At 35.0% G+C, this 144179-nt stretch overlaps 1 protein-coding gene and 1 long non-coding RNA gene across 4 annotated transcripts; one reads left to right on the top strand and one right to left on the bottom strand.

The window, feature by feature from the left end:
• Positions 1-11093: 11093 nt before the first annotated feature.
• LOC118356737 lies at positions 11094-18588 on the bottom strand. The gene is made up of 5 exons (XR_004819927.1): positions 18405-18588; positions 17219-17314; positions 16734-16810; positions 11801-11886; positions 11094-11224 (listed from the first exon to the last, which is right to left on the bottom strand). It is a non-coding gene; the product is annotated as an uncharacterized LOC118356737 (long non-coding RNA).
• A 26-nt stretch (positions 18589-18614) lies between these two features.
• On the top strand, positions 18615-81050 carry PCDH10 (protocadherin 10). Of its 3 annotated transcripts, none has more exons than XM_027599694.2 (5): positions 18615-22291; positions 23882-23940; positions 24472-24578; positions 32688-32993; positions 80650-81050. In XM_027599694.2, exons 1-5 carry the CDS (start codon positions 19661-19663, stop codon positions 80715-80717), a joined length of 3171 nt encoding a protein of 1056 aa, XP_027455495.1. In that variant the 5' UTR covers positions 18615-19660; the 3' UTR covers positions 80718-81050. The 3 variants fall into 3 exon arrangements, with proteins under 3 accessions (XP_027455495.1, XP_027455496.1, XP_027455494.1); XM_027599695.2 differs by lacking the exon at positions 80650-81050 and adding an exon at positions 59741-66151 and having other exon boundaries at positions 18802-22291; XM_027599693.1 differs by lacking the exon at positions 80650-81050 and adding an exon at positions 39143-39473 and having other exon boundaries at positions 18802-22291.
• Positions 81051-144179: the final 63129 nt, after the last annotated feature.

Below are 144179 nucleotides of genomic sequence, written 5' to 3' on the forward strand. Positions count from 1 at the left end.
GAAAAAGTTTATAAAGTTCAAAATACTTGTCCTTGGTGACTGGGTATCTTGGATGGGGAGGGTGGGAGCAGAAAATCCCAGTTTATTGCACATTGAACTATTCAGTTAAAACATATGCAAATGTATTACATTAAAAAATTAAATTAAAAATTAGTTACTTTTAAGCAACTGTAACTTGAAATATACTAAAATCTAAAACAAAGAAATATTTCTTAGGAACATGAATGTTATAATTAATAAGTTGAAACTGTCATGTCAAAGTGATTGAAAAATAATGCTTTGAACATTTTCAACTATTTTTAAAACTTTGAAAACTGCTTGATCTCTAAGTATGTATACTTCTATATAATTTTTTACGCTATTCATTTGTTTAGTATACTCCTTTCCACTGTGTCAAAAAAGTTAATACTACACCAAAATTTTCAGAATTCTAAATTAATCAATGGTGAATTAATATATATTAGACGCCAGGCAGCAAAATCCCAAATGCTGGCATAAATTCTGCCTTTGAATCAACTTCAACTAAAAAGTAAAAAAAACTGAAAATAATCCCATAAAAACAAAGTATTTTACAACATAAAAACAATCACTGGTAAGAAGGAAAAAGACAGTCATCATCTATCTGAGTTGAGGTAGGAAACACATAAACAAAATGTTAGTCATTTTATTACTTGTGCATTCAATTCTGCAATTTATGTTCCCCGTCTTTTGCTCATCTTAAGAAAAGTTACTCTTTGCTTTTTTATTAAAGTGAGAGGGAAAGGAAAACATTAATTGGACTGGCCTGGTATAATGCATTTGCAAAGGTGAAACCTTAAAGTGAAATCGAATGGGGCACAGAAAATCAAATAAGCTTAAGGATTTAACTATAACCAGGGAATAAAAGGTTATTCATTTGTGCAAAATCAAAGCAGTCTCTGACGAGTCTAATTAATGAATAAAATTATTGTTTTTTACAATAGACTTTTAAACTATTTCTACTCAGCAGTCTCAAAATGATTTCACTAGGAGCTACTGGAGTTATTGAGCTGAAATGGCAGCAGCTGTTTTTCTTAGTTTCCTTTATTCCATAAAAGGATTGGTAACTTATATTAGGCTTCAAAACCTTCTCCATTAGCAACTCCCCTCTGCTTTGTTTCTCCCTGAAAAGTTTAATCTAATTTAGAGTATTCAAAGGGGGAAAGATCAGGTTATTTTTATAAAGTAATTAAAAGCATGATGTCTTTTATTCAATTGCATCTAAATTAGGACTGCCCTTTCAAAGAAATATTAAGCTGAAACAGATAAAGTTCATCTTCGTAAACACTAAAATTAACTGGGGATGGAAGAATCTGTATGTAAGCCAAGTTCTCCACACCTGTGGTTTACCAATATCCACATGAAAGATTAAGCAGCTCTCAAACTGCATTTTGAACTATTCAGTAGATATCAAAATATTAAATCCCTTACTCTTAAAGATCAATGAAATCTATTTTCATATTTGAATACTTCTTTACCATAAAAACATATTCATGCCTTTCTGGTAACAAAATACGATTGATATTGACCCTAGATTTGACCATAGCGAGGTTTCAACAAAATATTACTTAGACAAAGTATGCAGTCTGGAATTTTTTAGTGAGTCATTTAAAGTGAATAAAACTAAATCAAATGAGTACAGAGAAATGTAAAAAGGTGAAAAATCCCCTGATTCAACTAACTAAAGGCAAGCTCCCTCTGACTTTTTATAACTAAAGATTCTTCTGTGGATACAAGTAGGCTAATTAAATAGGTATCTTTTTGCTTCTTAATTACTCACATTTCTCCCAGAAAGATATTATATGAAATTTAACAATCATTCTATAGAAACTAAAACACACATTTCCAATTGCATGTGATGAAATTATTAGAAACAAGATATCCTCAAGCATGTATAAGATAATTATATATATGTTGTACTGTACTGAGCTCAGTGTATGTAAATGCAAGAATGATTTAAACATGATTGTTTTAACATTTAGGATTAAAAATATATTCCTTAACTGCATTGTAAATCTGTAAAATAGGAAATTCTTTTTGTAAAAAATAGGGTTGCAGCAAATCAGGTATGGCAAATCAGAAAGCTAAACATATATGGAGCATCGTTTAAAAAATAGATTAAATATAATCTATAATGGTATAATTTATTCATCAAAGTCTAAAAATAAAATCCACACAAAATCATTTTCTTTACAAAAGAACTTATTAAAAATAACTAATCAAGGACTTCACAAACATCTTAAATACATAAATGTAAAGGATTACCATTAATGTAATTTATTAACTTTGTATAAATGCGGACCACTGTGTTGAAATCATTCTGAAACGTATTAAAAAATGTCTTTCTTATTAAAAGGACTATAGGCAAAAACATTTAACCTTTTCTTTGTCTTCATTATGTAGATACAGCACTTAACTGAATTCATACAGATTTCTGTCTCTCTGCTTTCAAATCTGGTGTTACTTCTACCCACATCCTGCTGTCATCCGTCTCTTTTCTAATCTATATAGCTATAAGCTAGAAAGAACTCAACAACGGCTCTCAAATCAGGTATTCAGACTAGTCATATCACCTTACCACTTTTCATATGAAATTTTTTAACTAGAAAAAGTTTTTTTTTTTTTTTAAGATTTTATTTATTTATTTGACAGAGACAGAGACAGCGAGAGAGGGAACACAAGCAGCAGGAGTGGGAGAGGGAGAAGCAGACTTCCCCCCTGAGGAGGGAGCCCAATGCGGGACTAGATCCCAGGACCCTGGGATCATGAACTGAGCCGAAGGCAGACGCTTGAGGACTGAGCCACCCAGGTGCCCTAGAAAAAGTTTTTGTAGGCATGGAGCACAATGTCCCAAATATACAGGACTTCATTTCACATTTTTAAATAAGTGAGTAAATAAGTATATGAAGTTAGTAGCAAATAAATAAGTAAGCTTGGGAGATAGGCATTTTGCTAAAATAAATCCAGGAAATTGAGGCAGGCAGGAGAAAATCTTACGAGCATTAAGACAAGAGTGAGCATTTTGTATTCACAGAGTACGCATTCACAGAGGACATGACTTGTTCTAAGGCCACTGCTTGCATAAGAATGGTATTTTTGCAAAGGGCAATGGAGGCAGGCTCTTGGACCAGTCAAGTTTGATAAAGTTCTTTGTCCTCAGTTTCCATGTGAAACTTACTTGTTCAAATGACAGTAACTACATTTTCTTTTTTGCTTTTAATTGATCTTTATTATTCTTTAGCCATTCCTCATGGAAGATAAGGGTTTTGATAATGTAACCAAGAAATTCTTCCAAGATCTCCTTCTGGGAACTCAACAACTTAAACCACAGTTTTACCTCCACTGACACATTCTTTTTTTTTTTAAAGATTTCATTTATTTATTTGACAGAGAGAGACACAGCGAGAGAGGGAACACAAGCAGGGGGAGTGGGAGAGAGAGAAGCAGGCTTCTCACAGAGCAGGGAGGCCAATGTGGGGCTTGATCCCAGGACCCTGAGATCATGACCTGAGCCGAAGGCAGACGCTTGAGGACTGAGCCACCCAGGAGCCCCTCCACTGACACATTCTTAAATACTTCCTTACGTTTCTGCCAAAAAAAACAGGAAACCTTCTCTCTATCCAAATATCCCTTTACACCTTTTCTTTAAAAGCCTTCTTGCCATTAGAATGACAGTTATTTTAGTGGTTCTCCCACTAATTTAGTGTTTGGGGCAAATTGCCTAGTGGGAAAACATTCAATTTAATGGCTAATGAGAAATCTACTTTAAAGCAACTCCTGAAGGAAATCTTAAAAAAGAACAGCGAAAGTTGTGTTTGTTTTCTCTTCCCATGGCAAAACAACCATAGTCACTTACTAATAACACACTCTACTTCATCTCTGAATTCTATAACCCTCACAAATTTCGGAGATACTTACTTTTAAATTAAAAGATCCTTTTAACCTGTTCATCTTTTCCTATTCTCCAAAGCACTTTTCACCTTCTGACATACTAGATGATTTATTTATTTAATACATTCATTTGTTGTTGTCTGTACATATACACTAAAATGAAGGCAAGAACATTTGTCTGTTTTATTCACTAATATATCCTGAACACCTTGACACATGGTAGGTGCTGAATATGTATTTCTTGGAATGAATAAATGAATGAACCAAAATTTCTTGCCATTTTTTATTTCAAATTGAAGTTACATGGAGCATAACAATGTATTAACTTCTGGGGAAGGCCCTATATTTAATAAGCTTGAGTTCATAAACTTGAAATCTAGATTATCATACAGGTCCATGCAAGCACAACCTAAATAAATGATTTTTTCCTAGGCTCTAGCCAAACACGCAAAATAAGTCAGCCGTACTCACACAGCAATATCCATCGACATCTTGAAGATTTTTATTTATTTATTTTTTATTAAACCTAGGCATCCGTAGTGGGAAAGATTGAAATCTCAACTAATATAATAATAAAACATTCTTAGAAAGACATATTCTGTGGGAATATGATAGCTCCAAGCATAATATTTCTTTCAGGTGAAAACATATCATTCTTAACATAACTATTCGACTCAAAAGCTATCTGAGAGAGTAAATTATTCAAAAACAGGGAGGCTAAATCCTGGGGTCCATTGCATTTCTCCAACCCAAATGGGAGGAGGTTTGGGGTTGGTCTCCTAACATTTTCATGGTTTCAATTTGTTTTTCAAATGAACTTAGCTCAATATATTTAGCTAATGTCTTCTTACATTTCTACAGGTCTATGCCTACTTTAGACTCCAAACGCTTAAGGGTATTCAGACTTCCAAATGCTAGAGAACCACATCTTATCAAAAAACAATAAAACCTGTTGCAAAGTACTTAAAAAACATTCAAGTTTTGAGAACTTATCTTTTGGACCTTGAAAAAAATCTGAAAAACAGTTTCTGAATTTCTCTAAGTCTACTTATTTCTTATTAGAATTAATAATGCTTCAATATCAGCTTGAGAGAATCAAATGATCCTAAAACAATTGCCCAGCATTAATGTGAGCATTTGCAAGCAAGCAAATCTATTTGAAAATTATAAGCTACATAGAGGCCAAAAATTGCAAAGTAACTGACTGCATTAAAATGAATAAACAAATTATGGTGGGGAAGGGATAAACAAAGCAAAGCAAGCAAACAAACATAAAAAACTCCCCGCAGTGGGGAAACACATACACAAAGTAAACACCGCTTACTTGGTTAGCAGTACAGTAGCAGTATTGGGTAATGTCAGCCCTACACTACTAATTATTGACTTGACCCTCAGCAAGTAGCTGAATCTACTCCATTCTCAATTTTCTCCTCTATACACAGGATTTTGGATTAGATAAAATGGTTTTAGTTTAAAGGGAAAGAGATTATTTTACAGAGTTCAATAGGTAAAATAAAGCAAGAGGAAAACTGCAGGGCACCAGAGTTTGACCTGCTTGCCTCTTTGGCTCTCACCTCCACTCTGCCCCATCTTTCAACCCCCTTATATCTCTGAGTAACCTTCATAAAACCTTTGGATGCACTTTGTGAAAATTTCTGGAAGGAATGGTGTCAATGGACCACTCTAATGCCTAATGTTCTTATTCTCTGTAAGATGGATATGAGTATTGATAATCAATTTAAAGTTTTTCTGTTTCTCTACATCATGTATAATTTTATAATCATACCCATGAATATAATGCTTTCAGAGTGGATATGAGGCATAAAGAATAACAATTTTGTACTTATTCTCAAAGATAGATATCACACCTCAAGATAGTAAATCAAGAAAGTATTGAATTTTTACAATTAGCAGTCAAAACACATTTGCTTGTAACTTTTTAAAACAGAAGATGTAGAGACAGAATAAAAAGTCTCTTGTCATTGGTTTGATATGTAATTCTAAGAAGACTTTCAGCTTTAAAATTCTGATGTTAATATTAAATCAACTGGTCAGTGAATATTATACTGTTTCTAATGTATCTTTAACAACATTACCAAAACAAAAAACAAAAAAAAAAAAACCTTTGTACCTTTCAGAATAAACCGGAGCTTTAAAATACTTCCCAGGAGGGGCACCTGGGTGGCTCAGTCCTCAAGCGTCTGCCTTCGCTCAGGTCATGGTCCCAGGGTCCTGGGATGGAGCCCCACATCAGGCTCCCTGCTGGGCAGGAAGCCTGCTTCTCCCTCTCCCACTCCCCCTGCTTGTGTTCCCTCTCTCGCTGTCTCTCTCTGTCAAAAAATAAATAAAATCTTAAATAAATAAATAAATAAATAAATAAAATAAAAATAAAATACTTCCCAAGAGCATGCTCTTATTTGAGGGAGTTGATCTGATGTTCTTACATTAAAAACAAAAAGGAGAGGAGAGTTTAGAATGGGAGTTAGAATTACAATAAGCTTAAATATGAAATTGTTAACCAACTGAGGTATCTTCTATCTACCTGCAATAAAACATAGAATTTAGCTGTGTATACTGCCACCTATAATTCACTGAAATATAACACATTCTTCTCAGATAAAAAAAGAAAATTCGCAAATGTTGCTGAACACAATACAAACCAGCAGGGATTCTGTGACCATCAGCAATTTAAGAGAACAGCGCCATATTAAAATGATGTTCTTAAATGCCATAACCTTTAAATTTTAATCCATTTTATTCATAATGATTAAAGTTAGAATAAACTATAAAATCAATAACATTTGTCTTTATATTTATTTTTTTCTGTCTTTATATCTAAAATTCTTCTTCATATGTAAAATTTCAGAGCACAGAAACAGAGTTCTTGTTATAGTCTCCAATCTATAAATCAGATCTCATGCTCCTAAGTACGTCCTTATTTTAAACATAAAAATGTTACATAAGTTATGAGAAAGCCACCTAAATCCAAGCTACTAACTTTAAGGGTGAGAAAAAAAGAGCACCTTTTTAAAGCGGCATTCATTTTAAAATTGTAATTGAATTTTCCCATCCTAGATTAATTCAGGTGTGCTATTAAAAAGAATCATGGCAAAGATCAATAAATTTTTAAAATAAATCATGTGCTCTAGGTTGATATTTACCCCTTTTTTTTTGCCTTTCAGAGGTAAATCTTATATATTTAATTCTACAAAAACAGTTAAATAAAAAATAATATACTAAAACATGAATGAAAAAACAAAAACCTTTTAGACAAATTTTAATGTGAATTTCAGTAAGAAATAGCCATAAAAACAACAGTAACTTAGTTTTCCAATAAGAAGACATTGTCAAAGCTATCTAAGCGTGTTAGAGATACTCTCCACTTGGCGGGACACCTGGGTGGCCGGTTCACCGTCTTTGGCTGAGGTCGTGATCCTGGGGTTCTGGATGGAGTGCCCCATTGGACTCCCTGCTCAGCGGGGAGTCCGCTTCTGCCCCCTCCCTCTGCCTGCTGCTCCCCTGGCTTGTGCTCCCTCTCTCCCTCTCTCCCTCAAATGAATAAATAAGAAAAAAAAACCTCTCCACTTGGAATCTAAAAAACAGGTTATTATTTCAAGACTCTCTAACTGAAAAGAAACCTCTTAAGAGTTTCTGGGATCTCAACACCAAAAATTGGGAATTTTTCTAACCCTGGTAATGAGGAATATATTGAAAGGCTAACAATATTAATTCCCCTCCTCCCACATCAATGTCAAAAGGAACTCACGTTGCAATAAAGGTCCAAAAATTTCAAGCCTCGATTTCCCCTTGCAGTATCTCCATCTGTTGCCACCATCCGCAGTTTCAGTAACAGGGGATGCCAGGATTGCCTCCCAGGAGAAGGCTACTGTTCTCCACTTGAGGGCCTCACGTTGTGGGAAGAGCACAATTTCTGCCTTCTCGCACATATTTGTTCGGGAAGTTCTTTTACTTGCCCTCAGGAGTAAACCCGAAGAGCACAACGTTAAGCCCCGTTGCAAGAAACGCATCTGGAGCGATGCAAACGCGCCACGTGCGAAAGGATTTCAGTCTAAAACCGAAACCAAGCTTCTGAGTTTCCGAAAATGGAGTATCTCACGCATGCGCTCTTAGGAAAACCTAGGCCTGATTTACCGTGAATGCCCGTTAAAAAAGTTGTGCTCGCTCTCTCTCTCTCCTCTCTCTCTCAAATGAATAAATAAGAAAAAGAATACTCTCCCCTCGGAATTTCACCATTTTAAAAAGAGGGAAACTTCTCTCTGGGCAAAGGAACATCCACGAAGAATCTCTCCCTCTCCTCAAGCCCAGTAAAGTTAATGCTTGGATTCTGGCTGGACTTCCCACTTTTTGCACTCCTTCCCCATTGCAGCCTCCTGAGGCCCTCAGACTCACAAAAGCTTGGTATATTTTGCTTTCTGATTTGCAATTCCTTTGCTATTCCTGAATAAACTCAATTTCTGGTAATTCAAGTTTACCTTTTTTTTCAGTTGACAGATGCTATCATAAATCTAATTATCCCATGGTTTTATATCTTTTAATTAATACTCGAATCCAGCGGGGAATTCATTTTCATATATCATGCAAGATGAAAAACTAAACCTTTTCACAACAGACCTGAAACTTCTCCATTTTAAACCAAGCAAATGTCGACATATAGCATCACCTGATGTTGTGTGGTCTATCCTGTTTCATTGATACTTTTTTTTTAATTTTCCTATACCAAAAACATAGTTTTAACTATGCCTTTTTTCTTCCTAAAGTGTGTACTTTACCTTTACACTGAAACCCTTTCATTCTGGTCAACTAATCCTGACTTTATTAGTCTGTGAATAACCTCACAGGATTACTCTTAATCTTGCATATGTAAAATGGTTGTCAGACTAATTACAGAGTTATTTCCAAACTCCATAACATCTAAACCACAATATAGGTCTGGCAGTTATGGAATAAGGAAGCTGGGGAATATGAAAGAAAAAAAATATATGTATCTATATACACTAAGGCAACCAATAGCCTTTTCTTGAAGAGACATAATTCCTTTTCAGGTGATTGAGGAATAGAGAAGCTAGAAGCAAGACAGTGTCCCCTCTGGCTTGAAATTCAGTATATCACTTTGAGTCTACGAAGTTAATCAACATTTCTTTTTAACTGAACCCTGAAATACTCTTCTAAATTATAGTATCTCCTGATTCTATCTGAGGCAGCAAATGTCCTCCCATCTCGTCTATGTTTACCCTTAACCTGTAACATTCTAATCACAGAGGACTCCTTAGCTTGTCATGACCTTATAAAAGGAATAAAACACTTCAGAATATTGGCCATTTTACTTACTCTATTCATATTTGTATGCAAGGTCAACATAGTATATATGAAATAGGGTGAAAATTAGAAAACAAAATCATAATGATATATCACTTTTGAGTAGTAGTTGGAGAAGAAACGCATTTCATTAGTTGTAAGCACTTACACAGTGAACTTTTCGTCTTAGTTTCCTTTGCAGTAACCGATTTCAAAAGACCTTTCTCAAATATGGATCATTAAAAACATAGATTGTGGAATTGAGCAAAATATCTTAGAAATATCTTTTAAGATGAATAATGATAGAAGGTTAAAAGATCAATCATTCATTTATTTAGTCAGCACATTTTTATGAAGTACTGATTATGAAGCCAAAAACTCCATCAAAAATGTGACCATTTAGCTGACTGTTAGGTTCCTTAGACTTAAGTAATAGTGCTCTCTCTTATCTGTCCAGCAGAATGAAAATATGTTCTTGTTAAATTAGATACTTAGTATCTAATAACTTAGTCTGAGTAGGAAAGGTTAAAAAATGGTTTGAGAAAATCAGCAATCAGCACTTCATCATTAGATTAGCAACAGCCAAGGTCCTCAAATATGTCTGCTAATGAACAAGCAATAATACTATGTTTTATCATAATTCTAAGGCTGAACATTGGCTATTTGCCCAACCATACCAAAAGCATTACTCAGGTATATACACTAAATGAGGATCTCACCCTTGTCTGCTGACCTTAAATTTGGCCAAGTTCTTGCAGGTGGTGATGGGGAGGAAAAAAAATCCAATGAAACAAAATTAAGGTCTTTGGACATTGTAGATTTAAGGAACTGAGTCCAGAGTCAGGATATTGCCCCATAATTGAAAAGATTAATTTGCTGTTTTTATGATCTCCATAGAAAAGCTTTCTGCTCTCACTGCCTTCACTTCTTCACTGTGCAAATCCCTCTAACCTGCTTCAGATAGTTTTAAATCATCACAAGGGTGCTTGGGTGGGTCAAAGTAACCCACTCTTGATTTCGGCTCAGGTCATGATCTCAGGGTCCTGAAATCAAGCCCTGGGTGAGACTGTGCTTGAAATTCTCTCTCTCCCTCTGCCCCTCCCCTGCCTATTCATGCATGCTCTCTCTATCTCTCTCTCACTCAAAAATCAATCAATCAATCATAACAAAAACTGCCCTTTTCTGGAAATCTTTGCTTAACTAATTGGTTTTGTTCTAGTCTTTTCTTTATTCCTTATGCACTTGGTGGTCATAGTCATTATATATTTTAACAGGTTTTTTTTCATACTGTTCAAATGAAGTCATTCAAACTTTTTAATGTATATTCTTTATATATCAAATTGAGTATGAATCCTTAAAAAAAAAATGATTTACATTTTTTTTGTATTCTTTCAGTATTCCATGACTGTGCTCTTATCACACCAGCACGCATGAACGTTTTTGCTTCTAAAATTAGAAGAAGCTGCTGAAGAGAATACTAATAACAGCAATATTAGGCAGAAAAATTGCAAGGAGAAGGATGTTGGGGAGAAAGTCAAATACAATTGAGGCTTGAGACTCAGAATTGGTCATTCTAATAAACTCATTCTATTTTAAGTAACTGATTTTCAGTAATTTGTTTTTAATTTTGAGAATTTTAATACTCATCAGCATGAATAGAGTAGTAGGTATTAAGGCTTTATATTAAGGAACTGGAAGAAAAATAAGTGAATCTATCAAATTAGTGTTCTTACCAAAATGATTTTTAAAATCTATCTACATATCAGTATTAGTATTATCATACAAATTAAATAGAAATTAGATAGTTTCTAATAATTTTTAAATTAAATAGAAAATTTAAACTTATCTGGAAGAAAACAAATAAAAGTTTTAAAATAAAACACAAACATAAGAAAAGGTCATTACTGATTTTTATGTCTTGGTGCCTAGTTAAATGTTGTTAGTTTAGTTTTCTTCATTTATTATTTGCATCCAATCTTCAAAATTATATTATAATTTCCTGTAAAATAGAAACAATGTGAAACTGTTTTTGCACCTCAAAGTAAATACTTTAGTTTGCATTTCATAAAGGAAATAAAATCATTAAAAATCAATGCCAATTATTCTCAATAAGTATCTTATTAATGGACACTTCATTCAAAACATCTTGCTATAATAATATTTAACATTTACCGAGAGTCTACAATGGGCCAAGGATTTTACATAGAACATTTTAGTTAAGCCTCACAATGACTCAACAAGGTCAATATATATCATCATATTTTAACAGATGTTCAGCATGTTCGATACACTTTGACAGAGTTTCAAAGGAGTTAAGAAATGTATCCCAGTTCAGATATTTTGAGAACCAGGGATTTGAGCCCAATTTGGCTTGACTGTCAAGTTTATGTTCTTCATAATTTACTGTACCATTGCCTTCCACAGTTGGGTTCCTTGAGAAATGAGTAAGATATAGAACTGCCCGGTAGAGCCTACACTGCACATACTCTGAGTGACTGGGTATACTTCTAAAAGAAATATGATATTTTCCTCTGTCTATACTTATTATCAAAATAATAATATGTGTTTTACTTACAGTAGGTAAATGAGATTCCATAATCATCTTCCTTTGATTATTTCTTTCCATATTAAAATTGTTTTAAAGTTCTTTTCTTCCATTTTCTGCTGGCATAAAATTGTCAAAGAAATTTGTTTAACTTTGAAATTTCAAGTTAAAAAAATCTTTTCTGAGCAACACTGAAGAAATTAGTATAAAGTGATAGTAGAAATTTTGCTTAAAGAAACAGGTATCCTTTTAAATTAAGGACCAGTTCAGAAATAAATACAAAATAAACACTAATATTTGCATTGTAAAAAAACTGGTATACTTCTTTTTTTTTTCCTAGCTTTTAACAAACTCTAATAAACTAAGGCAATACTTCTTAGGCCATTGATCAACATTGTATTTTTCAGGACTGGATGAAGCAGAGATGCCTTCCTTTTGGACGCGTTTGTTTTATCCATTTCCACTTTCAATCATTAAAACCTACAATCCCCATGTCAGGCAATTCTGCATGAGGAAAAGATGGTTGCTATAAACCATTCACTCTCGCAAGAAAACATATTTGAGCTTGGGTTTCCTGACAATACTCCCTCATACACACACACACACACACACACACACACACACACACACACACACACAAAACACCTCCTTAAATTCATTTATGAATTTCTCCATGGCTCAACTCAATGTACTAGCCATTTTGACTAGGATAAAACCAGTACTGTTGTCTGTACAAAATCTGGACGAACCCCACCTCTAAATTAGCTCATTTATTTGGTTTGTTTTACCTCTTAAATAAATCTAACTCACACTAGAAAAACATCATGGTTTAGGAAAGTGAGCCTCAACATGAACATCAAAAGGCCTGGATGTGAATTTTGTATTAATTTGAAGAGTTACTGAAATGTGAACATCCTTAGTATCTTTACCTATAATGTTGAAATGATAATATTTACAGACATGGGGAGGGATATGATAACTTATGTAAGGATGCTTGGAATACATTGGCTATTTAAAAGTCATTACTCAGTTTCACCTAAAAAGCCCCCCAAAACTGTAATAAAATAAAGCATTTTACAGTGTAGCATTGCCAGGCCCATTGAAATAAGACATCATGAAAATCAAGTTTCTAATATAAAGAGTTACACTAAGTAGGCAGGCAGTCAAACTGAAATAGATAATTTTTTATTGAAGTATCTATTTACTGCTTACTATTGTAATTCCAATTACTAATTACTAATGTAATTCCCAAGTTATGTTTGACATTCTTTGCATGGTGTCTGTCTCCAATAACATTTTCAAACTCTTCAGAAAATAATGCTATGGTTTGTAACCCTAATCACAATTTGGATAATCTCATTTTGTATTTATAAACTCAAGGGGCTTCCCCTTAAGAAAACAATTTATACTTACCAGACAAACACTAGCATTATGCTGACTGTATCATTGTCAAATAAGAAGCAAACACACTAGGGAAGAAAAAACATAGAATTCTAGACACCTTTTCTCTCACGTATATAAACTTAATCAGGGCTTGGAATTAATTTTTGAAATTGTTCTGAATCGATCTTAATGTTTAAACCTTCATTTCCACCATTGGGCCCCATCAGTATAACCCACACATCACTTACGTTAGCAAAGCAGCTTGCTTTTTAAATGTGATGTCTTGTAGTTCTTATTTACAATCCTAATCACATCATTGATTTCAGTAAATTTTCAGTAAGAGTGATTATTATTGCTGTCAAAAGCAGAAACTGTGATTCATTTTTTTTCTTTTCTTTTTTTATAAACCTGGATAATTAAAATTAAGCCTAATAATGTGGCTCTGGAGGCCTCTGGGTAATTAGAAGTTTCCTGTGGTTGAGTATGTGAGACAGTAGAGACACTGTCTTCACTTAAAATTCTACCACGCCCTAAAATACTTATATAAGCCACAAATGGTTAAATAAAAGTGCTAAGAGTAGTCACTCATCATAACAGAGGTGAAGTAAATTAGATTTATTTTCCCCAGACTCAAAAAGCAAGCATCACACAAAATTTTATCTGATTTTTTTTTTTCTGTAATTTAAGACAACCATAAGATCTATTCTGTCTACTAAGACCAAAATAAAACTAAGGTATATGACCTTTTTACTAACTCAGGTGTGTCTTTAACACACTAAGGAATTAAACAATATTCTGGAAAAATAGGATAAAGCAAATATGAAGAAGGTAAGAGATATTTTGGAGAAATCAGATTTTTCAATATCAAAAGCAATGAAAGGAAAATGTAAGATGAGATTAAGCACTTTGATTTTCAGAGTAAGAGATCATGATGTAACAATGATTGTCATTCTAAGTTAGATCTATTTATTTGCATTCTGAAAGAAAGTGTGGAACAAAACATAAGTTTCAAAAGGACTATTTATCACCCAAAGACACAATATGTGAAGGAGCTGACTAGAATGTTAGTATGTTCAATTTTCACCCTCCCCCCCCATACTCAGGAAAAATATATATATTTGGAACCCATATCAGACACCATTGCCTAATTTAAAAATATTCCTGGACCTCTTATTGATCAATATCTCTTATAGAAAGGATGAGAGTGTAGCATCTGAACTGAAACCGTATTATTAGAAAATGATATTGTGAGCATTAGGATGTATAATTCATGTTGCTTTCATTTGCTCAGACCATTGTAAAAATCCATAAATCATTTTCTTCTTCATGTATTGCTTAAGTGCAATTTGTCATTTTGCATTAGAGGGCTGCTTCAGCTCATCAGTGCTTTTAATTCACTGTTTAGAGTTTAACAAAATGCTGGCCCTGTCTGATAACTGAAAAGACACTGAAATGTGAAGCCGCACCAATATTAACGAGGTTAAACAAAATGGAGAAGAACATTCCTACTTTGAATATAAGTAATGCTTTAATGGAAAATCTAGTATTCCCAGTCCCCAAAACACGGATTGGTTTGTTCTCTGTTGAGTTCAGAACATTACAACACAGTATCTAAAGAGTAACCTAAATGCTTATAATAGTTTATGCTATAAATCTTTTCTAGAAACTCTAGTCAACATTCTCTCTGTAAAGTAGATGGACAAAAATTTACACAGTGTCTGGTCTCCAAAGCCTTGCCTTCCCACCTCTTAAGTTAGGTTACACTACTACAAATAAACCTATTTCATGGATACCCGTAAGAGATTCAGTATGGTCCAGGTCCTCTGAGTTTGCTCTCTGCACTGTCCTTGCTGGGAATGACAAATGCCAGGAACCATCCAGCTCAATCTTAGCCGGGTCTGGTGTTCAAAAGACTTCTTATTGACAATTTAAATTTTTTTCTTCCATTTCTTAAAAAAAAAAAAAAAAGCCTTCTCTCAAAGCTCTGGGCACACTGCAATAATAAGAGGATTTAGAAACAAATTGCTTTCAAGTCAAGTTAAATCACTGCAAACACTCATTTATCAAAACGCTGGTTAACAAAGTTGTTTCCCTCCCACCTTTTCCAGAAAAGGGTAGGGAAGAAAACAACCCTGTTACCTAGTTTCAAAGTTTGTAACTATGTATATAAAATGCATTTGTGGGATCCTTAGAGACCCCCCCAATTTCTGCTGTACTTAGAGACCAATGAAATACATGAGTGTGCATAATCATTCTCATACACCAACCAGGACTTTTATGAAAATTGATTTTGATACAACCCTCGAAATATAACTACTTTCCCCTTCTGATTAAGATGCAATTTGTTTTGGCCCCACATAGTTTGCTCCCCTGGAGGGGGTGTTAGGTGTAGAGGGTAAGGGTAAGGGGTAAGGTTGTGTTCCCTAGGTTTTGCTGTTCCCTTGTGTCCAGTAATGGGGGTAGAGGGGAGAGAGGGATGCAGTATCACAGGATATTCTCCACTTCAAAAAGGTCGTGAGGGGTGCCTGGGTGGCTCAGTCGTTAAGGGTCTGCCTTCGGCTCAGGTCATGATCTCAGGGTCCTGGGATCGAGCCCCGCATCGGGCTCCCTGCTCCGCAGGAAGCCTGCTTCTCCCTCTCCCACTCCCCCTGCTTGTGTACCCTCTCTCGCTGTGTCTCTCTCTGTCAAATAAATAAAATCTTAAAAAAAAAAAAAAGAGGTCGTGAACCCCCACTACTGAGTCTCTTATTTATGTAATCATGGCCTCACTAAATTCCGGGTTCACCGAAGGGAATGTAAAAGGAAAAGGAATTAAGGGGCATTTTTAAAAGGCTTTTGTTTTGTGGGTGAGGGGTGGGGGTGTATAATGTTTCCAGGGTAAGGAGGCAGGAAAGGCTATTAATGCCAGTTTATGATTCTTGCCCTGAACAAAATGCTCTCTCAATTGCCCTTGGCTGGAGCTACCTAGGAGGAGGAGGACGGCCGGGCTCGGGTTTGTTCCCCCTAGCAGAAGACCTTGTCGTCTCCCCAAAGGTCCTGGGCAGCTTCAGAGACCAGAAGTCAGAGGCGAGACCTCTAAAGGGCCCGGGCCCTGTGTCGCCAGAGAGGACACAGGCCTCCTTGACCCAAGAAATCCTGCAGAGCCCCCAACAGGCGAACCCTGCGGAAGGAGAGAGTTTCCAAAGCAAAATTCTCTGGCTTGCCCTATGCCGCTTTCGCCGCTAGGAGACGCCTGTAACCCACGTTTGCAGAGAGAGTTCCCGGCTCAAACACAACTGCTACCAAAAAAAAAAAAAAAAGGCAGCTCAAGTGTTCCAGTGGATGTAGTGATTATTTACAGGCAAATCTGGCCATCTCTCCACGTTCTCATCTCCACTTCTTGGAAGCTCTGTGGCTCTCAGCGAACGCCCCAAGTGTGCTCAAACTTCATCTACATTTTCAAAACACAAACCCTCTTCCCCAAACAATTTCTGGATCTGCATTGTCATTCAGCCACATGTCTCTCACACGCAAACAGGCGTGCACACGCACGCACACAACAGTGTTTCCAAACGTATAAATGAAAACATTAGAAAATTACCGTCATTTAAAAAATGCTCCAGGGTTCTGATGAGTCAGCTGGAAGAACTCTAAATATTTCATTTCAATCCTGCAGATCTAAAGAAAAAGGGGGGGGAGGGGTAGAAAGTACAGATGCAGTGCCGTTATTAATATTCAGATACACTATAATCTCCTTTTCATTGATCCACAGGTCCTTTTTATAAACTGCCACTCCATTCTCAGCAGTAGACGCGATGCTAAAATCATTTTAACTGCAGCGGTTTTCTCTTGGCTATGGCCAGTAGTCAATTTACTGCAGCTGAAAAAGGATTAGCCATTTTTGCTGGCATCCTTTCCTTCTAACCGCTCAAAGGCAGGACCCATCTCCATGAAAGAGCCAACGGTGGGGGCACCAGGGCACTAGACATGCACTCGCGGGACTCACAGAGCCGTGCCTCAGTCTCTAACCACGCCCGTGGACACTCGCTCTCCTTAATTCCCTGCCACGAAGAAATCTCAACGTACCTCGGGTTGGGGAAAGGGCTCTCCTTTTCTCGCAGGTTGTGGCGGTGTTACTCTCAGGTCATTCATTACCAGGAAGCCGCAGGGGACCATTCAATACTGTGGCATAAGAAGAAGACTGAACAGGGGCAGCTTTAGTGAATAAACAAACCCCTACAGCCCATTAATTAATATAAAAAATACGCTTTTAAAAATCTTTCTTGGAGAATTGGCATTCATTCCACTCTCTAACACTGAAGAGTTCGCGCTGTATTTTAACTTCACAAGAACTGGATGCATGGATGCGCTGCTTTGCCCCCACGTCACGGCAGTGGGCACTCAACACTCCTCAAGCGCATCCTTCGAGATCAGGGTGTGTGGTTCAGGGCTCCGATGGGGCTTGCACAGACCTGTGCGCCGGGCCAAGGAGGATGGATGTGAGCACCGTAAGTGTGCAAGCGCGTTCGCTGATACCCGCAGCGGCACACACTCGGGCGCCGCATGTGCTCGGCCCCTGCCCACTGACTCATCCTCACCCCTGCCCGTGTTCTCAGTCGCCTTGCTGTTCTCATCCAGAGATCTTGCCTCAAACTGGGCAACAATCGGTGCCCCGGTTTAGCATTGGGGCGGGGAGGGGGATCTCCAAATGTCAGGAAAAGCAGAAAATAGCCTGAGCGCGCGGCCGCAGCGTAGCACTTGGCCCGGTAAGGCGCAGGGATATCCGAGGCGCCTTGCAGCGCCCAGCGATGCGCAGATGCTAGCGAGTCGGGCGTTAGGCTGGCGTGCTTGAAGGCAGTGCTCAAATGAAACTCTTCAGTCATTGATCAAAGCGCTCGCAGTTCGAACTAGGTCCCCAAGGGAGTTAATCTATTTGGTAAGAATGTCGTGTATATACACTGAGGAAGGGAAGAGACAAGTCTAACGCGTCTGCACATCTATAGTAGCTGCCAGCCCACATCTCTTGGCGTGAATCCCTCGGCTTTTCAGGACCTACCTCCGCCCCACACTCTAACTGCTTCACTCCTTTCCACACAGCCCCTTCAGACCCTCACGCTTAGTTTTTACCCAATCCATATTATATCTCTTTAAAAAAAAATGTCCAATCTCTGCCAGAGCCCCTTAATTAGGTAACCCCTGCAGTTAGTGGCCCCTCTGCAACTTTTCCCCTTCCCGGTGATTTATTTCCACGATCATTAGTAAAGGAAAATACCTTAAAGGAAAAAGAATGTTAGCGTCATTGGAAACCCCGCTCCGGAGAGAGGATACCGCTGCTGTTGCTATTATGTTTTCGCATTTGCTGATGCAAACAGGGGAACCTCTCTATTCCCTCTCCATTACCTGCGGCTGGGGATTGGGAACTTTCCGCAGCAGAGTCCCCAGCTAACGCCTCGGGACCTGCCGGGCTGTTCTCACTCTCACACTCACACTCACCCCGGCCGCCCGCCCGGTCGCGAGTTCCATCCCGCCCCTCCCGGCTGCCGAGTGACGCACATGCTTGACAGCCAGGTTGGCCAATTAGCGGTGGCTCGGTGGGTGGTGCTCTTCAGTTATTGGTTGGCAGATTGAGGGCGCTGCGCAAAAACAGAAAAGCGGAGCGCTCGGAGCTCAGAAACTGCCAGCCGAGATCTCAGGCTCTAGGGCTGAAGCAGGAGGAGGGAAAGACTGGAAGGAAGAGAGACAGGTTAGAGGGAAAGAGGCTTGGGAAGAAAACAGCAGGAAAGAAACTGCTCATCACACTTAGAGAGAGGCAAATGATGGTGGAGATGAGGACAGAGACAGACAAAACTATGAAAGCCAAAAAATACAAATAGAGCGAAAGAGGAGAAAATGCCAAGAACATCCATCCGGAGAAATGAAGAGAATGAAAGTTTTATGCTGCAGAGCCGTTCTATGTTTTTCCGGCACAAAATTCTCTTGCTGTTTTTAAGCCCTTTTGCATTTGCCAGCCGTTGACATTGAGGCATGTTCAACGGTGCCAGCAGCGTCTCTTCTTCCTTCTCCTCTTCCTCTTCATCTTCCTCCTCCTCTTCCACCCCCTCCTTCTCCTCCTCCTCCTCCTTTTCCTCCTCCTCCTTCTCCTCCCATCAGCAAGAAGACAAACCGAGGACAGTCTTGAAATATCGAAATTTCCTCCTTGGGATTTGCCAGCGCCGCGTTGCGCCAAGACTGTCGGAATAAAGGACGCTGACTATTGTATTATTATTTTATTAATTGGTCAGTGCGAAGATTACAGATGAGGAAAGGGGACGCCTGTCACCCTTCCTGCGCTAAGATTGAAAAATGAGGCTGAATTGGGGGAAGCCCGAAAATGAAGCAAAAGGAATAGATTTTTAAGGACAGAAAGCCACAGGAGCCCCCCACATAGCGCACTTTTATTTGTATTTTTTTAAGATTTTTTTCGTGGTGGTGGGGGAGGTGATTGGGTGGCTGGCTGGCTGCGGGAAGCTGCTTCCTTTCCCTTTGGAGATGATTGTGCTATTATTCTTTGCCTTGCTCTGGATGGTGGAAGGAGTCTTTTCCCAGCTTCACTACACAGTGCAGGAGGAGCAGGAACATGGCACTTTCGTGGGGAATATCGCTGAAGATCTGGGCTTGGACATTACAAAACTTTCAGCTCGCAGGTTTCAAACGGTGCCCAACTCGCGGACCCCTTACTTGGACCTCAACCTGGAGACCGGGGTGCTGTACGTGAACGAGAAGATCGACCGCGAGCAAATCTGCAAGCAGAGCCCCTCCTGCGTCCTGCACCTGGAGGTCTTCCTGGAGAACCCCCTCGAGCTGTTCCGGGTGGAGATCGAAGTGCTGGACATCAATGACAACCCCCCCTCCTTCCCGGAGCCGGACCTGACGGTGGAGATCTCTGAGAGCGCTACGCCGGGCACCCGGTTCCCCCTGGAGAGCGCTTTCGACCCAGACGTGGGCACCAACTCCTTGCGCGACTACGAGATAACCCCCAACAGCTACTTCTCCCTGGACGTGCAGACCCAGGGGGATGGCAACCGATTCGCCGAGCTGGTGCTGGAGAAGCCGCTGGACCGAGAGCAGCAAGCGGTGCACCGCTACGTGCTGACCGCGGTGGACGGGGGAGGAGGGGGAGGAGGAGGAGAAGGAGGGGGAGGCGGCGGGGGAGGGGGCCTACCACCCCAACAGCAGCGCACCGGCACTGCCCTACTCACCATCCGAGTGCTGGACTCCAACGACAATGTCCCCGCCTTCGACCAACCCGTCTACACTGTGTCCCTACCAGAGAACTCGCCACCGGGCACGCTTGTAATCCAGCTCAACGCCACAGACCCAGATGAGGGACAGAATGGCGAAGTCGTGTATTCCTTCAGCAGCCACATTTCGCCCAGGGCGCGGGAGCTCTTTGGACTCTCCCCGCGCACCGGCCGACTGGAGGTGAGCGGCGAGCTAGACTATGAAGAGAGCCCGGTGTACCAAGTATACGTACAAGCCAAGGACTTGGGCCCCAACGCCGTGCCCGCGCACTGCAAGGTGCTAGTGCGAGTACTGGATGCTAACGACAACGCGCCAGAGATCAGCTTCAGCACGGTGAAGGAGGCGGTGAGCGAGGGCGCGGCGCCCGGTACAGTAGTGGCCCTGTTTAGCGTGACCGATCGCGACTCAGAGGAAAATGGGCAGGTGCAATGCGAGCTGCTGGGGGATGTGCCGTTCCGCCTCAAGTCTTCCTTTAAGAACTACTATACCATCGTGACCGAGGCCCCCCTGGACCGAGAGGCTGGAGACTCCTACACCCTAACAGTAGTGGCTCGGGACCGGGGTGAGCCGGCGCTCTCCACCAGTAAGTCAATCCAGGTACAAGTGTCAGATGTGAACGACAACGCACCGCGGTTTAGCCAGCCCGTCTACGACGTGTATGTGACCGAGAACAACGTGCCGGGCGCGTACATCTACGCGGTGAGCGCCACAGACCGCGATGAGGGCGCCAACGCCCAGCTAGCCTACTCTATCCTCGAGTGCCAGATCCAGGGCATGAGCGTCTTCACTTACGTGTCCATCAACTCTGAGAACGGCTACTTGTACGCCCTGCGCTCCTTCGACTACGAGCAGCTCAAGGACTTCAGCTTCCAAGTGGAAGCTCGGGACGCCGGCAGCCCCCAGGCTCTGGCTGGTAACGCCACGGTCAACATCCTCATCGTGGATCAGAACGACAATGCCCCTGCCATCGTGGCGCCCCTGCCTGGGCGCAACGGGACTCCAGCGCGCGAGGTGCTGCCCCGGTCGGCGGAGCCGGGTTACCTGCTGACCCGCGTGGCGGCAGTGGACGCAGACGACGGCGAGAACGCCCGGCTCACTTACAGCATTGTGCGGGGCAACGAAATGAACCTCTTCCGCATGGACTGGCGCACCGGGGAACTCCGCACCGCGCGTCGGGTGCCGGCCAAGCGCGACCCCCAGCGGCCTTACGAGCTGGTGATCGAGGTGCGCGACCACGGGCAGCCGCCCCTGTCCTCCACTGCCACGCTGGTGGTGCAGCTGGTGGATGGAGCTGTGGAGCCCCAGGGTGGGGGCGGGGGCGGTAGCGGGGGGCCAGGGGAGCATCAGCGCCCCAGCCGCTCCGGCGGCGGGGAGACCTCGCTGGACCTCACCCTCATTCTCATCATTGCGCTGGGCTCGGTGTCCTTCATATTCCTGCTAGCCATGATCGTGCTTGCCGTGCGTTGCCAAAAAGAGAAGAAGCTCAACATCTACACGTGTCTAGCCAGCGACTGCTGCCTCTGCTGCTGCTGCTGTGGCAGCGGGGGCTCGACCTGCTGTGGCCGCCAAGCCCGGGCGCGCAAGAAGAAACTCAGCAAGTCGGACATTATGCTGGTGCAAAGCTCCAATGTACCCAGTAACCCGGCGCAAGTGCCGGTGGAGGAGTCCGGGGGCTTCGGCTCCCACCACCACAACCAGAATTACTGCTACCAGGTCTGCCTGACCCCTGAGTCCGCCAAGACCGACCTGATGTTCCTTAAGCCCTGCAGCCCTTCACGGAGTACGGACACTGAGCACAACCCCTGTGGGGCTATCGTCACCGGCTACACAGACCAGCAGCCCGACATCATCTCCAACGGAAGCATTTTGTCCAACGAGGTAAGGCTGAAGCGAAAGGACCACCATCTCTCATCTCCTCCATCTGAAAGCCTCCTCTAGCCCGGCCCTTGTATCTCTGGTGCACTGTGTATTTATATTTAGGATACTAACTTATTTGTATCTCTGTGGGGGCAGGAATTGGGGGGAGGCTATCCCACCCCTTCGTATGTAACCTAAATTTCGTGTTGTCCCTAATTTTCTGCGCTCCACCCCTCCACATTTACTTTCATTTCCTCCCCTTGGTGCTTTGCCACCTTGGGCCCTCCTTCTTCCCTCTGGCATCCTTCCTTTAAAATCCTAACCCCTTCTCAGTCCTTTCCCTTCTCAGAAATCTCTGGTAAAGGGAAAAGTGCGCGGGGGAAGCAAGGGAATTGCGATGGAGGGACTTTCTGGTACTGGCAAGGTCTTTTTCTCTTTGCGTTTGTCCCAGGCATTAATAAAGTTAATTGTTTGCTTTGTTTATCGATGCTTTCAGTCGCGTGTAAAAGTAAGCTATAGATTGTTTAACTTCGCACAGTTGTCTAAACTCGAATGCATGTTTTAGTGAATAAGTTATCAGATCCTTTTCCTCTGAACTCGGGTTGCAGAAAAGCCTTCAGTTCTGCTCTGGACAGCATTTACAGACGCTCTTGAAGCCCAACGCCCACACAGTGTGAATTTGAATGAAGTTGCTTTGGCACAAACCCCTGTAAGCGTAAACTAACGAAAGGCTTAAACAATTGTTACCTTAAATATATCTTTTAGCTAATAATCACCTTTTGCCACTGTTCTTGATAAATCACTACTGCTGGCTTTCTTCCTCAAAGAATTTGGCTTGTCAATTCCGATTTCTTTTTAAAAGATGGCGAAGTAGCAAAGTTGGAAGGAGGGAGGGAGGGGGAGAACAGAGTTGATTTATGTACAAGAAAGTTGGACCAGAAAAGGTGTGTGGTTGGTGGAGTTGGGGAGGAGAATGCAGAGGGTATTTGGAGAGGGAAAAGTTTGGGGGGGGGGGTTATGAATTATTTTCTTGGCAGGTTATTTTATTTATTTGAGTCTTAGATATTATTAATTGACTTTAATGAATATTTGTACAGCTCATTTGTATCTTAAGCACATTTTGAAAATAAACAACAAAATAATTCCATAAAATATCCAAACTTTTTGCTTATTGAGCGTGCTGTTTTTCTTGTGTCAACCAGTATGCACCTAAACACTTTTTTAGGCCACTGAAAGAAAGATTGCAGAGTATACCTAGGTTGACTCTATTAGGGACAATAGTTTATGAGCCCTAGCTATGAGGTCATTTGCAATCTCTCCTTAAGCGCGCGCGCACACACACACACACACACACACACACACACACACGTTTAAAATTGGCTTTATATTTTTGCAATGTTTTTTAACCTTTACTGAAAATCTAGACTGAAGTGTCTCTGCATATTGCCCTTCCCTTACCCATCAATCACTAGGGTGAGGCCTTAGAATAGCTTGAAAATTCATAAAACTGTACACAGTACTTAAATGGGACTCAATCCCTAACCTCAAAAGAAGACTACTAGTTAAGCCGTCAGCATTCAAATGCTCTTGATTTATTTATCTTTTTTCTAGACTAAACACCAGCGAGCAGAGCTCAGCTATCTAGTTGACAGACCCCGCCGAGTTAACAGGTATGGACTCTCTTTTTCTCCCCCCTAGCTTGATGTGTGGACAATTTTCTACCTACTACAATTAGGAATTAGGTGTATTATCCAATATTAAAATATAAGATCTCCAGCTAGGTCAGAACATAAATACTGATTATGCTGGGGTTCCTAGACAATACATTAAAAATATGGGTATATTTCATCTATATACAACTTACTGAATATATCTGAATATTTTGTCAGTTTATACTCCTGCACTGCTTCTGATAGTCTCCCTATTCCCAGTGAATACTCTATTTTATGAAAATGATGTACACATAAACATAACCCTAATCATAGAATAATGACTAAAGTGACATGCCTTAAAGGCTCAAAATGACTGCTCTGCTCAGTTTTAAAGAATTAGGCTTAAGGTGATGAAACTAGCTTTCTGCAGAAATAAAGCCGAGAGGTCTATGAATCTGCAGCACCATTGGTGACCATGTGGTGGCAGAAGAATATTTTCTGTGTTTCTTTGCCTTTTTTATTCTAATATTTGCATTTTTGTACTTCTAGTTCTGCATTCCAAGAAGCCGACATAGTAAGCTCTAAGGACAGTGGTCATGGAGACAGTGAACAGGGAGATAGTGATCATGATGCCACCAATCGCGGCCAGTCAGCCGGTAAGTGTGTTCAAAGGGCAATGCTGACTTTTATAGTTTCTTGTTGTTGTTGTTGTTGTTGTTAAAAGTAAATCTAGAAAGAATGATATCCTGGGGAATTTTCTGTAGGTTTAATGGTGGTAAGTCCACAGGAAAATTGTGTGTCATCCTATGTTGCTAATTGTATATTCAAAGAGGATTATAAAAATCTAATGTTCCTTTGGGTAAGGTTAGAGATTTATTGGGAAATATGATAGAATATAAGCTATATCTTCCTTACATAATGTTCTTTAGTGCAATTATATTACATACAAAAACCTATAGATTTATCACCTGATCCAGGCCTCAGTCTTAGTCTTTAGTCAATTAAGGTATTATTAGACTTGTTTATGGATGAGGTAACTGAAGATGAATGAAATTGATTGACCTGCCCAAAGTCACAGAGAATAAGTGGATGATTGGAAACTAGAATCCAAATTTCTTCCTTTCGAGAGCAATGCATTTTGCAAGCCACTGACTACTGAATGGGAGAAAGAAAGGTGATTAAAAGTCATGAATAGGCTGAAAGCAGGATTTCCAATGCTGGTTTCTTAGGCTTCAGGTCATTAATAAACGTTTGATAATGTGTATTTTCTCAAGCACCCTAGGTTTCCTCATATTTTCAATAGGGTCCATGACCTGTCAAAAGTTGAACCCCATGTGTATTTGTATATGAGGTTAACAATAGACACAGATGGGGTTGCAATGTGATACATATATTTTACATTGTTTATTTTACTTTTTTCTATATAAATTTAACTGTTAAGTTTTATAGGATGCTGATAACTCTGTTTACTAATCCTTAAAGAAAACACTATTAAAAATGAAATATATACCTTATAATAATGAAAATGATTTCACAATGGTTGGATTTTCTTTCCACTTCATTTGCAATTCAACTAAGAAGAGTGCTTATTTTTTGTTTTGTTTTGTTTTTATTTTTTCTTTTTTGATTGAGTTTTGTGTTTTTCTGACATGTAAAGAAATAGAAAGGCAAATTAACCTTCGTAACTTATTAAAATGTCCATGATTGGGCCATCTCTAGATTCAACTCTGTTCACTTGATTTTAAGCTTTATTTTGGTTAATGATGTAACCACAGAGTGATAAGAGTCCTCATTTTCAAGGTAACCTTGGTCCTAGAGAGCACACATTCCTTAACACACTTGGTGGACCTCTGAATGGTGCCGAGGCAGTGTGTCAAAGGGCAGTACCCGCCCCATGGTCGCCTGGCAGCAGTGGTTAACTCAAGCCTCTCACTTGGCTAATGTGTGCTGTGTCTGAGGCAGCCTTAGCCTTGGGAAACACAGGCAGGAGGAGGGGGGAAAAAGGCTGCTCAAGGGTCTCTTTATATTGCTGCAAGTCATTAATATGCAGACCTAATGAGACTTGAGAACTGCCAAGAATCCCCGGAGGTCCCTGCCCCTTGCGGGCCTTCACGCTAAGTGAACAGAGCATCTATTTAGTGTCTGGGAACCTGACAACAAACCAGATCTTGCCAGAAGTTTATATTTGAGTACAAAGTCCCTTTCATTTTTGGCCTATATATGGCATATGATTTATCGTTATCTTTAAAAAGCTGTACGTTTAGAATTGCTCATTCCTATTCATTTTTCATGGTGTCTAATTTAAGTTAGCCTTTTAAAACTTTTAAAACAAAATGTTTAATATTAAAATAGTATCTGCTGCATGTATCCTTGGGTGCATTTTATTCTTTTCCCACTCCCCCACCCTCTGCTTTGTTTTTTTCTGTAGCACTCCAGTCTCAATGAACATTTCAATTAGTTTAGTCCCTCAGACATAATGAGCTATAATAACCTAACCAAAGAAAGAGAAACGAATAAACATCTGCAAAAAGTGCTAAATTTGGAAGATGGATGGGAACAGAGTCTTATCAATGTGCCTTCCCAGTAGCTATTTTATTTCTCAGGGACTCAATGTTGCCATTTTTGGTAATGTTTCTTTAGAATTATTTGAGATGTCAAAGCATTAAAAGGAAGATTAAAATGCCAAACTGTGTTCTGGAAAACATTTTTAAAAAGCAAGGCAGTTTGTATTTTTCTTTATCAATGGCAAAAATTTTTCCCTATCTTTACATTCTTAGATGTGAAAACTATTACAGAATGCATTTATTTTTGTATTTCATTGGCAGTTCTAGGGCAGCTGAAATGTACTGAGCACAGTAATTGCTGTTTGAGAATTGTAATGACACACTTGTATTAAGATGTAATCTCACCTTTGTGTGCTGAATTGCAATCAGATTTAATATGTCTAATTTTATTGTAAGAATGATTTTGAAGTGTTTTCTTAAGTATAAAGCCCTAAATACAGAGAATTGAAATGCATTTACTTGATGACTTTCTCCAGTTCATACTGATGTTGTGTACTGTAAACTTCATAGCAAGTAGCTATATTTCCTAAAAGTTAAACCCATTTCAGGTGAATAAGTACATCTGTTTTATATTCTTGTAAAGCCAGGTATCGATGACTTTCCAATTTTGTAATATTTAGGAAATATTATTCACAGCACATCTATTTCCAGGTTTAGGATATGGGAAAAAAAATCATACCAATAAGCAAATCTTACTCAGCCAGTTTTTAGGGGGAGAACACCAGGTTATCAAGGAAAAATAATACTAGAAAGACATAGACCCTGAATTCTGTCCTTCAGTCTGTACCTCATTCCATATTACATTATATACAATATTGAGCTTAGGGCTTCACCTGTTTAAACTTCCTAATTTTTTATTTATTCTCAATTCCTTTTTCTATGTTAGCATTACTTTGTATTCATTTATTTAGATATGCTTTCTATTTATTCTTCTGTGAATAGTTTTCTTTTTTGTTCTTTCTCCCCTACCCCCCTTGCTTTTCTCCTTTCTAAGCCATTTGCCGTCACCAGTCTTGCTCATAGAAGGGCTTTAAACACGGAGGCAGCTGCACAGAGAATCACATAAGCTTTTTCAGTTTTCTACTGCACCTGGCTCCATGTGTGAAATTCTTCGGCTTGACCACTGCTCTGTGGCATTTTCTTTCCATAGCCTTGTCAAGGTGCTTTCCGTTTTTTTCAGTGCACTATTGATGTATTGGTCAGATATGGCAGAAGTCCAGGGAGATGTGGTAAATATATGCATAAACCATCACAGGAGGAAGATCCGATTAATCACAGCTTAAATAGCCAAAAAAAGAGTCAAAGGAAACTTAAAAAAATAGTTTCAATTTTGTTTAGTATATCGTTAGATTAAAAGATCTTTTATTTCTGATTTGCCATACTGATACAAAAATTTTAGTTGTGTATTCTTAAACATTTTAACATTATTGTAGGTAGTCTAAGGAGATATATTTAGTTGTAAGAATTTTTTTGCCTCGTTTATTAAATATTTGCAATGTGCATACTCCTGGAATTATCAGTTCATTTTTAATAATTGTGCCTTCGTAAAAAACATACTGAAGAAGATAACCCTAATAAGTGATTCTGTTAATGTTACTTGTTATAGTTTACCTGAAAATTGTTAAGTCGCTCCTTCTTGTAAATTTTTCTTTCAGTTACAAGGAAACTTAGCTTCTAAGTGTGTTTATTTTTTAACTAATTATTGAGATTGATACATGATACATGGTCAAAATTTGCCTATACGTAAAAAAAAAATGTGATTTGAATTGTCAGTATCTTCAAACTAGTAGATAAAGTATATCATGAAATGTGTTCAGCCATTGCACAACTACTATAATATCAACAAGACAATTTTTGATTTATTGTAAGTTCAAATTTCCCTTTCCTAACTCCAGTGAGAATTTAGATACTGGCAGATTAGCATCTGGACTTATAAATTGAATTTTCATTATGGTTTGCAAAAGCTTATTCAGGTTTCTGGTGAAAATCTAAACTACAAATTGATATTACAGAAAGATTTATAATTGGAAAAATATATGACAAAATATTAGAGAAATTGGAGAAAAACAAACATTTTGAATAAGTAGGGAGAAATTTTGATGTACATGTTTTGATTTTTAAATGAGTGAATCATGTTGATAAATATCTGGCTATGAGCTATATTTTCCTAAAAATTATAGCAACTTTTGTGGTTGTAATGAACCTTTCTCCATTTTTTGGTGCTAAGTGGTTAAAGGAGGATTGGAAATTTCTTCAAAAAATTAAATATTGATTTTCTTTAAAATTAATTTATCAAGTTATGAAAAATTAAACATTTTTTATGAAGCCTGAATAAAAAGTGAAGCATTTTTTATGAAGGTGCATGAGGAAGAAATGTACCTATAATATTATATTATTACATTCATCAGAAAACAACACAATTTGAATACAATTATAATATTTTTGAAATCACAATTTGTTCTCAGTGGTAATATCACTGGCTCTGACTCAAACAAGTTACTTGCTGGTTAAAAAATATGTATTTTAAAACTTCTCTAAATATATCTTTGCATAACAGGCAGTCTATCACATCAGCTGTCATGCCTTGTAGAACAGATTATTTCTGAGAAGTTGGAAAAATAAATAACTAGGAGAAGAAATTTCAAATTTTATATATATATATTCAGATATTTCTTAGAAAATACCAAAACTTCAAAACTGAGGTTTGGCCTGTATTTTTCTGCTGTACAAATATCACAGGTTCTATGGTAAGGACATTTGAATAAGGAAAACTAAAAATTAAGTTAAATTTATTTTCTCTTGGGCCTTCAATTTGAGCTATTAAAAATTTCCAAGAAAAATGCATTTTAATATGTCGCCTGCCCTATAATACCTAGCATTCCTGTACATCATATAGTCATTTATCATAACAAAACTTAAATATACTTCTGCTTATTTGGTCATTAAATAGTATATTTAATGGGCCTGGAGATAATTGAAAAAAGGTAAAATACTGTTAGTCTTTAGTGACTCCCTGACATGAGGACTGGTAATAGGATCATCTATCTGGTTCTCAAACTATATATCTAAAAGGCAAATGATTTGAAATATATTGATATACTATTTGTTATTTTTCTTCTAATTTTGTTTCTATGTCTGATATTTTTTTCCTCATGAGAAATCGGTATGCTTGCATTATCAGTAAAACTGGTGAATTATATTCATGCACAATTTGTGACACCATAACTCTCATTCTGGTTATATAAAGCTGTTTGTTACTACTATGGGAATCACACTTTAAAAGGACTAGGGGCGCGTGGGTGGCTCAGTTGGTTAGGCGACTGCCTTCGGCTCAGGTCATGATCCTGGAGTCCCGGGATCGAGTCCCGCATCGGGCTCCCTGCTCAGCGGGGAGTCTGCTTCTCCCTCTGACCCTCCCCCTCTCATGTGCTCTCTCTCTCTCTCATTCTCTCTCTCTCAAATAAATAAATAAAATCTTAAAAAAAAGGACTAGTTCATAAATTTATTAAGAATATTATTTCCAAGTGTTTTCTTCCTTCTGTCAAGTAAAATTGTTCTTCCAACAAAAACTTTATCATATTTCTCATTTTTTTGTTATGCGTATGACATATTTTCTGCACAGGTTCTCAACTCATGAGAACTTGATTGCATCATCTAAGGGGATTTTAACTCACTTCTAATAACTAAAGAAGCCGAAAACTGGAAAACCATTAACTTCAAGAGAAGAAAATGGGCGCAACTGAATATGTACTATCTATAAAAACAAGTTCTATTGAAAGCATCTTCTAACATAATCAAACAGCATCTTAATAACGTTGAAAGACTAGTTTATTAAAATTTTTCTATGAGAGATTATCATATTTAAAAATATGAGAGTCCTTGGGTACCGGTGCTCGAAAAGATGTGAAAGATTATTAATGGTCCCATGTAGTATGTTTAAAATGATATTTATCAGTCATGTGAGGAAAATTGCATTTATTCCAAATTTTGCATTATATACCCATCTTTGTTAGGGTCTAATAATGCAGTTCAATCTTAGTATTTGAATTAATTCCACCAACTTTAAATTTTATGCCTTGAATTTAATTTTCAAACAAATAATTGCTCATAATATTTTGACGTTTAACAGTAGTTTCATTTATCAAAAAAGTCTTTTTTTCTCTATCACACTGCAAATAGAGAGCATTTCTAGTAAAGTATTCAAAATACAGGGGCACCTGGGTGGCTCAGTCATTAAGCATCTGCCTTAGGCGCAGGTCATGATCTCAGGGTCCTGGAATGGAGCCCCGCATCAGGCTCCCTTCTCAGCGGGAAGCCTGCTTCTCCCTCTCCCACTCCCCCTGCTTGTGTTTCCCCTCTCACTGTGTCTCTCTCTGTCAAATAAATTAATAAAATCTAAAACAAAACAAAACAAAACTATAAATCTCTCTGGTTCTATAGCTTCTACCTACCTGGTATGTCAGTGTGTATCAGGGACATTTTCCTTCCCTTACTCTTTTTCTTTCTACTTATCTCCTTGAAGAAATAGGATAAAAAAACTGAGCTATTCTGGTGTCTAGAAAAACGTTGACATGTTTTACATGCTTTCTTAGTCTGGTTCCTTATCCTGGTTTCAGCTCACGTTTAAGATCCTCAACAGTTCACTGATCAGTAATTTATTTCCAGGCTTATGCATGACAATTATCAATGGAACATTATAATCGAAGTCAGACTCGGCATTATACATAGTTTAATTTAAAATAAAAATGTCATAAAGTGAGATTAATATATGATAAGAAGCTTCATTTTATTTCTTTAAACATAATTTACATAATTAACTGTTCTGAACTCCAAAATGCTTGTGGATAATCTAGAAGATTAATACTCTGAAAAAAATCTTTTCTGTATTTTATATATGCGGATATTAACATATACACACAAACAGGTAAAGCAGTTTGTGACACAATGCCATCAGGACTTTATAACTAAAACTGACTCAAGAGTTCAAATCATGCATGGTACTTATAAGAAGAAACAATCAGGTGGGTTCATTAAATAAATATTAGTCTGTCAATTAAAAAAAAGAAATTCATGCTCATGCATCTGAGAGTTCCTGTTATACAGAGGAATCATACTCAAATTACTTTAAACTAATCCTGTTTAAAAACATGCACAATAAATGTGTTAGTATGTTTAGAAAAATATTAAAATGTGATTTGGGTTTATGTGCTTGTTTTTCTGAGTAGGGGTAGTTATCAAAATGAATATCAAGAAGTCTCCTGTAATGCTCAAAAATTGTTATGCTTTGCTTAAGAAACTGAACTTTCTTGAGTCATAATCAGATAATGTTGAATGGTCTTGTCAATCTGTGGGAGACAATAAAACTTGAAGATGTCATTTGAAATCTTCATATTCTCGGATTAATAGGGAAACAGTTCTGTGTTGACTAGGACAAGTGTTTTCCAATATGGAACAAGTAATAAGGTATTTGTCAATAGTATCTGCAGCTGACTCACATTACACTTGATTACCTTGGTTTCACTAATTACAGTCATTTGTTCTGGGTTTGTCTGCAGTGATAAATGATAAGTGGTTTGTAGTAATATGGGCTACCAGAATGTCATTGACATATACCTTTTAGGGTCATTTTCTGAGAACCCGAGAAAGCATGCTCTTGACCACTCAAGAAATGTTTCATTCTTGATATTTATTGGTTTATCAATATGTGTGCCGTATTTGTGTTGAACTTCACTTTTTGTTTCATGTCCAGATTTCATAATCTAAATACCATCATTTGTGCTTCGCATAGTTCTAATGTTTTTGTCTCTAAGGAAAAAAAAAATGTTGGATGCCTTATCATCATTAGAAATTACAGATTGTTTATAAAGGCTTTACACTTTGCATTTGTCTCTATTATGAATTTCACCAGAGATTTTTTAAAAATATTCATTATTTTTCTACTCACCATTCCCTAGTTATTTAAATAATTTAGAGCCAGAACTTTTTCCCAATACTCTGAGAATTTTAGAAACATCTTCCTCAGGGTCCTCTTTGCTAGAAGTCTAACTCTTTGGAAAATAGTACAAAGACATTTTTGGTTCCTGTGAGGTTAAGGCAAGAAAACTTTTGCGAAGCACATTCACCCAGCACTCTTTATGCCACCTGTAATCTCTCACATTAGCAAAACCTGAATCTGTAGTTTCTCTTTTTATCTGCTTACAGGCATGGATCTCTTCTCCAACTGCACTGAGGAATGCAAAGCCCTGGGCCACTCAGATCGGTGCTGGATGCCTTCTTTTGTCCCCGCTGATGGACGCCAGGCTGCTGATTATCGCAGCAATCTTCATGTTCCTGGCATGGACTCTGTTCCAGACACCGAGGTGTTTGAAACTCCAGAAGCCCAGCCTGGGGCGGAGAGGTCTTTCTCCACTTTTGGCAAAGAGAAGGCCCTTCACAGCACTCTGGAGAGGAAGGAGCTGGATGGACTGCTGTCTAATACACGAGCGCCTTACAAACCACCATATTTGAGTAAGTATTACATAAAAGGCTTTATCAAAGTATTTCCTTTGAGGGAATAAGTTCAACATGCCATTCTTCTTAGTAAAAATAGAGTTCAGGTTGTTTTCAGAAACAAAGATAAAAGTGACTCTCGGATGCAGGCAGCATTTTACTATGGAAAAATGAATATACTCAACAGGAAGACAGGTTCCTGTGTTAGGACATGGTTGTTGACAACAATCAAACGTAACTTTTGATGCTGAAAACATTTTTTAAATGTACTTCATATTTCCTTTGAATATTGCTCTCTTGCTGACTTGATTTCCATGTGTTTTGAAGGGCTTAATTAAGATGGAAAAACATCTCTTGACACTTGAGTCACTGGGAGATTTCATTTTTTTATTGATGCCAGCATTATCGCATAATCATCCTTTTTCCATAGTGACATTAAGCATTTTAGGCTAAATTAGGAAATCAGTGCAGCCATCACTTTGACCATTCAACGCAGTTTAGTAATATGTTCATATGGAGTAAGTCTCTGACCAGAATCAGAGGAACTATGTGATGGAAACATATAAATAAAGCAATATTCTTCATTTACTTCATTTACTTAAAATAACATGTTCTTCTAACATGGAGACATTGAAAATGGTACTCAGCTCTCTCAATATTGGGACCACATTCTGTAAGTGCATTATTTTATGCAACCACTGTGAAAATAAAAATGCTTAGAGATTCTGTAGTGTATTTCCTTTGAGAATCTTGGTGATGAAATTATATTCTCTGCTACCTAGTTATGTTTTCCATTTAGTTAATGGATAAATACCACTGACAATTCAATAGTTTGGTCAAACCATATAAACTAATATTTGATGAGAAGGAAACTCATTAAAAACTCAGTCAAAAGATGACTTTTATCTTGTATAGGAAATCCAGCATATCTGATGTTTTCTTTCTTTCATTTTCTAGTATAAAAAAATCATGGAATCATAAGCTAGAAACAAAAATGAGACAGAATGCAGATGTATCATTTCTTTTATGATTTATGGAGTAGGAGGGAAATAGGAAAAAATGCTGAAAGGAAAGAAAAAAAACTAGAAGAACATATATTTTAGCTCTTATGAATGTAAATATGAAAGGCATGGTTTGAATGCACTGAGGACAAGACTACTATTCTAGACATTGATAATACAAGTCAACAAGTGTCCTGTGAATAAAGGAATGGATCTGCCATTGGATATATACATTGTCATCACTGTTGCCATCCAACAGTGATTAAACTGTTTTATGAAGGATTGCCTTCAACTTTTCATATTACTTAGAAATACCATTACCCCTGCGTGTTGTAGTATTTTAGCTTTTCAGAACCAAATAATTGCTCCTGTCTATTAGCTATTGATATTTGTTTTGCTTTATCTTTTGAAGATTAAAATACATTTTTATCTTCAAATATAAATACAAGGAGAGCACATATACTTAAGGGAAGTATTGAAATGTCTAACATAATAACTATGATGAAATTTGAACGCTAAAGTCCTAAAGTTTAGCTCACACATCTACACATATTAGTGATTGAAAATAGCCTAAAATAGTTATATCTGTTGCTAGAAATCAAAGAATGCATATATTATTTAATTAAGAAGTTAAGATTTATTTCTGTAATCAGATATGGTAGAATAAATTAGTTTTTAAGAACTTTTTTTTTTCCCTGTGTTAACCAGCTCACACCACTCAAACTTTAGGGTTTGGGATAAAGTGTGACCTGGTTGCAAAATAAGCCCAAATATAAGTATTTTGTTGTTTTTACTTATACCATCCTTAGCTCTTCATAAAACTTCAACTTTTAGTGTTTAATGTTATCTTAGACTCAAACAATTATCTTTAAAATTACATCATGGTTCTGATTTAATAGACACAGGCAATTTTACAGTTAACTTGATAGTATAAACTACAAATAAAAAACATCCCTGACCATTTTGCCCTCCAAATTCACCTGATGATGGTTGTTAACACTTGTACTATTTATCATCAGGAATGGAAATATTCTCACCTAAATTGAAAAGCATGTCACTTACATAATTAAACTAAAAACTTGGCACCTATAACCTGTTTTTAATCAGAATGTTTAAATAATTATTGGGGTAGTAATTTTCTTTTGCTGAACATGCATTTAGTTCTTTAGTGGACATAATGTTTATTTAATGTTAAGAAAGTAGTTGTATATTTTTTTTGTAGAGCTCTAAAAATAAAGCCTAATGAAGCTACCACTGTCATTTATAAAATGATCAGGAAATGGTAATATGCTTAATAATACAGATGAGATCATTGTCTCTACCCAAGAACTTCCCATTTCTATACTTCTGATTGCTAAATTTAAAATTAAAAATCGCAAGAAACCAACTTCTACACAAAAGTACTTGTATGCACGTGTTAAAAAACAAGTAGTTTGTGTTTCTTTTTGTATGCCCAAATACAACTATGTTTCCTTTTTTTTAATGTGTAAGAAAAGATCCATGAAGAGTATGGATGATGCATTTAGTGAAATGAAAGTTATTTTTTAAATCGGTAATAATTTTGAAAACGTCTATTCAAACTCGTCAGTCATGAGTACTTTATGAGCATGCTTGTTCTTATTTTTGTTATAATACTGTAGTTAATGCTGTGATAAATACCAAAGGAATACCCGGAAAGATTGAAGAAATAAATTTAAACATGCAGAATATGATCATATTCAAAACTCAATCTTTAGATTTATCTTAAAATACTAATGAATTTTAGCATAAATAAATTTACCTTTTTCAGAGAAATAAAAAATACTAAAATATCACCTTAACTTTTAATAAAAAATAATCACTGTTTTTGACACTTATTAAAATGAAACATGAAAAAAATTATTACCTAGAGTTTAAAAATAATACCACATTTTATCATGAAGAGTACAAGAATTTCTTTAGTATTATAGACCTCTTATTTGAAATAAGTCTTTCAAATGACAAAACGTTATACAGAAAACAATCTGGATAGTCTCAGCAAATAAGTAGCATAAAAATAATTTATGTTTCAGAATATAATTGATAACAGCTATATTACTAAGATAATTTAGAAAAACCCAATAGTTAAAACAATATCTTAAATATTACTTTGCAGTCATACTTACTTATGATTTTGGCTTCATATTTTAAATATCATCGCTTGTGACTTTTGTCAGTAAATAAGCATGTCTTTTGGCTCGAATCAGCATAAGCATACAGTGGTAAAGATGTAAGGTTTAATTTTTTGGAAACTCATTGATTTCTTTTTTTTTTAATTTTATTTCATTAGGTTATGTTAATCACCATATATTACATCATTAGTTTTTGATGTAGTGTTCCATGATTCATTGTGTATAACACCCAGTGCTCCATGCAGTACGTGCCCTTTAATACCCATCACCAGGCTAACCCATTTCCCACCCCCTCCCCTCTAGAACCCTCAGTTTGTTTCTCAGAGTCCATAGTCTCTCATGGTTCGTCTCCCCCTCCGATATCCCCCCCTTCATTTTTCCTTTCCTACTATCTTCTTTTTTTTAACATATAATGTGTTATTTGTTTCAGAGGTATAGGTCTGTGATTCATCAGTCTTACACTATTCACAGTGCTAACCATAGCACATACCCTCCCCAATGTCTATCACCCAGCCACCCCATCCCTCCCACCCCCATCACTGCTTTCTTGTCAATAAACCTAATCAGTTCCTAAAAATTGACAACAGTCAAAAAACAAATAACCAATGAAATTTCATCTAAAATATATTTGTGAAAATCTTTCTTTCATTTATTTAAAGTGTCATACAATAATAAATTATATTGAATGACATGAATAAATACATTGACATAATAATTTTTTAAACCCTAAATCCATGAAATTTTCTAGACTCATAGGACTGTAGGGAACCCTTTACTGAAGTGTCATGGTCCATCCTTTGTTCACATTACACAACATTTAGACTAGTCCATATATGCAAAAAATTGCTAGTTGTCTCCTTACCTAATTTTATTTTGCCTACTTTTTGAGTCATTTTGAAACTTCAGTTTAACTCAATCTTAACACAAGAAAAGATGTCAGAACTTTGAAACATTCCATTTGAAAATTGCTGAAACTTTACCTAGACATTTTTCAGTAAACCTCATTTTGAGAAAATTCTTTTGGGCATCTATATTATTTCTACGGTGCACTTCAAGTTTTCAGTTGATTGAAATTGTAGAGCATGTTTTGTTTAGACACATCTCTTTCCATCCCTTCATTATCTCAATCTGCCTTCTGTGAGTTTTCGTAATTTGTTGAACTCAGTAGTGTGGTAAGAACATACGTAAGATTCAAAATAAAACCACTTTTCTTATTGGTACACATTACTCTTGTATTTATGAATCCTTGTATATGTTTTTTCTGGGATTTCGATATTCCTGTTATGTCATAAACATAACATCCATTTATCAAATAATAAAGTCCATAAATAAGCATTATTATACATGGCCATTTAAACATTTCTCTCATAGGTCCATACATCACTAAATGAATGGACATTTTTTTTCAGGATATTTTTTTCCTAGTACATATGTTAATTTCTGTTCCCTTTTTCTCCAAGTTGTGTTACTTTTTTATAATATCCTGTTTCTGAGACTTTTGCTTCTCTCACTTTTCTTTATAAGAATAGCTCTAGATTTGTGAACCTAACTTTCTCACTTTTTTAGTTTAAACCTTTGTGACAAATCTCTGGTCTTTGAATCACACCAGTCCTTCTGTTTTCCATTAAATTCCTTTGTTTAGTAATTAAGAATTGATCTCTCATAATCAATATAGTTGACTCACCTAAGCTCTGTGAGCAGGAAATAAATGATAACTCAGGGCCAGAAAAAACCCCAACCAACTCCAGGTCATATTCTCTGTATATCTACTGTTAGATTTAATGTTCACTGAATTTTATGATATTTTACCTCTTTGAAAAATGATAATCTATTCACAATTTGTATCATTACTCGAGTTAGCTGATGCAGCAGCTGCCTGGAAACTTCCAGTAACTCCAGATAACTGAGCTATAATCATATTATCTTATTTCCTCTGTAGTTGTTCAGTAATGGTCTACCTCAATTAACATGACTTCAAGTGAAAGCTATAAAAATCTTTCTTAGGTGAATCTTCATTTTACATCTATACATCTGACTTTTTCTGTAGGCAATTTGTTTTTCACTTATTCAGACATCAGCGCTTCTCAGTGACTTAGGACATGTCATTTAAAATTTGTGCCCTTGGGTGCATTGGAACTGGTTGGTATCCAGTACTCTCTTGGCGTATTTAGACTTATTACCCAGCTATGCATATTATAAATGCTAAATAATTATGTGATAAAAAATGAATGAATGGCTGAATGAGTGTTTTTAAAGTATCTTTAATGCGGTCGTTATTCTTTCATTTACACACGCGTCTGCATAGTTTTTTTTTTTAAATCCTTAGGCAAACTTTCTTTTCTTCAAATTTTTAAAATATATTTTAAATTAGTTATATTTCTCTCGTGCTATTACCTACAAAGTTTTTATAAGGGGAAGGAGATCGTGAACTCTTTCAAAATATTGATATGCCCATAACCAGGGTGCTTTGTAAAATATGATGGAGTTTTTCAATACCTTGAGACTTTAAACACCTTTTGATTCATTCTAAGAACTCATATTCTAAAAAGGTGTTAAATTTGTTTCATACTTGTTAACTCTCCTAGAATTTTAAATACTCCTCTTTCTTACCAGATCTTTGAGATAATCTTTCCTTGACATATTTTATTTACTAGCAGCTTTCATAGTTTAGGTCTTATCTTTCACTTGTTTGTAAAGCTAATAGGTATAAATTTTCACCTAGTATAGTCCCTTATTTTTCTTATATAATTCCCATGTAGGAATTATTTATTTGCATGTTACTAATTATATTTTTGAACTGACAGATACATAGCTAAATAAAAATATATATTTAAGGCTATATAGAGAAGACTTAATTGATAAAAGTAATTTATATCTTTATTCAATATTTTGCACTCCTTAGTATATGAGTCTCCATCTACCTTATTAAAGCAGTTTATTTCATGCATACTTTGCATTTTATTGAGCTACCATTTAGCATATTAATATTATTTATATACCTCATTTTATATTACAGATCATTTCCATCCTCTTTCTTATTTTGTACATTGGAAGTAAATCCATATAAGCACTTGTCCGTCATGTGAGCCTAACAAAGGAAGATTATCAATTAAAATATAAATAGAATTATTCAATGAAAAGGATTATCTACTTGGGATTTTTTTCCTGCCTCATCATGCTGAAGATGTATGGGTCAAAATTTAAATGCATTAAGTTATAAAGATATTGTAAAGAAGTCTGGAATATACAAATTCAATTGCTTATAAATATCATTAAACATTATTCAATACTCAATGTGCCAGACATTTTTTGGGTGAGTCTGTGTTTTCTAAAGTCCTTTTAATAGGAATTAGATAGCATCATTTAGACACTATAGCTTGGAAACTGTTTTGGACTGTAAGGTTCATTGTTCAAGATTAAGTAATACTATCAAATTAGGACTAAGCTCAGCATAATGGGAGTAAATTTAGTGTTTCCCAAAGTATAATAAAAATCTTGGAAGTTCTATATCGAGGTCCAATAAGACTCCCTAATTACTGCATTAGTGGCCCCTAATTACCTACATCAATTTAAGTGAGGAGAGTACGGGGGATTTGAAAACATTGAATCCCAAATGTAATTACATACAAAAGGATATGGATAAGGACAAATTATAAGCTAGAAATTTTCACAGGTGAAAATCAGGGTTTTATTTCTGAAACTTTCATCGATACATTATATGACATTATGTTTGTACTACCTAGGCACATACCATTTTCTTTCTCATAGAGATACCTTTCTTTTAACTGTGAAGATTGAAAAGACTATATGTGAATTTAATTTCAATGAAATTTCCATAATCTGTACAGTCGAATGTTATTAAATTATCAGTGACAAAAAAATTATCAATGACAGCTTTTAAGTCATTGAATTCAACAAGTGATTGCAAACATATTTTCTGTGTTCTTTTTCATGATTCTGTCGTATGGATACATTTGTGTATATACATATCCCATATAGAAGCATTATATTTTAATTTAATTTAATTTAATTTTTAATTATATCTGTCAATTACCAGAGGAGAAACAGAGCATGATTATTTAACTAATGGCTACTTCATCATCAGAAGCTATTAAACCTGAGAATATAGTGTTTTTTGAGAAACAGATAAGTGACGTAATCAATTTTGGTCTGTTTCTTTATTTTTTAAGGCACTGATTGTACTTTTAGAGGACCAGTTCACACTGCGTATTATAGCAAAATTAATGCTACAGTGACACTGTAGAGGAAATAGATGTCTGTATTCTGAGGAAAACATTATTGTTACTGTTTGTAAAAATGTTGTAATAAGTAAGACTTTTTTCCTCTTTTCATGTTGCTATTAGACAGAATCCTACACTAGATTCCAATATTACCTGTGTTGGATATTTAATGGTGTTTTTTACACGTACTAGAAAAGTGAGTTAGTTTGTCGTCAAGTGGTCTAAGGTTCATATTTATACCAATAATGATATTTCAGCTGAAAGTTGGATAAAGACTGCATTATTCATAAAAAGCATAGTTGTAAATATTTTTTGTTAAAATTTTCAAAACAATGTCTCCAAGCCCAGGAGAAATACGTAGATAAAATCAGTATCAAATGTATATTTCTTGAGTTAAATTTTGAATCACCCTGGATAAAGAAATAGCCATAGTGAAGGGATTCCTTTCTATCTCACTAAAACATATCATTGGGTTTTGTCTCAAAGTGCAACACATGGTAGAAAGTTCTGAGTCAGCAATGGCAACAGTATATAAAGTGTACATAATAAGTTGTCTTGATGGGATATACTTGAAGGTGTATATAAGATACAATATTTCCCATGTAGTTTTAATCAAAATAGTGTTAGGAATAGGTCCATAGGTATGAAGGTAAATGTTATAGTTTAACTGTTGTTATTGTTTCATTCTTAGAAAATGTATAGAAAATCTGGAGGCTGACCTGTAAAAAAATTAATATAAATTTATTGTGCTCTTTCTGCCCCACTCTTAATAAATCTGATGCCAGATCAGTCCCCTTGCTAGTCACGGATGGTGTGGGTTTAAGGTTTATTTGCCACAGAAATACTCATCAGATGATTACACTGAAGGTCATGAAATCAAGATATGTTTTGGTAGATGTATCTTGATTCTTGAGTTACCTCAATCTTTTTGATAAGAACAATGGTACTAGAAAACAATTTTATGTAGAACTCACAGAGTTGTACTAAATTATACTTTTAAACATAAAAATGGTGGATAATTTCAAGCATATACAAAAATACAGTGAATAGTTCTAAACTCTCCATGTTCTCCAGCCTAAACAATGATCAATTCATAGCCGTATTTGTTTCATGCAACGTTAAAACACTGTCTTTTCACTCAGATTTTTAAAGCAAATCCAGAGATCCTACTGCTTAATCCATTAAAATTTCAGCATGTGTTTATTAAAGATAAAGTTTATTTTTAACATTACCACAAGAACAGTATTCCTCTTTAAAGAAAGTTCTTACTATCATCGGTTGTCTACTTATTGTTCAAATTTCCATAATTTTCTCATAAATATTATTTACTTTTACATTTATTATTTATAATTTTCTCATAAATATTATTAATATTATTTATATTTAATTAATTTGATTCATGATTAAAATAAGCTCCATACCTAGCAACCCATTTTTAGTTTTTTTATTTTTAAACTTTTTATTAAAGTATAAAATACATGTAGAAAGGTACAAAAATCACAAAAGTATAACCTAAGTTTTCACAAAGTGAGCTCACTTGTGCAATCAGTGACCACAACGTTAACATGGGTACCAGGGCCAGTAGTCAAAAAGTCCTAGTACTTCAAAAAGTACCTCCAAAAGTCCTGTATTCTGTCCTTTTCCAACTACCAACACCCCACGGGGTGCCACTGTCCCAGCCTCTAACCAAAAATTAATTATTCTGGGTTTTCAATTTTATGTAATTTGAATAAATGAAATAGGATAATATATTTGTTTCACTAAAATGTAATAGCCAGATATTCTCTCTGAGACTATAGGGAAAGCAATCAGCAGAGCCTAAAATACACCAGTGTGTGAACTAAAAAAACAAGTTAGTTAGTATGTATTCTCCTTGAACATGATTGTTCTTACTATTTTTGGAATTCTGATCATGTCTAGTCTTTCAGAAATGCCTGTCTTTCTATCTTTCTTATTGTTGGAAACATTATCTGTTAACTTAGTGGTGTTTTATAGAAGGAAATATTTAAATATGTTCATTTGAATACCAGATTATAATGAAAGAGTAGAAAAATTGAAATATCTATATTTCACATTTCTTTGAGTCTAGGTTAGAGGGTTGTGGCAAATTGGCACGCACGATGCTAAGGGGAGACTTACTAAAAGAGAATAACATTTTGGAAAATGGTATATCTGAAGAGAGTTTAAAAGGATTGAGGGACTGTGAATTGAGAAGAAAAGGGGAGCGTATATATATACATATATATATTAACAAATGTTAAGTGTTTAAACAATACTGCACAGATAAGATAGGGATCAGTTAATCTGTCTTTATTGAGAGCAGAAAAGAGAAAATAGATCTATATTGCATCCTGAGAGATGTAAATTACACATTATGGGAAATATCCTGACCCTGGCATTGGTATTTGCTCCTGAGAGATATGGAAACACTTTACCTAGAGAGCTTTACAAACTACAAATGTAGGCAGATGTCAGCTGCGATTTGGTGGAATGGCACTTTCTAGCCCTGAGATGTATTTCCCGCAGAACGTGTTTCCCAGCACTGGGGCTGGTGAAGGACTGAAGGGGATGAGGCTCAGTTTTACTGGAGGACAAGGGAAAGGCAAGTGAGAAAGCCTAGGTTTTTATCAATTTCCTTCCCTTCCTGTTTCTGTGGTAGATGACTTCTTTTATTTCTTAGGGATTTTTAAAGGGAAAAAACTGGTCTCATAAGGCCTTTTTTGTCCCCCTCACACATTGAATTGCAACGGATGATTAAATATCCAGTACCAGAAATTAAGAAATCATAGTTGTAGAAGGAAATTTGGGGACATGTGTAGAGGGCAAAAGCTGAGTATAAAATTTGTCTATTAAATTTATAAATATATATAGAGCTAGAGATAGATATGCAATATATAACATAGATCATGTCTATTAAAAGTATGCATTACAACTTAAAAGTGTAAGGCTCCATATTATGTATAATAATAATTTATAAAAGGAAGACAGATGACTATAGATTTTAAATATCTGACTTTTTCAAATATTGAATCTTCATTGAGCTGGCTTATTTCTCTTTTAATAAGAATTTTCCACTTGTGGTATCATTTTATCTTCCGCTGAATTTTAAGGAAAATCCACAGTCAGTTACTGTGAAATGGCTCACACTTAAATAAAAAATGAAACCAAGATTAATAATGATTCAAGGTCAAGTTGCCTACTCCTTTTATTTTTAAAATATTTTATTTATTTGAGAAAGAGAGAGAGAGATAGCGAGAGAGAGAGAGAGAGAGAGAGCACAAGGAGGGAGGAGAGGGAGAAACAGGCTCTCTGCAAGCAGGAAGCTCAGTTCCAGGACCTGAGATCATGACCTGAGCTGAAGGCAGATCCTTAACTGACTGAGCCACCCAGGTGCCCCATGTTGGCTACTCCTTAAACCTCATAGTAATAGGTGCTTTCTTAATTATTTTGGAAGATACACACTGTATATGATCATTACATTTTGGTTTGTTACTTTGGAGAGTAAGTTAAAATGTAGCATTAGCTTGATAACATGAAAGCATGACTTAATTACACACTTAAGAAAATAAAATGAAAAGAAAAATAATCAAATGGGAAATTGTATTAGCTAAGCATTAAGTCTAATTTAATAACAGTAGTAGCTACTACTGAGTGCCCATTTTATAGTCATGAAAAGATGAAATAAGACACAGTCAAGGCACTGATTTCATAAATACACAACCAATGTTATAAGGTGATAGTTATTTTTATCAATCAAAGATGATGAAATAATCTTTGAATTAGATACAGGAGTATTTTGTAATTATATAAATATACTAAATGTTATAGAGGCAAAGGGGTTGTTTGGTATTAGACCATGTAGAAATGCCTTTTATTGATAGATTGGAATGAATTCTAACTCCTTTGAACTTGAATTAAGCTAAGGATTTGGGAAATCAATATTTTTTAATTATATATGGGATCGTGTGAAGATAATTATTTCTCAAATTATAAGAACAAAATATTAACTCATTGAATTTACTGAGAAAGGTATTTTTTTAATGCAGGCTTACTTAGAATTATTTTTGGGAAATACTTGATATTAAATAATTTAATTTTCATCTCTCGTATTTAATATTGAGCTTGGGATATAGGGACATAATCCTTGAGAACTTAAATTGCTTGCTTTGTAGGAATTCTTCATAGAAATCATGTTTTCATAATGGTTATAGAGAGGGTGTGCTAATATATATAATATGGGGAAATATCTTCCCCTTAAAACATTGAATGTAGTTTATAAAAGATACAAAATATTGCTTTGAGGTTAATTTTAATTCTATGCCCTTTATTAATATTTCAAAAGTTTTCATATTTCAATTAATTTCTAATTTCAGAAGGCTGTCGATAGGTCCTATTATTTGTAATACTATTATTTATTATAAAATAGTGCCCTGGCAGTTTGGAACGGTAAGAAAAATTTTTCCCAAGCTACTGACAAAAACAGGGTGACCCACTTACTGTTGAGCACCTACTATAGTCCAGGCATAGTGATTTTTGGCTTTGTTCACCCTAAAACTAGATTATATAAATGTTCTCTAAGCCAACTATATAGGAAAATGATTATGGCTCATGAACTCATCACAGATAGATGTGAAAATAAGATCAATATCTTAATTTAAATACATATGTGAGGGCGCCTGGGTGGCTCAGTTGTTAAGCGGCTGCCTTCGGCTCAGGTCATGATCCCAGGGTCCTGGGTTCGAGTCCCGCATCGGGCTCCCTGCTCCACGGGGAGCCTGCTTCTCCCTCTGCTTCTCTCTCTGTCTCTCATGAATAAATAAACAAAATCTTAAAAAAAAATAAATACATACATACATATGTGATAATGGAATCAATTGAAATAATCTTGAGAGATATCCAGGGGGAAAGTAGAAATATTATGAGAACTTTGGTTGAAAATGTAAAGGGCATCAGATCAGGTTCATTATTAGTGAGCATACATAGCTTCATGCATCCTCATTCAGTAGAAGGATACAGTATCTTCTGCATAGATCAACATACTCAGATCAGGTCATCTCAGTGTCACCTGCTCTGTGCCATTCTAGAAATATGCAAAAGGATTTTTAATTATTGATATTCTCCCACCCTATACTTCATGCTAACTACCAGCCCTCTTTTGAGATAATTTTGGAAAAAAAAATAAATAAACTGACCGTAGGCATATTACAACACTAGTGAAAAGTTCTCAACTCCCTTTTTAAGATGTACATGAAGCATAACCTACTTACCTAGTTGGACTGTGGTCTTGGCAAATACTTGAAAAATACTCTGGTCTTATTTTCAGGGTAAGTTTTTCTAAGCACCACTAATTTTATCCATTTTGACTTTATGATAACTCGAAATTTTTATTTTCAGCAAATATCACTTTCTGATTTTGTTCTTATGGTATGTGTGTACTTCCTTTGGACTTGTAGCCCACTACGTAATTTACAAGAGTGGGACTTTATATCTGTCCTTTTATCAGAGATGTGATGTGGTATAGTTAAGTGCTCCTGTCACAGGGCCGATCTGCCAGGGTTCCAATACCGATCCAGCCAGTTACTAGCTGTGTGACCTCTGTAATTTCTTTAACCTTCCTGTAACTCATTTACCTCATCTGTGACATAGATCCTCAAAAGCTCATTGTAGAGATTAAATTATTTAACATATCTGAAGCAATGAGTGCCTGGGCCCAAAGGAAGCACTCATTAAGTGTTCAAGGCAACCATACATTCAGTTAAAATTGGAACAATGACATCAGCCTGAGTATGGAGAAAATTAAAATCCTGGCTTAAATAGAACTAATTATGATTTCTTTTACTCCCAGAGAAAAATCAGACTCCAAATGTTCTTTTCACGATATATCACTATTTTACATCTGCAGTATATATTCTTTCACATAATACATGTTTTAAAAGTACAGTATCCCTATTTTTCTTTTTCATCTGTGAAACCAATGAAACCGATTGAATAGAACCAAAGGTATAATGCCCAGCAAAGACTGGGTTGTATTCATTTTATGGTGATGTTAGTCACAAAGCACAATTATAATTTTTAAAATGTCATGTTCTCATTATTTTACTTAACTTGTGTATTTACAATGAGTAAAGATACTTAATCATGTACAACAAACAGTAAAAATAATCTGACAAAGAATACACTTTTGAGATGACAGATTCTTATTTCAATATAAGAAGCAACATATTATATTTGAAAATAAAGAATTTTCTTTATTTTATTTAAATTTCTTCAGGCCAAAAAATTTTGAGTGATACAAATAGATGCCCATATCTAATTTGACATAGGCTGCATTTTGTCAGTTGTACAAGCACATTAGAGTAAATTCTGGCCTTAGACAGGACACTGTTACTCCAAAGAGTTCTGATATCCTTGTGTGGCAGATACAGATACCCAAAGATCATCACATAAAGTAAATGAAAACAGTCTGTTACTATGTGAAAATTGAGTCTCTCTATAAGATATATGAAAGATATCTGTCCGCCATAAATCAGTTTTTGAACACGCAGAAGCTCAAAAATTGTCTTGCCTCTTTTTCTTCACTAAAATCCTACTATCTGATAAACCTAATTCTCTCAGTCAGCATTGCATATTTATGTTTTTGTAACTTTGTCTTTAAAAGTCACATAGAACTAGCAAATGGTGTCACAAGCTCATTTGAGAAATGCCTAGAAAACTATCCAAACTTCACTTTCTGTTTATGGTTTATCCATTGGGCTCTCTGTGTACTGCTCATGATTTTATGATTCCGTGTGTTTTTTGTCTGCCGCCTGCCAGGTCCATTTTGCAGGTATATCACTATTTTGCCCAAATAATAATAGCCCTAACAACTAAGTTTTAGTGTCCAATTATAAGTCAGCATTGTATATTCTTCTTTTTATGTGCATGTCTCATATGAAAACAAAAAATTCTCATTTTTTTATAAAATGGTGAAAATTCCTGCACTAAAGGGTACTGTTGCCCAACTAGGGAAAAAAATGAAATTTTAAAACAGATTTAATTGTTTTATCATTTACATATCTGTGAATGAAATCACAATATCAACTTCAATTAAGCATTTTCTCTCTTCTCAAAATGCACTGTTTTTCAATGATTCTACTTTAAGCTTCTCATCTCATTAACAGATACACAAGATATTTCCTTTTAATAATAAATGCCTTTGGCTATCTTTGGAAAAGTTCTCTTAGAGTGTGACCAAGGAAGGATTTATAGAACTCTACTTTGGGGCCATTATTGGAGCACTGATATCTGAATGATTTTAACTGATAGAGAAAAAAGGCATTCCAGGAGTACAGAATTGAATGAACAAGAGTGTGGAACTAGAGAGCAAGTACATACGAAGTGAATAATAAAGGTTGCCAAATCTATAACATAAATCCAGGGGGAATAGTGGAAGTTAAAGTTTGAAAGTTATGTTTTGGATAGATCAAGACTCATTTTAAATAATAATACTAATAGTAATAGTAGCTAACAATTGTTAAGAACTTATTATCAGCCTAGCACTAGTGATTCTAAGAACTTTTCAGATATTAGTACATAGAAGTCCTACAATAACCAAATGAAATAATTATGCTGGCCCAATTACAGATTATAAAATTAAGAAAAAAAAGATGTCTAGTAACTTGTCCGTGGTCTGATGGCTAGTGAGGGAGAGCTAGACTTTTTATTTGAGACTACCTGATTCTAGAGGGAGCCTTTATTTGTAACCCATTCCCTAACTGAATCCCAGGCTTAAGAACCTGGACACTATTCAGAGGGGAGTCAGAAAGGATGTGTTGTGTGGTGTTTTGGTTTGGTTTTTTTATCAGCAGAGTGTTATTGCAGTTGTCAGGCTTTGTGGCAATAAGAGCCTGGCGGAGAATGACAATGAAAAGATTACTATCTGAGAAATTTTGAAAAAACAAATGGAAAGTATTAGAATTCTCGATGTAGCAATAAAAGATAAACAAAGTAGTTATCCAGGACGGTTCTGAAATCTTCAGACTAAATGATTGGGAAATGGTTGTTCCCCCACTATAGTACTACTGAAGTTCGCGTGCTGGAAGGGAATATGTGTTTTTGTTTTTATTTTTAAGATTTTATTTATTTGAGAGAGAGAGAGAGAGAGCATGAGCAGGGGTAGGAGCAGAGAGGGAGGGACAATCAAACTCCATGCTGAGCACTGAGCCCTACACAGGGCTCCATCTCACAACCCTGAGATCATGACCTGAGACAAAACCAAGAGTGGGTAGCTCGACTGACTGAGCCACCCAGGCGCCCCAGAGGGTAATGCATTTTGATTGGAAAACTAATAACTAACTAGGAACACCCTTGAAAGTACATTTCAGTAAAATGGAGAAAGATGAAATATGTGTACTTTATTAAATTAACATTTAATATTTTTGGAAGTGAAAAGTAGATACAAGGAAAGTGATAACTGAAAATACTCATAGGCTGGGGTTATTTTTAGATAGGAAAGATCTGATCAAATGCATGTGATCTTTAATCACTTAAAATATGTTATTTTAAATGCCATAATTAAAATTGTCCCTGTGTCTTCACTATTTCTGTGAGTTGCCGACCAGATGTTCCCAGGACAAGATTTACTTGTGTCTCTCTGTGAAAGAATAAACCAGAAGCTATATTTTATTAAAAAAATTCAGTTTCCCAGTTATAAAGTCAATGTAATGTTAGTCTATGATCATTATCTGCCTTATTTTTTTCCTTGTTAAAATGTGTGGGAAAAGATGTTCCATGCTTTTCTATAGGTACCTAGTTCGTAATGCTGCTGATACTACTCGAGGCTTGAGATTTGGGACAGAATCTCGTCTTTGAACAGCCTCTCTTACCACTTTTTCTTTCACAGTTATCCTTAGTATTGAGCTATCAGCTCCAAAACACCCAGGTAATCATTTGATTGCAAAATATTTTGTTACATTTGGGAGATTTAGGGTGATGGAATGCAAACTATTTCTAGATACGTGAAGTATAAACCCTGGAGTCTTTGCTGGGCTCTGTGAGGAGACACAGGTGTGCTTCCCTTTGCATTCCCCGATCTCAGTCCTTTCTGCCCAGCTCACCAAAACTAATGAAGACCCTTCTGTTTTACCGTCTGGCTTCTGTCAAGTAGAGTATTAATTATATTTATAGGCATTTGACTCCAATAGTCTCCTCTAAAAATTTTGAGAAGCTCCCTATTGTGGCCACAATAATGTTCACCAGCTTTAAAAGTTTATTTTGTTTAAAACCTGTCTACACTTTTTGCTTCATGTCATTCAGTGATTGTCAGCTTCTCAATACACCATTTTCCCTAGGTCCTCGTGCTCTGACACATTCTATTATCCCTCTGGCATCTCTCTCATCTCCAAAACCACTCCTCACATCGGTGTGGCCATCTCTTACTCATCAGTCAAGATTCAACTCATTTTACCTTTAATAAGAAGCCTTTCCAGGCAAAGGCAGATGCACATTCTTCTTGGAACTTCTAGATTTTTATACATGATTGCTGTTTTTAAAATATCTTGTAAAACAATTGTTTTTACCATTGGATTGTTAAACCTTTTAAAGCAGAATCCATGTGTATTCATTTTAGAGTCTCAAGTCCCAGAATTTTGTCTGGAGCAAAGTAAACACCCATAAATGCTTGTAGACTACATCAATGAATCAACAAATGAAACATCTGAAAGCTAAGAAAGGAAGTGCTATTTCTTTTCTCTTTAGTTATCTAGGTAGGCATCTTCCCGACTCACACAAATTAATATAATTATAATAATCTCTTAATGCCAAAACAAATAAAAAACCCTCCAAACCTAACCATTTCCACTACTAACATATTCTTCCCTGATTTCATCATCTTTCAACATTCCATAATTTCCATGTCCTTTTTATTCTGGCCTTAACTATATTAGTCCTTTTATTCTTTTTTTTCTGATTGATCACTTTTTCTTTAAAAACTACTTAAGCCTCAGGGTGCCTGGGTGGCTCAGTAAGCAGCCAACTCTTGATTTTGGCTCAGGTCATGATATCAGGGTCTATATTTTTTTAATGGTTTGTTGCGTGTCATTTACAAACATATATGTAAAAAATTAAGTAAATATAAGGTAATTAAATATGAGCATAAATGGAGATCCATTGTAACACATGCTTAGTGGCGGGGACAGGAGATTATTCATAGTGCAGGATAACTATGGCTATAGGCAATTTATCTGACTTTCCTTTAGGTTTTGGGGGTTTCAGTGTAACAATTTTTAAGTGTTTGGTATTTTTACTCATCATCATTATTGCATAAGTTATTTTCAGATGTTTTTCTTAGTTATTTTTCTATGGCCTTGTGGCAACTGAATATCTCATATACTTTTTTTGAATAAGACAAAATATTGATTTTTTTGCGTGTGAGAACTTTATTAAATATGCAGGTAGGTTTGTACATTTATCACATTTTAATAATATTATAGGTATCTTATATATATACATACATTGTCAATACTATTTAACCAGAATCTGTTACTGGCCTCAGCAAAGGTTGATTATTTAAAATTTGAATTTTGTCCTAGATTTATTGTGATATTTTTCATAAACAGTAAGTGTATAGTATGACTTTTATTTATTACATGGTTAAACATTTACAGTAATTAAGATGAACTCTATTTAAACACAAAGTGTAAAGTCATGGGATGTAATATAACTATTTAAGGATCCAAATCTTGTCATTTAATTAGTACGTAACTAAACTTTAGCAAGCCTGATATAATCTTATTTCAACAATTTAGCATTTTTGTTATTTTTTTAAGATGAGTTCGGTTCACTGCCTATCAGTTTTCAAAGATTGTATTTATTTATTTATTTGAGAGAAAGAGCAAGAGAGCAGGAGCGCGGGGCAGGGAGGCGAGGAATAGAGGGAGAGGGAGAAGCAGGCTGTCGGCTGAGCAGGGAGCCCAATGCATAGGATGAGATCCTGACCTGAGCCCAAGGCAGATGCTTCACTGACTGAGCCACCGAGGTGCCCCGCAACCCGTTTTCAAATCTTTAATTATCTGATGATAGGGTAAATTGAAAGGGCAAGGGGGAGGTGGTTTAATGAGTTTCTAGGGGATAACTAAAATGAAAATGTATACATAGGCTTAGATTTTAGCGTGAATGATTTAAAATTATGTTTATTATGCAAAAGAAGAAAGAACATTTTATCTATATGCTATATCTATTTCACAAAAACAAAGATTTCATTCAAAACAAGGTTAAAATTTAATCCTGATACAAGGAATAAGATTGCATCCATGTATGATATTTAATTCATTAAATATGAAATTATATTGTAGATAATTGAGCTTCATTTCTCTATCTTCTTTTGAATTTTATTTGTTTATATATGTTCTTCTTTTGAATTTTAAATTTTAATTTAAATTAAAAAATTGATATCTTAATTTTAAATCATTTTAGATGGAAATACACAGAAAATATATGAATTACAGTGTTATAAAATAATTAGAAAATATAATGCAACATTTTTCTAGGGAACGCTGTTAATATTTGTCTCAGTGGTAACCAGTGTCATCTATGGTGTCATGAAGCAGATGCCTTAAGATAGGGTTGCCAGGTTTAGCAAATAAAAGTCATGAACCTAAATACTGCATGGGGCATATGTATACTAGCAAATTATTCATTATTGATTTGAAATTCAAATGTACCTGGGCACTGTGTATTTCCTCTGCCAATCTTGCTCAAGGGGTTTTGGAAGCCTATACATAGTCTTGGGGTTCCTAACCTGTTTTAGTGTGAGTGGTCAGCTTTCCCTTTTCAATGTGTCAGCCTTCCAACCCCTCTCTGAGCCTGCAAATCCTGTTCTTAATATGCTATTTGTTTTGACATAGAAGCAACTGAATTATGTTAGGGAAAATCAGATCGTTAAGAATATTAAATAAACAGCCATATTTTTACACACAGTTTCTAAGTCCTGTGTATTGTCTGTGTCTTTCTTGAAAATAAACTTGTATAAATTGTGTTATAAGTATTTTATTTACCAATCCAGAAGATTTTCCACTATTTTCATGGCTTAATTATCTAAGGCTTTGTTTAAGTTATTTTGAAATTGTATCCCTGTTTAAGTAGGTTATTCGTGGTTAATAAATAGATACATGGCTATGCATTTTTAAATGAAGTTCTTATGTATTTATTTTTTAAGTCTTTCCTATCTTTGCTGGAAATTATGCTTGGTTTTCATATAAAAGACAAAGTTGAGCACATCACTAATAGTTGATCTAATATCACAGTACAATGATGTGTGTTGCAGATAGATCTATACGCATAATTCCCTATGCCTGTAGGAATGACCAATCCCATTCAGGCATTTTTCATGTCTTCTGCTTTGAAAATTAATGCTAATTTCAACCTTACAGGGAAATAACTAATTTAATCTCTTTATAATGTTTTGAAGAAAATTAATTGAAATACAAGTGTCTAAATGTCAGTGAATGTTATCACTCATAATTCTCAAAGAAAAAAAAGAATCATTTATTCTTTAAAGGAACATATGGATATCATGTTAGAATTTTAGATACACAAAATAATAGTATTTGTCTAACTTGAATTTCCTAACTTGTCATTAGTAAAGTCAGATAATTGAGTGGATTGTCTTCAAAAGAAATTTCAAGGGTATTTCTTTATTGCCAGTGTAAAAAATGTGATTTTCAAATAGTTCTGGAAAATATCAGTGTTCATATTTTAGTGGATTATGATAAAGGATTCCAGGAAAATTTTCAATGGTATCGTAAACATAGAGGGCCATGTATGTTAGAGTTCCATTGCCTAACTATATACCAATGTCGGGTGGAAGTATTTAAAAACTAATTCAGTCTCCAAACTTGATTTTAAGACACCAATTAGGCAAGGTGGTTTTGTTCATCAAAGAGAGCCTGATAGAGTGGCTAGAGTGTGCTGGGTAGGGTCATGTTCTATTATTTTCCCCCTTCAGGGAAAATTTGTTCAGCTTCTGAGGCATAATTTTCTGCATTTCTAGATGAGTTTGGAATGGATCCCTTCAATCTATAAAATTTTATGCAATATCTTGTTATAGTAGGTTTTTACTTTTTCCCAAATATTTAACTTAAAAGTGTAATGTTTTTAGCATTTAAAAACAGATATTTAGAATATTGATAACTCTTGTGTTCAGATGGAAAAATTATGCACGATTCCTGTGTTTTTAGCTATCTTGCCTAAATCAATTTAGATAATGATAATAAGCAAAGTGTATTGTCTAATTAAAGGAGCTGATACACTATCAATGGTTTTTGCTGTAGAGTTCAAAGCACTCTGAATCAATCTACTTAATTAGAGTTAAAGATTTTTAAACCAAACAAAATTGAGTTACTGTTATTGTACATCTCCCCTGTCAAAAATATTGGTGGTAGTTGTCATGGTTGCAGTAGCCCCACAGACTAGAAACTTTCTAGTGAACCAGTTGTAAATGTACCATCACCTTTGTGCAAAGGTGATTTTAAATTGTATATTCCACATACACACAAACACATGCAAGTATATAGAAATCTCTAAAAACCTCTATCTAGAAGGAACCCAGGATGTTTCAGCGGATTCATTTCCTCATACAAAGCTATGTGAGAGCCATGGTATAGTGTCACAGTTGTGGAATGTGCTTCTGGACAAATAGAAGCTCCTATTTTCAAGGTTGTTAAGTCTTTTAATTAACAATAAAGTTTAACTTGAAAACAAACTTTGAGCAATAAGTTCTGAAATTTTCACTGATAGTAAATTCAGGGCTTTGGACAGTGCGTTAACTCTACTTGATCTTGGGGGGGCACATTCCAGCTTACAAAATAAATTCCTTCTTTGCACATACCATTCTTAGTGAGAAAATGAGTCCTAATTCATTTTTAATCCATAGCCTCAAATTAGTATACGGTCTTTATCGCAACTAAAATAGGGCAGTATTGATTACACTGGATTCTTAGGGGAGACGGTGACTATTGTTAAGTAACAAAAATTCAACCGAGTACATTTTTTTTAATTTTATTTTATTATGTTATATTAATCACCATACATTATATTATGCAGCCATCAAAAAAACGAAATCTTGCCATTTGCAACCGAGTACATTTTAAAGATCTAATTGGCTTTATTACATGATTCACCATTCGGGCAGCATCCCTTCTAGCAAATACAGGGGCCCTCTGAGGAATTTTACAAAATGGAACGTTTTTATAGATGGAAGGTGGGGCAAGAGTTATTAGCAAAAGGAAAGGATTGTTCCAGGCAAGGCTGCTTTCCCTTAGGGGGATGAGAAAGGGATCTTAACATGCAGATTACCTCATCTTCCTTTGGGGAAGGGAGAGGGCACTTGTGTCTGACTCACTGGTGCTAATCGCTATCGAAAGTTTCTTCTGACTGACTGACAGGTTAACACTTCATCTCTGGGGGAGGTTGAAACTGCATTTAGATTAGGTATGAGGCTCCAGTTTAGGAATTTGGTCTAAGTGATGTCAATTTAAAAGATGGAAACGACAGGCAGTGGTTTTCTTCTTAATAGTAGTTAAGGGTGCTGAAATTGCGAGAGCTAGAATGTCTATGAAAAGAATATGTTCAACATATTCCGCTCTTAGAAAAGATCCATTTTACTCATTCATTGATGTCAATTTCTCTACCACAAAACTACGCTCGCCAATTTCTTACCTCTTCAAATACCCATGAATTTATCTTTTTTAACAAACATTTATTAATTGCAAGTTACATTGTGATCATTACATACACATATAAACTGAACACTTGGCTTTATTATATATTTCTGACATGAATGTTCTAGAGGATTGTTTGGGTCATTTATTTCACAAAGTTTTCTTTCTAAAAGACTAATCAGGTTTATATATGGGAGCCACTTTCCCCAGATGAACTCTTGTTTTCTGGATATATTCTATAATCCCTTAACTCTGTCAAGTTAGAATAAAAAGCACTTTGATGAGAGGAAAAAACAAAATTTAGCATGAGGATGTTGTGCATATTATGAAATAAATGTAAGAGTTCAAGTTCATGCTGCACTAAGCTAGTATTATTGGGCAAAAGACAATATATATTATATTAACAGAAGGCTTTCAGTCTTTTTATAATTCATAATAAAGTATAGTGCTTAATTGTTTTTTTCATTATATATAACTTAAAATTTAAAACCTGCCATTTTTTGTGAAAAGGAAAATATTTACAATATGAACCATGTACAATTGTATTTTAAAATATAAAACAAATCTAATACTATTCAAGGGGGGGGAAGATAAAAGACAAATCAAGCAGCAACTCATATTTAATAGTTACTGCTACTATGCTCATTGCTGGACTTTACAGTTAAACGGAAAAAAAAATTAGCAAGATTTTGAAAGGGAATCCTCAAAAATGGCTGAAGAATAAGTTAGAGCAAAGTTAAAAGAATTGATTATTCAACTGGACAGATCTCTAATGGAGGTTTGCTTTTAAACGATCTTTCAGTTTCTGATATGCTTTTACTCTGGGAACAGAGGGCAGGTGTTTCTGACTTCTGTAAGGGGTAATGGGCTTTAGCTCTTGTCTGCTAAATTCACTTTACATATAAAGTAGTGTCCTGACCGGGAGGCTCCTTAAACATTTGAATGTGCTCTGGAGTAGATTACTGATCTCAGCCTCTGAAGTGTTTCACTGCCATGGAGTCTCAGTCATCTGGGATATTTGAAGGCTGTTCTTTCTTTCAGTCACAGAAATAAGGTTAGGTCACTTCACATGTTTATATATTTCTTAAGTTCCTGTGGTTCATACTGTCGTAAAGTATGAATGGTATTTTGCTTCCTGTTATGGAAGTATAGAAATGTGAATATTCAAGTTATTACATTGTCATTTTAATATATTATACCAAATTATTTTTCACCAAGCTAATTATACTATTACACATGGTATAAATAAGATATCAGTATTGATATTTTTACAATTATTTTTGCAACATACATGCTTATAGTCATCAAACAGAATTTGTAAATGTCCCAAAGTTTAATATCCTACTTTACAAATTATCAAAGGCAATAACAGGATTCCACAATATGAGGAAAAATATGCAACCTGGAACTTTCATAAAAAATATGTTAAATGTATGCATACATACGTGTTAAATATATACACACATATATATGCTAAACTATAAAAAGTAAATATTTGAATATCTCTTTTCCCTTAAGAGTGATTTTTTCATCCAGAGTTCAGACAATGAGATAAAAGTCTTAAATGTGAGACTTCTGTGATTCATTATGAAGAATAAAGGCAGTGAATGAATAAGTAGAAGTAAAAAGAAATACTAACAGTCCTTTTTCTATTATTTAGATTTGACTGAAAAGAAAATCTTTCATCTCTATCAAGTGACCAATTCCCTACCTATGCTGATGAGTAGCTAGGGGGAAAAAATGCATTTGTGAATTGAAAAGAAAAAGCAGAAAATTTTCAAGTATGCTTTCATAATTCCAAAACATATATAGAATACCTCATAAAACATAGAGATTCAACATTCTCTTGAGCCTGAAATGCTTCAACAAATACATAGACTTAACAGTTAACACTGTGCAGTAACTGTCCTTGGCACTTACTCTAAAATGTAATAACATTGCTTTTTCATATATATATGTGTATATATATATACATACATATATATATATATATATATATATATAGTGTGCTACTTGTCCAACATTAACCCAGACAGCCCCCAAAGATAATGAGTATTCTATGTTCAAACTAGCCCTTAAAAGCCTTGAAACAAAATGTATGTGACTCTAACTTTAGTAGTAATATTTCATTTCCTCTAGTTTGTCTGGTTGTACTTCACATTTGGGAAATTTGCTTTGGAAATGGAAGAAATCTTTCCTCCTCATCCTACTTTGTTCTGACCTTCAACCTCAGGCTTTAACACCTGTCCCATTCAGATTTGCATTTCTGAATTAACAGATAGGTGGGAGAAGGTAATTTAATAAAAGGCGATTATTTTATTCATACAACTGCTGGAAGAAGTGCACTTTAAACAAAAGCAGCACACCCATAACTCTAGGCAGTAATTAAAATATGCATTTAAGCTTGTGTTTAGATTTAAGATATCAAGTATAATGTGTGCTAAACTTCTGTGTTCTTAAAACTCTGAACTATTTTAATAATACAATTTCTTTTTGTATTTTGACTGAATCAAAGGAACATATCATATCCATGCTAATAGCTTTTCCCATAAGTAATCTTTTAACCTAATTAGAAATATTTTACTGATTTAAATATGTATCGGATTGACTAATTTCTGCATTATATTAAGACGTAGCTTTTCAGCATATTAATTTTTGCACATAATAAATTATAGGTTGAGGATAGGTCACTCTTTAGTTTCTTTTGTCCTCGAACTATAAGTGTTCGAGATGTTTCCTATAAATTAGTGTCCTATAAATGAGTATTTTAAGATGTTTCCTCTAAATAAGTATTTTAAGAATAAAACCTCTTCCTGTAAGTCATATCTCTAACTTAATTTGAGAAAAGTGGTATTGTTTATGGGGTGTACATATTTCCTGGGTTGTCCATGAAAGCACAAGATTATGTCTTATGTAATTATTGATAGTGTTCCCTTTTACTCACACAATTTTTCAGCTTGAACAATAAATTATTTGGTCACTGTAATTATTTGTCCAATTCATTTTACGAATGTGAATTGCTACGGTGCTTAATTATTTGAATTTACTGAAGAATTTTAAATTCTGATTGGTATAAACCAAATATATTTAAATCAGAAATACTCAAGTTTATCATGAAACAGGGAATTTGAATTTAACAACATAGGAAAATAGGATTTGATTATTTAAAAAGACCAAATTTCTATTTGCTTTTATAGACTATTCTGTGTAGCATTATGACCAGGTAAGTTATAATAACTACCATGTAGTCTTGTGTTAGAGTTAACTCATTTTATATTTCATGATGTTATATATTATTACAAAACAAAATATGTTTTGATTGTTTTCAATACTAGTTACTACACAGTACATGTATGTATTCCTTTTCAACTTTATTTCTCAATGGTGGTGCCTGACTTTTACAATTTTAATTGATGTGTCTGCTAAACCGTGGCCTAGGGAAGAAATCTTTGGTTGGCTGGTCACAAACTGAGCTTGTGAGGAGAAATAAATGAGAGAATCAGGGAAATAAATTAAGAAAAATATGTAACCAGATAATCTATTTGAAATTAATAGAAAAATACCATAGACGAGGAATTGAACTGACCAGTATGTTCTTATATTTGTGTAAAGAAACCCCAAAAAGAAACAAAAAAAATCCAACTATTCCCAGATTGAAACAATTCAGTTACACTATTTAGAGTAGTTCTTAATTTTTAATTCTCCCTCTCTCTATATATATAATTTTATTATAGTTGATTTTACACAACCAAATTGCCTTTTATCACAATTGTGCACAATTTTCAAAACCTTTTTATCATATATCTATTATGTGTCAGATACTGCCCTAGGGGTACAGTTCTGTTTTCATTGTGCTCATTGCCAAATATAAAGATTATCGATAGGTGGGAAGAAATAACTACCATTATAAATAAATAAAATACTTAAAATCATAAAACCGAAATGATTGAATTTAGAAATTCTACTTCATAATTCAATACATTGTATAAGACTGGGCCAAATTCAATATCTTTTTCTCTTTTCACCTTTACCTTCCTTATAAGAAAACTGATTCTTTTTAGGGGATACATTTAGATTTTTTTTTATTTCGTAAACATAAAAAAATTTGTTTTTTGCATAATTTCAAAGATGAGATAAGTAAACCGAGAAAATGTAAAGCACCCTTTAACTTTTTAACTACATAAACATTTTCTGGCACACTTTTCTGTATTATATATTGATTATATATATATATAATTTAGAATTTATTAAACTAGACATGTAACCAGTTGCTCATAGATATTATAAAGGATTGTTCTAGAATGTTTAAGGACCACACATTTTTTTCCCATACTCTGATCCTGCATAAGTAGTGAAGTAGGGATTGTTTTCTATGTCCCATTAAAAGTTTAGTCTCCACATTACTCGTGGTTGGTACATAAAGTATACATCTCCCACGTGAAACTGATTTTTCAAAATATCAAAATTGTAATTTTTAGAAAGCCAAGCACCAGAAAAACTTTTCTCTATAACTATTAGAAACCAAGGTCATCTCTGAAATATTTTGACACTACATGGGTCTGGTATAGGGACACAACTTATTTCCAACTGTATTTGTTTCTTTTTAAAATGACATGCAATTCTAAACTCCAAAACCCAGGCTCCTTTTCTTAGAGTATTTTTCTTTCTTTTTCACAGCACGGAAAAGGATATGCTAGTCAATTCTACAGGATTTACCTGAAGCAGCATGATTTGCACAAAGTCGACCAACAAAAGCATCAACTTTTCAACTTCATTATCTTGGCCATCCAGTTAGTTGTGTGTAACTCAGTTTTAGATTGCCGGCGGAGTCGTCGTGGCCAATTATAGGACCTAATTGCTCTCAGCAGGCCTGAGAAATGAGTTGAAATGTGCAGAACTGTAGAAACTTCAGAGGCAACTGATTTTGCCTCTCCGATCAGTGTGTGCCTGTTTACAGCACTATTATATCTTTCTCTCTCCAAATGTCACTGAGCCCTTTAGATGTTTATATTCACCACGAGAAGCCAGTCATAAAGATAAAGGAAATTTGTGCATTATAAATGCAATATCACTGTTTTAAACTTGACTGTTTTATATTATTTTTGTGTGATCAAGTGTTCCCCAAACTATTCCAACTTTACAAGAGAGATTGTGATTATGTTCTTTTCACCTGTGGGTTCTAAAAAATGTTGTATTCTGAAGACCCACAAAATATCAAAGACATTCTGTAGTTTATACACCGTGTTGCAAAGTGTTTACTGTACTATTTCAAAGCTTCTAAATAAATATAAAATATATATATTATATTATATAATTTTCCTAAAATGTGGTACAACTCAGTTGGTTTTTAAATGGATTCATACAGTCCACATCATACAGTAAAGTAAAAGGTAATTCAGGGTCCCAAAGATAAACTTACTAAGAAAAAAAATCATTAATAACTTCCTCCCAATTTTCATATCTTATTCAACCCTGTTTTTCCTTGTTGAAAAGAAAACAAAGCACTAAACTACAAAACTTTGTCAAGAACTCGTACTGAATTTTCAATGCCAAAGATATAGCTGTCGATATTATCAGAAGAGCACTGAACATGTAATATCAAAATCTCTAACAATTTACATTCTTTCGATTCTATTTCTATGGCTTTGAATTTAGAATCATTTAAAACTTTTATAAGGAATCTATAAATTCACCTGTATTTGTTGTTAGAAAAAAACAAAAACAAACACTGTGTGTCTGTACATTTTGTGATGTAAAATACGTCATTGAAATTACTATTTTAAGAAGTCCTCAACCATAGAACTCACACAGAATTTTATTTTACATAGTTTTACATAGTTTTGTGACTCCTAATAACACATGAATATAAAATCTATTTATAACTCTATATGAATATATAGAGATATATCAATATCTGAACTGGTAAAGAGTAACTGTAAGATATAAGGGATCTCTAAATTTAAAATAAATTAAATAAATTTGGAGATAGAAAAATGGTATGCTATTGTTTTAGTAGTATCTTACATGCAGGAGTTTTATAGCTTAAATATAGTCAGTGTTTTATCAGTGAGAAAAATTCTTCCTCAGTCAGCCTTGAAAGATTAAGCTTGCCTCTTATTTTTAGGCCAGTGAAGTTAATTATTAAATTCATTAAGGTGTATTTTCCTTTCTTTTACATATTTTTCTTTTTTTTCCTACTGTTGTTTATTGCTTAACTAAGAGAGAAATTAAGAGAGAAAAATCGGAGAATGTGAGATAATCTTCTTAGCAAAAGACAGAATTCTCATAGCTCCCCTCTAAAAAAGCCTTCAACATATCTGAATGTTTGCCCAATCCAAATTACAGATCAATTTGTAATATTTACCACAATTGTCAACTGATCTTATGAATTCAGTGATAGTTTGAGTTGTGCTGTATTATTAAAGAACAGACTAAAACTTAACACATAGCAAATGTTTCCCATCCAATTTTATGGTCATTTAAATAGGAATTGTTTTCCTTCGATTTAACATTAAAATGCATACACATATTTATATGTCCTTGATATGTATATATTTGAGTGGCTTCCGGCATCACTTATTTGAATGTTATCAAATTATAGATATTAATACGTCATAATCCCAATCATTTTATATATTGAAATAATATGTAAAATGTTCCAGCCTTTTGGGGACCCTTTAAAAATATATAAAACTAATCCATCACATATGACACAAAAAGCACATGCATTCACATAAGTGCAGCAGTAACATTTCCTCAAACTTTTGGCACTACTTCATTAATATTTTGAATGATAGACTCTTAGTAAGGATATGTTTCTATATAATTTAGCTGGAAAAGCGTCTGTTTGTTATAATTGCTTTTTAAACAAGAAAATGATTTTCTTGTTGAATCACTCTGCTTTAATTAAAACCTTTCATTCATCATTTACAATTATGGGGGAAAACACACATCCATCTGCCTTATCACATGCATTAAAAATGAGGATATACTCACTTCATATATTACGGTTATATTCATTCATTCAACCTTAAGAAAGTTTCTTTAATTATTTAGCCCTTTATGTCATTGTATATAATCTCCCTTGAACAAACTTCTTATGCCATATATTTATGCATTAGTTTTTTTATGTCATAGTAAGAGTTCTTCTAATTTGCATTTAAATTTTTAAATTATATCATTAATCTATAAAAACAAACAAGAAAAAACAAGGAAATTTTACCTAATTTGTGGGAAAAATATTTAAAACAAAATACTAAACATTTAGTTATCAATCAATTATCTGTTGCAACCAGAATAAATCTGAAGTTACAATAGAGTAAGGATATAATTTTAGCAAATTGGCTAAAATGTTATCTACCAATTGATGGGGAGACTATGAAACAGAAAAATGCAATCCACCAATAATAAAGGTTTCCAGGTAAGCATTTATTAGATTAGCATGGAAAGGAATTTTAGATTAATTTTTTGTTTAATCTAGTCGTCCTAAATATCCAATCTTACATCATTTTATACTTATCAAAGGAAAATAATATCTAAATTATTAGACAATATTTCATCAATAAATTATTTCCAAAACGAATAATCATGATATTTACTCCTTCATAACATGGTTAGTTTTAAAGTAGTAAAAATGTCAAAATAATTTCCTGTGGAAACAGTGTCTTAATGTTTCAAAGATATGTCAAAAGACAATTTTTAGAGATATTTTATCCACATGTAAAATTCTAATTTTTACCTTGTGAACATAATTCTGTGAAATCATTTTAAATCTAATATTTAAATATCACATCAGAATTACTTAACAGATATAATGGTGTCACTATAAGTGTATCATCTTTCTTGGAAAATATAAAGGAAACATGTATATTCTGTTTTTTGAAGATATTAAATGCAATGCCTTTATCAAACATTGCAAATTAAGTACTGCAGTAGAAGATTTAAATATTTTAATTACTCATCCTCTCGCTTCATTTCTTAATAGTGTTATAATTTGCCATCAGATTTGTAATGTAGAAACTCTTCTATTTCTCCAATAAGAGGAGGAACAAAAATCCTCACGATTCGCAACAAAACTTTAATAACTGTATATACATTGTACCATTTCACCTTACAAAAATTATTTGCTGGAGTAAATGTAATATTAAATATAATTACTCAGTCAGAATGTTGCAAATGTTAGGCAGGATAAAGAAAATTACGGTACTGACTGATAAGAGCACTGTTAATTGTCATTTCATGTGGTTTTCTTTCTCCCCCCTTATATTTCTATGTGTGCTTTTAATACCCAAGGAAGTCAAAAATATTTAAAACATTGGTATACTTGATAATTTTTCTGAAAATCCTATATTTTTCATATTGCAGTTTCTTGGGTTCTCTATCTTTTTCAACTCCAATTTTGTAGTGGTAAAGGCTTTGCACTTAACATCCTTTTTATGTTCCTTTTTAACAGGGAAAAACAAAATGACAAAATTCCATATTTTTTATGCCATGGAGTAGTAAAATTATTTTATATATTGTTAGCTCTTCAAGGAATTTCCCTCTGCTAGGTCGAACAAAATCCTTATACAATAATTTGTGAAACTACTGTTCAATAGAGTATTTTTTTTTCCTCTAAAACTTGGCATAGGTTTTAGATTATAGCATTCTATGAGGATGCTGGTAGATGGGTGCCGCCAGAGTATTGCAGGCAATAATATGACTAAAATTCTAATACCTTTAGTGTGCATGCATGTATTTCTAAACACTGTTATTTTTTCAGTATTTGTAAAATTAGAAAAATGACTTATTTCTTGAAAACTTGTCACATGCTTAGTTTGAAGTTTTACACTCCAGATGTTTTTGAGTTGTATGAAAATTTTGCATTAACGATGCAAATATTAAAATTTCACATGAGACTCAAAAATATCTGAATGACAGAACTCAGACTTCCAATATATCCATACATCATAGAGCTGAAAGTAAGCAGGGAATTTCAGCTCTAAACACATTTTTGAGACAGTTATCTGTGAGTGAAAACAGGGTATTATAACAAAAGATGAGTTTAAATCTTAACTATAGTGTTTGTTACTGTGAATGCTATAATAATACATAAGTAAAATGAGTGTAAATGTAATATATTATTTTATACTGCTGTATACATATGAAATAAATAAAACTAGGATACATATTATGCCATTTCTCCATGCATGGATCTTCCACTGACGCCCGTGGGAGCTTTGAATAAAAATCAGTGGCAAAATATGGCCCTAAATTTAAAAACAACTAATGCTGATTTAGTAATTTTAGTCTTAATATAACAGGTCTAAGGGGACATCTGTTCAAAACTGAGTCTCATTCGAGGAAACATATGCTAGGTTTAAAGGATTTCATGATATTTATACTTTTGAAAGTAGGCATTTAGTTCCATATGATTCTCATGATACCCACAATGAATATTTTAAATATATATATATTTTCCACCTAATGTTATATTTTCTTTTTAATTTTTTTGATTTGTAGTAATACCAAGGGTCTACAAGGAATGATATTGAGAAGTTGTACACAGGATATGAGTGCCTTCAAGCAATAAGAGGAAAACATTTTATCTAAAATTTTAGAAAGAAATTATTTCAAATTTAAAGTCAATGGAATCGTAAGAAAAAATAAAATACAGATGGGTATCATTATTCAAGAAGAAAATATAAATTAAGGTATAGAATTTTTATAATGTAAAAATAATCTGAATGAATCTTTCAGAAATTACAATCTGAAACAGCTAAAAGGTAATATAGAAGAAATGTGTTTTGTAATCTCATGTGTGGTTTATGTAACTGATTTTCTTGAGTTCAGACTACACATATCTGGACAGAAATTCATTTTATGAAGCAATGAGGGATAGGACTAGTATTTCTTCTATTTGGACATCGAATACACAGGAATGATGATTCTCAATGAAATGTTGACAGCCATAACTACAAGTTACTTTGTTCCCCTAGACCTGTGCCTCCTATCCCTTACTTTTACCCTTTCTGGAAATCATATCGCAGACTCTTCCATTTAACCAAGATTATCAATTTTCAGTCAAAAAATTAAATTTTATTGAATTACACTTCTATAGTAAGGTCCAACAATGAGGGGAGGTAAGGATGCATGGTAGTAATATCTGCCTTCATGAAAATTCTAGTTTGCCTTGAGAACCAAAGAAAGTATAGGAAAATACTAAATAAGTAAATGGTCAAATAATGAAATAATCAAATTTGTGGTCAAAACCCAACTGTGGGTCACGAGAATAAGTCAATGTATTAAGATGAGAACATAAAAACAACACTATAAGTAAATAGAATAGAAAAAATGTAGAGTAGAAGAGTATGAAAACACATCACTCATGGTAAAAACAAACAGTTCTTTGTGAAACATTTCCTCCGATACATGTGTGAAATAGGTCTCAATGTGAAATATATTTCTTGCTGTGAATCATTGCCCAAGTGTTTGAAAAGCACTGCACTATATGATCACTATTTCAAATTTACATTTATTTAATGCTGTAGAAAGTCAGGGAAGATCTTTTCAAAAAGTTCTTTCGCATCTGAGTCTTGATCTTTACCTTTGTAAAATATGAAGTACACTTAGCTGTAAAATGTTTTATGAGAATCCAGTAAACTGACAAATGTGAAATGCGTAGCAACAATGCTAATGCACATTAGGTGGTATATTTTATTAAAATATCACTTTCATCTCTTTACCCCTATTCTTGATTACCAAAAGTATGGAATACAGTCTCCAAATGGAAATCATTCCTTTCTCAAAACTCCAGACTGCTTTCGAGTTGTATTTAAGCAGTGCTTATTGCACAATCTCAAGAAGCATGTTGACTTGCCTTTGGTTTCCACTCATCAGCTCAGTTCACCTTTGCCTTTCTATTTATTGGTGGTTTGGAGTCCAGGAAATAAAACTCACAGCTGCTGAGTTCCAGTCATTTCCCTTTGCAACTCGCAAATAGCCCTCTATCCCTACTATTGAAAAATATATATGTATGATTGCACTAGGACATATTTACCTGATTTTTTCCCCCAATCCCCAATGTGCTTTTTGAATAACTTTTTATTTCCATGCAAATAAATGTTTGTTGGAGTTACTGAATAATTGACAGAATGATATTTTTTGCATGTGACTTATAAAATGCATTTGGGCAGTGTGAAATAACAAAAATTCAACAGAGTAAATTTTAAAGATCTAACTGGCCTCATTGAACAATTCATAAATCAGGCAACATCCCATCTAGCAAGTAGAAGAGAGCTCCAAATGGCTACAGAAAGGGAAAGGTTTTTAAAGCCAGACAAGGGAGTCATAAACAAAATAAAGGATTATTTCAGGCAAGGTCACTTCCCTTTGGGGACTAAAAGGGTCTTATTATATGGGTTTCTTCACTGCCACTGAGCAGAAAATTCCAGACTGACTGATTAAGATTACATTCCTGGGGAAGCTCGAAACTGCAATTAGGTTAGGAATAAAGCCCCCATTTGGTGATGTGGGCCTAGCAGAAGTGACTCTATTTTGGACCTGTGGTTTCCTTTTTAACAATTCCTTCCTTTTGATCAGACTGTCAGCTTGACTGAGAGATGTGATCAAAATTTAAGGCATTAGCACCACTCTCAGCTACCACTTGGCAGCTTCTGTTGTTTCTTTTTGTGGTATCCATAGGTCACGGTTCCAGGTTCATAGTCCATAAATTTGTCATTCTCTTTGCTTCTTTTCTGGAATTCTAGTCTTAGGGAGATCATTTTTCTTGGTGGTTAGCCGCTGTGAACATACATTTAAGGCTTTTGAGAGAATACAATGCACTAGGGAGATTATTACGATTATAATAGGCAGGGTATTTTTAATGTTTGGAGTGTACTTTGGAGCCACTGTCCCCAAAAACGCAAACCAATCAAAATCAAATAAGTCAAAGAAAGACCTCACTAGAGGACTAACCTTTTTAAGCCAAGTGGTTTGCTCAGTGATCTTATATGCCCGAGTTTCAACTTCCACAGAAGTGTTAATCCAAGTGCAGCAGGTGGTGTTGGCCCCAGCACAGACACCTCCTCACTCAGCTAAAAGAAAATCGAGGGCTATCTTGTTGTCAAGAACGACCTTGGTCAGAAAGTCTAAGGATCATTGTTGGGTAGCTATTGTCTTAGCAATAGATTCTATGCTACCTTCAAAAATTAAGGAGAGGTTACTGATCATATTCTCACTTACATTTTATCCCTAACCAGGGAAGCATGGCCCTGCCAAAGGAAGCAAATCCTGAGTCATGAATGCCTCCTGGGAGTTCTTTTCTAACTAGATGGTGTAAATTCAGGGGAGCCAACTAATGAGATGTCTTAGTTAGTTTGTGAAAAATTCAGGGCACCGTTGGATAACCTAAGAGGTATTGCTCAGTTATGCACCAGTCATCTAGGTATTCAGGTCCAAAGAGAATGAAAAACACTATAGATAAAGACAAACCCAGTTAGGATACAAACCATTCTCATTAAGGAGGTGCTATTAATGGATTCATTCACAGAGATTAATGCATTTGCCCCTTCAACCCAGGGATCAATTAGCACATTCAGAGAGTAGATCTCATAGCCTAAAATAAAAAGTTGTTCTGAATACCTTGCAAAGATGGGTGCTGCTGGAGAGCTCTCTTAGTGATTGGGCGGCAGATCTGATCTAGATACTCATGGGAATGTGAGAGCGTGATTGTACAAAGATTTACATAGGCATACAAGTTTAATTGCATAAGTACAGTTATAACTAGAGAAGGGAAAAAACAAGGCTCTTGATGTTCTGTCACAAAAGTTGAATGTACTAAAAGACTTCTAAGAGGGACTGACTGAAGCTCACCCCCTATTAGCAATGGTCTAGGAAATATGGATGACAGTATTAGCTTTCCAGGCCAATGCTGGAATAAAGAAAAGAAAGAGAAGATGAAAAACTTTCATGATCTGTTAAAGGATGAAGTTTTGATCTGGTGTCTTGGTGGAAGTAGTCTACAGATGTTAGGTACAGCCTTCTTGTGAGATGTGTACTATAGACTCAATGTCTTCCAGTTTTGCAGCAGTGTCAGTGATTGAGAATGCTGGTAATGTCCCTTCCACTGGGGCTCAAGAGGAGTCCTCTGATGATGATGTTTCCAGAATATCCAATCACCAGACTTCAGACAATGGCCAAAAAACAGGGATCCTTTGAACTGGGATCTGGAAAGGCTCCTTTAACCTATTGATACTCTTTAGCATAAGACATTAAATACTTATAGTAGCTAGCCATCCTAGCATGACAACGAGGGGGCGGCAGGAAGTTGTATACCAACAGAAATTTGTGTACAGTGACTATCTCATGTAGACCTAGTTTATGTTTCCCAAAGGGGGTCTGAGAACAGTCAGCGAGGCCAGAGGCAATACTATAGGTCAAGGGAGTCCAATAGTTTCAACAAGTGTAGAGATTTTGAGTTTGAAAATCCCATTAGTTTTCTCAACCTTTCCTGATTATTGAGGATGATGGGGCCAAGTAATTATTCCAAGGAGTTTGCAAGGTTTTCATTAAGGCTCATATGATTTGTCCAGTGAAGTGGGTGCCTTGATCACTGGAGATTGCAGAAGGTCATCCTCAAGTGGGAAACACATTCTCTAATAATATCTTTGCCACTGTGAAGGTGTCAGCTTTGTGGCAGGGGAATGCTTCAAACCATCCAGAAAACATACAGAAAATAGCAAGTACATATCAATAACCCACACTAAGTGGCAACTGAATGAAGTCCAGCTACAGGTGCTCAAAAGAACGAGAAAGAGTAAGTCCGGGGTCCCTTGGGACAAAAAGTAGTTTCTCTAGGAGTATAGACCTGACAGGTTCCTTGTTGGTAGTAAACTGCACAATTTATGCCTACACCAATGTCTGTTCATAATTTGAGTCACCTTAAAGGCACCATGGTGGATAAAAGAATGCAAAAACTGAGCATTGGGGTTTACTAGAGAGCCAGGAAAAACCATCATCTTGGGTTTTCCATAACACCAACTGTTTATTTAATTTACAGCCATTGTTTGCCCATCTTTTTTTTTTCTGATTCAGGAGCAGGCAATTGCTATGTTACAAGAACATCAAGATGACAAAAGTCTGGCAATGAGGGGTTATTTTTTGCTGAAGCAGAATGGAGTTTGCCACCTGAGTTGCAACTTTTATATATTCTATTGTTGCTGTCTATGTATGAAACTTAGCTAGGGCATTTCCCTGATATTCAAATTCAGTCCTTGTAATGCGGGCCTCAATTTTTAAGGCAGCGTTTTCAGAAGGTAAAAGAGTAGCAGTAAGAAGTTCATTTACTTGTGGTCCTTTTTTTGATTGGGGTCTCAGAGAACATAAGAAAACCCCTTTGTTTCCATAACATCCCCAAATCATAGATTACCCCAAAGGCATACTGACTGTCAGTATAAATATTAACAGTTTGTCCTTCTGATAACTGGCATGCTCTGGTAAGGGCCTGGGGCTCTGTTTGTTGAGTTGACTTAGCCAATGGGAGATTCCCCCTTTCAAGTAGTCCTTGTTGGATAGTAACCGCATAACCAGCTTTGAAATTTCGTTCTTTATTTCTACAATATGACCTTTGAACATGCAAGATTAAATCGAGATTAGTTAAAGGGGTGCCGTGTAAAGCTTTAGTATTCAGTGGTCTATTGAATGGATTTTTTTCCCCCCAGTGGTTCTAATTGTAGACTTCTTGAAGTTGTCATTTCTTAGCTTGGCAGACCCTGTTCTCTAGAGCTGTCCTTGGGTTGTTCAAAATTGTTTTATTTTCTTCTTTTCTCTTTAATTAATCAAAACTTCTATTTCCTTATGATGAGAACGACGTTTTTAAATTTATCACCAAACTAAAGCAGTTCATATTAACCTGTGACTAAATTCGTGTTTCTAAAGGGGCACTTATATTTTAAAGGAACTATATTAATCCATGTAAAAACTTCTATTGAGGATATTGTATCGATGAAGACACTTTTTATTTTGCTTCATCTTACATATTCAGTTTTCTTTGAGAGCAGTTGCTAATCATTGGGTCATTGCTCACCCAGTTTGCCTGGGAGTAAAAAGCATTTAAAGAATGTTGCAATTATCTAATTTGGAACACCATCTCCATCCTCCTGATCCCTTTCTCATGATGAGTGACTCTTTTCTTAATCATTAAAAAAAGGGAAGAAAACAAGTGTTGATGTGGTGAATTGCATAAGACTAAAACTGAATTTTATTCTAGAAGTATGAGAGTTTTTAATATTCTTCATTGTATTTCCTAATTAATAATGGAATGAATGGCCAACTTCAAGGTTTTCTGGCAATATATTTCTTTCAAAATTGATGTCCGTGCTTGTGTGTGTGGGGGTGTTGTGGGTGTGTGTCTGTGTGTGTCTGTGCGTGTATGTGTCTGTGATAGGGAGAGGTATGAACCAACACAAAAGAGACTCATGGAGGAAGGCATAGAGAAAATCATCTTATAGGCAACCACATGTATTCTGTATTCTGTGCATCTACTAATCTTTAGATTATCAGAATGTCTAGTTGGAAGGTAATGATATATTTGATCTTCAACAAGCTGGCGTGGGCTTTTCCACATGCAGGCAATCAATGATCAATTTCTTTTGGCATTGTGTGATAACCACCCTTATTTTATACAGGGCTACACAGACCACAAAGAGACGACACGATGGTTATAATAAAATATACCAAGGAATGTTGAATTAGAGAGAGAAAATGAGAAATGAGAGCGAAAAAGAAGTAGAGAGAATCCAACTATTGTCTTCCTTCATTCTCCAGTAAGTTTTAAGAGACTGAGAAGCAGTTATGATTTTTAAAGTTCATGTAGTCATATACATATGTAAGTTAAAACAAGGAGAAAACTAATGAAAATAAACGATGGTTGGGTAATTCCAGTTAAAATACAATAAGGAATGAGGCAAAGTAAAAAATTCCTTAGAAAGGAGTAAAACAGGAGCACCTGGGTGGCTCAGTCAGTTGAGCATCTGCCTTTGGCTCAGGTCATGATCCCAGGGTCCTGAGATGGAGCCCAGGATCCAGCACCCTGCTCAGTGGGGAGCCGGCTTCTCCCTCTGCCTCTGCCCCTCCCTCCCAGCTCATGCTCTCTCTCTCTCTCGCTCTGCTGTCTCTCTCTCTCAAATAGATAAATAAAATCTTTAAAAAAAGGAGTAAAACAGAGAAAGGATATATAAATTTTATATTAAAATATAGGAATACCAAACTATCTCATTGGGATGCCTCTGTAGAGGTGTGTTTTGTGTCCATTGTTTCTCTGGCAAGGATGTATGGATTTACATGACAGTGTTTGCAAATATTTTAAATTCAAAGGTGTCTCGATAATCTTAAGAAAATGAACTTGCAATTATAGGGACTGGAACAGGGGAGAAACTGGAAATGCCATTAAGAGATCATGCAGAATCATGTGCTCTGGCATAACATTTCACAAAGCTAGATGACAAGTTTACAACACTGTGATTATTAGTCAAGAGTATTGCCGCTGAGATGGTAAGAATGTTTACAATTGCAAATCAGGGAGGTGGAGTGAACAAGGATATTAGGTATTTTTAAAGTTTAGGTATGTAGCACAGTTTTAGGTTAGATATAATACTTCCTTTAACACTCTAGAAGAGTCTATTCCAGTATTAGATATAATAATTAAAAGATGAAAAAAAATTCTGCAAATAATAAAGCATTATGATTTAGATGATGTTATGAGATAACTCATAACAATAAAAACAGGAAAAAAAAGAGAAATTGGGATAAGAAGGGACCTGTTGTTGTAAATCACTAGCTAGGAAGCAAGTGAGCACAAGTAACTTACAGACTGGACTAGTAAAAATGGAGGTGGAAGGACAGAATCTAGAGACAATTCAGAAAGCAAATAGATGGTACTTCCTCCCTAGTTAGGTGGTCAGCTGACTGATGAGGGAGAGGAAGAAGTAACTATGACTGGGAGTTTTGGTTTGCCTGAGTGGCAAGACAGTGTCTGCCTTCAAACAAGATAACACAAAAGAAAGAAAAGGGTAATCTTATTTGTAGGAGAGCTTGCCAATTTTCTCTTTATCATTCAATGTTTGCAATGCTTGTTATCCAACTGAAACCTTAACTGCATTTTTTAAACATATTCAGAAAATTTTAGATTTTTACCCTTATATCAAATGATAGTCTCTCTACTCTATTTTACTTCATTCTCTCTGTAGTAATTCATTATTATTATGACCATTTAAATTAAATTAAATTAAAATTAATTTGAATTGTTTCATTATGTTTATTTGGAAATAATTATATAAATATGTAATATGTAAATTAGAAATATTTTTAAAGGTTTTCTTTTTTTCCCTTGTGCAACTTTGGCTAGTGTTTATGCCAAAAGGGGTCTTGACTAATTTAAAAAGGATGCAGATTAAGTCAAAATCTCTGGCTCTTTTTGTGATGTGCATGACACTACATAATGAAGAGAAAGACATATAAATAAAAATAAACAAAAATTATTTACAATAATAACTGTAAAATAGCTATTTATCTTTCCTTTCCATCTGTTTAAATAACATTTTCAGCAAATATTTTTGAACAAAACCAGAATACCTTCGTGTTGTTTGACCTATATTCATCAACTCCCATTTAAACTCTATTAGCAGTTAATTTTACTTTCTATGGTTTTATTTTTTAAGTGGACCCCACAGAATAATAGACTTTTAGTGCAGAGCAGTTTCTTGAAAATATTCTGGTCCTTAACCTACCTACGAAGCAAATGAGACAAATATAGACTGACTAATGGAAGAACATAACCATAAACATAAGGTCCAAACCCTTTCTCTTGGCTGAATTCTTAACCTGTGCCAGGCTACATCTCTAGGCTCTGTGTCTTATTTTAACTTGAAATTCTAGGAGTAACTATATTTAAAAATATAAAAATAAGCTATAGCATCTAGAACTTCACTTTATATTTTTAAATTTCAATGCTCTCCCTATGCCACATGCTCATTTCTAAGGATGATTCTCATGTAGAAGGCACCATGAAATGTGGCCTAAGAAACTAAAGACAGTTCTGACTGTCCTTTTATGATTTATATTTAGAATAAAATGTTGTTTTAATATATGCATTTTTATTCCTCTTAACCAACATGTTATGTTGGCAGTGAATAAGCAAAGCTAGAGTCAGACAAATAGGAGTACATCTCCCAGAGAAATCCTATTAGCAACTACTACTTCACCAAGAATAGGTCTGAATAACCTGACTTCATAAAATCATCATCATCCCACCTAATAAATTCACCCAACTTAGCTCAACTTACTTTAACTAATTTAATCCGAGTAAGAAGGTAGGCAACGTGTAGTTTTAATTGTCAACTACCCACCCTGTTGGTGAGGGAGAGATTTTCACTCTAGGGTTTTGGGGATGGGGAACACAGAACATCTGACACTGGAGAAACAGACAAAATTGACAACAATTTACGAGTCACATCTTCTCACAGGCTGGGGGAGAAGAACACCACACAAAATATTGGGCCACACTACCAGAGGCCAAAAGAAGCAGGCTTTTTTGGTATCAAGAGGGAGGGGTTTTCCTCCTACACTGTTGGTGGGAATGCAAGCTGGTGCAACCCCTCTGGAAAACAGTATGGAGGTTCCTCAAACAGTTGAAATTAGAGCTACCGTTCGATCCAGCAATTGCACTACTGGGTATTTACCACAAAGACACAAATGTAGGGACCCGAAGGGGTACGTGTACCCCAATGTTTATAGCGGCAATGTCCACCACAGCCAAACTGTGGAAAGAGCCAAGATGCCCATCGACAGATGAATGGATAAAGAAGATGTGGTATATATACACAATGGAATATTATGCAGCCATCAAAAGGAATGAGATCTTGCCATTTGCAACGACGTGGATGGAACTGGAGGGTGTTATGCTGAGTGAAATAAGTCAATCAGAGAAAGACATGTATCACATGACCTCACTGATATGAGGAATTCTTAATCTCAGGAAACAAACTGAGGGTTGCTGGAGTGGTGGGGGGTGGGAGGGATGGGGTGGCTGAGTGATGACATTGGGGAGGGGATGTGCTATGGTGAGCACTGTGAATTGTGCAAGACTGTTGAATCACAGTTCTGTACTTCTGAAACAAATAACGCAACATATTTTAAGAAAAAAGAAAAAGAAGAAGATAACAGGAGAGGAAGAAAAGGGGAGTATGTCAGAGGGGGAGACGAACCATGAGAGATGATGGACTCTGAAAAACAAACTGAGGGTTCTAGAGGGGAGGGGTGTAGGGGGATGGGTTAGCCTGGTGATGGGTATTGAGGAGGGCATGTTCTGCATGGAGCACTGGGTGTTATGAACAAACAATGAATCATGGAACACTGCACCAAAAACTAATGATGTAATATATGGTGATTAACATAACAATAAAAAAAGAAAAAAAAAAGAGGGAGGGGTTTTCCCTGGTGCCTGCTGGAGGATTTGACTAGGGAGAATTCAATGGAGCTAGCAGGGAAATGAAATCACACTTCTTAAAAACCAACTGTGACCAGTCCCCCTGATAAGCAGAGCTGTTTGGCTAGGGGATCTTATCTTCCAGAGGAGAATGAAGAAGGTGAGGTTAGAGCATTCAAGGCACTCCTAGATATGCCAGATGTCAAGGTAGCACATAATATTGGGCTTTAATTTTAGTCCTTATACTGTAATTGACTCCTTGATGTCTTGACACCAATTTTTACCTTGGTGATGAACTGAGATTTCTAAGTAGTAGAAGCACCTCTACAGGACATGAATTAAGCACTTGACCAGGAGGAAGACAGTGTGAGGAGAAAAACAACTATTTTGAGTTGCTGCCTAGGCATTTCACAGTACGATAAACCCTGCTCTTGCATAGAGTCTGGCCTTATAGATAAGGACCTGAGCTTAGGATTCCCACCAGAAGTTCCCACTTTGCTTTTCCTGGGGCACCTTTTAAAATAACCACTTAGAATTAAGCCAGTGAAAAGTCAGTGACATCCTCCGCAACCACCTTCTAGGTGCTTGCTACCATGTTCTCTGCCCTTTCCCTGGCTCTTTGACCCCCTCCCTGAGATTTGTAAGTAATAAATCTTGTGACTTTACTTCTTTTGTGTGAGTGTATTGAAACTGTGTTTTTGATCAAAATGACCATGGGTTCATTTCCCCAAAGTGGGAGCTCGGATACTGAAGGAGATATCTGTCAACCTGTGTGGGTGGCTTATGCCTCTTCACTCAGCAGATCATAATCTGTATATTTTTAATTTAATACATCAGCCATGGGCCCCCCAACACAGAGGGCAGCATAGTGAGGTGAACTTCAAAAACGTAAACTTTAGAGGTGTTCCCTTTATGGCCAATAAAGGAAATTGAGGAACCTGTGTGGCATTAGTACAGAGATGCGTGTCCTCTTGGAATGTGGATTTAGACTAATCCATGCCTGTGGCAATAGCAGAGGGTTATTTGCTATCTTTGGAATTCTTTGAAGGGGCCATTAAGTCTCTCACTTAAGCTGGCTGCCTGAGGTCTACAGGGGACATGGAAGTTGTATTGAATGTCTTCTTTGAGAGCCCAACACCGTCTGTTTTGAGAAGTCAAATGAACGTTTTGGTCACTATCAATAATCTCTGAAATTCCGAAGGGGAGAATAGGAGTGTCCTGGTGAGACCTAATTGTACCTTAGTACACATAGTGACATCCGTTCCCATGATTTATATTTCAGGTCTCGGTAAGACAAGAGGTTCCCAGAGTCCTTTACCTCCAAGGGAGCAATTCTTATAAAATACACCAAGAGTTTAGAAAAATGTACATATGGAGCCATTTTCTGGCCAGGGGATCTGGTGCTAAGATGACGGCCTGATATATGGTCCACTGTGCTGACACTTACTTAGATCCTGCATTTATCAGGGACATCCTGGATAAGGAATGAAAAGCAGCAACATTCCACCAGGTTCCATCATATGTAATGGTGGCAATATGATCCATAAAGTGGGTAAACTCCATCAATTATGCACTAAGTTGCTCCTACGGGGCTCTCCATGTTGCTAAGGGGTCCTGGGAGAGGGTTGACCTCCTCTAACACCATGGCATCTGGCGAGGATCTGAGGAGAGGTGAGGCTATACCTTCCAGCATATGGGATGTGTCAGAGGGTCAGATTTGACTCCAGCCTGTAGCACGGAGGGCTTGATAACTGTGCAGAACTTGTGAGTGCTGTTTCCATGACCCAAGGCATAATGGCCAACGTGGTCTGGAAGAATAGATGCTCAGGGTCTGTGAGAGACTGTTCACAGAGGAGCTCAGTATGTGGCCAACAACTACCACTGCTAGCTGGTTTGCTAGTTGGGCAATCAAGCCCCATGATGTTGAGATTAGCCCCTTGGCCTGCTGGTAGCCAGCAACACTAAGACAAGCCCAGGCACGATGGCTGGGACAGTTTCATTAGACAACAGTTGTGTCACCTTCTCTGTTATTTGGGGAGGGGCTGGTACCCCATGTTCTTTCCCCTTCTTCTTTTATTTTTTTTTCATCAGTGCCTGGTCCATGGGTTGCCAGAAGTATATACCCTTGGAACACAGTAAAATACATGGCATAGCAGCAAGGGAAACAGCAGCACAGGGAATGGGGAAGGTAGCTACAGTTGCCCAAACGACTCTTACTAAATGACTTAGGTGCCGTGATTAATTCTCGCTAAGGTGGTCATCTCCTTCCTTTCCACGAACCTCATAATGAGCCATCCCTGGATTATCCCTGAGGGTGGACGATTACAACAATGTCCAGATGGCTACCCCAAGTAGCTGGTGATGGTTCTTAAGTTAGATGCAGTGACCAGAGACCTCTAGCTTATCCTTGGTAAGTGGAACCGAAGCACCAACTGGCCAGGTAAGGTGCTGTGTTGTCACTGCTTTTACAGGCAGGAGTCCCAGAGACACCTGCTAGATGTAGAGCGACTCGAACAGAGCATCATGCTGAGGTATAGTCAATTAACAACAGTTCTCTTCTTTAGGACAAGAGCATTTTGCAGTGGGAGGGGAAGGCAATACCTGCTAAAGACAACACACTACCCAGTAGGCCAAACTGCAAGTCCACCAGCAATGATGGTTTGGTCCCAGGCAGCATTCCCTTTATCATGAAACCATTTAGTTATCCAAGAGCAGTTAATTCAAACTGACCGGGTGTCCTTGGTCATGGTTGGATCATCGTGTAAAGGGTTGTTTTACTTGCCTCTTAATCACCTCTTTGCTGAGGGAGAAATTTCTGTCCTAGAGTTATGGGGTTGGAGAATATGTAGCACTTAACTCTGGAGAGAAGAGGCCAACAACAATTTATTAGTCACAGAGGGTCACAGCCCTGGGGTGGAAGGTAGCAGGAAGGATGTTGCACCTGGCCACATGGGACTGCACTCAGGAACAGAGTGAACAACCAGGGGCTGTGTAGGAGGCAGCCTTTGTAGTATCAATGGGGTGAGGTGTTCCCTGATTCTGGTGAGATAGGATTAGCTTGTTTGAATTGGCTTGTTCTGTAAGAGTGTAGGGAACTGACACCCACCTTCACCTGGCCCCCCTGATAAGTAGGGCTGTCTGGCTAGGGGATCTTATCTTTGGGAGGAGAGTGGAGAGAGAAACTTGGGAGTTAGGTTATTTGAAGTTTTCCTAGTTGTGCCAGATGTCAAGACAACACATATATTGGGCTTAATTTTGCTTATACCATAAGAGTGTGTGGTATGCTGTTGGAAAGGACCCCAATCCCTGAGAGCCCTTGAAGAATTTAGGTCTTAGGCTTGCTTCAAGCCAAATTTGTCAGATATTAAGCTTAGGTTCTTTGAGAGGTTTTCTATATTGTCTTTCAAAGTAGAACATTTTCCAAAGTAGAAACTAAACTTTTTATGTACATAGGTTCCCCAGCAACTATGTAAACTTATGGGAGGGTCTCTTTGTCATCAAGTTCTGAAATTTCATAGTATCACATGATTTGATGTAGATCTGTTTCCATCCAAATTTCAGATACTTAGTAAGCTCTTTCAGTCTTTAAACACAAGTTTTCAGTTTTTGGAAATTTTCTTGAATTATTGCTTTCATCATTTCTTCCCGTATTTCTTTTCATCTTTTTTTAACCCTTTTATTTGGATATTGAACCTCCTCTAATGACCTACCAATTTTCTTCACTTTTTCTTCCCTACCTTCTACAGTTTTTTAATCTACTTTCTCAGAGATGTACTTATGTTTATCTTCCAAACTTTTATTTAGCCTTTTATTTCATTGTTTTATTATTATTTTAAGTCTAAGAGTTCTTTATGTTTTCTCAATATTCCTCTCTAAAGGTATTTTGAACCCTTTTCACTTAGGCAATATTTTCTCTTATTCACCTGAAAATATCATTGATAGCTTATATTGCATTTTATTTTCCCAGAATAGTATCTCTTTCCAGGAATTTACAATAGAGACTTTTTTTTTTTTTTTTTTTTTGCAAATGTCTGGTGATACTTAACTGTGTGCCCATAATTAAGAACAATACTCTAAAATGCTGAAGGTAAACTCTGTCCTTGTGTGGAAAGCTTGTTGCATATATTTGTCTATAGGGTGATCTTTCTGGATCATTTAATTAAGGAAACCCCAATGTCAATATGTTTGGTATACTTTTCTTCTTGGGCTAGTTAGAGATATCCAGAGAAATGTTTTCAGGTCTTCTGCCTGGAGGTATAAGCCTGAGCACTTGCATTCTGAAAGTTAATTGGGTTTGGAAAGATTGGAGACTCAAGAGCCTAAGTTTTCTGGGTATGATGATCTCACATTAAACTGTACCTGCTGTTTTCCAATGTAGGCACCTCTGTTTTAACTTCCTTAGAGAATAAATTTCCTGTCTTCTAACCAGAGGGGATAATTGATCACTTACATATGCACAGACGATGAAAGAACCCTGGGAGTCTAATTGCTTCTCAATGACATTTTTTGATCCTTCTTTTTATTTTTATATTCACTCCCACTTCAGAACTAATTTGTTCTATTAATTCCTTAGCCTTTGGAATATTCTGTGGGATAAATCAGAATTTTTTCTTCATAGTCTTAACTTCCAGCTCAAGATTACATATTTTTAAAACTAGTAAGTTGATAGCAACTTACTGATCCACTTCCAAACTTCCAAAATGTTGTTATAGTTGTTTGCTCACTTGGTTTCTTTGTCTTTTACTTGTTCTTGTAGGCTTTTCCATAGAAAATGTTCTTTTCATTTCTGTGAAGTTTTATGAAAAGCTAAGTCTTGTGCATGAATTCGTCTCCTCTCCCTTTTTAACAGGAAGCTTAAAAATAAGTTTTCACATGAGCTATGTCTTATAACACAAAGTCATGAAAAAAGTCTGCTCTTAGATTATTGAGAGTTTGTGGGATTCTTGCTAGAAGTACATATTTCTTTGTTGTTAGAACCATATAGAAAGCCCAGAATTTGGTTACATTTGGGAATTAATACTTTAAATGTAAGATATACATAATTCTCTCATTATATATCAATAAATGATATTATAAAAATGTGATATGCAATTTCTATTTTCCCAAATGTGAGTATTACAATGATTTATTTTTCAGTTTTGGTTTGTAACAAGCTTTTCATTATCTTGAGTTTTAAAAATTTTAGGTTGATAATGGTAAAACCAAATAGGTGACATGCATTGTTATATTTGATATAGATTAGAATGGTCATTATTTATTCAATTGTTTTTAAGGTTATAATTATGTATGAAAATACAATTTGAAACCTGATAGTGCTTTTCTCTTACATTGGTTTATTCACCATATTATTCTACTTTGAATAGTGCCTGAAATTAGTGTCCAAAGAGTATCAGGCAACTTGCAAGCTTTAGTACTTGAGGTCAATTTAATTACACTGTGCATGACAGAAACTAGGCCATTTGGGTATTGCCTTTGCCACCAGCAATTGACACCTGTGTGTTAATGAGCCAGTAATTAAGAGCTGGCACATACAGACACATTTTACTGTTTGGGACTAGGCTAACTGTATGCTACATAACTTCGGTGCTAAGTATTTTGTTAGCTTCAGAATTTACACAATTATGTTTGTGAGGTGTTTTTTTTTTTTTTTTAATCTTCCTTTGGCCATGGTGAAAAAAAAAAGATTAACAAAGAGTTACTTTAAAGATTTAAAATAACCGTACTTGTCATTTTCGAGTTAAGAAACATTCAAAAACTACTAAGGTCATATTTGGAGAGCAGATATTTGGAGAAAATAAATTTGTGGAGGGGAAATTACTTTCAGTTTAAAACCACATCTACAGGACTTATATTTTGAAAAGTCTTTTGTAATATACAAAGTACCAAAAGCAACTTAACATGGATATAATATGTAGGGTAGGCAGCCTCCAGGATGGCCCATAATGATTATCATCTCCTGGTACTGAACTCTTGAGTACTCCCATTCTCCTGAAGGTAGTTGAGCTATGGAAGCCACTTCTATGGAACAGAATTTGGTTGTGGTGTTAGATTATAAAAAAGGTTACGTTTTCCATCTTGGGAATCTTCTTATACACTCTCTCATTCTCTTTTGGATTGCTTGCAGAGATGTGGAGGCAGTTCTGTGGTGAGACCCATGTGGCTCGAGACCGAGGTCCGTCAACAAACACATGAGTGAGCTCTGAAGCAGACACCCTTCCCCAAGCTGCATCTTCAGAGGAAACCACAGCTTCTGCCAGCAGCTTGAGTGCAATCTCAAAGGAACCCTTAGTCTGAGGTTCGCAGTTAATGTGCACTAGGAGCTTTGAATCATACAAATTTGGCATCTATTGTTTTCTAGCAACAGATAACTAATACAATATGGAAGTGTCAATCCTATCGTCTGCCACAGCAATATGAATATTGATTTTTCTGATGTGATGTGTATAATCAAACAGTATGTGTAATGTACATGCATCATGTCTTTGCTTTCCTCTCCGAATTTCCTTTCTTCCTCTTCTACCTACCTCACAAAAAAAGTCCCCATCACTTTCTTGATTAATCTTCTATTGGTTTAAAAAAATAAAACTGTTCTCATCAGATGAAAAATGTATTAACTTTTGTGAATTTTAGTTGTGGGAATTACTTCTAATTTTCTTCTTTGAAAGAGTTTGCTTTCCCATCGAACCCTCTGTAGGACATAGAGCCTTTTATATGCAGATTGATATAATTATGCTTTGAAATAGCTTTGAATTCCCTGTAGCTTAAACTGAGAACATGAAAGGCCAAATGTTATATCGAACTGAAGGATATAAAAGTGCACGTACATCAACCCAAAATGAGATATAGAAATGAACAGCTCTTTACACAGTGATGTCAGTTTTTGACAGATTATTGAAGGATCTTTATAACTGTCGACACTGCTTTGGGTAACATGAAAACTCTGCCTGGGGATAGTCTTGGGTTTGTATTTTTTATTCTTTCAATACCAAAAGGTGAGTAGATGTTAAGTGAAACAAGAGAAATACTCTCTGACAAAAGATTTAACTCTCTTCCCCAAAGATGACATCTGGCCCCAAATGGTAAAACATCCTGTGACGCGATGATAGAATCATCCACCCAATCTGTCACGCTAGAGGTGGCAGCCTGGATGAGGAGGTTACATTTTAGGAAGTCGACAGAAAACCCACTTGGCAATCGTCACCTCCAGAGAGATCCCAGTGACAGACAAGGGTCTCTTCTGCACAGGAAGGGAGTTTATTGTGCCGGTGACAGACATGTCAAGAGGATTTAAAGCGCCCACATTCTTCCTTATAACTAGCAGGAAGATAAAAGGATAAAAGGAACCCAGTGAATTTTTGTACGTTCCAAACCCTTGAAATCAATACCATGTTTATTTATAAGCAGATTCTAAAAAACCTAACTTTATGTTGAAAGAGTATGTACTGCTCACTTTTAATATCCCAACTGCTTTGCGTTAAGTAAAAGTACATCTTAGAATTGTTCTTTATATCAGTCATGGATACAGACTTTTTTTTTCTGCTTAAAGGGCACATCGTCTCATGAAATTATAATCCAAAGAAAAGAATGAAATATTCATCTCAGCTGGGTTTGTTAGTAAAGGGAAGTATTCTTAAAATTGAAGATAAAAATCCCCTAAATTCTGGTGTTTCTAGAATGTGCAGATATTAAGTAAGTAAAATTGAAATCAGAACAAGGGCGGGGCTTAAAACTGTGAACAAAATACACACTTTGATACTAATACTGATTCAAGCGGAACTGAGTAGATGATGAATATAATACTTTTGTATTCATTCTAGGCGAAGAAATTGTACCATGTTTGGCACTTTGCAAAGTTTACCACTTACTAATCTGCAAACTATATATGAAAGGAGATGATGATAACTTAAGTAGTAGTTTAGAAAAACACAATCATTAATTAGATCTGACACTATAATTAAAAACATATATACCAATCTACTAAAATGTCTCTTTTCTGAAATTATTGACAAATTAAAAAAAAATTCAAAGGCTTTAAACATGTAACTTAATGTATATATTATATTAGTACCACTCTTAACTTTGATACCATAGAAAATATACAGACAATGTTAATGGGCAGCATGATGCCTCTGAAATTATTTCAAACTGGATTATCTCCTAGCTCCACTACTGAAAATCTTATGACCGTGGTAGAGTTCTGCAGTTGATTTGGAGACTAAAATCAGTTCTTATATCTAAATAAGGGTGATGAATCAAATTTTAGTTGGGAATAATTTAAGACAAAACAATCTCCATTTTATAGAGAGAATCTTTTATGACCTGCTTGCGGGGGCGGCATACTTATTCCATAAATTCATGTGAAACCCCCTGTTCAGTAGAAGTTCTGGGTAGGAATAAAAAACAAACTAAAAAAGTCTCACCAGGGCGCCTGGGTGGCTCAGTTGGTTAAGCGACTGCCTTCGGCTCAGGTCATGATCCTGGAGTCCCGGGATCGAGTCCCATATCGGGCTTCCTGCTCAGCAGGGAGTCTGCTTCTCCCTCTAACCCTCTTCCCTCTCGTGCTTTCTATCTCTCACTCTCTCAAATAAATAAATAAAATCTTAAAAAAAAAACTCTCGCCATACTGTGAAAGCCCCCTAAAATGGTTCTACTTATTAGTGATAAGGAATAGTTATATTGTAAGTTATATTGGCAAGAGTGACAATCTTTTCTTGATAAAGATGATAAAAGACCATCTCTACCATGAATTTTTATACAATTTCAAATTGTGGCACAAATCAAGATTAATATATAAGACTCACATTAAAGTCAAAACTATGATAGTTTTAAAATTATAATAAAAGCTAATATTTATTAAGTATTCCATCTGTGACAAGTACTGTGCTATTCACATTTATACGAAAAGTGATACTTTTAATCAATTTACAGATGAAACTCTGAGAAGCATGTAAACTTGATTATTTCTTAATGATAAGGTTAGTGAATGTTGAGTTTAAAAGTGACTTCTGACATATGGAGCCCTACTATTAGCTGCCTTAAATAATATGGGAGAAGAAAAGATAAAATGAAGCAATTAAGCAAATAATGTTTCATTAGAAATGCCCACAATAAATACATGCTGAATTTTCAAGATAAACTAAGATATATACCTTCCTCTCACATTTAAACCACATGGCCATGTGGTCTAAACAAAGTTTATGGTACAAGTATTAGAAATGATAAAAAGACTAACAGATTAAAATTGTAGGTTGTATGCTTTTTCCTACAACTTCAAACTACAATAGTACGTCTCACACTATACTGAGTCTGTGTGCATGTGTGTCTGTGTGTGTGTGAATGAAATGAGGTAGGAGCTTGATGGTCACAATATTGGACATGAATAAAATAGTATAGAATAGAGTACAGTAAAATACGTTGCAGTAAAATGTGGTTTAGAGATACCCTTGTCTAAAATTTCCCAAAGCAGTTTACATGAAACTTCAGTGTCACTTGATCAAAGGTGGGGAAAAAGAAGTTAAGGATTTTTCATTTTTAAATGGGCATTGCATGCTACATCCATTTCTGAAAGATTTATAATTCACCTCACTGTGTTAAAAGTCTCATAGGAGTCTTTCAACTTAAAAAGGTCCTGTTTAATGCTTTTTAGCCTAGTATGTGTGTATGTGTACACACATGTATATATAAACAGGAATGTTGTATGTATGTTTATATACATAGTGCATGTACATATATAAAATTTAATAGACATTTCACCTCATCTAAAAGGATGCCTATCATCTTTCAGAAATGCTGTGAAAAATAATGCTTTTTGTTTAAAAACAGATTATTTGTAATTGATTTACATGAAATCAAGTCTAATAAGGAACTCTTTAAGACACTGATAAATTACATTCATTACTTATTCTTAATTAAAAGGAGTGGAAAGTACACCTTAATGGAGAGAGGGGAATTAATAAAAGCATTGGAGAAAATGATATTTTTTTTAGCCTTTCTAGCAGGAAGCCTTTCTAACATGATTTACCTAATTAATATTTGATGTGTGCAATTACCAGTAGTGCCAGATTTTGTAACTCCTTTTTCAAGTTTGAATAGTTCATCTAGGGTAAGTATACATATATTCCCAATTCAAGAACAAAAGGATATGAAAATTAACATAAAACTTAATAAATTTTTTCCTGACAAATGGGTTTTAGTAAATTTGAAAATCTGACAATACTTGTATAGTTAGTTAAATTTCATCAAATCAGGTATCACACAGTCTAAGCATTGCAATGCCATCTCATTTCATACTATTTTTTATTCCTTTCCTTTTCAATATTAAATCTTCACTACTTTCTTCAAGCCTGAAATCCAAGCGTGACTCACCCATAGTTTTCAGTGGATGACCTTGCTTCCTAATTCAGAGAAATAGTTTAGGCATCAGAAAGGATCCTATAACATCTAAAAGTCTCGTAATTTCCACATCACCTGCATCCATCCTTACATCTTAAAAGGACCATTGTTTTGTCACTGATTGTATTTGTCAAGACTCCTCGTTAGCAATGGGATTTCAACCTACATGGGCTTAAGAGGAAAGGATGACTTTCGCTCAGGTAGCTGAAAGGTCTACGCATGGGTGTATTCAAGGATCCAAATGAGAAGACTAATTCTTAAATTCCAAGGTTGATCTATTCACTGATGGTTTTAATCCCATTGCTTCCTGCTTGTTTCTTGGCATCTTGCTCTGTCAGCTGTCTCCTCCTTTCCTTCTTCCTCTCCACTGTTTGTCCCTCAGTATATAAACATGTTCGAGCTACCCTAACTTAAAAATTACATCCTTACACAACATCTCGATTCATATATGTGTAGTCTCTCACTTTGTCTCAACATACCCTACCTCAACCACTCCGATGTCCTTGCATCTCAATCCCTCATGTTTATCAGGCTAACTCCACAAACTCAATACACCTGAGGATTAAAGCCTCCCTCTGGACCCTGTAGAACTTGTCCCAGTCCTGCTGATTTACCCCTGCCACAAAAGTGGTCAAGGTACCCTCCAAAGCTAGAGCCTATACATAGTTCAAGCTCTGAGAATCCTTGCTTTCCAGCTCTTTTGTTCACTCTTTAGGAGCCTTTCAGGTCTCACTTCCAACTCAAATGAGCCAAGGCCTCATCTTACTAAGGGAATGACAGGCATATGTTGCTTTATTGCCCTTCACAGGTAAGTGCATCTTTTACAAATTGAAGATTGGTGGCAAGGGACTCCATCGTGCAAGTCTTCTGGTGCCATTTTTCCTACAGCATTTGCTCGCTTCATGTCTCTCTGTCACATTTTAGTAATTCTCACAATATTTCAAATTTTAATTATTATTACATTTGTTATGGTGATCTGTGATCAGTGATTTTTTGATGTTACTATTGTAATTGTTTTGAGGCACCATTAACTGCACCCACATAAGACAGCAGACTTAATTGATAAATGTGTCTTCTGCTTCCCCCACTGACTGGTAATTCCCCTGCCTCTCTCTCTCTCCTCAAGCATCTCTATTCCCTGAGATACAACTATATTGAAATTAGGGCAATTATTAACCCTACAATAGTCTCTAAGTGTTCATTTTACTTATTTATTTTTTTATGGCTCTCACTTTCAGTCATAGCTAAAAATTATGAAGCTTAGTGAGAAAGCATATTGAAAGTTGAGACAGGCTGAAAGCTTAAGCCTCCTGCGCCAAACAATTACCCAGGCTGTGACTGCAAAGGAAAGTTTCCTGAAGGAGATTAAAAGTGCTGTTCAGTGAAGGCATGAATGATAAAAAAGCAAAACAGCCTTATTGCTGATTGTGGAGAAAGCTTCAGTGGTCTTGATAGAAGATCTAACCAGCCACAGACATTCCCTGAAGCCAAAGCCTAATCCAGAGCAAGGCCCTAAATCTCTTCAATTCTATGAAGGCTGAGAGAGGTGAGGAAGCTGCAGAACAGTTTGAAGCCAGCAGAGATTGGTTCATGACGTTAAGGAAAGAAGCTGTTTCCATAGCATAAAAGTACAAGGTAAAGCAGTCAGTGTTGATAGAGCAAGTTGTCCAGAAGATCTAGCTAAGATAATTAATAAAGATGGCTACATTAAACAACAGATTTTCAAAGAAACATCCTTCTAATGGAAGAAGGTGCCACCTTGGGCTTTCACAGCTAGACAGGAGAAATCAATACCTGGTTTCAAACTTTAAAAGACAGTTAGGGGCTAATGCAGTTGGTGACTTTACATTGAAGCCAAGGCTCATTTATCATTCTGAAAATCCTAGGTCCCTTAAGAATTATCTGAATCTACTCTGCCTGTGCTCTGTCAATGGAACAACAAAGCCTGGATGACAACATATCTGTTTAAAGATGGTCTACTGAATATTTTCAGTCCACTGTTGAGATCTCCTGCTCAGAAAAAAAAAGATGCCTTTCAAATATGACTTCTCATGGACAATGTATCTGGTCATCCAAGAGCTCTGTTGGAGATGGACAGTAAGATTCATGCAACACAGCATGCATTCTACAGCTCATGGACCAAAAAGTAATTTCTACTTTCAAGTCTTATGATTTAAGAAATACATTTCATAAGGGTATGACTGCCATAGATAGCAATTCCTTTCATGGATCTGGGTAAAGTATATTGAAAAAAAAAAAAAACTTCTGAAAAGGATTCTAGATGCCATAAAGAACATCTGTAACTTTTGGGAAGAGGCCAAAATATCAACATTAAAAAGACTTTGGAAGAAGTTGATTCCAACCCTCATGGATGATGTGAGGGCTTCAAGACTTCAGTGGGAGAAGTCACTACAGATGTGGTGGAAATAGCAGAACTAGAATTAGAAGTGGAGCCTGAAGATGTGATTGAATTGCTGCAATAACATGATAACATTTTAAGGGATGAGGAGTTGCTTCTTATGGATGAGCAAGGAGAGTGGTCTCTTGAGATGGAAACTATGCCTGGTGAAGATGCTGTGAAGGTTGTTGAAATGACAACAAAGGATTTAGAATAGTACATCAACTTAGCTGATAAAGCAACAACAGGCTTTTGAGAGGACTGACTTCAATTTTGAAAGAAGTTCTTCTGTGGGTAAAATGCTATCAAATACAAGTCATTCATGAAAGGAAGAATCAATAGATGCAGCAAACCTCACTGTCATCTTCCTTTTTTTATCATTAAAGGTTTTATTTTGACAATCACTGTGAACTCATTAATTTTTTACATTTTATTTTTTTCCGGAGATGAATGTTCTTCTTTAATTTTACACTTTTTTATTATTATGTTATGTTAGTCACCATACATTACATCATTAGTTTTTGATGTAGTGTTCCATGATTCATTGTTTGTGTATAACACCCAGTGCTCCATGCAGAACATGCCCTCTTTAATACCCATCACCAGGCTAACCATTCCACCCACCCTCCTCCCCTCTAGAACCCTCAGTTTGTTTTTCAGAGTCCATCATCTCTCATGGTTCATCTCCCCCTCTGACTTATTCCCCCTCATTCTTCCCCTCCTGCTATTTTCTTCTTTTTTTAAATTTTTTAACATATAATGTATTATTTGTTTCAGTGGTACAGATCTGTGATTCAAGTCTTGCACAATTCACAGCGCTCACAATAGCACATACCCTCCCCAATGGCTATCTCCCAGCCACCCCATCCCTCCCAACCCCTACCACTCCAGCAACCCTCAGTTTGGTTCCTGAGATTAAGAATTCCTCATATCAATGAAGTCATACGATACATGTTTTTCTCTGATTGACTTATTTCGCTCAGCATAACATGCTCCAGTTCCAGTCACGTCATTGCAAATGGTAAGATTTCATTTCTTTGGATAGCTGAATAATATTCCATTGTATATATATACCACTTCTTCTTTATCCTTTCATTTGTCGATGCACATATTGGCACTTTCCACAGTTTGGCTATTGTGGACATTGCTGCTATAAACATCGGGGTGCACGTACCCTTTTGGATCGCTACATTTGTATCTTTGGGATAAATACCCAGTAGTGCAATTGCCGGGTCGTATGGTAGCTCTATTTTTAACTTTTTAAGGAACCTTAATACTGTTTTCCAGAGTGACTGCACCAGCTTGCATTCCCACCGACAATGTAGGAGGGTTCCCCTTTCTCTGCATCCTTGCCAACATCTGTCGTTTCCTGACTTGAAATTTTAGCCACTATGACTGGTGTGAGGTGGTATCTCATTGAGGTTTTGATTTGGATTTCTCTGATGCCGAGTGATGTTGAGCATTTTTTCACGTGTCTGTTGGCCATTTGGATGTCTTCTTTGGAAAAATGTCTGCTCATGTCTTCTGCCCATTTCTTGATTGGATCATTTATTCTTTGGGTGTTGAGTTTAGGAAGTTCTTTATAGATTTTGGATACTAGCCCTTTATCTGGTATGTCATTTGCAAATATCTTCTCCCATTCTGTCGGTTGTCTTTTGGTTTTGTTGAATGTTTCTTTTGCTGTGCAAATCTTTTTATCTTGATGAAATCCCAATAGTTCATTTTTGTCTTTGCTTCCCTTGCCTTTGGCGATGTTTCTAGGAAGAAGTTGCTGCGGCAGAGGTCAAAAAGTTTGCTGCTTGTGTTCTCCTTTAGGATGTTGATGGACTCCTGTCTCACAGTTAGGTCTTTCAACCATTTGGAGTCTATTTTTGTGTGTGGTGTAAGGAAATGGTCCAGTTTCATTCTTCTGCATGTGGCTGTCCAATTTTCCCAACACCATTTGTTGAAGAGACTGTCATTTTTCCACTGGTCATTCTTTCCTGCTTTGTCAAAGATGAGTTGACCATGGAGTTGAGGGTCCATTTCTGGGCTCTCTATTCTGTTCCATTGATCTATGTGTCTGTTTTTGTGCCAGTACCAAACTGTCTTGATGATGACAGCTTTGTAATAGAGCTGGAAGTCAGAAATTGTGGTGCCGCCAGCTTTGCTTTCCTTTTTCAACATTCCTCTGGCTTATTTGGGGTCTTTTCTGGTTCCATACAAATTTTAGGATTCTTTGTTCCATTTCTTTGAAAAAAGTGGATGGTATTTTGATGGGGATTGCATTGAATGTGTAGATTGCTCTAGGAAGCATTGATATCTTCACAATATTTCTTCTTCCAATCCATGGGCATGGAACGTTTTTCCATTTCTTTGTGTCTCCCTCAATTTCTTTCATGAGTATTTTATTGTTTTCTCAGTACAGATTCTTTGCCTCTGTGGTTAGATTTATTCCTAGGGATCTCATGGTTTTGGGTGCAATTGTAAATGTGATCAACTCCTTAATTTCTCTTTCTTCTGTCTTATTGTTGGTGTATAGGAATGCTACAGATTTCTGTGCAGTGATTTTATGGCCTGCCACTTAACTGAATTCCTGTATGAGTTCTAGCAGTTTTGGGGTGGAGTCTTTTGGGTTTTGCACATAAAGCATCATATCATCTGCAAAGAGTGAGAGTTTGACTTCTTTGCTAATTTGGGTGGCTTTTATTTCTTTTTGTTGTCTGATTGCTGTGGCTAGGACTTCTAATACTATGTGGAATAGCAGTGGTGATAGTGGATATCCCTGCCATGTTCCTGACCTTAGGGGAAATGCTCTCAGTTTTTCCCCATTGATGGCTTTTATGATATTGAGGTATGTACCCTCTATCCCTACACTCTGAAGAGTTTTGATCAAGAAAGGATACTGTACTCTGTCAAATGCTTTTTCTGCATCTATTGAGAGGATCATATGGTTCTTGTTCTTTCTTTTATTAATGTATTGTATCACGTTGATTGATTTGTGGATGTTGAATCACCCTTGCAGCCCAGGGATAAATCCCACTTGGTCGTGGTGAATAATCCTTTCTATGTACTGTCAGATCCTATTGGCTCGTATTTTGGTGAGAATTTCTGCATCCATGTTCATCAAGGATATTGGTCTGTAATTCTCCTTTTTGATGGAGTCTTTGTCTGGTTTGGGGATCAAGGTAATGGTGGCCTCATAAAACGAGTTTGGAAGTTTTCCTTTCATTTCTAATTTTTTGGAACAGTTTCAGAAGAATAGGTATTAATTCTTCTTTAAATGTTTGGTAGAATTCCCCTGGGAAGCCATCTGGCCCTGGGCTTTTGTTTCTTGGGATATTTTTTTTACTGCTTCAATTTCCTTAGTGATTATTGGTCTGTTCATGTTTTCTATTTCTTCCTGGTTCAGTTTTGGTAGTTGATTCATCTCTAGGAATGCATCCATTTCTTCCAGATTATCTAATTTGTTGGCGTATATGTTGCTCATAATATGTTCTTGTAATTGTTTGTATTTCTTTGTTGTTGGTCATGATCTCTCCTCTTTCATTCATGATTTCATTTATTTGGGTCATTTCTCTTTTCTCTTTGGTAAGTCTGGCCAGAGGTTTATCAATCTTGTTAATTCTTCCAAAGAACCAGCTCCTAGTTTTATTGATCTGTTCTACAGTTCTTTTGGTTTCTATTTCATTGATTTCTGCTCTGATCTTTATTATTTCTCTTCTGCTGGGTTTAGGCTTTATTTGCTGTTCTTTCTCCAGCTCCTTTAGTTGTAGGGTTAGGTTGTGCATTTGAGACATTTCTTGTTTCTTGAGAAAGGCTTGTATTGCTATATACTTTCCTCTTATGACTGCCTTCGCTGCATCCCAAAGATTTTGAACAGTTGTGCTTTCATTTTCATTGGTTTCCATGAATTTTTTTAAATCTTCTTTAATTTCCTGGTTGACCCATTCATTCTTTAGTAGGATACTCTTTAGTCTCCATGTATTTGAGTTCTTTCTGACTTTCCTCTTGTGATTGAGTTCTAGTTTCAAAGCATTGTAGTCTGAAAAAACTGTAGGGAATGATCGCAATCTTTTTTTTTTTTTTAAAGATTTATTTATTTATTTTGAGAGAGTGAGAATGAGAGAGAGAGAGAGTATATGAGAGGGGGGAGGGTCAGAGGGAGAAGCAGGCTCCTTGCTGAGCAGGGCGCCCGATGCGGGACTAGATCCCGGGACTCCAGGATCATGACCTGAGCCGAAGGCAGTCGCTTAACCAACTGAGCCACCCAGGCGCCCCGGGAATGATCCCAATCATGTGGTACCAGTTGAGACCTGATTTGTGACCTAGGATCTGATCTATTCTGGAGAATGTTCCATGGGCACTAGAGAAGAATGTATATTCTGTTGCTTTGGGATGGAATGTTCTGAATATATCTGTGAAGTCCATTTGGTGCAGTGTGTCATTTAAAGTCGTTATTTCCTTGTTGATCTTTTGCTTAGATGATTTCTCCATCTCAGTGAGGGGCGTGTTAAAGTCCCCCACTATTACTGTATTGTTGCCGATGTGTTTCTTTGCTTTTGTTATTAATTGCCTTATATAATTTGCTGCTCCCATGTTAGGGGCATAGATACCTACAATTGTTAGATCTTCTTGTTGGAAAGACCCTTTAAGTAGCATTTAGTGTCCTTCCTCATCTCTTATTACAGTCTTTGGTTTAAAATCTAATTTGTCTGATATAAGGATTGCCACCCCAGCTTTCTTTTGGTGTCCATTAGCATGGTAAATGGTTTTCTACCCCCTCACTTTCAATGTGGGGGTGTCTTTGGATCTAAAATGGGTCTCTTGCAGACAGCATATCGATGGGTCTTGTTTTTTTATCCAGTGATACCCTGTGTCTTTTGATTGGGGCATTTAAACCATTTACATTCAGGGTAACTATTGAAAGATATGAATTTAGTGCCATTTTGTTGCCTGTAAGGTGACTGTTACTGTATATTGTCTGTCTTCCTTTCTGATCTATGTTGATTTTAGGCTCTCTCTTTGCTTAGAGGACCCCTTTCAATATTTCTTGTAGGACTGGTTTCGTGTTTGCAAATTCCTTTAGTTTTTGTCTGTTCTGGAATCTTTTTATCTTTGCTTCTATTTTCATTGACAGCCTAGCTGGATAGAGTATTCTTGGCTGCATATTTTTCTCATTTAGTGCTCTGAATATATCATGCCAGTCCTTTCTGGTCTGCCAGGTCTCTGTGGATACGTCTGTTGTCAATCTAAATTTCCTACCATTGTAGCTTACAGATCTCTTCTTTTGAGCTGCATTCAGGATTTACTCTTTGTCTCTGAGACTCATAAGTTTTACTGTTAGATGTCAGGGTGGTGACCTATTTTTATTGTTTTTGAGGGGGGGTTCTCAGTGCCTCCTGGATTTTTTTGTTTTTTCCTTCCCCAAATTAGGGAAGTTCTCTGCTATAATTTGCTCCAATATACCTTCTGCCCCTCTCTCTCTTTCTTCTTCTTCTGGGATCCCAATTATTCTAATATTGTTTCATCTTATGGTATCACTTATCTCTCGAATTCTGCCCTCGTGATCCAGTAGTTGTTTGTCTCGCTTTTTCTCAGCTTCTTTATTTTCCATCATTTGGTCTTCTATATCACTAATTCTCTCTTCTGCCTCATTTATCCTAGCAGTTAGAGACTCCATTTTTGAGTGCACCTCATTAATAGCCTTTTTGATTTCGACTTGGTTACATTTTAGTTCTTTTATATCTCCAGAAAGGGTTTCTCTAATAACTTCCATGCTTTTTTCACGCCTAGCTAGTATCTTTGAAATTGTCATTCTGAACTCCAATTCCGACATCTTACTGATGTCCATATTGATTAGGTCCCTGGCAGTCGGTACTGCCTCTTTTTCTTTTTTTTGAGGTGATTTTTTTCCATCTTGTCATTTTGTCCAGAGGAGAATAGATGAATGAGAGGACAAAATGCTAACAGGGTAATAACCACACCAGAAAAATATACACTGACCAAATCAGAAGAGACCTGAATCCGGGGAAAAAGAAAGAGAAATAAAGAAAAAAGAAAAGAAAAAGAAAAAAGATAAAGATAAAAAGAAACAAACAAACAACAGAATATGATCAAATAAGATCAGGCTGGTGCATAGATAAGTGCCACACACTAGATTTTGGGTGTATTTTGGACTGTTAAAAGAAAGTGCCTCCCAAAATTTTAAAGAAAGAAAACTTATATATGTACTAAATTATGGTAAATATGATGAAGGGATGGAATATGACTCTAAAGATGAAAATTATAAAAGATTTTATAAAAGGAACTGAAAAGATAAGATGATGGTTGAAAAAGGAAAGAAGAGGATTAAAAAAAAAGGGGGAGAGACTGTGATCAGGCAGGAGACTAGAACAAAGCCATACACTAGAGATTTAGGGTATATTTTGGTCTGATAGAAGAAACTGTATTCCACATTTTAAAGCGAGAACAACATATATATATATATATAAAAAATAAGGTTAACTACTATATATATATATATATATATATATATATATATATATACCAAAAATAAGGTTAACTACTATGAAGGGAGAGAATATGACTCTAAAAATGAAAAATAAAAAAGATATTTGAAAAAAGGGATTGATAAGATGTTGGTTGAAAAGGGGAAAAAAAAAGAAAAAGAATGTTAAAATAAATTAACTTTGAAAGACTGAAGAATCATGGTAAAAAAACCATGAATTCTATGTGCAGTATTCCCTTAGTGTTGGCATTCTGCCGTTCTCATTGATCGGTAAACTTGGTCTTGGCTGGCTGTTCTTGCTGAACTTCTGGGGTTGGGGCCTTTTGCCATGGTTCCCAAAAGTCTTTTCTGGAGGCCGAATAGCCCCGCCCTTGCCGGGACTGGGCTAAGTAATCTGTTCAGGTTTACTCTCTGGAGCTTTTGTTCCCTGCAAGCTTTCCATACAGCTTTGGAGGATGAGAGTGAAAATGGCGGCCTCCCAATCTCCACCCTGGGGGAGCCAAGAACTGAGGGCCACACTCCTCAGTGTGCCCCTAGAGAAAAGCAGTCAATCACTCCCCTCTCTCTGGTCTCTGGCCACACTCCGTGCTCACCCGACCTGTGACCAAGCATTTCCATTTATGGCTCATGACCCCATGTGGAATCTCCAAACCCAGCAGATCCCTGTGGTGTGCTCCCACACTGCTCCTCCCAGGGGAGGAAGGGGAGTCTCCCCAAATCTGCCGCTTTTTGGGTCCCTGCTGGAGGAGCAGTGGCCCGACTATGCCACGGACCATGGTTTATGGCAACCCTGAGCTGAGAGACCACTCCTGGCTCCGTCTTTGCAGCCAGCTTCAATGCTCCAATACCCGGGAGCTCTGCCGCACTCAGGCACCCCTCGTCTTTCTGTGACCCCGAGGATCCCGAGACCTCACTGTCCCAGCGAGGAGCGAGGGTTCCACCCCTGCTTAGCCACTGGAGCGACGTCCCTCAGCAGAGTCAACTTCTTTTAAAAGTTCTGATTTTGTGCTCTGCTGCTCTATCACTTGCCAGTAGCAGCTGATGGAGGTCCCCTCCCCTGCTGTCTATCTTCCTGAATATCGCCTCAGATTCACTTCTCTGCATGTCCTACCTTCCAGAGAGTGGTCAGTTTATGTTCAGAGAGTTACTACTCTTCTTTTCTTTGATCTCTTGTTGAGTTCGTAGGTGTTTAGAATGGTTTGATCCCTATCTAGCTGAATTCCTGGCACCAGACGAAATTTAGGTCTCCTATTCCTCCACCATCTTGTTCCTCCCCTAAACATAACTTTTTATATGCACTAGGCAACCAAAAAATTCACTCGACTTGATTTATTTCAATTCTGGCATTATTGCTGTGGTCTGGAACTGAACCCATGATATCTCTGAAGTACACCTGTATTTGCACAAAAATAAAGCCACTATCTGAACACAATAAAATAAACTTAGACGATCAATCACTTGTGCTGGGAAGTGGTGCTGTGTGAGAAGGATAGACAAAAAAAAATTGGATATTTGGCCTGCCCTTTCAAATACTGATGTTCCACTTTTGTCTATTTTGTGTCTAAGATACCAATAGTATTTTAAAAGATTTTACCACTAAAATATTTTAATATCATTGATTTATTAGATAAAATATAAACAACTTCAGTTCATACCCAGAGCAATGAATTCAACCTTTCTTCTTCCTAAGTTTGCCTCACATTTTTCAGTCTAGGAACCCTGAGTTGTATTTCTCCTTAGTTGAACAAACCTTTCTCAATTTCTTTGTCCCTGGCACTGGTGTTCATTTTGTGTGGAACAGTCTCAGTCACATTTTTTGTCTAATGAACCCCTATTCATTCTTGACTCCTCAATGGTTGAAATGTTAATTTTTCCGTAACATCTTTGACTTATCTAACTAAATGTCTACACTTCTTTTATTTGATCCTCTTCCTCTTCTTCTAGAAGTGACTTGAAAACAAATAAAAGCATGACTTTTGCCTTCATGGTGTTTATAATCTGGACATATCTGAGAATCACATGCAAAATGCTTAAGAATGAGGAAGACAATTAACAAATCATTGTCTAAGTAAGATATGTTGTAAGGTGAGAAATTATTGAATAAGTCTATGTAGAGTTTATTGGAGAAGACTTATTTATAGAGATTAGTTTTAGAGAATACAAAAAACAAAGGAAACTTTATTATGTGATCTCTATTATAACATCAGTAATAACCTGTATGTTCTTTATAATTGTGGTAAAGGCCACTTGACTTTATTTTGTTAATGTAATAATGTTTATATATTAAAGCAATATGTTGAAAAATCCAACAATTTAATATAACAGCTGTGGAGCGATTTTATATTGCTGTATGAATAGATTTTGTTTTTTGTGTTTTTTTTTGCTGAATATATCAGTTACCATCTTATCTGTATATTGTCATCAAAATAAAGACTAGACATTTTAGAACATTGGAATAAAAGGCACTTTGAAGTTTCTTTCCCATGTTCATTTAAACTATTTGGGAAGGATTTTCTATTTCCAAGGTTTAGTTTGACAGTAGTGTTATCAATATCAGGAACTATAAAGAATTCATTTTTATCATCCCAGGAGTTTAGCATTATGCCCATTATTTAGTATACATTAAATATTTATTTTAAGTTAAAAGGCTTTATGAAGGAAGCAACTCAATTCAGGTTGATGTTCAGCATTAATCTGAGAAGTAATGCAGTTCTTTCCCTAGAATGCTATATAAAAGCAGAGAAAATTTATTTTGGCAACAGAAGGAATATCTGGACATCTTTCCAACTCTTTGAAATTGTGTCTTCATGGTATGACATAATTGCCTTTAATGAAATGATATGAGTTCTTTGAATAACTATATCCTCTAATTTTATAGAGAAAATTATATGTACAGTTGACCTTGAACAAAATGGATTTGAACTACAAGCTTGCTTATATGAGGATTTAAAAAAAATAATAAATCCAGTACAGTACTATAAATGTATTTTTTTCTTTTTAACATTTTTTTCTTTAGCTTACTTCATTGTAAGAATGCAATATATGATACATAAAACATGCAAAATATGTGTTCATCAACTGTTTGTGTTACCAGTAAGGCTTCTAGTCAACAGCAGGCTAATAGTAAGCAGGAATTCCTGTAGGTCTCTTTTTTGTTTTGTTTTGTTTTGTTTTGTTTTTCCTTTAAGACAGAGTAGAAACTTGAAGAGACACAATAGCTTTAGTTGTAGAAGCAGAAGTCTCAGTAAATCCCCATTGTATTCAGTTGATAAAAAAAATGGTAGGTGGGGAAGGCAAATACTAGCAATATCTCTGAAATGCCATAGGGGAAAAAAAATGATATTTCACACTGAAGTAGCTCTCTATTATTCATTCATTGAGATTTTTTTAGATAAACATGTGTCCAATGTTTGGTTTTAACATTTTCTATCTTGGTAATAGTGAGTAATCTCAGTGAGCCTCAGAGACTTCATGAGTAAATTTGGGTTTTAATACTTTTCCCCAAGCATTTGATATGGACAAGCTATCTAGAAAGTGAGAGTAATCGGTAGATTTTTGTTGTTGTTGTTGCTATGACTCTGATGGTGACAAGTATGGTGATTTTTAAGTGAGCCACCAGACCAGCCCTGGGCTAAGACCATGTGATACGATGATGACAGTTCAGAACTTCATATTCAAATGTTCCTAGGTTGCACAACTATTCCATAATTATGAAAAAAAACTATGAGGCAAAATGGCCAAGAGTGACTGAATTGTCTTCATCTGATCTAAAGATTTCACCTTTTCTTCATATCAGATGGCGCAGAATAACATCCTTTTTACTTAGAAATCAATACTTAAATGAATAAACTTAGAGGACATCCAAAGAGAAGTTGTATTCCTTCATTCTATCAACAAGTATATCTTAGGTTCTGGACTCTGTTTAAAAGCTATCATAAACGAGTTTTATAGAGTCTCTGAAATATGACTGAGGCATCATGGCATCAGAATTTTCACCTCTGAAGGTAAGAATAAAGTCAACACCCCCAGGTTAAAGTAAATTACAACTGACAATAAGGAGAAATTGTAAAAGATAGCCAGAGGTATCTTAAAATTCCCAGGAATTGGCTTTGCTTTTAACTTTGCTCAAAAGTGTATTTTATCTACAATTACTTAGCTATAGCTTATACCTCAAACATATCTGAGGACTCTTCAATAATTGTGATACTCACTATCATTTGTTGTATATTAACTATATCCCAGTCACTGTGTTAACCAATTTACATTACATTTGATTTTTACACCACACACTATTGGGCAAAGTATGTTAGAGAGAAAGAAATCCCCTCTAGCTATATTAAGCAGGGAGGAATTTATTATTATAGATTATGAAATGCCTCACATAATCTTAGGGAGGGTTAAGGAAAAGAGATCTTTGGCTGAGAATTTAGGAACCCTTTTTAATGCTATGCTGCAAGACCAAGTACCTTAGAGAACCACTGCCTTGTCCATGATCAGCAGGTGTCTCAATACTGTCATTGCCAAAGTCAGGAAACTGCCATTCTCAAGAAGCCACCACTACTTTGGAGTAGGAAACTTTAGTAAGCAAAAAATTCTCTAAACTCTATAAACAAACTAACATACATTTTGGTTAATATTACACATGTAAGCATACAGCGACTGAGAAGAATCTGTCTTCTGTATAGTCAAGGATAGTGTGCTCCTTATCTCTTTTCCTAATCACTATAGAATATGTTTCTTGAGCATATTCTCTGGTTTGAGTTTTGCTGTGAGCTCCATACTAGACAACCATCCTTCAAGTTTGAAAGCAAGACTGAAATGGAGCAAAATATGAGGACTCTAATGAAGTTTTATTAAATTATATGGGCAATAAATCCTGGCTTCATTTTCCCATCAAAGCAAGTTAAACATCAGTGGTAATTGATCTACATACTTAAAATGCCAAAAGAAACCTCTGATAATGATAAATTCATTGATTCCTTTAATAGTTAACTGTGATTGTTCAGAGACAGATTTTATTATTTATTTATTTATTTATTCATTCATTCATTCATTCATTTTTGGAAAATCTATTTCTCTTTTATATATTTGTATATTACAGATAACTTAAACCATCAATGTCATTTGATGCACACACTTTAAACAGTACAACTTTGATATTTCATTACTTGGTAAAAAATATCCCAGGCCACCTCATGAATTATAGACCAAATTATGTGTTAAACAAGGGAGACTACTGAAGTCTTTTATGCAAATCTGCTAAAATATTATATTTGTCATTGCATAGCTACAATTTTTTTAATTTTCATACATTGTATCAGACTACATGTTCTTGGCAAACAAATATGAAACATGATGGGATATATAATACGAGGTCAACTTGAATATGTGTAAAAATTTAAGAAAGAAAGAGACCTGCCATATGCAGAATAATAATTTGGTATCCTTTCAAATTAATATTTTTTATTTAGTTGGTATTATTGGAAAATTCCCAAAGATTTTTGTAGGAGAAACATATTAAAATGTTTACATTATATAGTCTGCCTGATTAAACGTGAAAACCCCCACTAAACATATCTCTATTATAGCTCTCTACTCTGCCTTCCAGTCTCCTGTCTCTGTTTCCTTTCATCCAGGGCTCTGTGTTCTCTCTGTGGGTATTCCTTTCTTTATAATGAAGATGAAGATTTAGTTTGTGATCCTCTGTGTAATTAACTCCCTGTCCTAGGTTTCAGGATGGTAAGGTCTGCTCTTACAGCAACCTTTTTTTTTTCCTTGTTAAAATGGTAAGAAAGTTTCAAAGGTTTAAGGTCAATACTTAAGAAAATGAGTTGTATATGGATGCCTGGAAGGCTCAGTCGGTTAAGCGTCTGCCTTCGGCTCAGGTCATGATCCCAGGGTCCTGGCATTGAGTCCCACACTGGGCTCCTTGCTCAGACAGGAGCCTGCTTCTCCCTCTGCCTGCCACTGACCCTGCTTGTGCTCTCTCCCTCTCTCTCTGTCTCCCTGACAAATAAATAAATAAGATCTTTAAAAAAAGAAAATGAGTTGTATAATGCACAGCTTTAGAATTCTATCCATTAATGCTGTACAAGTAATATATATAAACACATGCACATATGTATATTCACTTATACACACACATACATACTGTTGCCTAACATCATACACAAAAATCGACTGTAGATTGCTTGCATATTTTAGAAGAAAATATCATGCAGTATCTTTGTGACTTTGAAGTAGATAAGATTTCTTAAACAGACCTAATGATAAGTGAAAATAATTAGGACTGCATTAAAAATAAGAACTTCTACATTCACAGGACACTAGACACAGTGAAAAAGCAACCCATAAAAGGGAGAAGATTTTACAATATATATATTCGAATAGAGATTTTTATCTAAAATAAAGAACTCTTACAAATAGTGAAAACACATACACCCAGTGGAAATATGGGCAAAAGATTTCAACAGATATTTAACAAAATAAAAAATTCAAATAACCAAAATCAGTAAGCATATATAAGATGCTGACTGCATTGGTCATCAGATAAATGCAAATCAAGACCACAGTCAGATATATTACATATTCACTGTACTGGCTAAAACGAAAAACAGACAAGACAAATTTGGGGGCAGGATGTTGAGCAATGGGGACTCTCATACAGTATGGAAATATGGGTAATATTTACTAAATTGCATAAACATTTTTAAGCCCAACCACTCTAACGAAGGATTTACATGAGTACACCAAAAGACATGTTTGAGAATATTTTTAGAAATTCTATCTGTAGTAAACATACACTCAGACATACAAATACAAAAACAAAAAATAAAACCTGGAAAAACAAACAGGTTGCTCTGAGAAATCAGACAGAATAAAACTATTCAAATGGCCAGCAAAAATAGATGGCTAAATACATTTTAATTATAAGTATGTAATAAAATATAGCAATGACAATGATTCATATATAATTGCACATGATGATATGAGTAAATCTCATGAACAGAATGTTGAGCTAATAAAGTATGACACAAAAGAGTACACATTGTAAAATTCTGTTTATCTAGGGTACAAGAAGAGGCAAAATAATATATGTTGTTAGAATTCACGGCAATGGTTATAGTTTGTTCAATAATATCTGAACAAGCATAAGGAAGGATTCCAGGATGCTAGTATAATTCTACGGCTTGATTCAGGTGCTGATTATTCAGGTGTGCTTAATTTGTGAGCAACTCCATGATTATATGTGCAGTTTTTTATATGCAGTTTAATTTCAGCAAAAATTTAAAGATACTAAAGAACACAATTTTTCCATAGACATACAAAAACAAGAAAGCCTTTCTCAGAAATGGAGAATTCTGTTGTGGAAATAAACTGCATCTGACACAAAAACAGGTAATAACCAAGAGAATTTAAGGAATAAAAAATGACAGAGATAAATCATCATTTGTGTATGAATTGCCATGTAACACGGGGATACAAATTCAGCTGTTTCCATGTAACTGTAAATTAGAAATAACCCTCATTAATAGAGGAGCATTTTCTCTCATATGGAGAGAATTATGCATTCCACTGTTCCCAACTCAGTAACATTTACTACCAGTTGTCATTTCAGATTTTACAAATAACTGAAAGTGGTAAATTAAGAATGGAGGGATTGTTCCTGATGGAATTACATCTATTGACAAGTTGTGTTCTATTTATTGTGCACTAGGTGGTCACAGCTGTGTTGTTGATTTGTGTGCCATAGGTACAACATGCTGCAGAACATGTGTGGGCCAGAAACAGTACATTTTATGATTTCCCAAATTAAATTGTATTTGGCTCTCCTATCACATTTGCCAGAGTGGAGAGGTGTCCAACTAATGTAGATCCTTCCTCTTTTTCTGTTGTCCTTCTTTTGACAAGAGCAAAATGTTGTGCATGTATACTCCTGTCACTAGAAAAAGACTTACGCGTAACAGAAACTTTTCTATTGCTCCAAGAATAGAGATTATCTTAATTACTGAATTCAATAAGCATTTTGAATTTGTTTTCTAATTTGATATAATTGGTGGCATTTAAAATATTTTCTCACCAGATGTTTACCTGTCCTTTTGTATCCTGAAGAATTATTTTTTTCTGATTTTCTTAGGTTTTTTTTTTTTTTTTTAACTATAACTTCTCCATCTCATTTCTTCCCCTCCTTTCCCATTCACTACTGGGTTCCCCCGGGGTTCTCTCCTGGACTTCCCAGCTTCCTCTACATTCTCTGTCTGAAAGCTATTTATCTGCCTCCATGTTTTTAACTAGTACCTGTACGTGTCTTCAGACCTGACAATTTAGCTTAGTTCCAATCCAGGCTTAGCTACTGCCTATTGATTACCATTACATAATGGCAGCTTACCGGTCTATAGGCACTTTATAATTAAGATGAATAAAACCAATTTAATTGTTATACCAAGAATGTTCTTTCTTCTGAAATACTGGCATGAAATTAACTTTTTCTTATAATTTATCACTACAGCACAGGTTCTAGCTCCAAAGCTCCTTGATATGCCTGTCCTCTTCAATCCCAATATATTTAACCTGACTGAAGCTTTTTTGCATAACTCGCTGCAGTAATTTTGTTTTTTATGGGTACCAACCTCATGTTTTCCCCTTCTAATACACAAGGCATCGAACTCATCTTTCAAAAGTACATGACTTTCACATTACTTGCTTTACTAAATTCAGTCAGAGATCCGCCATGTTATAGGAGGTGAAGTATAAACTCCCACCAATGTGACACCTTTCTCAACCTCATATTGTACTGCTTCTGGCCACACACTTCCCCTTGGGAAGAACTGCTTGCCCTCTCTTCATGTTTCCTTGTCTTTCCCCGTACTAATGTTTCTTGCCTAGATGATCTTTCCTCTCCATGCACATGGAAAATTTCTCCTCTATCTCTTAGATTCAGGCAGTTTTCGCTTGCTCTGTGTTGTCTCTCTGATAAGTTTAAGTGCTGAGAATAAAAAGGTACACAGAAAGGCAAAATCCTTGCCCTTCAGGAAGATTGCATTCCATCCAGAGTTGGAGAAAGACAATAAACAGGTGAACAAATAAATACATGAGAAAATCACATGTTATTATACGTGCTTGGAAAAAAATTAAAAGGTTCGGGCAGTTGAACATAACTAGTTGGGAAAGGAATTTTATGGAAACATGCTCTATGTTTGAACAGAGAACTTTTTTTTTAAAGATTTTATTTATTTATTTGACAGAGAGAGACACAGCGAGAGAGGGAACACAAGCAGGGGGAGAGGGAGAGGGAGAAGCAGGCTTCCCGCAGAGCCGGGAGCCCGATGTGGGGCTCGATCCCAGGACCCTGGGATCATGACCTGAGCCGAAGGCAGACGCTTAACGACTGAGCCACCCAGGTGCCCCTGAACAGAGAACTTGAACTGGGGCTTTGTCCCAGTCAGTAATGGCATTTAGCTATAGTAGCATAAAAAATAAGTAGTGTTTTTCCTCATTTGAGAATTCCAGAGGTAGGCTGTTGCTACGGTGGTTTAGCTATGCAATGATGAAAACAGTGACTGACTTATTCTTAGCCTGCTAGCTTTCTCCCTCATGCTTGTTGCCTCAGGGTTACCCAATAGCTGTTGCATTTCCATCCACCCCGCCTCTGTTCAAAGCAGAAAGAACTAAAGAATAATTACATTCATTGGATGTTTTTAGGGAACGGACAGATTTCCCAGAGAAGTGTCCAACAGATTTTTGCTTACATTGTACTGCCACAACTGGGAATTATGTATATGCACTAATAGCAAAAGAGTTTAAGAAACTAGACTATTTTTGTTATATTTGGCTTGGGATGAACATCATCTTTGCCTCCATGCAAAATTTTAAGCAAAAAGGAGATAAGCACACTGAGTTAACAACTATTTAGTGAATGTCAAAGAACTTACTTTGAGAAATAGCTGCTTATGTCAAGCAACTCAGGCGGAGAGAACCTCCAGCACAGGCACCTGAGGTGGGAAAGTCTTTTGTGCATGTGAAAGATAAAGGTAGGCTATCATGACTTGCTAGGAGTGAGAAATTGGGCTGTGGTGGATGACGGATTCAGAGGTACGCAGGGTAGATTGCAATGTCTATCTCCTGCCCAGGATCCTCAGTTACTTAACTCAAGGAGCCACTTTTTATGCATTTCTTTACTCTAAGTACCTTGCACAGTCCTAGGCTGATAGTTTCATTTTTTAATGAAAATTAAGGACATAAGGAATTAAGGACAACACTTTATATAAATATATGAAAAAGCTCTGTGATTTCCTTATTTATAAACAACTTAAACTGTTTTCACAGGAACATATGTTAATAGGTCAAAATCATCTCATGACTGTTAGTCTTCATCTTCAGCATAGATTTGTCTAGAGTTAATCAAGTCATTTGAAACCATAAAGGCCTAATTTTAATTGTCAATTGCATCAATTCCATAATTCCTCTTTACATATGTTGTTTTGGTTTGTTTTGTTTTGGCAAAAGAAGTCATATGAAAAAAATATACATATTGCCATGTTGGTCTCAAGTAAAATAATTTCATAAATTTTCTATTTATTTTTAACTGTGGAGTTCTGATCATATTTGATATTTCACAGCTGTGAAAAATTCACAAATAACTTTGTTCAATAGTATTTGATTAAGAAATTACAGACTCTGATTTTTTAAATGTGGGCACTGAAATTTGGGTAAATGGTCTATTTAACCAAATGTTACATTGAATATGTGATGCATTAGCCCTAATTTAAGTGGTGTGCAATTTTTATCATATGAACTGAAAAGAAGTGATTGACCCTGTTATTTTCAAAAGCAATACTCTAAATTGCAACTAGTGTTACACCTTACATCAAGTAGTACATATATTTTCTTTGTTATTGTTCTTTTGAATTCTTTTAAAATATAAAGCACAAGTTCCAATGAGGAAAATATTAGCCATAATTTTCCTTACAGTCATAATAGAGAGCTCTTTGTTGAAAAGTTTATAATATGCTACAGTTGATTAAATTCAGCACCACACAATGTGTTACAACATTCAGAAAGGTTTTTGTGATTTTTAATAAATTCTATAAAACCAGTGAATCATTTTCATTTTGTTTCACTTAATTAAGAATAAAATATGCTTAAAGTGTGTGTGTATATATATATAATATACATATGTATATTATCCACACATATAACCACACACATATATATCCACACACATATATATCCACACACATATATATCCACATACACACATACACACACACACACATACTTTATTTAATTTTTTTCCATATGAGTCCTAATATAAAGTGTCTTTGGTAAATCTTTGTGTAATTAATGATGAATTTTTTCTAAAGCATGGAGTTATTTTCCAGGTTCTCAAGTACCTTATACTGAATTATTTTGAAAGTCTAATTTTTGTTTCTTGTGTTTCCCATCTGGTCATCATACATTATCATCCTATGATCTGTTTCCAAAATAATGCTGGGAAAAGGAGTGTTGATTTCTTCTTTGCTAAAATATATTTTCATTATTTTTGAAGTAATGAAAACATTCCTATTTTTGTTCAGTTAACTGACAACACCTTTTTCCATTATTTTATTTTTAGCTGGCTAAGTTTAAACTTGACTGTGTGCCTTTTAAAATTCAAAGTGAAATAATCAGACCATTTTACTTCCATTTGCCATCAGTTAAAGGATTAGTTACTTCAACTAGAGGACAATATAATCAATAATGGCTAAATTTATGCCTAAGATGACCATCCTTGAATATATCCTTTTCTTTCTTGGAAGCATATTAAAGTCCATCATAAATTTGGCCAGGAAAAAGACCCTCGATTCTTTTTAAGTGTCTGTCACTCTCTTATAGTCCATTTTTATCGAAGGGAGGTAAATGATTAATCATAAACCATTAGTCATGAAAGGTGAATCATATATTCCTAAAATATACTATTCTACCACTTAAGTCCTAAATAGTTTTTATATACAGCTAAGCAGACTATTTCTTGTCATTTTCATATTAAGGCAATCACAAAAAAAATATACACTCAAACTTGGAATTATCAGGATAATTTAGATCTACATTATTTTCCTGGATTAAAAAAGTAATTTAGCAGGTTTATACTTCCTTTTGTTACTGAACCATAATTTCAATCTTTGTATGCTTTCAGAGCATGCAAGTTACAGTACCTAATAGAGATTAAATAATGATTCTAATACTTACAATGTTTCCCAGGTTCACAAACAACTGAAGATGAAAGCAAAATTTTATGTGTTTACCATACTCGTTCTAGAAATATGAAACTGCATCAACAATTGAAATTTTGAGAAAATATAAAAATGACATAGTGTAATCTATAACTGGAAGCAAAGCTTGTTTCAGCTCCATAAATTGTTACATTTGGTGAGTCTGTAAAAAAAATCATGTATATTTATTTTTCTGAAAATAAAACCACTTCAGTGAGATATTATTTTCCTCAATTAAGCTTTGGCAATCCCTTAGGTACCATACTATGTATCTTTATAACTTCTCCCTACCTCTTCTTATTCCAAATAAATTCAAACACATAATTTACTTCATTAGTCACAAACCTGTTCTATTTTTCCAAATTAGAATACAACATTTCCCAGTGAAATATCATTCTGGTTTTAACTTCTTAATTCCCACAGGTATGTTCCAGAGAAGATTCCACTTAAAAGAACTTCATGTATGGACTGCTTGAAGAACTACATTAAATCATATTTTCTATAGACTGAAGACCTCTACTTTCTTTAATCTCCCGTTGCTGTGCCAAATGTTCTAGTATTTTTAACTGTCTTTCGAACTTTCAAACTTTCCTCCAAGAACTTTCTCTTGAAATACATTGTTCAAAAGTCTACACATTCTCCTAGGAAAATTATGACCATTGCTCATGAGAGCAAAAGAATTGCTATATTCTGTTCCTTCATCTTGCATCACTGTATCAAAGTGTATTTAAATATTATGCTTTTCAATCATGTGTGCTCTGGCACCATTAATTCTCCACTCCTCACAACACACCACTCTCTTGGTTTTCACGGTATTGTATTCCATTACTTCTGTATGTGTATCTCTGTCTATATCGACTCAGTTTCATATATACACCCTTTTCCTTTTATTTATATATTTCTTTTCTTGAACTCTGCCTCTGGTATCCGTCTCTCTTTACTTTTGCTGGGTTTATATATTCACACTATTGTCTTAAATGATCATTGATATAACTATTCACTATGGGTTGAATTTCAGTGTTTCTCCAGATCTGCCTATCCTTCTAGACATCCCCACGTGGATGTCCTAAGATCTCCCTCCCAGTTTTTCCTTAGCACCTCTAGGTGATGGTATTAGTTGTCCCAAAATGTCCTTGCCTTAGTTCTGGAATATGAGTAGACTCCAGTGGTGGACTACAAAGCAGAGAAATTGCCCTTCCATGTGAATACCTGTAATGTTTAGTGGCGTGCATGGGGCAAAGTAGGGACTCAGTAAATACTTGTCAAAATCAGTGAAATGAATAAACATATAAATGAATACCTACATTCTTCATAGGCAGAGCTTGTCACGGTAAATAGCTATGAGAAGGCAGGTAATGCTAGAAACTTACATTTTCTTAATTATTCAGGTTTTATATGCTAGGTAAGTATTAATGCTGTCTCAATTTATATGAAATATTTCATTTTAAGAATTTATTTAAGGAGTCTTGTTTCACAACTTTGTAAATCTTTTTAGTGTCCGGCTATTAGAAGAAAGCTGGATTCTTAGCCACTTCTTCCACATTCAATCTCTTACTGTCTATTTTTATGCCTAAAGAATATGAAGTAAATGTCCGTATAAGGCACACAAATATGAAGTTGGAAAAAGAAGGGGCATTTCAGTAGTCTTTTCAGATAATTGTGGGTATTTTTCTTTGATACCACACTAAAACTTGACAAACTGTTGTTTCTAAAGGTTAGTGGCAATGCAGAATCTGAAGCAGTATCAATAAACTTCTTCAAATTCTATTTTTATGTAAAGAGCTTTTGACGTTGTGGACCCCATTAAAAGTGTCTCAGAGACCCTGAGAATTCCTGGAACATTCTTTGAGATAGAATATAGATAGAATATAGCACATAGAATAATGTAATTTTAAAGCAGATTTTACTATGTATAAAGCACGGTATTAGGTTCTCTGGAAGATTACCATGAAGAAATTTGGCTAGTTGAGAAATGTAGGAAAATGTTGGTTAGGTCAAGGGCTAAAATAGTGAAGGCTATGGAAAGCTGCTGCAATAGGTTTTGACTGTGTTGGATTTAAGGAAGAAAAGAATTACGCTGAGCTCTCAAATTCCAACACTTCATTACTTGATATATAGTTGCTGATTTCAGTAAAAGGATCCCTAGTTTCCAAAATTGCCTCTCACATGTTCCACCAAACCTCCTGCATTTTGATCACACTTCTCTGGAGGAACACTAATTTGATAATGTTGGAAACGTGTGGTCCTAAAAAAATATAAAATCTCCAAGCGAGTGGATCAGTACAGAGTATCAGTATGTGAGATCATTAATAATGTGAAGAAATTTGAATATATCATTGATTTGGAATAAATTATTAATTGTGTCCTGGAATAAATAACTTATTCCTGACTCAGTTTTCTCATCAGTAAGATAAGTTGCATCTAGAAATTACCTTTAGGTCCTTTTGGTCTCCTTATATAATAATATGATAAAATACTACTACAGTATTAGTATTACATGCTCTTTAATATTAATATATTTTAATAATTTGTTATATATTACTGGAAAAATATCACTAATTAAACATTTTCTTTAAGTTACAATTAATATCACTTCCTGTCAGCAATAATATATTAATTAGGTTGATTATATTTCAGGCATTATTCCCTTAAACAAAATTGACTCTAAAAATATCCATGAATGAAGTCAAAAGGTTAATACATTCAATATTTAATTGACATTCTTTCTAAAATATTCATCAATTATTCCATTACTGACCAAGATAAACTTTTATTTTATTTTAGTTTAATAACCTACCTAAAACAAAAATAGAAATAATACATCTTTTCTTTTTTTTTTTAAATATTAAGCCTACAGGCATTCGTTTTCCTAACTTGTAACAACTCAGTCTTCTTTATCGCTATTAGAATGCTTATTCTGCTGTGTTTAAGTATTTTAAGTGAGGGGTAGTTTAGGAGAACCTCATTCAATTTTTCTTTATTAGTTATGCTATTAAAATTTATATTTGGAGTCAAATTCCACCTATTTATGTCTTCCACTCATTACTCTTAACGGCCTTTGGAACTACAATGGATATCTTCTTCTAACAAAAGATTCTTCAGCTATTTGTAGATACTTTTTAATCCTTTATACCTAAAGTTTCTGACATTTAGGAACCGTTTTCTTTGTTCTTCAAATTAATCATAGAATATGATTTTTAAACATTTTTTAAAATCAGGCCAGCCTCCTATGAATAAAATTAATTTATCCACATCTCTTCTAAATCTTGGCCCTCCAAATTGCCCATAATATTCCAGACATGGTCTTGTATATGCTAGATATCATGATTTATACAGTAATAATTTTTGAATTGTAATGTGAAGGAAAATATTTTATTTCTTCATATATCTCTTAATATTAATAGTAAATCAAGAAAAATAATAATTTGGGGGCACTTGGGTGACTCAATCGGTTAAGCATCTACCTTTGGCTCAGGTCATGATCCCAGGGTCCTGGGATCTGTTGGCATTGCACTCCCTGATCAGCGAGGAGTCTGCTTTTCCCTCTAGCTCTGCCCCACCCCCTGCGAGCTTGTGCTCTCTCTCAAATAAATAAATAAAATATTAAAAAGAGAGAAATAATAATTTGGAAATCATAAGTGGAAATGATTATTTTTAAAATATTGTCATTTCCTGAATTTGTGTTTTATCAAAATGCTTGACTTGATGATTATGATTGCATATTATTATTTTATACCAACAAAATAAAATTATAAGTATCTATATTGTATGAAAAATATATTAACTTTATATATCTCATAGAAGGCTGTATGAATTGTATGTATAGAAGTTTTAAATACCTTGATTGTAGAAGATGTAGTAGACTGTATTTTTTATTTGTTTGTTTGTTTTGTCTGCTTATCATGCTTTCCCATATATTTTCTTCTAAAATAACCCACAATGCTTCCTTTGGAGAACTTTCCCACCACCTGTGATATTGGTGGGATTATCATTCACTGAACCTAGACTTGGGGTGTAGCTTTTGGTCCAAAAGTAGGACAAGTATCCCGCTGTCTAGATTTTTCTGAACTGTTAGTGGGTAGTAGTTAGAAGAGGTAGTTTCCTTTTCTTTTTGGGTTTTATCTCATAAGGGTGTTAAGATGGGCTGCTGGAAGTCTACCCTTCTCGGAAAATAGATGAAGCCTATTTGAAGACGAAAGGAATGCAACCAAGAGTTAAAGAATAACAAAGACAGGCCAAACTAAGCAAATGAGAGAGAAAGATATCTGATAACATTGTTTATTTGCATTTTAGAATCCAGATGAGATAAATGATCTTTTTTATCATGAATTACTTTGCGATGGTGTTCTATTCTTTGCAAACAAATGCATCCTGATTAAAACAGAAGGTACTTAATAACTTTTCTTCAAATGGATATTGAATAAATTAAAATGATCTCTGGTAAATTATTACTTCTTCCACTATATAGAAGGTGAGTATCCAAGAAATATTACCTGGTGGAGATAATGGAAGATAATTCCATGTTCCGATTCTATCTTTGTAATTCTATGGAAGTCTGTCTAATGTCTTTTATAATAGGTTATCATCTGTGCCGTTTCTTTTGAAAAATGAACATAAACGGTGTCATTTCATTCAATATTTGATTTATAGAGTTTCCCAAATGTATTTCATAACACTTTTTTTATTAGGGAATAATTAACAGTAAGATTAAGGAACAGATTTCTATTGAGAGCTTATAGATCACTTCTAAGTTTCTAAAAATATTCAATAATTTGTTCAGATTTGGCCACAAAGCTGACAATTAGTTCCTTTCTTTAAAAATTTGATTGTACTGATAATGAGCACTTATCTTAGGTTTGGCAACTTTACTTAGTGGTTATTATTGAAAATGAAGTTTTCTGTGTCCTTTCCATGGGTTCTGAAAGAGAGTAGAAGCTCTTCTAAAATAAGCTTCTACATAATGAGACATTAATGGGTGCCTTTAAGCACATTGCTGCTACAGTGGGCTAGCTTACATGTGGCAGTAATATTTAAGAGTAAATGTGCATTCTGAAATATCTATATTTTTACTAGGCAATGATTTAAGTTTCAGAATGAACAGAATATGAGCTAATTTCCGTTTATATTTTAGGTTTTCTTTTTCTTTTTTTTTTTTAAAGATTTTATTTATTTATTTGAGAGAGAGAGAATGAGAGATAGAGAGCACGAGAGGGAAGAGGGTCAGAGGGAGAAGCAGACTCCCTGCTGAGCAGGGAGCCTGATGCGGGACTCGATCCCGGGACTCCAGGATCATGACCTGAGCCGAAGGCAGTCGCTTAACCAACTGAGCCACCCAGGTGCCCTATATTTTAGGTTTTCTAATATAACATGGTGTTAAGATAACTTCATTTTGAAAAATCTATTTATTTAGAAAATACTTCAGTAGGGAAATAAACTTGCAGAGACTGCTTCACTAATACTGAAAGGAAAAATGCACTTTTTAAAATGATATAACCTATTTTGTAATCAACATTTATATGTATCATACAATAGGAGGAAAAAGTTATCTGTTAATACTTTGGGTATTACTGCTCTCTATCTAATTTACCGTCACTGGCAGAAAAGACTTCATGCTTTGTTTTCCATTACATTGAGTTAGAGATGTAAAGTTCTTCGTTTGCACACTGTCTTCTTAATTTTATTCTTTTATAAATTCTTAAATATATAATATCACATATCTTTCACTTTATCATATTACTGCTACTTAAATTATTATTTTTATAATTAAATCCAGAAGTATGTACAAAAACAAACGATCTGTTATTCAACATTGGGCCATACACCTTGGTTATGGGCTACATCTTTCTTAGTTGTTGTTATTGTCTACAAAAAAAGTTTGCAAAGTTCTATTTGACAGAGGTTACTCCCAATTGTTTTCCAACTGTTACTTTTAAGTGTAAAAAAATAAATTATTCATATATGATTCTTTAGATCCAAGATCTAATTTTGCACGTCAGTGATTAGATATCTGCCTCTGCACTGAAGTACCATTTATATGGTCAGTACACTACACAGCTCCAGAGTATCCCATTAACATAGCCATCATGGAAATGATGCCCTCTAAAGATGTAGAAAGCACAATTTACACAAAATATCTAGCAGAGCTGAGTGGAGTATGCTACGTTCTGCTCTTACCCTTATCCCTTTCCTTAGACTTCTTGCTCAGGCCAAATTTCTTCAGATTGGAAATTATGTCCAAGTATTACAATCTTGATTGCTCAAACTTTTGTAGATTTTTGGTCCTGATGGCAGCGATGCTGACAACTGACAATTGCTCAGTGTGGAATAGTTGTCTTGTCTTTTCTCCTCTCCTTATGGCAATATTTTGTTGTATGACAGAAACCCAGCTTGAGTAAATACAGACGGAAATTTTCCACCAGCAATGTATGAGAATTTCAGTTGCTCCACATCTCTGCTAACACTTGGCAGTATCAGATTGTTTAGCTAATTTGCTGTGTGTCATTATATCTAAAGTGGTTTTAATTTGCAGTTTTCTGATGACTGTTGAGCATCCTTTTAGACACATCATTTGTCTACTAGACATATCATTTGCATATAGCCCTCCTGGGGTCTATTCCAGAGAACTGGCATCTGGTAGTTCTTGGGCAACAAATCTCCAATCTTCAAATGATGTTCTTCAAGTATGTGTGTCTTTGTGTCCAATGAAGACATCAGTCACTAAATTAGGGGCCCACCTTATTGAGTTTCACTTTATCTTAATGTAACTAATTACATCGGCAATGACCCTATTTCCAAATAAGTTTACATTCTGAGATTGTGGAGTTTTGGACTTCATCAATCTGAATTTTAGGAGGATGCAATTCAACCCATTACAGCGACTTTCTTTTTTTAATTGGAATATGTAGCCCACTTTTTGCCTCTTTTTAGAGTAATCGAGTTTTTTTTATTATTATTTCATTTTGTTTCTATTAGCTTGTGAATTATACTTTCTTTTAGTAGTTCTTTACCATTATTGCTTTAGAGTACAAAAGCTGGCTCCTTAACTTATTAAAGTCTAATATAACAGTATTTTTTCTGCTTCCCAGACAATGCAAGCAACTTAGAACAATTTTTCTACGTTTAAATGTATAACTATACCTTTCCTGCCATCTTTTGAGAGCTTAGAAGTATGTATTGTGTGAGCATGTACAGTTAACTGTGAATTTCAGCTGGGAAAACTGTTACATTCATTAAATCTGATAATCACTGAAACAAAATTTGCTCACCAATGTGGTATTTTGTTGTAAGTCCATTACATTTATTTCTACTGTTAATTCTATGTATTATTTATTTATTTATTTCATACCCAAAATAGTCTATTGGAGAAAAAAAAAAAAAAAACAACCGCTGAAGTTGGAATACTACAATATTAAGATACAAAGATCTTAGAATTTAAAAATTGGTTTCAAATAAACTTCAACAGGCCTCAAATTTTTATTCATATGATCAAACAAAAACATTTCTTTTATGTCAAAATCCAGTATTATAAAGTGAATGTAAAATGAATAGTCTTGGAAAGTAGATTTTATTCACTGTGCATAAAATTTTTTAACATTTTTCAATTTTTTTGAGAAAAGGAGTTAACAAATTGAATCCTGAAGCTATTTCTAATTTTTTCACTGAAAAATTATCTATATAATTATAAAAATAAATTAAGTTTTTATTTTTTGGGAAACAGAAGTAATTCAAAGCATGATAGTGGCTTTTGTCTATTTTGGTACCATTGATGTAAAATTAAATTTACATGCAAACCTTTTTTTCATGAAAAACCAAAATACAATATAATGTACCATTTAAAAATTTAACAATATATCTATACTTTAAAATGAATTAATTTAAATTCAGTAAATAAGAATGTATCACTATTAAATATAAAATAGTCAATATTGACTGTATTATATTATGAATATTATATACTATATTATGAATATCATTAAAATGATCTTTATAAGGTATTCTTTAACAAAAAGTTGTTATGAAATACATTTCATACTAAACACCTCTTCGAGTCATTTTTACACTTTTAATGGGATTATGTCTTACTTTGAAGGGGGCTTCTAGGTCAAGAAGGGGTTGAGAAATGTTCCTCTATGGGATAGGTGAGCAAGTGGTAGAAGCTAACTTTTAAGATATATGACCACTTCATGTTAACAATTGAATATTTGGAAATCAGGGAAAAACGGAAACAAAGTAGATGTATCACTTTATTTGCAAAGAGAGGGATAAATGTATCTTTGATCATGAGAAAAAAAGGGAAAACAACACTATGCCTGTTGAAAAGTAATCAGATGTAACTGAAAGGAAGAGTAACTCAGAAAATGAGTTGTTACCAGTATTGGAAAAAAAAAGAGAATGATTAGAAATCCTCAATAGGATGCTCTATAAAGAAAGGTAAAATATCCTCCAAAGAATAATTTAAAATTAAGGTAAAAACAAAAGAAGATGCAAATATATCTAACTTAGATTAAGAAAAAAAAGTTGGAAATTGCAAAAAAGATTCAAGGGTGAAACAAGTGGCAAAAGTATCAAATGATGTGAGGTAAGTATGAATGGTAGACATCCACGAGATTTCAAACCTAAACCTTAATAGATATTGTTAATAAGAAACCAAAACAATTATTACAAAAGTTACAATAAAACCTTAATAGAAGAAAAAGTACTAGAGCTGAGAAAATTTCTGAGTCTGCATGTTAAATTTTTGTCTGTGTTTCAATACCAAACAATGATTTCAGGGTTGTAGTCAAAGCTGCACCTAGACTAATTCATCAACATAAAGCAAATCCTAAATAAGAGAGAAATCATTCTTTTACAGGGAAATGTTTCTTGATTTGGATTGTTTTTTAAATTTTATGTGTAAGATGTCAAGCATATGCCAGATATTATCAAAGTTGTTGGAGTTACTAGGGATGCATTGCGCCAGAGCACTAGTGTCCTATATATATATATATATATATATATATATATAAAATATATATATAATATACATATTTTTCACTGAAGAATTATCTATATATAAATATATATTATATATAAAATACATGCTAACTATAACACATGTATAAATATATATATAAATGCATGCTGAATGTAACATACATATAGTATGTATCATATATTATATATATACTACTAAAAATTAGAGCAGAAAAACAACACCATATATAGATGAGTTGTTAATGGCTGTAGGGCCATAATGATCCTCAAGTGGTTAAGTAGCAGAAGGAGTGTTACAGCAAATACACACCTACTCATGTCAGTCAGTTGTTGCCTACTTTCCCACAGGAAAAAGGAGAAACAACCTTCAACTCACAAAGAAATGTGGAATATTTCTATTTATTTAATTAAATATAATACCCTTCCCTTCCTGGGTCGTGCAGTGCATGCAGTTTATCATAGTAAAAAAGATAGGTATACAAACTACAAGAAACATTTTAGAAAGATAGATAATTATAAAGGTAGCGAAGTGGTACTGCAAAAATATTGAACCACAGGCGAGGTAGATTACAGGAAAGGACTTCAAGCAAGCCTGAAGCCTATTTCTTCTTCTCCAGTTAAATTGCCTCATTTCCTCCTGAGTGAAGGGAAACAGAATGTGCTAGAGTTTAAGGGCTTGGGAAGGTTATCTGAAATGCAATGTACTCATCTGTCCTCTGCTTTGTCTATATAGCTTCTTTTTTACAGAAAGGTTAAAAAAGAAAAGTCTTTACATTAGGAGGACTTCCAACCTTTCATTGTTTTTGTTGGTTTCCTAAATCAAGTGCTGTCATTCGTATGACAAAATTTCTATCAAGAAAACAAAACAGAACGGCATTCTAAATAGTGACTTGGCATTGCAAAAGGCGATAGTACTTTAGTTTGGAGAGTAAAAGGAAGTTTCTCATATGGAGTGTCGTTGGAGGTAAGACTCACTCCTAGGCAAGAATGCGAATTCAAAAGTAAGGACTTAAGTAAATAATTCAGGATTTCATTTAGTTGGTTAAAAGGCAACAATAACAGCACTAACATCAAAAACTATTGCCTCTATTCCCCGCATGGAATTGGAAGCCTGAGTGCATATAATATTTTAAAAAGCCTAGATATGATATGTAAAATTGCATTTAAAATTAACAATTTTGTTAGATAGCTAATATAGCTAAAGTTGTAAATGCTTTTCTGAATGAACTGTATTATTTGAGTTTATCTTCTGGTCATGTAGCTTAGTTGTGTGTTGTAATGAATGAACTTTTATATTCTGAATGCCCATACAGGTAAGTTCCTTTAAATAACTTGTTTGTTTTTCTCTCTTCCTACGACTCGTATCACAACTTTGTATTCTCTTTTCAAATCAACATGAATTTTTATATGAATGCTAAAACTTCCAGCTTATCTGCAGGAAAAGAGATGTGAAATTAATGAGTATTTGTGAAAATCAGACATTTCTTATTGATGCTTTCAAGACTGACTTAATATTCGAATTTAGTGTCTTATAAATAAAAAAAACACTTGATAAGAAAAGTATTTATACGGCAACCTATTACGCATAAATACACATATAGGGACACAGAAATAAACATAATTGAAACACAAATTTCATAAATCACTTCTTGGCTTTACTATATGTGATACACTCTGATATTTATTGGTGCATTTTCTGTTTTATAATTTTTTATGCTGGCGAAAAAAACTAGATAATATATGGTAGATCCAGATATTTGAAAAAACGTATTTTTTCAGTTTGAAAAACTGTTTGAAAAGAGTTTGAAAAAAACATGAAGTTAATAAATGCCCAAAATGAGGACACTTTTAATTAAAATGGATTTATAAACTGCATTTGCACTTTTATTATTAACTGTAATTGTTACCTAAACGATTTGGACAAATTATTATTCCTTTGAAAGAAAGAGGTCTTTCTTTATAAAGCATATCACTGTCCTTCTGAGTAGAATTGCACACTGGGCCTTAATTAATGAGTGGGTAATGGTTAACTCTAACATATTCATGTACTGTCGTGAAATTCATTTTTAAATAATAAACAAAAATTATACAAAAAATATTTCTATTCCTTTCTGAATAATAATACCAAAAAAGAAAAAAAAAAAGCTTCTGGATCAACTTGCAGAAAGTAGAAGCAAGTTCTATGTTAATCCTCTAGAATCCTCTCCTTGTCCACAATTAGGAGCCCCTTTTCATCTACCAATGTCACCTTATTCAACCCATTAAATTTTAGTGACTTTTGATCACATTAAAATATCCAGTTGTATCTCCGAGGACAAAGTTTTGCATTACTTTATATTTAACATTAAGGATACTAAGAAAGAAACACTGTAGGCTCTCAAACGAGTTAGGAAAAAAATAGTTTTGAAAATGTTTGAATCAATTCAGTAATATTAAAATAAGTACATTTTCTTTCAAAGTATTTCATGAAGCATTATACTGGCTTAAATATCACATGCTGATATGCAACATACTCACGATATGTAAACACTTATTACAGCAAACATTTCTTCTCTTCTATGACTTTGCAGTTTGTTCTTGCAACTAGACCTGCACCTGGCATACACTATGTACTCAATAAATAGTTGTAATGAACCGAACGACACTATAATAGCCTTATATAATCATATTTTCATAAATTATGACATGTTAAATGTTATATTGACCAAGAGGAAACAGCCTTTCAGGAAAGTAAAAACTTTAAGAAGAAACAGTGCCATTTTAATGAGTTATTGATGAGTTGCTCCAGGATAGCAGAAAAGCATTTATACACTGGAGCTAGTTTAAAGACAGGTGACCTTTTCAGAGATTAGTTAACCTTTCAGCAATTTTGGAGAGTTACTGTTTTGAAAGATAAAGGTCAGAGTAGAACTCAGAATGCAGTTAGTCTTCTCTGTGTTTGTCGCCATGCCTTTAATTTTCAATAAATTAATTCCAACTGTAGAGTCTGTTCACGAATAGATTTATTTTTAAAATAAAGGGACAATATAGGTTACAAGTATTTTTAGGTACTAGATGTGAATAATCCAAACATAAAAACTCAAAATCTTAATTTATTTGTAAATTTCACCTTTCATCTTTGTCATGCTAAAACTTACTAAGACAAAAATGGTTTTGAAGAAAGATGAAAGATGCTTAGTTATTTTTTGCCTCTTTAAGAAAAGCTTATTTCATTTTGTGTTTCATGCAATAAAATACTTTTTTGATTTAGTCATTCTAATTCTCTTCATCGAAGCCCCTGTATTCCTAAACCTGGTGTTTATATATCTCCTTAGATGTGTTAACACCAAAAGGAAAATTGGGCTGAGTGTTTAGAAAATAGTAGTATAAAATTGCATTTCTGTGCAGCCTTTCATATACTTGAAATTTGTGCAGAGGAAATACCCTAAAAATATTTTACCATTTCTAGATTTTAGTCAGGTTGTGACACGCAAAGGATCATTAACCTGACCTACACGCTCTCTTTCTTCTTTGTAGTTTCCTATATCCATATTTAAAATGCATACGATCTATTTTTTGACCTATTCATTTCAAAAGAAACTACCCTCTAGTTTGGAAATAAAGAAAATGTGTTTTTCTGCGAGATTTGATGATATTTACAAAGAAGTCAAGGCAATTTTATATTACCTGGACATATAACTTAGTTTCTGATGTTTTATTCATATTCAACCATGAAGCAAATATAGATAATACAGTGCCCAGACTTAAAAGCATAAAAAAAAAGGCTAAAAGTCATATTGTAACAACTATAGTCCTGTTTGAATAAACTAGCACTATTTTGAGATGGCAATAAACATACTAATAGAATTTTTATCTGTTCAAAGATCTGTCAGTACTTTTACAATAAATTTCATTTTACATGATAATTATTCACAAGTTCTCATCATTTCAACATCAATGCATTCTTAAAAATGAAAGAAACCCTGATTGACGTTCAAATTGTCTGGTCATTCAGTAAACAAGTAGAGAGTAAAATGAGAAGACAATTGATGTTAGGTGAAAGATGTTTTAAATAAATAAGACAGTTTTTTTTCTTTAATGAGTAAATTAGCATTTACTTTTATCATTGCCCTATGTGAAAGTCTCTTTGGGTGGGGGAATAACATTAAAAACATAGGCATAATCCTCATTTGTACACCATTCTGTAAGAGGGCCATACTGAAGGCACCCACCAAGTGTTAAAAAATAATAGTAATAATAAAAAGTCAGGAGGTACCTTCTGGTTTTGTAACCAGATTCTTTGATCTCACCATTCTAATATTTCTGAGTGTGTGAACTTTGTGCTTTTGGGTCAAGATGACTGCTGTAGTTTCTAAAATTACATCACATTGTAGGCAGCTCAATGGAGGAATGCACAGAGACAAAATGGCAAGTGGCGTGCAACATATATCTTTAGCCTTCAGTTGACTATTAGTGTGCATTGTATTTAGTTTCAGTTTTTTGTTTCTATTTTTGAACATTTCTAACTATTCATAATGATTAGTATTTTATTATTTTTCTTTGAGATCTTCCAAAGATCAGAGGAAAAAACATCATTTTATTTTGTATTAGAATAGAATTCATTGTATCTGGCAATTTAATTGTCTGTGTCCACTAGATCCTCTTATCATTCTTAGATACGTTACAGGTTCTTACCTTATTTTTGCTATGTCTTAAAAATTTTTGCTATCATCATCTTAGGAATTATTTCATCACTCATCAATTATTCCAAGCCATGCTAAAAAAAGACGATATATGAAAAGATGCTACAATGGTGTCACCATCCTTCAGTGTTCTCGTTCAGTTGTCCCAGATATTGCATCATTATTTCAAGAAGGTATAAAGAAAGCTGATAGTCGGCTGTTAGCTTTTACTGAACACAGTGGAGACTTCAGATTTGCGTTTTCCACCTATAATGACAAAGAGAAGAAACGTGGTGAAGTTAGATGTTTTGCAATTATTGGAAGATAAAGGCAAGGAGACAAATAATTGTCTAGAACTATACTATCAAATATGTAGTCATTGATAGTCACATGTGATTCTTGAGCGCCTGAAATGTGCTCAAATTGAGATGGACTGTAACCATAAATTGCATACCATATTTTGAAATCTAAGTATGAAAAAGGATGTGAAATATATCATTATAATTTATATTTATTTCATGTTGATAATACTTGGGATGTATTGGATTAACTAAATATATTATTAAATTAATTTCACCTATTTCTTTTTACAATTTAATGTGACTATAAACATTTTAAAATTACATATGTGATTCACAGAATTCTATTAGCACTCCTCTGGACTCTAACAGTGATAGTGAAATCGACCCTATAAAATAATCTCAGAATATGAGTTCTCAGACTCCAATATCCTACTTAAATTTTCTCATACACAAGTGAAATATACATTTCTTAGTTAATGAAAAATATATGATATCCTCATCCAGTTAGTCATTCAGCAGAAAGGACTTCATCATACATTTCTAAAAGGATTTGGACCATTCTCTTTCCTCCAAGGAAAAATGACCACGTCTTTTTTAGCCTTTATGATATTTGTGCTCCAAAAGTTCCCTGATACAAACAGGCTTGTTAAACTTATTTTTTATTAAAATTTCTAATAAAGCTTTTAAAAACTCTTCCTTTATTTTTTAGTCTAGAACATTATTTATAAAATGACTTAAAAAAATTCAAAGGGGGCACCTGGGTGGCTCCATCAGTTAAGCGTCCTACTCTTGATCTTGGTTCAGGTATTGATCTTGGGATCCTGAGTTCAAGCCTCAAGGTGGGGTCCACTTGGAGCCTACTTAAAAAAAAAAAAAAGAATTCAAAGGGTCCAATTGAAGCAGATAGTAACTGGTGATAACCATGTTTCCTGGTAAACTGAGGGTTAATAACTTTTTTCCAGAAGGTATCACTTAACAATTCACATATTTTACTGTCCAGAACTTAGTCACACCCCCTGGTAAGAAGGTTGTCAGGAACTGCAGTATTTATTTGGAATGACCACGTGTTTCATTAAAATGCTTAGAAGCTTTTATTTCTAAAGCACTAGGGGTGAGTAGACATTGGAGTAGACATACACCAGTCTCTGCCAAAGGGTCTGTTCACATTTTTTCCCTCAAATTCTGGATTAGAATCTTTGACAAAAATGCGTCAGTACTTATCACTGATAGATATAAACTGCATAAGGATCCAAAATCTAGTATTCTTTACTTATATGAAAAGGAAAAAAGATACTTTTTATTTTGTATACATTCTCTGTACCTATTCTCAAGAATCCTTCTCCTTCCTGGTTATTGGAGTGAAGCAGTTCTTTTATTTTTTTTTAATTTTTTTAAAATTTGAGTACAATTGATATACAATATTACATTAGTTTCAAATGTACAACATAGTGATTCTGCTTTTCTATATGTTGTGCTATGTTCACCACCAGTGTAGCTACCATCTGTCACCATACAGCGCTATTACAATATCATTGACTATATTCTCTATACTGTGACTTTTAATCCCAGGATTTATTCATTCAAAAAAACTACTAGAAGTAATAGGTGAATTCAGTGAAGTTGTATGATACAAAATCAATATCCAGAAATCAGCTGTGTTTCTATACACTAATAAAGTAGCAGAAAGAGAAGTTAAGAAAACAATTTTATTTGCAATTTCACCACAAAAAAATATGCCTAGCCCAAGAGGTGAAAGACCTGTGCTCTGAAAACTATAAAACATTGATTTCAAAACCTGAAGATGACACAAACGAATGAAAAAATATTTTATGCTCATGGATTCGAAGAACTAATATTGTTAAAATGTCCATACTACCCAAAGTAATCTACAGATTCAGTGAAATCCCTATCAAAATACCAACAGGATTTGTCACAACACTAGGACAAATCATACTAAAATTTGTATAGAACTGAAATAAACCCCTAATAGCCAAAACAATCTTAAGAAACAACAACAAAGCTAGAACTATCACATTTCCAGATTTCAAGATATACTACTAAGCTATAGTGATCAAAACAGTATCGTACTATCACAAAAATGAAGGCATTCTTAAACTTTCCAGTTAAGGTATCTTGATCTATAATTATTTGAGGCAGTTTTTCTCTATTTTAACCAGTCTCTTTATAACCGTCTCCTTCTCCCGCTCCCTGTCCCAGAAGGGGTTTGAGTGTGAAAGTTTCCATAAACCCCGGATGGAGGAGAATACTCCTTGACATAATACAGAGCTTTTTCTTTGTCCTTGAGCTGGACTCAGATGCAAGGCTTTTGGCTTGAGTGGTCTCTAAATTGCTTGTACTTTTATCTGTCAAGATGACCACTGATGACATTTTCCATTCTCTTGTTGGGTGAGTGCCCAGTGATTTCTCCCTGCCAAACCCAGCTTTAATCACACAGACTCAGCAGACTTCTCTTGAGTTTTTAGCCATGTCCTCCACCCGGAATCTGGCTTAGGATGCCCATCCATAATCACCCTCCAGTGTAAGGTCATCTTTCCCCTTGCATGACAGACCTATGGGTCTCAACTCAGCCTTGAAACATATTGAAAATTGGAGGATTTTCCTAATGACTAGAATTTGTAAGAACCTTTGGAGTACTACTCTGGTCCTCTGTCAGCCTGCCATGTCACGATGCATTTTTAGTTTGTTTTATACTCCCCCTCCCCCCGGAGCTTCATTTGGGAATGGCTGCTTAGTGCTCCCCTCCAAAATTCCAAAAGTGGATCCGGGCACAATCTCTTGCCTTGTTATCCAAATTATGTAGCATCTCTCTAGGATTTTGTCATGGAGAATAGCAGCCAGAACATATTTGTCTCATATGAATTCTCCCCATTCCCTCTCTCCTTACAGGAATGGAAGTATCTGTTCTGCTTTTTATTTATATCTGGTATAGACATCCTCTATATCATCACAGCCTTCTCCTTGTCCCAGTTGAATTCATCTCTTTCATTTCTTGCAATTTTAAAAAAAAAATCCCTAAGCAGGTTCATGGTGAAATCTTGGATAGAAAACAAAAATGATTACTTGAGAATATTTTAATCCCATAATGAAATTACCTTTGATTAATTAAATAAGTCACAAACAACTAAGAGAAAGAAAGTTTTTTATCAGAGCTTCTACATCCAAGGTAATTGGAAGATGTTCTTCAGGACACAAAATTTTCACAATCCCAATCCTCAAGTCTCAAGTACATGGCCAAACAGCCACATAAAACATTAATATGAAAATCTTAGAAAGCATGTGGCATGTGAAGGGAGTTCTATAGGAACTCAGAAGAGCTAATAATGACTTCTGGCACAGAGCAGGCAGCACAAAGATGTAGAGACTCAAAGGGGGGGCCTTAAATACATGCTCATTTAGCTAAATATAGAGTAGAATTGGGGGTTATTTGGATTTGATTATGACTGCAATTAATAACCAATGCTCATTCTATTAATGGCTACATTGGATACCTATTTCTCTTCAGAAAATGGTATGTAAATTATCCCACTTGGTCCTGATGGTGTTTGAGAATGGGCACCATTTACAGTAATCAGAAAGAACTCTGATATGGCAGGGATCTGAAGAATAGACTGAAGGAGACACCTGAGATAGACTATATTCTTAAAGAAATATCTAAACATTACTTAATAAGAGCAGTGGTAGGGGGCAATAATGATGTGTTTGAGAACTATTAGAATGCTATAGTTGTTGAAGTATAAAGAACATGGGCGACAGTGTCAGTCATAGCTGGGAGTGAAACTCACACACATTTCCTAGTTATATGAACTTGGGTACTTTCTTTAACCTTGCTCCTTTGTATTCTTACTTCAAAAATGAGAATAAAAATAACTAGCTAACACATCCATTATAATGATTAAGAAAAAATTTGATGAGAAAATGTAAACATAATATCTGGAAAATTTATAAAACTTCAAATTGTTTTAAATGTCAATATTAGTTGATTAAGTGGAAATGAAAAAGGTAATAAATTTGTGGATCTAGAATTAAGGCAATATGAAAAAGTCGATATTATCATGAGTTATAAAATGTAAACAAACTTTCAAGATGGAAGTGGACAAACCAGGAGCCCAAATATCCATTCCTCTACTTTGGGCTAAATCCCAAACCAGAAATGGGTTTGTGAGGCATTATGCTCTGGCAAGTCTTTTTATTTGCTTTTACTTTAACTTAGGACAGGGATAGACATGTCTTTCTGCTGTGTGATTGTGTGAAACTCCCCTATGAATGCCAGAAAGTAAATTTGCCAAAGTATAATAGTTTGTTGTCAGGCAAAAGGAGTTTGGACAGTAGAAAGAGAACAAGAAGGAAGTAGCTTTTATAAAAAGCTTTAAATGGCTGTATTGACTAATTCTAGTTAATTTTAGATCACAGAGAAATAGCCTTGGTTCTTCCCTTCATGTATTGACATTATTATGATCCTTTAGAAAATATTTTTCAGAAAAATGTCATAGGTTGATCTTTGCCTCTTTCAGTTCCTATATAACCCAGCACACCTTGTGAAATGCCATCTATAGGTTTTTTCTGACAAAAACAGCACCCTCAACTTTCCAGTATCTGGAAAGTTCTCCTAAACATGTTGTTTAAATGGAAGCTTTTACCTTCTGAGAACCTTTGGTTTTGGAAATAAGTACTTGCTCTAGTCTAAGGCAGTCATTCCCTCCTCCATTCACAGTTGCTTAGCCCCGGCAAGTGGATCTGGCTCAAACTGTGCAAATCAGCAAGATTTCCCAGGACAGTGACCTGCACTTCTTTTCTGGTGGTAGAGAGATGTGAGGTGCTAGAGCGTTTGGTAGTCCTGGCCAATGTCAAGTTGAAGAATCTGGTCTGCATAAAAAGGAAGGAAAATCCAGAAACACAGAGAACAGAGGAAAAGGGGATGGGGGACAGGGAGACCCATGAGGGAGGGAAAGCAAGCTGATGGATGGAGTGATGGGTGGAGGGGAGGGAGAAGAACCGTTCAGTGAAATTCCTCTCCTTTTTTTTCTAAGAACATATTAAGTAAGTTTGATCTCACTTATAGTTGAAAAAAGTTTTTCACCATTACATCTCTGTTTTCTGAAATTTATATTGATATTTCCACAGTGCCCATGATAATTTTTATTTTTTAACTTTTTGGTAAAGATTTTATTTATTTATTTGAGAGAGGGAGAGAGAGAGAGAGAATGAGCAGGGAGAGGGGCAGAAGGAGAGGGAGAAGCAGACTATCTGCTGAGCAGGGAGCCTGAGATCATAACCTGAGCTGAAGTCAGACGCTTGACCAACTGAACCACCTAAGTGCCCCCTCCATGATGATTTTTAAATGACAGTTTAGCAAACATGTTATTTTGTGAGAGATTTATGTACTATTTTTCTTTCTAAACTGAATTCATAATTTGGTCACAAAGATTTACTAAGCACTGATTTCAAATATTTTTTACCTTTTTTTAAATTTAATTTTATTATGTTCTGTTAGTCACCATAAAATACATCATCATTATTATTTTTTTTTGTAGTGACCCACGATTCATTGTTTCATATGACACCCAGTGCTCCATGCAGAATGTGCCCTCCTTAATACCCATCACCGGGCTAACCCATCCCCCCACCCACCTTCCCTCTAAACCCCTCAGTTTGTTTCTCGGAGTCCATAGTCTCTCATGGTTTGTCTCCCCCTCTGATTCCCCCTTCATTTTTCCCCTCCTTCTCCTAATGTCCTCCATGTTATTCCTTCTGTTCCACAAATATGTGAAACCATATGATAATTGACTTCCTCTGCTTGACTGATTTCACTTAACATAATCTCCTCCAGTCCCATCCATGTTGATGTAAAAGTTGGGTATTCATTCTTTCTGATGGCTGAGTAATATTCCATTGTATATATGGACCATGTCTTCTTTATCCATTCACTGTTGAAGGGCATCTCAGCTCTTTCCACAGTTTGGCTCTTGCAGACATTGCTGCTATGAACATTGGGGTGCATATGGCCCTTCTTTCCATTACATCTGTGTCTTTGGGGTAAATACCCAGGAGTGCAATTGCTGGGTCATAGGGTAGCTCTATTTTAAATTTTTTGAGGAAACTCCACACTGTTTTCCGAAGTGGCTGTACCAACTTGCATTCCCACCAACAGTGTAAGAGGGTTCCCCTTTCTCCACAACCTCTCCAACATTTGTTGTTTCTTGCCTTGTCAATTTTTGCCATTCTAACTGGGGTAAGGTGGTATCTCAATGTGGTTTTGATTTGAATTTCCCTGATGGCTAATGATGATGAACATTTTTGCATGTGTCTGTTAGCCATTTGTATGTCTTCTTTGGAGAAGTGTCCGTTCATGTGTTCTGCCCATTTTTTTTGACTTGATTATTTGTGTTTTGGGTGTTGAGTTTGAGAAGTTCTTTATAGATCTTGAAAATCAGTGCTTTGTCTGTAGTGTCATTTGCACATATCTTCTCCCATTCTGTGGGTTGCCTCTTTATTTTGTTGACTGTTTCTTTTGCTGTGCAGAAGTTTTTATCTTGATGAAGTCCCGAAAGTTCATTTTTGCTTTTGTTTCACTAGCCTTTGGAGATGTATCTAGAAAGAAGCTGCTGTGGCCGATGTCAAAGAAGTTACTGCCTGTGTTCTCCTCTAAGAAGTTGATGGATTCCTGTCTCTCACTGAGGTCTTTAATCCATTTTGAATTATCTTTGTGTATGGTGTTAGAGAATATATTCATTATGTGAATATAGAATTAGTCACCTCAAACCCCTGAGCTAGAACCTGCATTTGAAAACAAATTGGAATAAGGATATTGCTGGAATTTTTCTCTCTCATTTTATAAATTGCAACCTATCTTAATATTTTCTGACTGTAGCGTTCCCATACTTTGTATCTTATGTTCTCATTCTAATGTCTTCTAAATTTCATATTAGCAAGATAATTTAACTTACATGTTTATACAGACTATTATCACTTTATCTCTGAGACTTTCAAATTAAATAGGGTTCTGTTTTAATGAATCATGCAGTTGAGTAAATTACTAACCTGAATATGAATCTCATTGAATTAGTAAAAATATTGAACAAATGAGCAAATATATTACACGTTTTAATATTTTGTCAGCTCTGTTCAATTAAATACCTGATCATAGCACTTAAAAAGACAAAGTTTTAAAATGTCAAAAAGTCGTACTGTTACTAAGGAAAAGATATCTAATAGATTGTTTTCTGTTTTTCTCTTAAAACTGTAATTTTTTTTATCACCTAGAATATCTTTTTTTTTTCCTTCCTGTGAATTGGCTTAACACATTTCTAAGAACATTCTAAAAAAATGTCAAAACCTGCTTATAATTTTCATATATTGAAAAATGTCGTTGGTGGTCATTCCTAGCATGCCATCATGAGGAAAATGAAAATATGTTTATTTCATTAAACATGGTATTATTGTTACTATGGTTGAATTAATTCTTGCACATGGAGTACAGATTGATAACTCAGCTAAGTACTTCTTATTTAATTAAAAGATTATTTTTTTACTTTTATTCTTGTTTTATCCATTCTTTTATACCCCTACTTCCTTTCCTTACTTTCTGCCTCCCTTCCTTCCTCCCTTTCTCTAGTCCTTTTCTCTCAAAAACAGTATTGATGTTCACTCAGTGCTAAAGACTCTGCTAGAAGAAAGGAATGAGTAAATAAGAAAATGCAGGGCAAGTTCGCTTACAGGGTAGGGACTTGGTCCTAATTTTGCATAAATTCACATTTAAAATATCCCAAATTGAGTGTTCTGGGGGTCAGAAAGGTCAATCTCAGGGAAGGAAAACTTAAACTGATGGGTGAATCACGTATATTGAGGAAAAGTTGATGAATGTGATGGAAAGATAGTTCCAGGAAAGAAGGCAGTCTTCTCGAAGGTAAAGAGGTGAGTAAGGACATAATGAACATGGCACCTTAATGGCACTGAAAATTCAGTGATGTACTTAGCATGTAAAACTGGCTCTTGATCATGAAAAACTACCAAATCATGTTAAGAAGGTTTAATTTAAATCAGAAAAATTTAAGGGTTTGAACGACAGATGGGTATGGTCAGACTTGGAGTTTATAGTGGGTTTGGTGACTGGGTGAAGGATGGATTGACTGGCAGGTTTGAGATAACTACTGGGTCCAGGGAGACCAGTTTGAGGCTGTTGCTGTGATACAGCTGAGAATGTGGCCAGAATAGGATAGCAACAACAGATACTGAGAAAATGAAATAGCATTGAAAGTAACTTTGCTGGTAAACTTGATAGAAATTAATAATTATTTTTGGAGTTAAGAGCATGGAAACAATAATTCCAAAGTTTATACCTTAGGTAACAGTAAGTAAAATGATCTATAAATAAAACATATATGGGGACATGACAGGACACATTTAATAAAATTTAGATGACTGATAAACATTGTTTAGAACATACAGATAGTTGAATATCCTATATATGTCTGTATAGACAGTGTACAAAGACCAAGGCCAAGGCCAAGACAATACAGGAGTGTCAGTAATAGCCTCACTAAAGATTTCATCACATATTTTATTTCTCTTTATATATGACAAGTTTATGTTGACTTGATTTTAGAGTTAAGTTTGAGGTTCAATGCCTATTATTAATCTGTGTCAGTTAAGCCAGTGGAATACAAAACTACATTAGGACATGAGTGGGGAAACAGGAACCATAGAGCTAAGCATTCAAATAAAGTCATATCATTGAACAAGTGACCCACCCATTGCAGGTCTTGTCTAGTACACAATAAACCAATGGATGGCACTGAAAAGGATGTGGTCACAGATCATTACAGATGGAGGAGGTCACATGGGAAAGTCATCATCTCTTCTGTCCACTCTTAGAATCCCTTCAGAATCCTGACAAATGGCTAGCCTGTTTGCATTTTTTTTTTCTAGAAAACAGGGTCTGCTACATCTAGGACTTCCTTTTTTTTTTTTTTTTTGGTGACAGAATGTTAGCTTTAATTTGACTTACAGATTTTTAATCAATATAAACCTTCGTTTCTGTGTATGTTAAAATCTGCATTCAGGATCCAGAAGATGGCAGATAGACTTTCCCTCTTCAAGCATCACCACCACCTCTCTGGAGACCGAGCCCGGTGGCCAGGCAGTGACCATTCTTCCTGGACTCCCCACCTCTCCTGACAGTGCTTCATTGGCCATGTGTGAGTCACCATGCCAGGTGCTTGATTCATGATTCTCTGCATTGAGACACCCACTAGTTGCCAGGCCTTGTACTGTATGTTTAGGGAGACCACGGTGAATAAGACTTAGTCACTTCTCATACAGCTTACATTTCATGGAAGAATTTCCTTTCCCCTTTAGTTACTCATTCTTTCATCATTGTGCTGTCCTTAAGTCTTCCTATTCAGTCAGTCCTATGGTTGGGTTTGGAGACAGGTGATTGGAGGCAAGGGAAATTGATGGTGAGTAACCAAACCAGGGTGATGGGCAGAGTGCCTCCCAGAGCCACAAGGGGTCCAATTTAGGCTTACAATTGTGGCAGGATCCAGCTGTGCCCATCTTTTTATATCCATTCTTTGATGTCATTGACCTCTTCTCCCCATTACATCTCAGTGCCACGCAGTTGTGGGTCTGGGTAGTCCCCTCGCCCCCAGTCTCTCCTTGTAAAACTCTAGGTATCCATGTTCCAGGCAGAGGCCTAGGACTTCCTTTTGATTGAAGAGTGGCAACCCCATCTAATAATAAAGTGAAAGCAATTTGGCATAACTTGTTTTCAGTTAAGTTCATGTTGACTACTGAATCAGCTATGAAAGTACTAAAAATGACCATAAAACAGAGAAGGTAGAAAACACAAATTCCCAATACTTAATATGGATTTCTCTTGAGAATGCAAACATGGTTCCAGTAATATTTTTTAAGGCGGATAATGCAATATTAAATTATTACTTACTGTTAACTTAGTTCATATAGCTTATTATTTGGTTATGTATAATATAGAATATTAAATATTTGACCATTATGGAACTCCACATAATAATTAAGAAGTGCATTATATGCCTAAATTTGTGTTAATATATGCACATATAAATATTTTCAAAAATTGGAAATTTTCAATAAACTATTTTGGCAAATGAAGTAATTTAATATAAAAGGATATCGCTGGAAAATATTCAAGGATATATGCTTATTAAATTACTAAGGAAATTCATAATAAATTATGCCTTACTAAGAAGGCGATTTCCTTAGCCTTTAGATAGCATTATAATTAGTCTCCATTCACAAATATTTTGCAAAGTACTTAAAAAATAAATGTTTTTGACCTGTTTCCTGTTGTTACGTTTCACATTCTTCTGCCTCTTTGGGACTAGGAATACATAACAAAAGTGTCAAACTCCGTAACTTTATATATTTTTTAATATCTTGTCTAGAAACATGAATAAAGTTTTATAGGTTTTATATATTAATTTTAAAGTGGTAAAATTGCATAAAAAACAAAAGTAATTATCACAAACAAATATACTTTAATTTGTTCATACTTTGCTGTTTAATTAGATTTACATTATAATTTATTGGCCACTATACACAATACCAATACAAGAAAAGAAAAAAAGAAACACTTTAAATTTTTTCATTAGTTTGCATTTGCCTTCTAAGCTCACTGGCATCACTATTTCAGCTTCTTTTCACTTCTATATCTAGATTCTACAGACAATAAAATGCACTGGTTGGGATAAAACACATGTAAATATCTGGGTTCAATTAAGGATGTTAATACATCATTTTAGTGGCTGTAATGAGTAATTCAGGCATTTTGCTCAATCCTGGAAATGTTCAGACATTAAAAAATTTTAATGAGAATAATTATTCTTATCTTGATAGAGAACCACACTCAATGGTCACTGTGGCAATAATCGTTATCATGTCTTTAAACTAGCATTTAAAAGTGAGTCCATGATAATATACTAATTAATTTATGATGTGTAGTTTGTTGGGATAGATTGATTATATATATATATATATATATAATTTTTCCTCATTTAAATTCAGTAGGCATTACAGTGGTATCTCACTGCAGACTGTCCTGCTTTTACCTTTTCGATTGCTGTTATCTTGTTAACCCAATGTTTTTAAAGTTTCCCAGTTTTAATTTACTCAGAGGTTATAGTATACTCACTTAGCAAATATCTACTTCCTGGCTTAGGTAAAGTACCTAAGTTCAAGCTTATGAGAGATATCCTATTTTAATATCTTCATTTTACATGTGAAGAAACTAATGATCAGAGAGCTTAAGTATCTTGCCCAAGGACACAAAGCTATAAAATGGAAGACAAGACTCCAAGCATAGTTTTTTTTTTTTTAATTAACATCCACTATTATTTTCCATAATAATTCTGCTGCCTTGGTAACTACTTTTTGTGAGTCATCTGAAAATTAGAGTGCCAAATTACTAATTTTTATAAATGAATATATTATTAAATGAAAAAAAGTACCTAATAAGTTCTTAATTTCCCTAATAAAGACCCACAATTTTTTAACGTATTTTTTTAAGCAAACTCTACCCTCAACGTGGGGTTGAACTTACAACCCCGAGATCAAAATTTATATGCTAGACCCACATTTTTTTTTCTTTTAATGGCTTTGGAGTACTAAGTTTCTAGAGATGTTTTCACAGGATAATAGTAAGTTAAACTTTCATTTTTTTCATTATAGAGATATAAGTGCTAAGTCAGGATCATATATTGTACACTATGGTAAATAAATTGATATAATGTTTTAGGTAGCGTGGATTCCTTTTCAAATTATATATTTTTTTGAGTAATAAACATTTGTATGTTGTTTTAAAATCTATTCATCTCTCAGTCTCTTCAGAACTCTAAAACACATAGTATAAAGTAGTTGTGATCATTAATTTTATGTGTCAGTTTGACTGGCTAAGGGATGCCCAGATAGCTGGTAAAACATTATTTCTGGGTATGATTATGAGAGATTAGCATTTGAATGACCAGACCAAGTAAACAATAGCACACTTACCAGTGCAGTTTAACATCATCCAACCTGTTTAGAGCCTGAATAGAACAAAAAGACAGAGGAAAGGCAAATTTTCTCTCTGGTTGAGTTGGGACATCCATCTTCTCTTGCCCCCAGACATCGGCACTCCAGAGTTGACTCAAACTGAATTACCCAGTGGTTTTCCTGGTTCTCCAGCTTACAGATAGTAGATCATGGAACTTTTCAGCTTCCATAAAAGCATGAGTCAATTTCTATAATAAACAAACAAACAAACATGAATTTTATCTATCTATCTATCTATCATCTATCTATCCATCAATCTTCTGTTTCTGTTTCTCTAGAGAATGTTAACTAACATACCAACTCTTAAAATTATGCTCTTTTGTGCTTTTAAACTTTTCATTGTTCCTAGAATTATTTATTGATGTTTGATAATACTTGATTGCGTTGTTAATCTCTTGTGAATTTGATTTTGTTGTTTAGATCTTTGTTTTGGATTTAAAATCTTAAAATCTTTCAGTTGAATTAAAGATCTGTTAGCAGCTCTTTAATAAGAAAGTCCAAAAGCTATATAAAAGATTTTATATCACACTTGTGGAAACTACAAACAACTTTTAATATTACATATGTTAAAATAGAGCGCAAGAAAATTAAATTTCTCTTCCTTTAATTGTGCAATGATTTATAAACTTTAATAGTTTTCAGTTAAACACTGCAAAAAAATGCTTCAAAAATGATTTAAAATTATTTTTCATTTAAGATGTTTTAAATATTTTGTATAGTTTCCACTGTTGGAATCAGTAATTTTTTAATTAATGAAATTTATATAGAAATTACATGAAATTGTTAAGACATTTTATAAATATACATTATCTTAACATATCTGTTTGAATATTCCAAATTGATATTACACAAGGTTATATGAAATTTCCAGTTCATCAGAAGTTAAATTCATTACCTTTTTAAAATTCCATCTTGTACTCATTGAAATTTATTCTAAATCACATCATTAGATCAAACACATTCCCTGAAATCTGGATAAGAAAAAGATTAAGCAAGTAACAGTGAAAAGCCTAATTAGTGTATTTCACCTTCATCATCAAACATAAGCAGAGAAATGATCAAAACCTTTTAATGTTCAGAAGTGGGCAAGTTTGTGGGCATTATCTTTCATCTGAAATAACTCTTTTTTGCATTATCTCAGAAGGTCAGTTTTTGGCCTTGTTTGGAAGAGGTTCAAAAATTTAAGATTTAAAAGGAAATTATGGAAAGATTTTTTAAAGCCTTATTTCATGCATACATTTTTCGTGATTAGAAGTTTATGAAGTGGGAGAAATTAATGATACAAAATTATTAAAAAATAATCTAAATTTAATTGAAATTTAATCATGGTTATATCTGTAGTCATTACTTTATTTTTTATGTTAACCCTTTTTTTAAGTTTTTTGAAACAGAATAATTTAAGTTACATTTTCAAATGGAAAAGTGGGACTGTTGAATATATACTTGAATCCTGTAAAAACTCAAATTAAAATGAAAATTATGAACAAATTAAATGTTAGGGATTTTTGAAATATATAGATGATTTCATAGCAAACAAATTTTCATTTCATATTATATTTTAGTATAGCCTGCTGCTCATTTTCTCGTTTTTCTTCTTTTTGAAACCCAATAAGGCAAATTTAGGATCATTTTATCATCTGTTATTTTTATCAGCTCTTATTTCCACTTCATGTAAAAGTGTGCTACAAATGTGAGTAATTTCTTCAGCTCTGCATCCAGTATCATTACTTCTCTTGTCATCATACCTACTTGACTATTTAACTTAGCTCTAGATTCTTATTGAAAAGATTACATTTGTCAAGTACAGAAAATGAATTTGACTCATCATCGACTATATTTGGACTTGTTTCATAATATTTTATTCTTAAATCACAACTGTGACTCTACCTTCCATATACCTATTTGTATTTTATATCTGATTACTTAACACCTTAATTTTTTTTAAATTTTTTATTGTTATGTTAATCACTGCACATTACATCATTAGTTTTTGATGTAGTGTTCCATGATTCATTGTTTGTGCATAACACCCAGTGCTCCATGCAGAATGTGCCCTCTTTAATACCCATCACCAGGTTAACCCATCCCCCTACCCTCCTCCCCTCTAGAACCCTCAGTTTGTTTTTCAGAGTCCATCATCTCTCCTGGTTCGTCTCCCCCTCTGACTTACTCCCCTTTATTCTTCCCCTCCTGCTATCTTCTTCTTTTTCTTTTTTCTTAACATATGTTGCATTATTTGTTTCAGAAGTACAGATCTATGATTCAACAGTCTTATACAATTCACAGCGCTCACCATAGCACATATCTTCCCCAATGTCTATCACCCAGCCACCCCATCCCTCCCACCCCCCACCACTCCAGCAACACTCAGTTTGTTTCCTGAGATTAAGAATTCCTCATATCAGTGAGGTCATATGATACATGTCTTTCTCTGATTGACTTATTTCACTCAGCATAACACCCTCCAGTTCCATCCACGTCGTTGCAAATGGGAAGATCTCATTCCTTTTGATGGCTGCATAATATTCCATTGTTAACACCTTAATTTTTGAGCAGATTAATTGTGCTGTGGTGTTGTTTCTATGGATTCTCATTCACAGTTGCGTGTTTGATGATTTAGGATCATGAGCCTTTAAGGCAGATGTTATCTGTAGAAATCCTGTGGAGTCTGCTTTAATGTTGTCTCTTCAGAGAAAAGCTGCTTTTTTTAGGTGAATTGAGATGCTACTATCTCATGTCATTTTGGTTACTTTCTTAGTTTCTTAGTTTGGGAGTTCCTGTAATATCCTCATACTTTAAACAAAACTCCAAAGCTGCATGAAGTTAGGTCCAAATTTCCAAGTTTTCATGGCTTATATATTCCCCATTCAGGGACATTAGAAACTCCTGTTTCTAATCATGCCTCTTTCTAAGTGGGCATATTTTTCCTAGTACCCTTGTGGTTAACATCTTTGTTTTCCACTGGTCTCAGATTTAACCCAACCGTTTTTGTAGACCCAAGATATTGCTTCCAGTTCTCGAAAAAGTAGTTTAACTGCAAGTCTCTTGGTTCTGATATCAGAAAATACTCCCCAAATAGCTGTACTGCAGCTACGTTTTGCCACCTCTCTTATCCACTCTCCTCCATTTGGGGGTCAAAGATGGTTTTTTGTTTGTCTTTTGTTTTTTAACTTATGAGTTCAACTATGCTTTTTTAAAATGTTATATTAAATCCAGACTTGTTGGTATTATGAATCAGGCTAAGCTTTAAGAAGTCAAATTTGCTTAGTATCAGGAATAAAAATCCTTCTGAGGTCTTTTTTTTAAACACTTTATAAATGAACAATCTATCTGCATTATTTATATGGAATCAAGGTTGTGTGATTTTTAAATGCTATTCAGACTTCAGTATCACAGGGTTTTCTTTGAAAATTAATGGTATATATGACTTTTAATCATTAATTGAAGCATTTTGAGATGCAAAGTCTTAAAAATATGAACGTGTTTGAAATTTTTCTGAGGACTATATGAATATCTTCCAATATGAGTAATTGTGTAGTTAATTATAGGTTTTTTATTAAGAAAGATGAAATTTAAATCCTCATAGTTCTTACATGACTAGCGTAGGTGATACTGCTTTGTCGCCCTCTATGCTGGACATACCCCAGTAGCCTTTAGCAGGACCTTTACATTATTTCTAGTGATGATTGCTTGTATTACAATACCCTAGCACTGACCCTTTCATAAAAGATTTATAAATATTGCCTTGTAAGCAGCCTGTAGATCTGGGTTTCTGGAAACCAGAGAGGGCATTTTTGATGGTGGAGACTTAGCTTCAGGAAATTCTTCATCCTCCCTCTTTAATAAACCCATTGACCTTTAGAACCTGGGACAGTACTAATCCTTTTGGTCTGGCATTTCTTAGCAGAAATGCACTAGAATTTCTTCTTTCTGGAAAATTTTAGTGAATAAAATTAGCAGAAGTGCTGAACTTGTATTTTGTATATGTATGCAGAAGCCATAAAGGTATAAATGCCTAAAATAAATCTACCAGTTTGTTTCTCACATGTGCGAGGGGATGTCTTATTAAAGGAGAGTTACCTTTTTCTGTGTGCTGCTAATTAGAATCAGGTAACCACAGAATTAGGAAACATGAGTAAAAAATATGGACTCTACTCTTCAATGGAAGGATAATATTTAATAACTCAGACTGTTCCAGAATGGACTAAACATGCATGTGAGAGAATAAGACCCCTGACATTCAATATACTAAACGTAGTTTATAACGATAGTTGTTCTTTATAAAGGGGGTCTTGTATTTAGCTTGGGATATACCTGAAAACAGTTCTATTCTAAAGTCAGGGCATGCATACATTATTGAATAGCGAAATACGATAATACTTTGCAGCTTAAAACCAGAAGTGTGTGTTATTTCACACAGAAATGATTTCCCCCCCTCAACCACTCCCATACTTCATAGATAAACACCATCCTGACTTTTAAGTTTAACTTTTTTTAGTATTATTTAAGTGAAATCACACAGTGTGTACTCTTTTATGTGTGTCTCCCACCATCTAAATGATTTGTTCTCAGATTTTGCCATATTTTATATGTAACACTTGTTTATTCATTATACATCTAGATAGTAAGAGTGTGGGGATATACTATAATTGCTTTATTAATTTTAGTGCTGATGGAATTTGGGTTATTTCCCATTCGACACTATTTGAATTGTGCCCTTCAAATATTGCTGGACTTACCCTGTGATACGCATATATTTGCATAGGTTTTGAGTGTGCTCAGCTTTAATAAACGCTATCAGTTTTCTAAAGTGGGTGAACCGAATTCACTCATGCAATAATGTATGAGGATTCCATTTAGGCTACATCTTCAACTAAATGTGTGGGGTTTTATTTTTGTTTTCTTATATTGTTATTTATATGATGTTTTTATTTTTGCTTTGCTATTCTTGTGTGCTTGTGTGTGTGTGTGTGTGTGTGTGTGTGTGTGTGTGTAGGTAGGTATGAGTGGATGTACGTACAAGTGAATCATGTTGGACAACCAATTTAGAACTTTCAGGTGTCACCAGCACCAGCTGGTATCTGATTGCAACCACATGAGAATCTGAGTGAAAATTACCCAGCTGAGCTCAGTCAACCTTCAGAATCATGACAAAAAATAAAGTATTATTTAAAGCACTATATTTTGAGGTAGTTTTGTTACACCAAAAAGATAACTGAAGTTCTTATATATTTAGAATTTTTATATCTTCCTGATAGATTGATACTGTTATGATTATTAAATGAAGCTCATTATAACTAATAATGTTTCTAAACATAAACTCTATTTTGTCTGATATTAGTATATTATATAGTATATAATAATATATGTAGTATGTAATATTATTATATAATAGATTTTTACTCTGCTTGCTTAGTGTTGGTATAATGCATTATTTTTTTAACTTTTAAAGTTTCTGTATGGGGGCGCCTGGGTGGCTCAGTCGGTTAAGCATCTGCCTTTGGCTCAGGTCATGGTCCCAGGGTTCTGGGATCGAGCCTCGCATCGGGCTCCCTGCTCAGCAAGAAGTCTGCTTCTCCCTCTCCCTCTGCAACTTCCCCTGCTTGTGCTCCCTTGCTCTCTCTCGGTCAGATAAATAAATAAAATCTTAAAAAAATAAATAAGTTTCTGTATGTATATATTTGATGTATGTCTCGTATAAGTACATAGTTGGATTTTGTTCTTTTATCCAGTCTGTCCCACTTTTTCTTTTAAATAGTGCATTTAGACTAGTTTCATTAAATTTAATTGTTGATGTATTTTTATTTAAATTAACTGTATTTTTACTTGTTTTTCTATGTTTTCTTGTATTCATACACATTTTTTCTACTTTCCTGCCTTTTTTGGATTAATCTTGTATTTTTATTATTTTATTTTTAATCTTAAAATCTCATGATGCATTATATTATTATTTCTGGAAGTTACTCAGAAGTTTACAACATGCATCCTTAAATTCTTAAAGCTCAGTATAGGTACTTTTAGATCTTTTGTTTGTCAGGAAGTGCATTTATGTTGCATTCCTTTTTGAGGCATATTTTGGGTGGGTATAGAATTTTAGGTGGGCAGTAATATGAAGATTCTATAAATAATAAATAATATCAAGAAGTTCTAAAAATAATATGGAGATGTTATAAATAATATAAATAATATGAAGATGTTATTTTATTGTCTTCTAGCTGTAGATTTTATTTTTCCCTGTCAAAAAGTTAGCTTTCAGTTTTATTATAGCTTCTTGGAAGATAAAATCCTTTTCCTTTGGATGCATTAGCACTTTTGTCTTCTGTTTTTTGTTTTACTCTGATGTGTCTAGGTGTAATTTTCTCTGTATTTATCATTTTGCATTTTGTAATTTTTTTTTGAATTTGTGATTTGATGACTGCCATCAATTTTTAACATTATTTTGACTATCATTACATAAAATATTACTTCTTTCCAATTTCCCATCTTTTGTTTTGGGGACTCTGATTAAATGTTTACTGGATTGTTTTACTAAGTAACATAATTTTCTTTGCAGGCTTTTTGGTATTTTTTCAACTCTTTTATGTCTCTGTGCTTCATTCTGGACACTTTCTCATTTATTTTTCAATCCCCTAATTCAGCTAAATCTAATCTAATGATAATGCCATGGTATCAGTGCCTAATTTTATTATATGTATTTTTTAAAAATATTTTATTTATTTATTTGAGAGAGAGAGAGCATGAGGAGGGGATGGGGTAGGGTCAGAGAGAGAGGGAGAAGCAGACTCCCCACTGAGCAGGGAGCCCAATGAGGGGCTCAATCCCAGGACCCTGAGATGATGACCTGATACGAAGGCAGCCACTTAATTGACTGAACCACCTACGTGCCCCTATTACATGTATTTTTTATTTGTATATCTTCCACTTGATTATTTTTAAATATTTCAAATCTTTATGGAAGTTCTCCATGTTGCCATTTACATTGTAAAACATGAATTACAGGCAATTTGAAATCTGTGTTTGATATCTATATCTCTTCTGGATCTATTTAGATAGGCTTTTTTCTATTTTTGTTAATTTTTATTTGATAATTTTCTATTGATTATACAATAGAGCATACAACAAATTATGCAGATGATTAGAACTTCTTGAAGTTGTGACTTTCCTCCAGAGAAAAATTACTTTTGTTTTTGCCAAGCTGTTATTCAAGGGGCAAATCACCTTACTCTAATAAGGAATTAAGCTGTTTAAAGCTGAGTTCCAGTTCTTGTATGAACTGATACATTTCCATTTTGCCTTTATTCCTAAAGTATATTATCTCAAGGCTCCCAAGTGAACACTTGAAATATTTACCAAACTATCTTTTTGTAGGGGTGGGAAGATAGGGTTGGTTGGATGTATTCATATGATTACCAAAGAAGCATGAACAATGTCCTGAAACAAGTGGGTGGCACTCAACCATGGGCACTTTCTCAACAATACTGAGAGATATTATTTTTTTTAATTTTTTAATTTATTTATTTAACTGACAGAGAGACAGAGACAGCTAGAGAAAGAACAAAAGCAGGAGGAGTGGGAGAGGGAGAAACAGGCTTCCCGCCAAGCAGGGAGCCTGATGCCGGGCTCGATCCCAGGACCATGGGATCATGACCTGAGCTGAAGACAGCCGCTTAACCAACTGAGCCACCCAGGTGCCCCCTGAGAGATATTATTGAGACACAAATCATCAGAGTAGTGTGAAAAGACTATGTTCTTATAAATGTTTATTACTATGCATAGTATTAATTCCCATACCCAGCATTGTATATATTATGTATTGTATGACTTAAGTGTAAATGCTTTCATATCCTAATTTTATCTTTTCTCCGAAGTTTAACTTTTAAAAAAACACATAGAGGACTGTTATTTTGAAGAAAGCTAACTAGAGATAAACTTTTATAACTATAAAAAAGATATTTACATGTAAATAATATTTCAAAGCAAAGAGTATTTTGGTAATTTTACTGTAATAAAATTTTGAATCAATTCTTAACAGAGGTGAAAACTAACTTCCAAAGAGAGATGAAATGATTTACTGCGGCCGTATTTCTTGTTAGAAACAGGGTTAGGATCACTGTACCTGACAAATATACTTGACATGCTCTCTACTTAAAGCAAAATGGGATTATGAGGTATGACTCTGTGTGTGTGCATATGTGTGCGTGTATACAGATGTACGGATATATATATGTATATATTACAGGTTAGAGTGAATTTAGACTTTTGTATACAACAAATAATTAACTATTTATATAAATGTGCTGAAGCCAGTACTATCTTTATCACTGATAAATCCTATACCAGATCAGCCATTTTCTACTTCTCATTTGAGAAATTCTCCACATTTGGAAAGTGAAGAGTTTTAAAGGCAGACCTATATTCATGTTTATGCATACTTTTGGGAAATATATTTGTAGGAATTAATAGATAAGTATAATGTCTCTTTACAATATTAATGCCGATATTCTTTTTTTTTTCTTTTTTATACAGAATACCATTTAGGAAAACAGAGATGAAACCTGATCAAATGATTTTAAAAATAATAAGTTGCCAATGTAGATATATATGAATTTTAAATTAAGAGTTCTAGAGATGTCTCTTTCTCTTTGAAACTCCTCATTTTCTAAATGTGAAACAATAAATGGCTCATCTGGTATAAATTTACCATTGGTAGACACAGCACTGGATTTCAGCCCATTTATATAAATACTTGGTTATTTGTAGTGTACAGAAAGCCAAAATTTGCCTTAACTAGTTTTTGTGCCTCAAGTGGACTCCAAATTTCTCTATAATAAAGTAGAGGATTATATTGTTACTTTTCCCACTCTTTTAACAAGTATTGAAAAATGCCTAGTTGCAGTATTATTATAAATATTATCACTGAAATGTATGTAGATATGTTTATAGAAATAGAAATGTAATTATGATTCCATAGAAATAAAACTATGTAGAAATATAACTATAGAAGTGTAACAAGAACTTTACCCTAAGAATTTATGTCATATAAATTCCTTAGAGGTTTTATAGAAGCTTCTGAAAACTTTCCAAATTTTTATTTGTGACCAATTGGAACATTCATGTAAACTAACATACTACTTTCCAGTTGTCAGTCTAATATTTGCCTTAGGAAGGCATGGATATAAATCCTTATTGAAAGTACAATGAAATATGTTACAATGGGAAAATATGTAGTATTAACCCAAAATTATATTTGGCAGACACCACAGCCAAATCCACAAATAGAACTCTCTGGAATATCAAAGGTAACAATTGGTGTATATTCTATTGCCTGGGTCATATACAAGGATTTTGCAGTTAATTTGAGGTTGTACATACTGATTTCAAAAGGGGAGAATCAAGGCTTAGTTATTTTCTTTTTGAGAGTTTGGCTTGCTTGTGTATTCTATTATATGGGAGGGGGTATCTCTCTTTTAAATGATGTTATAATTTATGCTCCTTTCCATTGCAGATTCAAAAGTAATATTTTTCATGACTAAGGTCAGGAAAAAACTCTAAGCTCTGTGATGTATTTTAGTATAATAGTTTATCTGGTGATTATTCTTAATGCTTATAAAGGGTAATTTACCTGTCAATCCAGCACTACACTGGCATACAAATTAGAGCCTGTAAAGAAAATATTTAAGCAAAGAAACAGCAGGAAAATTGAAGAAGAGTAGGCAGCCTCCAGAAATGGTGCCATTGTATTTTCTCATTAAATGGAAACATTTATTCAGAGTCAAAAGATGGTATAATACATAATAGTCCACTTCCTTGCAATGTTTACTAAAATATTTGTAGCCCATGGATGCTGATTTCAACTATAAGGTTCATAATGATTTCTAGATGATTGCATTTAAAACATTAATCTTTTACTTCATGATCATAACTGAATTTTGTGACTATTAATGATTCATCTTGCCCTCAACTTGGCCAGGTTACTAGCTCCAAAATATACACACCAAGACAACAGTATCCATTCAGTATTTTTCCCTCCCTGTTGTTTAACAAGGTGCACTGTTTTATATACTGATATTATAAATCTATCTCAACTTTATTCTGAAACCAGTCGAAGTGTGGTCTAGCTATCACACAAGTAGAAAATCAGGATAATTAGAAGATCATTGGTGTCAGGTGCCATCTAATAATCAAAAGTACTGTTTTCACTTAGTCATAATTACATATAACTCTGAAAACATCTGGAAAAATTTAAGTAAGATTTGATTAAGAGAAAAATTCTAATTTGAATAAGTTTGCTTATTTCTCTTCCTGTTTGTAAAAATTCAAACAAAGTATTATAGTTCAAATTCAAACATACATATATTTTTAGGGAAAATAATTCATTCCTGATATTTTATGCCATTAACAGCTGGTGATAAATTTATCTGTGCATATTATCCATATGAAGTAATGAAAAAAATCCCATAGCCAAATATCAAAGTAGAGTTTATTTTTATCTACTCAGACTACAATGTGTTTATGGTATATGCAGTCATTCCTTTGCAATATACAGTCCAAATCACTAAAGACAAATTTTCTTTCCTACATAGTCCATAGGAAGTCCTTATTTGATTTGTTAGTTTTGGCAACATCTGTGTTTTTACAGGTCAACACGTAAAGAATGCACGGCAACCTTAATGCCTCTAAAGGGACCTCCTTTCCCCTTTGTATAATCACTAACATTTTGGAAGGTTGAGCAGACATTCATCCAGTGTGCAGTACTGAACATTTCATGAATGTACTTGCAGTTGAAACAATTATACAGTACCATGGAGAGGTGTGACAATAGACATAATCAGTCTCTCAAGGCTTTGTATGCACGGTTACAAGTCAGGGTGCCAGAGAAGAACACTAGGGCTAACGCACAGGGCACCTGCCATTACAAACACATAAAAGGATGTGGGGATGTTTCAACATGATCTAGTAAATGGATGGTACAGCTATTTCATCAAGTTTAAATCTAATTGCTTTAGCCCTGTCACACTAATGGCAACGACGTTCCTGTTACTGCTGATTCAGAAACAATGCTGCTGTATCCATTATGGCAGTCCTTCAATCTAAAATGAAACACTCTCTGTATACATTTATAGGATGGGTGTGTAAAGTGTAGCTAGTTAGAAAATACATGGGCAACTTTCTCTCCATTTTAAAGCTTATTTGAAACACTAATAAGCTTTAAAACTCAATGAAATACATGCAAAATATGTTGAGTCAGGAAGGTAGCAAACATGTCAAAGGAAAGGACACTCAACGTGCAGCATTCTTTTTGGAAAATATTTATGACTTCTTTTTTTTTTCACTAATGGATACAGCTTTCTCTCTGTGATCCATTTTATCCACCAATAAAAGGAATTTGACGAATGTATTGACTTAAAGAAACTAGTAAATGAGTTTCTGATTTAACAGTAGTCAACTTTCTATCAAAGTGGACATAGAATTGCAGTTCTTACCCTACTCTTTTCATTCAATCAGTTATTAATTGAACCAAGCATGTATGCATTTGGCATATACTTATTGAGTACATATTCTGTGCTAAGCCATATGATAAGACCTCTGTTTATAGCCAGGGCTTATATAGCAACCATTGTTCCTGCTTTCATAGGGGTGGTAATTAATTGGAAATTATTGCCAACTACTTTTTGCAAAACATGGTGTAGAGATTGACAGGAAGACAACTTTTCTTTTGCAGGTATATAGAAATTCAGGGAGCCATTTTTTTTTTTTTTTTTGGTTGTGACAATAGGAGAGTTAATAAATTACTGGTGACCAGAAGTATTTAAACAAAAAATGAATTTCTTGCCTATTGTCACCGCTGGGAAAACTGCCACCTGGAATGGGAATGGAGTGGGAAGAAATATTCCTAACATTCAAATAGGATTATTAAATTCCTTTCCCCCAAATGGCCATGGAGATAATTTTAGAAATTTGTTCAGGTATACTTGAATTTATACTATTACTATTTATTGGGCCTTAATAAGATTTTGTGAGTTGGCACCAGTATAAAATCATTTCTGCAATTATAAGCTTCCTTAGTTCTAAATAATTGACTCACAGGGCTCTTGGAGTG

The sequence above is a fragment of the Zalophus californianus genome, chromosome 2 (assembly GCF_009762305.2).
Source record: "Zalophus californianus isolate mZalCal1 chromosome 2, mZalCal1.pri.v2, whole genome shotgun sequence".
Lineage (NCBI taxonomy): Eukaryota > Metazoa > Chordata > Mammalia > Carnivora > Otariidae > Zalophus > Zalophus californianus.

What these genes read in the sequence shown, in the direction of transcription:
- PCDH10 (XM_027599694.2), top strand. Translation starts at nt 19,661, where the DNA reads ATGATTGTGCTATTATTCTTTGCCTTGCTCTGGATGGTGGAAGGAGTC. An exon ending in AGACCCCGCCGAGTTAACAG is followed by an intron (nt 23,941 to 24,471) that starts GTATGGACTCTC and finishes TTGTACTTCTAG; the next exon opens with TTCTGCATTCCAAGAAGCCG. An exon ending in TTACAAACCACCATATTTGA is followed by an intron (nt 32,994 to 80,649) that starts GTAAGTATTACA and finishes GATTGCTTGCAG; the next exon opens with AGATGTGGAGGCAGTTCTGT.